Genomic DNA, 144,179 nt, shown 5'->3' with positions numbered 1-144,179 from the left:
GTGGTACATCGAGATACCACATGCGTCAATCAATACCTTTGGTGCTTTAGCGATGGAATTTTTAAAGCATTTTCAGTTACCCATCTCCTAAGAAATTGGGACGGAACTCCTTACCTCATTACGTCAGGACACCACCACCCACATATCTGATCATATCCATGAATGGAGATGTAGGTGGAGGCTAGTCAAAGCTCCCCTCCCAAACTATCTATTAGCGGATTGTTTCTGCAAATCTCTTCTCCCCCAAATTGCTAAAGATGTCGCCTTAGGTGGCAAGGTCACAAAAGACCAATCCATTCGTCATGCCCAACACTTAGATTTGAAATATTCACAGTCTGGCACTTTATATGACATCATTCCCAATGCGCCTCAGAACTCCATTTCTCTCGCTACTTAGCAACCTAGTGCGCACATCGATGGTATTATTGGCGCTACCTCTGGGGCTACTGTAAAACAAGTTAGTGGTTACATTGCCCAGTTGTCAGTTGAGCCCTCTACCAAATCGACTGCTCTTCCTACTGTCATGATAAACTCTATGCAATCTACACAAAAACCCGAAGGTAAGAATAAGAAGAATAAGAAAAATACAACTCCTTCTGAAGAGCAGTCAACCAAGTAGTACAACCCAAAGCAGAAGGCTGATGCACCCTCTAACGATGGAAAGGACAAACCCACCAAATTCCCTTACAAAATCTCTGCGGAAGACCATATGACATATCAGTTTTCGTGTCTCCAAGAATGCACATATTTCATTGCTAAAAAAGACATTGGAAGGACCCCGACGGTCCTAAACAATTCTTTTCGTACTCAACAACAGCAACACCTTATTCCAAACCAACCCCAACCCCCATAAGGGGGCAGTGACGGTTCTTATCATCCTTCAGCTGGTGAAGGACCATCTACCGTTTACATCTTTGAAATGGTAGATCTTCAAACAATAGCCAAAACTTATGGAGCTCCAGTTGCTAATGCTGAGGAAGTCTCCTCAAGTAAAAACCCACTACCGCCTAACAATCTACATATCAAAAGGCCGGCTGTTGATCTTGTGATTCACCCCCCAAAAGGGGCATTTTGTTGCACAATGCATAAATATCTACATGTGCTGCCCATAAGTACTGTATTGTAGAAGATTTGGTGCAAGCATCGTCAGCTATGTCGGTGCTCGAAGTATTGCAAACTTGTCCAACACAAAGGATATCTCTGCTTTCGACAATTGGTGGGGTCGACCCTCAGGATTCCATACTTGCAATTTTCGACATGGACAAATGTAAACCTCCCCTTTCACACTAGCTTTCATTTTAGGTGAAAATATTTTCGAAAGGGCGAGGAGTACATAGACTGTCATTGATGAAAGTGCTTCAACCTACATAATATTGGCTTCATGTTGGCTTGCTTTGGGTTCTCCACCCCTATCCCCACTGTCAAATTCCCTTAAACCTTTTGACAGCCACACTTTAATCCCAAAAGGTTACCTAGCTAGCCACCCCATCACTTTGAGTGGGAAAATGATAATGGTGGACATCAAAGTCGTAGATAGAAAGCTTGACTATAATCTATTGTTGGGTTGCAGTTGGAATTACACCATGACTGCCATTTTGTTTACTGTCTTTTGCATCATACTATTCCCATTGGATGGAAAGATAGTCACAGTGGACTAGCTGTCCTTTTGCACCCTTGATTATTCCTCATTACCTAGTAGATATGTACCCTTAGTGGGTGGTGTTCCTAACTCTTAAGTCAGTATCGATAATGGTCTATTGAAGGGCCTTTCCCTGATGGATTTTTTTTGATCTTTTGCTACCCATGGTACCATAGATGGTCTCTGTGGTTTCATCCATTCCTCATGAACTGACCAATCCTTGGATCCTCCTGAGCCCATCATACATTGGTGCTTTTGGAGAACAAATTCCATTGTCACCACCTGAATTGGCCTACCAAGCCATTCAATCTGCATCTGAATCTCTAGTCACTTTGGTCACGGCCAATGGTACCACCTCCCCTCCCATAACTTCTCGTTATTTCGATCTCCTTAATTAAGTCCTACCTTCAGATGAATCTATTAGAGAGATCATGTGTTTAGAAGAGTGACCTTGGGAGGACTCTCACCATCATGTTTCGATTTTTTATTCGGACACGTTGCCTCTTCAAATCTTGTCATTTGACACACCTGAAATCATTTCCTCACCTTATAAAACTATCCAAACTTTGGACTCTGAGGGAAACATGGGAAATATTTCAAGTACATTGCTCATCGATATTTCTATTAAGACAGGCATTGTATAAAACATCCAGGTTGGAGCCAATTGCACTCTTGAGGAAATTGCAAGCTTCACCTTCCTTTTCAAGGAATTCCACAATGTATTTTCTTGGTCTTACTAGGAAATGCCTTGCATAGATCCGTCTATTGTCGAGCATGAGATTAAGGTATATGACAATGAAAAGCTTGTCCACCAAAGGCTTCGACCAGTCCACCCCCACAAGACTACAACCATCAAGACTGAGTTGGAAAAATTGTTATGTGCTAGTTTCGTCTACCCCATTCCCTTAACAGAATGGGTTTCCAATTTGGTTCATATCGATAAGAAACAAGGTACCATCCGCATATGTGTCAACTATCAAGACTTGAATGCTGCATGTCTGAAGGATAATTATCCAACACTGTTCATCGACCAAATCATCGATGACTGCGCTAGTTGTGAATCCTTCTCATTCATGGATGGTTTCTCAAGTTACAACTAGATTTCCATAAAACCGACAGACCAACACAAAACTGCCTTCATTTTCCCTTGGGGAATCTTTTCCTATCGAAAACTCCCATTCAGTTTAAAGAATGTTGGAGAAACATTTCAAAGGGCCATGGACTACACATTTCATGATATCAGACATATTGTTCAAGCTTACTTGGATGACCTTCCAGCCCATTCCAAGAAGCGAGCTCAACACCTAGATCATTTATGAGTGATTTTTCTTAGGTGCCGGTTCTATAACATACGTCTGAATCTGCATAAATGCATTTTCTTTGTCGAGTCTGGATGCCTACTTGGTTTCATTGTATCCAGGTATGAGATTAGGATTGATCTCGATAAGGTAAAGGTGATTACTCAATTGCTTGAACCACAATCCATTTTGTAGCTCCAACGTTTGTAGGGGAAAGAAAACTTCTTACGACGGTTCACCGTAAATTATGCTGAGTTGACGAAAGACTTTATGTGCCTACTTAAGAAGGGAGTGCAGTACATCTGGGATGATCAAGCTCAATGATCATTTGATGCCTTGAAAAAGGAACTTATATCATCCCCACTACTCAGTTCTCCCAACTGGGTGTGACTTTCTCCTCTATCTGGAAGCCTCACCATCCTCTCTAGGAATGGTCTTGGTTCAAACTCACGATGACCTAAGTGAGCATGTGATAAATTATCTGTCGAAAGGCCTCGTTGGGCCTGCAAATCAGATATTCACATGTGGAAAAGTTGTCCTTAGCAGTTGCCTTTGTTGTCAACCACTTCTGACATTACATACTACTGCGACAGACTACCGTCATCGCTTTGGAGAATCCCATGAGACACATTTTGTCTCGTCAAGTCATCGAAGGAAAATATTCCAAATGGATAGTGATCATCCACCAATTTGATTTGGTTTTCACCACTTCCAAGGAGAAAAATTCCTTATGTTGGGTGTGAAGCCTGATTATATTTTTTATTCAAAGGTATCACTGCATTGGACCCCAGTTTGAAATGGGGCGGCAACGCCGCCTGTAAAATATTCGTTGCAGGGGGGGTCCACCTTTTGCTAGCCATTTTAAACTTAGTAAGGAAATGTGCCCAAAGACCCAAGAAGACATGGATTATATGTCTAAAGTTCTATATGCATCAACAGTTGGAAGCTTAATGTATGCAATGGTCTGCACAAGGCCTGATATTGCACATGCAGTGGGAGTTGTACTCAGATACATGAATAATCTAGGAAAAGAACATTGGATGGCAGTGAAATGGATTCTCAGATATTTGAAAGGTACCATAAATCAAGCATTATTCTTTGGTGGTTCAAACATTTCTCTATAGGGATATGTTGATGCAGCTATGGTAGGTGATAGAGATAATAGGAGGAGCACTACAGGATATGTATTTACTGTAGGTGGAACAGTTGTCAGTTGGGTTTCAAAAATCCAAAGTGTTGTTGCACTTTCAACAACAGAAGTAGAGTATGTTGCTGCTACAGAGGCTAGTAAAGAAATTATTTGGTTACAAAGGTTTATGGGTGAATTGGGTAAGAAGCATGATATGGGCACATTATATAGTGATAGCCAAAGTGCCATTCATCTTGCAAAGAACTCATCATTTCATTCAAGGACTAAACACATACAGCTCAAGTACCATTTCATACGATCAGTGTTGGAAGATGGAGAGTTGAAGCTGGAAAAGATACACACTAGCCAGAATCCTGTAGATATGCTAACAAAAGCTGTAACCAAGGGGAAACTGAGAATATGCTCAGTTTCAGTTGGTCTTCAAGCATGATGAAGAAGATGAGAAATAGCCAAGTCCAAAGAGGAGTCGTTTTCCAGCAAATGAAGCAGCGGTGGAGTTGCTATAATCAGTCTCCAAGTGGGAGATTGTTGGGTGTGAAGCCTAATTATCTTTTGTATTCAAAGGTATCGCCGCATTGGACCCTAATTCGAAATGGGGCGGCAACATCACCTATAAAATATTTACTGCAGGGGGGGTCCAAGGGGCGACTATGACCTCCCTGGTGGGGGGATCATGGGCAATTCCCCCGAAGCTAAAAATAGATGTAAAATTGCCTTGTAAAATGTTGTAATTTCGTAGTCAATCTAGGCTATTCATTAGGTGAAGATCTGACGGTAGAATTTATGTTTAATTTAGGGTTTTTTTCCCTAGAAGGAAACCCCTCACTATATATGAGGGAATTGTATTGCATCTACATAGATTTGTATTCTAAGTGAGGAAGAGAGAGGAGATTGAGAGTGAAGAGGGAATTATAGCAGATCTGCTCTAGGTTGTAACTTTTCAGTTTGTTGGATAATATAAAAGGAAGGACTGGTTGTTTCTCCATGGATGTAGCTCAAACTGGGTGAGCCACATATATATGTGTCTCTCTTATTTTATGCGTTTTCTATGTTTATATTTCTGCAATATTTTATGTGTTCCATTGCTCCGCAATATATAATTTTCAAACACCTTAGTCTTCACTGCACTTTTGTGGGATCTTCCCATTGTTGATCCTAATGAGATAGCCCATGATCCTCTCCCGGATGAGGCTATCTATCTAATCGACTCTATCGACCCTTGGTATGGTGACATTATTTTCTACCTCCAAGCACAATGTCTCCACCTTGAACTATTTTCAGGTGACCGTCATCGCATCCGCCACCAAGCATGACATTATTTGGTGCTTAATGATACTTTATATTGCCATGGCACTGATACAGTTCTTTTACATTCCCTCATTTGTGAAGAGGCAAAACACGTTTTAAATGAATACCATGCTAGGGCATGTGGCGGTCATCTTTCTGGCATATCTACTGCTCAGAAATTTTTACACGTGGGCTATTACTGACTGAACTTGTTTAAAGATTGTATCAAGGCTATCTAGCAATGCCACCCTTGTCAAGTGTTTAGAAAGAAAATGTGTGCTCCTTTGGCCCTACTACACCTGATTATCTCCGTTAGCCCCTTTGCCAAATTGGGGATAGACTTCGTTACTTGCAACCCCACTTCCTCTGCCAGACACAACCACATTATTGTAGATGTGGACTATTTCATGAAATGGGCTAAAGCCCTTCCCGCTTTCCAGGCCGATGGAGAAACCAAGACACTATTCCTGCTCAATCAGGTCATCTGTGACTTTGGTGTGCCCCGCACAATCGTTACAGACCATGGGTCTCATTTTCATAATCACAAGATGTCTGACTTAACATCATTTCTTGGTTTTCACCAGGATCAATCATCCTCCTACTACCCCCAAGCTAATGGCTAAGTAGAAGCCGTTAATGGAATCTTAAAGATCATGATCCACAGGCTAGTAGGGAATCATAAAAACCATTGGCATCGAATGTTATATCCTGCGCTGTGGACATACCGAACTTCAGTAAAAACTACTACAGGCTTTACACCTTTTCAACTAGCTTATGTCCTAGAAGCAGTTTTGCCAATCAAGTGTCAAATTTCTTCCTTACAAATCATTATTGAACTCTTGCCTGACATCACTGTCGAAGAAGAGCACCTGCTATACCTAGATAAACTAGATGAAACCCGTCGAGATGCCAAATTGGCACTCGAAGCTCACAAGTGTCAGGTCAAAGCCCAGTATGACAAAAAGGTCAAGCCTCGTTCTTACCAAGAGGGAGATCTTGTTTTACTCTATGATAAAAAACATGCCCTTTTGAGGCCAGGAACACTTCAACCCTTATGTCTTAGTCCATATGTCATCATAAAATCCCTCTCAAAAGGGGCATATGGACTTTAGGACTGGGAAGGAGTCCCACTTGCTGAGCCCCGAAACACGCTCTACCTGAAAAAGTATTATGCCTAGTACTGCACTAGGCATGTGTTTTGTAATTTTATGTATTTATAAATTTTGCTTCTTTTTGATGTGACTCGATTTTTTTGGTATTTCTTGATGTATTTGTCTCATACATATATATTTTCATCGAGATGTCTTCATTACCCTTAGCATACATAGGATATGTGGATGGTGCCAGTCATCACACACAGTACATTGCATCAGCTACTTGGGTTATTTACTCACTTGAGTCAGAACTGCTTTGTTCCGGGGGAGTCTTTCTTGGCATTGCCACCAACAATATTGCTAAGTACATGTCTGTAATTTCACTTCTCATTGAAGCGTCATGAAGGGACATCTCCAATCTAGTGGTCAAGTTAGACTCTCAGCTTGTTGTTATGCAATTGACAAATCATTATCATGTTCGTAATCCAATCTTATTGCATCATTATTTAAGGGTACGACTCTTGGAACGTCAACCTGAGTTTATTACATATGAACACATTCCTCGAGAATTTAATACAGTTTCTGATTCATTGGTAAACAATGCATTGGATTGGTATCTGTCTCATTTATTATAGATTGATGTATGAAAGTAAAAATTTACTCAGTTAAAAATTTACAAAAACCGTTAAAAAAAATTTACATCATAAAATACCATATATATATATATATATATATATATATATATATATATATATATATATATATATATATCAAATCCATTATTTTACATTAGAACATTTCCCAAAACTTGGGTGTTTTAAGTACAAAATGGCCTCTAAGCCTAGCTATAAACATCCATTGGCTATACCATGCACCTGCTAATAGAGCCCACTACTCATGAAAAGACAATACAACTCTAGCTATCCTCTAAAGAGGAAATAAAAACCGCTCAGGTAGACCAACTGTGTGTCACTGCATGTGAGTGGGAATCTCCCTCATAGGAAGGGGGAGCACACCAATGCTCAAGCCCTCCAGGTTCCTCAGAACCTCACGAAGACTCTCAGCATCACCCCCACCTTCAAGTAGTTGGCCACCTCACCTCACTTGGCGAGGCTCGCCTAAAAATTGCATCGGTGCCACATTTGTGTCAAGAAAAAGGCTTCATGTCAGTACTTGCTCACCCATAAAATGAACAATAACATAACATAAACATTCAAAAGCTTAAAAGTACTTTAAGTACTCTCAAATAAACCTTATTACCTTGAGGCCCCCATTTCAAACCAGGTGGAAAAATCAAGTCAGGATCACTTGTGAAGTCCATGCCCTCATAGGCAGAGTCATTGTTGGCTTGATGGGCCCTGACCGAGGTTCAGCATTAGTCAGCCAAGAAAATCCCTACACTACTGGTCCTTTCAGCATTAGCTCATAGAGCGTGGACTGAAGTCTCACCCAAAGTTGTATGGGGGAATGCAGGAACTAAGTTTCCACACCTTGAGATGGTTGTGATTTCGGTTTTACACCTTAACTCTACCTTTTCACAGATCGATAAGCATTTAGGGCTTATCGAAGTACTCCTTTATTAGTCTTTCAGAACTTCTACGAAGGTATGCGATTGTCCTTCGCATAACTGTTATCGGGAAATCTAGTGTCTATGGAGAGCTGCTAGTCCCACTAAGACGGGTATCTATCTTAGAAACAAACAGATTAAAGTTACTTTCGTTTTCCTTTATGAGAAGTAGATAGGAGAGGATCAAAGAATACCAACCTCAGTATTTCACTCAGTGCCTTGCTTGTTCCTTCTCCTCACCGACAAGTCTTTGCCGCTTCTCCCTTGACCACTCTACTTCAAAGAGTACCTGTAAAGTCAAAGCAGCATAATACCTTCAAAGTGCAAAGATATACAATCATAAAGAATATAGGACCAGATATATATTGACCACACAAATGCATATACTATCAGACATACAAGAATGTGGAGGAAAACTTGAATAGCTTTATTGGTATAAAGATTAGAAGAGAGGATTAAAACCCATTGATCTGACCCAGCGTCATCCTCCCAGCACGAAAGCCCTTCTTCACCTCATGAAAAACTTAGATCACCCAACACTATGATATTCCACCAGGATCCAACAACACTTCCTTACAAGATACCAAATTCCAGCCTCTAGATCTATGGGATGAGGGATCCATATATAGATGATTGCAGGGAGGTGAGTCAGCTTCTGGGATTTTGATTAGTGTCTTCTCTCTGATAGTTCTTGATTCCACTTGGATATTGATGATCTCCTACTCATCCCTGGGTGAATTCAGAGAGGCAAGTGTCATAGGAGAAGTTTCTGGAAGATTCCATGATCATCCTCCTTGCAAACTGTCTCTGTCATTTGTCCATTCTCACCCATCGCACCCTATAGAAGGGCTTTCTAGTATGCATCGCACCATTTACACTGGGCAGGTGAGATGCATCACACCCTTAGCATTGAGCAACCTGTATGGTCCATTTTTGACTAGTTCTGATCAGTTTTCTGTGGAGAACTTCTGGGAGATGATGTAATCAACTGACCATGTTCCTTTAGGGCATGAAACAACACTTTTATGGATTTAGAAGCCCTTGGTTTATGGACATATATGATTGGGGTTATAGTGCCCAAAAATGTCTATAATAGTTGCCCCCTAAAGCATGAGGTCGTTAATCTTTTGATGTTGGGTGAAATGCTTTATCATGAGGATCCGAGGTTTTTCGAGCTGGAAGGCGACTTGCAATAAGATACAATACAATACATTATCTTCATAATATTTTCATGATCTAGCTGAGGCGGGAATTCCCATGTTCAGCTTTATAAATTCATTTTCATGTACATAGGACAGACAACTGTCTGTGTGGCAGATTGATGATTTTGATAGAGCCATCATCCTTTGATTCGGATGATCATCTGTGAAGCAATGATGTACATTTGATGTCTTTATTTTCCTGAATATATCGTAGCTCGGATGGATGAAACTAGATTCGGGGACTTCAAAAATCATCCAATCTTAGCCCGAAGTACAAGTCGATCCATGTGAAAAATGTTCTGGAGTCAAACATGGAAAGACATTGCCTGATTACCAGCCAATGATGTAAGCTGTTAATAGGCACGAGAGGAATCACCGATAATGATGATGACACTCAAGGTATGATAGTACAATTTTCTTGGTGTGAATATGGGACTTGGCATCGAACACCATGTAAAATCTCTCGGTCGAAGGCCATTGATGTAAACCTATCGCCAAAAGTGAGAAACTTGCCATTGAGGCATGCAAGCTTCAAAGTACTGAAAGGGTTGTTCCTAGGTCAACTTCTTGATAATTAGCTGATGTCAACAAGAAGTGACCTATCGTAGGAGGGCCTTAATGAATCCAGCATCTATGACATGGAACGGAGCAAATGACTTTGTGGAGGTGAAAACGATCTGATGATACAAGGTCTAGGGTGGCAGTCATGAAAGAATGAAGCCTAAAGATATTGCAGCGGATGAGACACAGGTGAATTCTCTGAGCGAATTCTCTTGAACATATCGGTGACACTGAAATGGATTGGTAGCATTAACCCCAAATATGGATGGTGCAATGGACCAATGGTAATATGACCGATGAACGAAATAACCCAACCCGACTCAGACATGGAGTGAAAGTGTCATGTTCAAGAGCGACTTGCTACCAATAAAGTTTCTTCAAGTTTTCTTCCCAATTTTTCCCCAGTCATTGCTGAACAGTACCTCTTTATTTTTATCAAGCTTGAGGAGGATAACATATGCTTGTTCTATAATTCGCCCTTCGGGCGAACCCATTGCTATGTTTTCACGAGCCTAGCGACAGTGAAACTCATTCTTGTCTATATGAACAAGTTTGTCGCTATTAATTTTAATGAGTTTAACGACAATGATAACTCAGTCTTTTTTCAATTTTAGAGAGTCTGAAAAGGGATGGAAAGGAAACTCCAATAATCTTTTTCGTCATATAATCCCTTAAGTCTGAAAAAGTATAAAATAATACGAAAGGGATGAATTTTCGATAGTTTTAACGAGCCGAACAAGACAAGTGCTCAATCTTTTTGTGTAATAATCCCTCAGGTCCAAAAAGATTAAAATATAGAGGAGGGATAGTACTTCCAGTAGCTTTAACGAGATAGAGAGGCCAATCGCTCGGCAATCTTTTCATATTTTACGAGTCAAATGAAAAGAGCTTAAAGGAGACTCCTTTTTTGAGGAACGAGTGATAATTTCGGGTAGTAGCTGATTCCAGGTAAGGGTTGGAATTTTCCAATCACAGTAGTGTCACAAGGATGGCTAATAGAATCACTGGTCGCAGATGTTCCTCAAAAAGGGTAAACAATCAAATGGAGGCGTATGTCCCTCCTGGTTGCTTTGGTTCTTTGCCTTTGTCAGTCGACATGGCATTTATCTCTAAGGCGAGAAGTTACTCATTTGCATTTTGATTTGAAACCGTACGAGCCTTCTTTGATGTAGCTTTTATAGTTTTCGTGCTAGTCGTGCCTATCACGCTATTGCTGGCATGAGAGTCTTTGCTTGATTTAGGAGGGGGAGGAATAGAGAATTCCAGTCTAGGAGCATCAGGGATTTTATCGTAGAGCGTGCCAAACTGAGTATATATCAAGTCTAGATATTGTGCACAAGCAATTACTTGCTCTTCAGTGATGACTCCTCCATTTGCCACATCTTCTGTAATAGAAGGTAATAATGACTTAATAAACCATTCAGCTAGCAGCTGATCAGGAACATATGTTTTTACCATTCTACGACGACGTCGCCACTCATGAATATGATCAGATATGTGAGTGGCCGTTGTCTGTTTGAAATTGGTAAGAAGCTCTATTCCTATTTTGTACCTTATGGGTAACTAAAAATGGGTTAAAAAGGTTGTGGCTAGGGTGCTGAAGTTATCGAATGAAGCTCTAGGAAATTTGATATACCATTTTGTTTCCGGACCAGTTAACGTTCGCTGGAAAAGGTGAAGCCTAATCAAATCATAATTTAGAGTATTATATGAACACCACAAATGGAAGGTCATCACATGATTCGACGGGTCTTCACCCGGATTTCCATTAAATTTAGGAATATCTGACAGAAGTTTATGTGGAATCGCCAGCCACCAAGGGGCATAAGCAATTGTATCGTTTGTTAGCCAATTTAGATTTGGTAACTCTAAAGTTGCCATGAAGGGCAACTGTTGATTCAGGTTCGGCAAAGCATACCCAGGATAAGATGGGATTTCCTGAGCAGTGGGTCTTTGCATACCAGCATAGTGTATTTGATGCTGATAACTTTGGTAAGGTTGATGGGGATAACCACTATGAAATGGTTGATGTTGACCGTTTTGAATATACGGCTACCCATTACTTGCAAAGATTTGGTGCTCAAATCCTTGGTAAACTTGTTGGAATTGCGGTTGTTGATATTGCACCAGCCATGGTTGTGAAACCATTTGTTGTTGTCCAATACTGGTTGTTTGACCAAGATGAGAGGTGATGGTACCTGTTTGAGCCTGGGTCACTCCAACTAAGGAGCCACTAATCGACGATTGTGGGGGCAACGTAGAGATAAGAGGTTGTTTTATTACGACCTGAGAGACTTGAGTTTGACATACAATAGGCAACATTTGTACTTGCGACACTGTCACAATAGCCAATGTAGTGGGGATATTTGACATAGGAAGACTTTTTTTCATTGAGTATACAACTCTTGGTTGTTGAGGCAGTATTGGTACCCAACCACTGAATGTAATTCCAGCATAACCTGAATTCTGTTATAAAATATTTCTAGTGCCGAAGAAGGTATAGATTCTACGGCGATTGATGTTTAGGGAATAAAACCTTCTGAATCAGCTGTGGATGGGGCCGGTTCAGGAATATCAGTGTTTACCATCACACTAGGATCAGTTCTACTGTCCTCTTGTGGCTGCAGAACTTCTTCTGTAGAAGCAGCGATACGAGAAATGTTTGGAGTAACCGGAGTCTCTCAGGGTGTCGGAACACTTGTTCCAACCAAACCATGGGACTTTGATTTGGTTAAACGAGTTCGCTTTGTCCAGAATGGTTTTGTTTCTGGAGACAAAGACGGTTGACTCGTAAGTCTCCGCGAACGATGGGGTTTCGATTGACTTTCCTCCATGATTGCGGATTACTCGATCAACTAAAAATAAAGGGGAAAATCATTCCGATTAAATGAATTTTAGATGCTTTGACATGACTTTCTTTTTCAATTTTTAAGAGTCAAGAAAAAACAAAAGATGACTCTAGTTGCCTTCGATTTTTAATGAGCCTGAAGTGATAAGTGCTCAGATGGACCTTTTCCTTTAAGGAGTCTGAAAAGGAACGAAAGAGACTACTTTGGAAATCTAGATAGAGGGATTACCAAACCAATCGCAATACTGTAGAATACTTTTTACAGTACGACAGTCAATCTTCCCGAATGTTGTGTTCAATGCATTGCGATCGATAGGGTGGCAGACACAGATTCCTATGGATAAAGGATATAGCCTATTGTGGTCTCCCAATATATACTTGACGGTACATGGGAGCACAAGTTTGTATTGGCACTTGTTGTCTCAAAGAGGAGGAATCACCCAACGAACAATGAAAGCGATAATTAATAGGCTTTACGACGCCGGAATACATCTCTAGCCTAGACTTCTAAATGTTGTCCGCTAGGTTCCAAAGCGTTTTTATGTTCATTGAATTTATTTTACAGTTGATCTTTCTTAAGAAATTTGCCTTTCAGGTTCACCGCGTGATGTAGATATATAATTCATAAAATGCAATCTAAGATGATAAACAATCATTTAATCTTCTTTTTGCAATGAAAATCCTAGCTACTAAAGAAAGAGAGATGATATTCTTTCAACATAGAGTAGAGAGCACACACTAGATGCACTATCCTAAATCAAACCAACAAGTAGTCTAAATGCAAATGCACATGCATGTATTTGTTTTCCACTTTCTTAATGTGTGAATGACATTAAGAATGCTGAGTACAAATATGAATTATCTCTTCAAAGCGACAATACTAACAAATTTCTCTTCAAAAACGAAAGGAAGATAATGATGACACTTTGTGATTTCGAATTGAAAATTGCTTTTGACACTTGAAAAACTACTAATTCAAATTAAATACAAGAGTAACTGTATAATCGACCATCAAGAACAACAGAATTCTTTTCTTTGACTTAAAACAACACTTGCAACACTTCCAAATCAAAAGACGACAGTTTGATTACGCTACTTTTTGTAAAAGAGAACTATAAATGGTGCACAATACATAAAAACATTCACAATTCTTTGTACTATGGAGGCGGAATCATGCAAAGGAAGGGAGTTTCCATAGTGGTATATTGATCACAGACAGCAAAACTCCTGAATAAAGCTGAAGAGAGTGAACAAAGAAACCAAAATCTGGAAGCAGAAGAGGTCTTATCTAATCAGCGCACCTACAACACAGGGAAAGTGCGATGCAGCGCACCTACTGCACATGGGAGGTGCGATGCATATAGGTTCCCAAGAGGAGAAAGTGCGATGGTCCAGGGATGAGACTTCAACTTGGTTCTTGGTCACAGTTTGCAGCTTAGTTCAGGGATTTAGGCTGAGCTAATGATAATCAGTAAATAGAAATCACATGGGCTGATCTAATGAGGTTACTAGAGCCACCACTAGGGAAATTAGGATGTTTGCAAATTGATTGTTCAGTTTATAAACAAAACCCAGAGATAGACTGAAGCAACATTGATCTACTTTTCACTTGCATAGAAAATGCAGTTCGAAGGCTAGCTGGCTTAACTTCAGGCTCCATCCGTAAGTTTATAAAGCAAAAAAATACATACAAGCAAACAAGCTATTCATTCCCCAGTGGAGTCGCCATTTTGTTATCGGGAAATCTAGTGTCTATGCAGAGCTGCTAGTCCCACTAAGATGGGTAGCTATCCTAGAAACAAACAGATTAAAGTTACTTTCATTTTCCTTTATGAGAAGTAGATAGGAGAGGATCAAAGAATACCAACCTCAGTCTTTTGCTCGGTTCCTTGCTTGTTCCTTCTCCTCACCAACAGGTCTTTGCCGCTCCTCCCTTGACCACTCCACTTCAAAGAGTACCTCTAAAGTCAAAGCAGCATAATGCCTTCAAAGTGCAAAGATCTATAATCATAAACAATATAGGACCATATATATATTGACCACACAAATGCATATACTAGCAGACATACAGGAATGTGGAGGAAAACTTGATTAACTTTATTGATATAAAGATTAGAAGAGAGGATTACAACCCATTGATTTGACCCAGTGTCATCCTCCCAGCATGAAAACCCTTCTTTACCTCATGAAAAACTTAGATCACCCAACACTATGATATTCCACCAGGAAACCAACAACACTTCCTTACAAGATACCAAATTCCAGCCTCTGGATCTCTGGGATGAGGGATACATATATAGATGATTGCAGGGAGGTGAGTAAGCTTCTGGGATTTTTATTAGTGTCTTCTCTCTGATAGTTCTTGATTCCACTTAGAGATTGATGATCTCCTGCTCATCCCTGGGCGAATTCAAAGAGGCAAGTGTCATAGGAGAAGTTTCTGGAAGATTCCATGATCATCCACCTTGCAAACTATTCTTCCATTTGTCCATTCTCACCCATCGCACCCTATAGAAGGGCTTTCTAGTATGCATCGCACCTTTTACACTGGGCTGGTGAGATGCATCGCACCCTTAGCATTGAGCAACCTGTATGGTCCAGTTTTGACTAGTTCTGAGCAGTTTTTTGTGGAGAACTTTGGGAGATGATGTAATCAGCTGACCTTGTTCCTTTAGGGCATGAAACAACACTTTTAGGGATTCAGAAGCCCTTGGTTTATGGAAATATATGATTGGGGTTGCAGTGCCCAAAAATGTCTATAACAATAACCCTAACAAGCGATTCATGCACTTATTCATCTCTGTAACTACTTTTCTGTATAGTTTCCCAAATTATCTCAAGTGTTCGCTAATTCTACCATGCAATTAAGATTGTCTTCGCGTAAACATATATCTCTACTTGCGTTCATATAACAAAGGAAAACATATATATCGTGCATCAAATTAGCAATAAAACATAAACCCGGTGCTTAACATAACATAATCACATGCAATTGACAAAAGTAAAATTCACAGTAATTTCAGAATACTTCTCTTTATTGATGGTTCAGATTTTCAAATACAGACTCTAAATTCCCTGCACACACAGCTGTAGGGGTCCGCGCACTCAGTTGTGGACTTCTATCTTAGGCCTCTGTGCACTCAGTTGCAGAGCCACTTTCCTATGCTAAGAATCTCATTCTTAGCTCTTCATAGACTCATCAATGACTATCTATCAACTATCTTCTATGAGACTCCTCTAAGACTCCCTTTTTATACAATCCCATGGTCCGCGAACTGAGGGAAAATCTCATCAAGCAACACAACCTATCTAAACTAAGGGTGGAAACCCTTTTTGACTTTTGATAACTTCATGCTCTGCGACCACAAAATGTGGATAATTTACATTCCTTTATGCAAAATGTGGGCTTTCTGCCCCAAAACTGACCCCAAGGGACCCGTTCCCAATAGGCCCCCAACACAAACATGGTGTCACGCCCTCGAGTCACTTGGCTGGAATGGATAGCTTGTCACGAATACCTCCCAGCTCTACTTGGACTACCGCAACTTCAATAGTACACTGTGTTGCCGCCTGTTTCATCTACTCGACCAGCTGCTTCGTCACTAGCCCTACACTATCTAATTGTTTCTTCTACTAAGTCGCCTGCAGACTAGCCAGCTTGCCTTCAATAGTGGCCATGATCAAATATGCCTTGTCCAGCCAAGGCTTCAAGCGAGCCTTCAACACTACTTCCTTGTGCTGAGCTACGTCCACCTGCTCTTTCAATGCCTTTGCCTCTTATAGCTTTGCTAACCCTTTTGTGATGGAAATGGTGCGTGCCATCGCTTTAACTTCATCATATTGTTGCTACAACTTCCACACCTTCATTTCCAACCTTTGTACATTGGGGTCATCTTGCAGGCTGGTGGCTAATTCGAGCGATTGCTTGAAGCGTGCAGTGTAATCCTTTACTGTGCTATTCACTGCTACCATGACATCTTGCGCAGATGTCTCGTACTACTCTCTAACTTCTGGCAGGGTTGAAGGCTAGACCTTTAACTGCAGTTCCACAATTTTGACGTTTAGGTCAAACTGAAGCTTCACCAACTTTGTTTTAGCATCGCACACTCTGGCAGCGACCTTTTGAATCCACACATCTATTGGCTCATCATCGGGAATGTCCAGCTCTGGGACAGACCACATGCCTCGGCCACTACCTTGGTCGTGCACTCATTTTTGTCTGTGATGGATTTGACGAGGTCAATTATGAAATCTTTTTGTACAGTCATCTGAGCGTTGTTGAATTTCTACTCATTGATTACTTGTAACACGCATTGTTCGCAAGCTCGAAGTTCCGCGATCATGCCATCCTGCAAAATGTGAAGCACCTCACTGGGAAGTGTGGTCAAATTGAGCCCAACTCCTTTGAGGGGTATAATAGAGGGCTTGTCAGTTTTGGTCTCTGTGGTTAGTGCTCCCTCTGGAAACACTATTGCCTGGGGATCTAGTGTGCGTACCATCCTTGCTGCTTCCGATGTGCCAAAAGCCAAATTACTTGACACCGCGATGCTTTGTCCCACGCTTGTTTGGACTTGCGACGCCTGGATCTGCAACTCATGCAGAACCATTTAAATGGCACCCAAGACTTGCTTCTGCTGTAGCACTTTCGTGGTGGCATCCCTTACCGTATCACTGATATCATTCAAATCACATTCTGTTAAGGTGATTAGATTGAGAGAACTCTTGCTGGCCTTAGACTTCTTTCGTGGCCCTACCATCTTTGGATCTCTATTGTGCTTAATGCAGAACAGAGTAGTCTCTAGGTCTGCTCCTCCCTATTCCAACTGCTAGTCGTCCTCCTTTGTCTCCGGGGAATGTGACTTTTGACTCCTGTCAGAGCTGCCCTCCTCTTCTTCTGCCTGTCCTCATGTCTGCTTCACGACGGTGCACTCTGCCTTGGCCTTTTCCTCAGCCTCCTTTCTTCTCTCTGCAGTCAACTGTTCCATCTTCAGGTTGGCCTCTTCCTTTTCCTGTTGCGCTGTGGTCTTGCTAGACCCGGCTGTCAAGTCCAAGTCAGTGCGCCAATTTGTTGGCCAATAGTCGAGGATCACTATAGTTATGTCTTCTGTGGCAACGTATTGCAGGTCATATCATTTTTGCTCAGGATCCTTTTGTGCGCATATCGAGAAATGGTGGAAGTCAGCCTTTAAATCCACATACTCTTGCATCTTCTCAAAAATGGTTGGGGATAACCGTGGTTTTCGGTTTTCGGTTTATGGACATATGGATACTCATCTCCATCAAGATCCAAAATATCATGCTGTCTTTGACCCTTTGAGGGTCCTCCGAACTCCTTCGTAGCTATTGTCTTGTTGGGACCTGACCCAGTGTTGGGCATGGAATCCCTCCACAGCAGGTTTTGGGGCTTAAAGCCCAAGTTTTGATCAAAGGTTTTGTAAGAATTTGTGAATTATGGGTGAAGAGCGTGAAGTATAGGTTAGGTCATAGGGCTGTCTACCCTAAAATATTGTAATGGAATGTAAAGTCATGTTGGCCCACCCATGGTCCGCAGACCATGGGATTGTATAAATAAGAGCAAGGCTCTAAGTTGTAAGGATAACGAAGGGAATAAGAGAGAAGAATATGAATGGTTCAAGCATAGAGTAGGAGTCTAAGTGTATTGAGTTGTAGTAGTAGGAAGAGGCTCTGTAGCTGAGTGTGCAGATGCCTAGTACAGTCCGTAACTAAGTGCGCGGACCCCTACAGCTGAGTGCATAGGGTGGTGTCGAGTCTATAATCTGGATTGAATATTAATAAAGAGAATTTGATTCCTAATTATGTGTATCTTTTGTGGATTGCCTTATTTACATGTATACTATTCTATTTATCGCGCGCACTGATATGATTCCTGAATATGCTATAATAATCATTAGTCTTGCATAAAAGTAATTGGATAATAACAAATTAAATAGTAAGGGACTTGGGTATTATACAAGTTACGCCTCGAGTAGGGTTGCGCGGAAGCAACATCATAGGTTGCAAAGGGATAGCAAGTGCACAAAGGTTCGAACTGTGAACCTCTAGAAGTTCATCAAACATCCCCACGGTGTGGAAACCTAGTTCTAGCACCCTCCCATAATACTTAGGGTGAGACCTCAGTCTGTGCTCTGTGGACTGTTGCTGAAAGGGCTAGTAGTACTAGGATTTGTTGGCTAAATCACATTTGAACCTGGGTTAGGCCCATACGAGCCAACAAATGGTTCTGTTGCTGGGATTGAGATCTGCATAAGGTATTTCTGATGTCGTGCCACTGGAATCCAACAAAAAAAAGAAAATGAAGAGTGATTGGACAAGAAGATTCACAAGTTCGCGATGTAGGAAAACATAAATCAACGAGTATCTAAGGAACAATGGTTGGAGTGCTACTTGTATACAGAAATCCACGAAAATTTTCTTTGCATCCTTTCATTTTGAGCTATATGTGTGGATCGTGAAGTTAGCAGACAGCCAAGGAAGGTGTAGGCTCGAAAAACCAATAGTGTGGACTCCAGAATTAGTGCGCAGACTAGAAGTGTCAAGAGATAAGATAATGCAAGTTTTGGATCATTGGCTCGACCGAATAATAGGAGGATATATCATTGAGTTCGTGGTAGACATGACCGTCAACTACAGTGAGGCAGAGTGACATTTTTTCAAGGGACCACGAGGTAATTATATTAAATCTTTGAACACTTGGATTAAGATGCTATTGTGTGAAAATTGGATTATGCAAATAAATTAATGTTTGGGACTATGCAAAGCGAGAGGATATATAGAAGAAAAAGTAGTGAAGAGTTGGAAACCAGACTCTTAATTTCACCCTCGTGGGAAAGCGAGGAAGAGATAGCGAAAGTTTCTCTGAGAAGTGCAGTCAGTTTGATAAGGCAGTGCATTCCACGTTTACGACCTCCACACACATTGCCACCCATCTCACCCTCCTCAACTCCATCTCCACCCACCCCACCTTCGCCACCACCGTAGTTTAGTATGGCAAGTGGGATCAATCTACCGGTATTCAGAGGAGTGGGAAATGAAGAACCAGACCAGTTTTGGTTCGTGGTAAGAGCAGTATGGGAAGCACAAGGTGTCATGGATGATAATATTAAAAAGGCTACGCTAGTGAGTACGCTGTAGGACCGTGCATTGATGTGGTATATCAAGAATTCTAATGACCACCCAAACACAGGAATCACAGAGATCCAAGCCACGCTGAACTGGGAATTTAGCAGGAAAAAATCAAAAACACAATCAATCATCGGGTTTAAGGATATTGCGATGCTCCTGGGAAAGACCACCTGGGATCTGGACCAAAGGCTGAAAGGTACGATCCGTGAAGCCAATATGACATTAATAGATGCACAACATCGCGCATGGTTTGTGGCCTCACTTACGCCACACTTAAGGATGACGTTGTCATAGGAAAAACTTTCCACCCACGCCGAAGCTATGGAAATGGCAATGAGATTACATGAGACCCCTATACAAGACCATTGGTTGGGAGTCTAGCAAATCCACACATGACTACAAAAACTGTGTCTAGAAATGCAAAGTTTGAAACATGACAGAACACCTCAGATGGAGGTTCACATGGAAGTATGGTGCATAAAATGCAAAGGCCAAGGGCACGACAAGGACCACTATCCAGTGTTCGCAAACTACTTGGCAAGAGGGGGGCCGATGTTGTTAAGAATGGAGGCACACGCAGGGCCGAGCACAACATCATCACTATGGTGTGCAATCTACCAGATAGGAAGAAAACGCACTACGAACAAATTTCATTTGTTGTAGAAGTATATGTATACATCCCAACAATTGTTCTGTAATTTATGCAAGTTGGTAGGCCACAATGAACGCACCTGCCGAAGCTACGAACTAATGATGGACTGGACTCCTACCTACAGGGTGCAGACCGAAATGTGAGCCCTCGACCCCAATGTAGGGATGGCGTGCACTGGATTTCAGGGATTGGGTCAAGGTCAAGGTGGAATGAGACCAGGAAGGGGTCGCAGACAGCTAATTTGTCATAATTGCGGAGGGCCAGGGCACTATGCCCGAGATTGTACAAACCTGACAAGGACATCATGATGGTACTGTACACAATTTGATCATGAGGTAGAAGACTACCCTTCACTAATAGCGATGATGCACAAAAAGGGGGTACTCCAGCCCCCTCTGACTCAGAATTTACAGATGATGAGGTTTGAGCCACGTGAAGAAGACCTAAATGTAAACATGATGCTCAGAAGTGGTATGACCACGGGAGATGATAAAGAAAAGAAGCCAGAAGAAAGTTCATGGGTTCACAAGGCTCCTACAAAGGAACCAAATTTTGATTTAGAACACGCAAAGGAGACATTCATGGAAGCTAAGAAGAGCTTCACGGAGGGCTCAACTTCAGGTAGTAAGGATCAACTAGAACTAGGAATGGATCCTTCAATGATCACTACCTTTCTAGAGACATGCATGAAACTATTGTGCGATAGCAAGGTAGTCAAAGGACTACATGAACTTATCACTAGGTGCACGGAGTCAGGAGAACCGCGCGTGGTCCGGAAACTGGGAAAGAATGCATTATGCACAGGCAAGGAAATGAGGTTAACTGTGCAAATCGGCAAGTATGAAATGGATTAGGTAATCCTAGATCTGGGTTCGGACATGAATGTACTACCAAAGAAAACATGGGAATGCATAGGAAAACCTGCGCTACAATGGTCTCCTATTCAGTTATGAATGGCGAACCAACTGAAGATTTTCCCATGGGAAGATTGCAAGGGGCAACAATCGATATTGAAGTTGCAAGCGCGCAGGTGGATTTTGAAGTGATAGAGATTGTCAATGAAAATAATCCCTATCCCACACTACTAGGAATAGACTGGGCCACTGATATGAATGGAGTCATAAATCTAAAGAAGCGCAAAATGATATTTGAGAAAAAGTCACTACGCGTAGTAGTACCACTAGATCTAGTCGAAGGAGTGTAATACATTGAACCGGTGCGCGACGATGATAGTGATGATGATCTCGATTGTATTTACAAGATAACTACACGAGAATAGGATTCGGTGAATCCAACTGTAGATGGAAGGATTTTATGGGAGCATAAAAGCTCCTGCACTTCAGATTCAGATGAAGAGATAGAGCGATGGCAGAATCAGCTACATGAAGTAACATTGCTAAACTACAACATGATGACTAGACCACTGCATTGTGTGACAACAAAAGCAAGGGATTTGTTGACATATGATGGATCGTTAGTGATGGATGAATTTCTGAACAAATTTGTAAGCACAGTACAAGAATAGCAGCGGTTCGATGTGCTGAAGTGGGCATTACATGCAACACTCGCACGATGGTGGGGTACACATTAAGGAAATTTTAAGGATTGTCGCGGATGTAGAAGGATGATGCGCCTATGTTTTGGAAAACCCCAACTCTGAACAAAAGCCATTCAATAGGGGCGGAACAATGTGTGCGACGACCTTTCCCGATGGGTACAGACATATGTTGTACAGCTCGCACAAGAACACACCACCCCCAGAATAGAGAATCAGTACAAACCGCAGTAGCAGGAAAGGCAATGCACGCTACCATTTCAACATGATGAAGCATTCGATAGGGTGTGTAGAGTACTAAACAAGGTTCACCAGGCGAGACGAACTGGTTGGACCCTGTGCGTACCAGTAGTTCGATGGGCCTATAAGACCATGTCCAAAACCCTGAACGTGGAGACGATTCCAAAGGTGTGGAATAGAGTAGAGACCGTAAGTTCTAAAGAAAATACAAAATGGAATCGGCACGTAATGACTCCCACAGTTGTGACAGTGCACAATGGCCAGGAGGAAGAAATCACACATCTACGTGAGGATGAACATCTAAGGATTCAGGAAGCCATCCAGTGAGGGAACCTTAGACTTCGTGAACTCAAAAAGGAATGGGTACAATTGAGGAAGAAAAGCATTTGGATGGACGCTGAAATCAAGAGGCTGGAAAATGAGATCATGCAAACATGTCTCATCGATAAACCAAGGATGACAAAGCAAGATACGGATGATCATACCACTGCATTAGAAGATTGTCGCCGAGAGTTTATGACTCTATTGCCATGGCTACGATCACACCTCACCAAATGTAGTAACCAGAGGATCTCACTACATATAGTAGAATGCATGGCGCCAGTGGTCACACAAACAATTGAGGAGTTTCCGTGGACTATACTGAAAGGCGATTTGAAGTCTTGCATAGGTGGTTCGACCACCTAACTAGCCATAGGGAGCACAGTATCAGTGCTCCAGGAAGTTGAAATTGTAGAAATTTTGAATAATATGACACATATTCACAGAGATTATCTCGATTATACACTATTGCGGAATACATGCATAATAAATAACCTCCTCTACGTTGATCATCAATTTACAGAAGCAGAAACAATAACATGCGCACATAGAAGCATCAATCACACATATCAACACAATATTTTCCCGGGGAAAGCATCTCGCTAAAAACCCCAGCTATCTGTATATTATATTGATTGAGAACATGTAACAAACATAGTACAATACTTCTCACAAGTATCCAGCACTATCTCCACCTCTTACACACAATACAGCTCAAATCTAATCTCCAAATCTCCTCCGTTGCTTGCCTGCCTCCACTGCACAATCTTGCAAGAGAATGAATGAGAATGGCTGATCCAAACTCCTATTTACCTTTTGAAAATCACCCACACTATAAATCACGTGAGCACAAGCTATATTTCACTTGGTATTGGCCCACACCACGTAGAGATCATTGGCATAACTCAATCCCATGCATGTGCACAATCTCATGCACAACTGATAGCAATCTCAACCTCTAATACCTGTCTCCACTGAACTGTACATGCACTGAGTTAACTGATGTATTCCTCAATTGCATTATGAGTTAATAATTAGTGAATTAATTATAACTAATTCACACAACTCATCACTTAGTCTATTGATCAGTTAGACTAAATACAACTAGTTCAACTAAGTCAAACTGAACACAACTCCATTAACTGCTCATCCAACTCCACAGAACTCAACCACATGAGTTCTAACTGATGTCCTGCATGAAATAGCTCAACTAACACATAAGAAAATGTATTTCCTTCTGACAACTGCATGTGTGACATCTGTAGCTCAAACTGAAGTGCTCCAAGAGGATAAGATAAAGTTTATAGTCTAAATATTATTATGAGACAATAATATTTGACTTTTCTATTTTTTACTAGCAGTCTAAAAATAGACTCTGATCACTCCTTCTGTGATCACTCCTGCTATGATCACTCCTGTTGTGATCCAAAAATAGACTTTGTGCCATAATTTGCTTGCGGGCCCACTTAGTGAAGGCGACTCCTTTCCACTAAGCTCCATCATCTTGTTGCACACTTTTCAACAATCCCTCTCAACGAGAAAGGCTTCCTCTCAAACCCAATCCTATAACTCTGGAATGTTCTCCATGCAACACATCTGGCTGGTCCACTTGCTCTATCATCAAAATCTCCGACTGCTATTGCCTTTGTCGACTGAAAACTCTGCATCTCTGTGCTATTCATTATTTGACTGCTCTAGCCTCTGTGACTTTGATCTCTGACTGCATCCGTGCTACTGCTGATTCTATCTCCCAGCATTGCATCCGCACTACACCTCCCAACTGACCTCCCTGTTGGGCTAGAAACACCCTCTGATGCTGAAGCTCTACCTACTACTGACAAGTGCTCCCTCTCTGACATCTATGCCAATGCAACTTCTCCATGCATCTCACACCATTGCACACCTCTCTATGCCACCTATCACTGTGCAAAACACTTGTGCCTCTCGCATTGCTACAGCCTGCATGCTATGCGCTATCCTGGGATTCCCTACACTGTCACTCTCTCTGCCGCTCCATCCACATCTGTCTCTGCCCAGTCAATCAGTTCCTGCTACTCCACATCGGGGCTCTCATAGCAAGGTCTCATCCAAGAGGTTGGGTACCTCAAGGATCCTGCCCCTCCTCCTTGGGATGATCAATCCACATCACCCAACCTCCTACCTGGAGGTATGGCTACATGCGATCCCTCAACCACCTGGCTCGAAGTTTCCCCCTACTGGAGGTCTCTGCATGAGTAGATGTCTCTACTCGATCTCCTCTCAGCTTTCCTTATTGTGGCTGCTCCACAACCTCCTGAAGTTGCTGCACCAATCGTGGCTCCTCCACAATCATCTAAGACTTCTTCTAGCTCTACATGTTGAGAGGTAATATACGCTCTCTCTTGACCACCAAGTCTCCATCAGTTGCCTTGCAGCTCAAGGCTTTGCATGCATCTTGAACCTCAAGAGCATACAGGTTCTTGACCTGTGAACCAATCTGCTTCACCTATCTAGTGATGATGTGTCTAAGGAAAACCTTTCCCTCACTGAAGACTACATCATAGCCTCTGTCTTCCAGCATCGTGATCGACACCAAGTTTCTCTTCAGTCCTGGTACATACTTGACATCGGTCAAGGTAAGGTGAGCTCCATGCTCCCTATGAAAAATAACCATGCCTACACCTGAAACACTATACTTCTCATCATTACCCATCCCTATGAGTATCTGGAGATCTTTCTCCTCCAAAGTACTGAACAAACTTTTGTCATCGGTCATGTGGAAAGAAGCTCCACTGTCAAGAAACCAACCACTTCCCATCATGGATGAAACCATGCATGCAAAGAGTGTGAAATCCAACTCAAACTGTGAAGCAAGTGAGGCTGCCTCACCTTCAGATCCTTCCCTAGATCCCTTCTTGGACTTCTTCTTTGTGAAATTAGTAGCATAATGGCCCAACTCATGACAACGAAAGCATCACACCTTCGACTTGTCAACCTTCTTCCCATCATTGGAGGAACTGGATTCGGAAAGAGAACCCTTCACCTTCCCCTTCTTCACCTTACTCGCTAAGGCACAGTTCTCCTCATCATGCATAGATGAAGAACTGTCTCTGGTGCACCGTCTAATCTCCTCTTGCACAAGATCCGACCAATGTCTCTCCCATCCTGGCAATTTCTCCCTTCCATTCACCGAGTCCTGGTAGCTATGCCAACTCTTGGGAAGGCCAAGGAGCGCTAGACTCACCATATCCTCATCCTCAACAGTTACCCCCACACTTCCTAGCTCATTCCGGCATTGGGTGAACTTCGTGAGATACTGGGGCATACTGTCTCCATTCTCAGCTTTGATGTTTCTGAGTTTATCCTTGAGCGCCATTCCACCAGCTCAAAACTCAACCACTTCTGATCTAAAATTCGTGAGAACAAAGTATTTCTTGTACAGAGATTGACTGTATGGGAATTCACTGGATATCTCACCTTCCAAAAGAAGGATGAATCCAGAAGCTACCTGGCCCGATTACAGACTCTGCCTGAAGAAATAAAATGTAAACACTTTTTGAATAATAGATCTGATGATCAATCCCGCTTTGATATCCTGTAGAACATTTTCTACAAATCAACTAGCTCCGATACCATGTAGAAATTTTGAATAATATGACACATATTCACAGAGATTATCTCGATTATACACTATTGTAGAATACATGCATAATACATAACCTCCTCTACGTTGATCATCAATTTACAGAAGCAGAAACAATAACATGCACACATAGAAGCATCAATCACACATATCAACACAGTATTTTCCCGGGGAAAGCATCTCGCTAAAAACCCAACTATCTATATATTATATTGATTGAGAACATGTAAAAAACATAGTACAATACTCCCCACAAGTATCCAGCACTATCTCCACCTGTTACACAAAATACAGCTCAGATCTGATCTCTAAATCTCCTCCGCTGCTTGCCTGCCTCCACTGCACAATCCTGCAAGAGAATGAATGAGAATGGTTGATCCAAACTCCTATTTACCTTGTGAAAATCACCCACACTGTAAATCACGTGAGCACAAGCTATATATCACTTGGTATTGGCCCACACTACACAGAGATCATTGGCATAACTCAATCCCATGCATGTGCACAATCTCATGCACAACTGATAGCAATCTCAACCTCTAACACCTGTCTCCACTGAATTGTACATGCATTGAGCTAACTGATGTATTCTTCAGTTGCATTATGAGTTAATAATTAGTGAATTAATTAATGACTAATTCACACAACTCATCACTTATTCTATTGATCAGTTAGACTAAATACAACTAGTTCAACTAAGTCAAACTGAACACAACTCCATTAACTCCTCATCCAACTCCACATAACTCAACCACATGAGTTCTAACTGATGTCCTGCATGCAATAGCTCAACTAACACATAATAAAACGTATTTCCTTCTGACAGCTGCATGTGTGACATCTTTAGCTCAAACTAAAGTGCTCCAAGAGGATAAGATAAAGTTTATAGTCTAAATATTATTATGAGACAATAATATTTGACTTTTCTATTTTTTACTAGCAGTCTAAAAGTAGAATCCGATCACTCCTTCTGTGATCACTCCTGCTATGATCACTCCTGCTGTGATCCAAAAATAGAATTTGTGCCATAATTTGCTTGCGGGCCCACTTAGTGAAGGCGACTCCTTTCCACTAAGCTCCATCATCTTGTTGCATTCTCAACAAGCATTTCTTGTTGCACACTTTTCAACAGAAATAGAGCACGAGACTATAAAAGAGTGTTTGGGAGGTGCGAGCAAAATTAGCATGGCACAAGGTTCGCGCCTACGCACGGGGGGCTGCGCTACTGCACGTGTAGGTAGGGAAGTAACTATTAGTGTCACTATTCATGGTGAGATGTCCAATTTAAGGCAAAAGGGAGTAGGAAACGGGCATTTAAGACACGAATTAAGGGCAAGATTTGGGGCAATATGCCGCCAAGAAAGCATTGATGGCCCAGAAATGGGGGGAACGGTCAAATTTGAGTTCAAAAGGCGCTATAAAGCTCCAGGGGCTAACCACGAGACAAAACTTGTTCATTTGAGATTTGAGTAGCTAATTAGAACACAGAGTGTTGAGTACCGAGCAAGATTTGAGCCCCGAATTTCGCAAACGACTACAGATAGCACAAACAAGATGACAACTACCAGGAGAGGTTTAGGCTCAGCAAAAGGAAACACCAATGATGCCACGTAGAACCCCACTGTACATGATGTTCACGAAGACACTGGGGTCGCGCCGGAAATCCCAAAATCACCTCGAATGCCGAGGCCCAAGAAAGATAAGCAGGCAACAAGACGAGTTCGCATGTCCCCAAGGAATCTGGTGTTCGGTAAACTCTCAATGGAAGAAAATGGCAAGGCTGTCACCATTGAGATAGATGACAAGGAGGAGGACCTATAGGCTCTTGTCGATGAGATAGAGGTAGCATAAGACATGGAAGAGGACATCCAGACCCCACTCCCCCGTGATGGAATTGTACTCGAGGGCTCGCACCTGGGTCGCGTGCCCACAATGAAGTTTGGAGATTGGGACCTCACAGATAGCGAGAAGTTCCCACACTTAGAGATGGAGAGCCTCATGAAGTAGAGCATGGAGGGGTCAGTCGCATCACTAGAGCCGCAGAAATGGCTACGCAGTGTGGAGAAGGCTTGATTACGTTGTCTGCTATGGATTCCAGACTTTCACTGCATGCATATCATTATTTTTGTCATTAGGCAACTGCTTTGCCTAGTGCACGATGGGTATTTATGGCTGGATGAGCCTATTCCCATCACGGCGGACCTCATCCATAGGATTTCCCGGCTCCCCTGTAAGGGAAAGGACCCCACGGTGATAGCAGGAAAATGCGGAGATTTGGTGCTCATAGAGGCCATGAAGAAAAAATACAAATTGGAGAAGAAAAAGAGGGGTTACACAATTAGCAGCATTAAAGATAAAGGGGTGCACGTATCCACCCAACTCCTGGCCGGGAAGGTAATGAGAAAATGCCTCAGAGATGAGGTAACAACACTAGTAGTTGCACTGGCAGAACAATGCACAGAAGGGGTCCAATTCAATTGGGCCAAGTTCCTCTGTGAGGATTTCCTGACTAACTGAAGGAAGCCCAGGAGCACGGCAAGACCTTCCACTATGCGTGGTTGCTCTTGTCCATTTTACTGGTGACAGGGGAATTGCCTGAGGATAGTCAATTCCCTAGCATTGAACAGAACTTACCAGAGGCCACAAAGTACATGTCACTCTGGGCCACCAAGGAAACAAAGCAAATTCATGACACCAAGATCTTCTAGGTGCACATGGAGGTGAGAATCCAGATGTGGATCAATAGACAGTTGCGCTTGTCCCCCACCATGTAAAATAGTCTGTAGATCTTTGCAGACTTCAAGGTAGACATGCATAATGTGTACATCAAGGTGCATAAGGACCCGACGCAGCAATGGACCAAGCTCCCCTTCATTACCATTGATGATGCAATTTTTTCCATGTTAGAATCATGGCCCCCCAAGTGGCACGCCCTAGATCTGGAAGAGCTGGATAGAAAAACAACATAGAAACAAAAGGAGGAAGCTAAGTTGCATGTCACAAAGTTGGCCCAGAAAAGGTGCAATGAACAAGCAGCCATGGAGGTAAGGGTTGTCCGCGAGGCAGCCAAGGTAGCCGTGGAATAGGAAAAGGTCACCGAAGAAGTAGCAGCAGCGTAGGAAATGAGGGCCACCACAACGCAGGACGAGGAGGGCTAAGACATGTCTATAGGACAGGGAGCAGAGGACGCAGAAGAAGGCATGGACCTGGGCACAACTTCTACCCAGCTGAAAAGGTTGCACGCCATAGAGAGATCGGGTCCACGAAAAATGGTCAAGGCATCCAAATTGGCCATCGACCTGATCACATTAACAGAAGGTGACCTCTACGACATAGGTGACATAGTTCGTGAGGTCACCAAGGAAGCACCCCAAGAAGCCATGTCATGGCAGAAGATTGTGTTGGGGGCACTAAAGGCATAGCTGTAGGAACTACAAGTGCGACCCCCACAGGAAGGAACCGTAGCCACCTACGGCTCAGCAGGCACATCAGTGACAGAGCAGCTTCTATGTGCAAATATGACCAACACCATAGTGCTACTAGAAGAAGCGCTAAAAGCTAAGAAAGAGGACGATAGAGCTGCGGTGGGCAGGATCAAGGGACTTGGCCTAAATTTTGCTACCCTTCCACAAGACACAGTATACCAGCTGCAGGATGGAATAATAGCAGAACTCCGTGCCAGGGAATAGCACGTGATTCAGGTAATAAGTGAGTAGAAGATCAACATCGAACAACTCAACCTGCAGCGGGATGAACTGATGTCACAGAACCAGTAGATCGTAAAGACAGTTGATGAAGCATGTCAGTGAGTCCCAGAGATGTCCATCTTCGCAGACCTACCAATAGATATGCAGATCCACTATATAGCAAGTGGATTTCGAAGCGTGCACGAATACATCTAGAGCTAAACCTCTAGATTGTTGAGCTATAGCTGAAGGCACATCCTTCCACTCCTCCGGAAGTTAGAGGGTAGCGTGTTAGTGCGATTCAAACAAGACTGGAAGAAATTGGATGGGAAGTGCAGGACTATACCAAGATGTTGGACCTAGCCTTTGATGTCCTTGCATCTTTACAAGAGGACCCCAACATACAATCCCTAGAAACAGAGGTGCACAAATTGTAGGAGTAGTATGATAATGTAAGGGGAACTGCACAGATAGCTGTCCTCACCCAACGACTGGCCAAGATACAGCAAGCAAGGGCGCTAAAATAATAGGTGGATGCTGCCAGACAGAAAGAGGCACTTCTCAAGGCGCTCGTCCAACCATGGGTTGATGAGGCATTCACCATCATGGGCGATATTGAGGGCAAGCTCGCACAGATGCAGGGGCTCTATGCACTAAGGCAGGTAGCGGATCCTCACAAAGAAGCATTAGAAGAGCGCATGCAGCAAGTCCAACAAGTCGTAGAATAGTGTACTGCAGACCTATGAGCAGCATGGGACCAGTTGGAAGGGCTCCGTGCGAAGGTCGTCACACCAACAGAGTGACTCAGGAAGAATCATGATGATTTTGTTGGGGGCTTGTTGGGCATGGAATCCCCCCACAGCAGGTTTTGGGGCTTAAAGCCCAATTTTTGGTCAAAGGTTTTGTAAGACTATACAAATTGCGGCCGTGGAGCACAAAGTATAGGTTATGTCATAGGGTTGTTTGCCCTAAAATATTGTAATGGAATGTAAACTCATGTCGGCCTACCCATGGTTCGTGGACCATGGGATTGTATAAATAAGAGCGAGGCTCTAAGTTGTAATGATAGTGAAGGGAATAAGAGAGAAGAATACAAATGGTTCAAGCATAGAGTAGGAGTCTAATTGTATTGAGTCGTATTAGTAGGAAGAGGCTCTACAGATGAGTGTGCAGAGGCCTAGTAGAGTCCGTAGCTGAGTGCGTGGACCCCTGCAGTTGAGTGCGTAGGGCGGTGTCAAGTCTATAATCTGGATTGAATATTAATAAAGAGAGGTTGATTCCTAATTTTGTGTATCTATTGTACATTGCCTTCTTTACATGTATACTATTCTATTTATTGCGCGCACTGATATGATTTCTGACTATGCTGTAATAATGATTAGTCTTACATAAAACTAATCAGATAATAATATATTAAATAGTAAGGGACTTGGGTTTTATATGGGTTGCGTGAAAGCAGCGTCACAGGTTATGAAGGGATAGCAAGTGGGCATAACGACGTGCATGAAGGGTCGAACCGTGGACCTCCAGAAGCTCATCAAACATCCCCAAGGTGTGGAAACCTGGTTCTAGAACCCTCCCATACTACTTCGGGTGAGACCTCAGTCCACGCTCTACGGACTGTTGCCGAAAGGGCTAGTAGTACCGGGATTTTCTGGCTAAATCACCTCTGAACCTGGGTCAGGCCCATACAAGCCAACATCTAGGTTTGGAGTTAATTAGCCAAACAAATCCCTTTAATACTAGCCCTTTTGGCAATAGTTTGTGGAGCGCAGACTGAGATCTCACCTAAAGTAGTATAGTGAGGTGCTGGAGCCAGGTTTCCGCACCCTTGAGATGTTTAAGAGGTTCAACTAGTCCAACAGTTCATCCCTTCATGCAAGTTGCTTTGCACACTTCTCAAGTCTTCGCGCCCTGATATACTTGTCTTCGCATAGCCCTCACCAAGGGTTGTGGAGTTTCCGCGCTACTGGAGAAGCGCACTATGCTATTCCCTTATGTCGTATTTGAGATCTTACTTATCTTCCTACGCTTAGTTAATTATCTTCGTGTAAATGAATGTCTTATGTTATATTTAGTACAACACATTCATAAGGGTTTGCGCAGAAAATAAAAAAATACACATGCAATTTTAAACCCAATCATACATTAAAACCAGGAAAGATACGCAGTAATATGGTAAACTTCTCTTTATTAATTCTTCCAATGATTACAAACTTGACCTGTCTTGTGCACTCAGCTGCAGGGGTCTGTGCACTCAACTGTGGACTACTAGGCCTCTACGCACTTAGCTGCAGAGCCTTCTCCTACTCTACAACCCAAGGGCACTTTTCACTTCAACCCAGTCTCTTAGACTTTTCATGTTTTTATGCTATTCTCCATTAGCTATCTCTACACTTAGAGCCTTGCTCTCTTTATACAATCCCATGGTCCGTGGACCATGGGTAGGCATATCAAGTCAACATTACATTACAAGACAACCCTGTGACTCTATTATAACTTCACGGTCCGCGCCCATAATTCGTTGAGTTTTTACAAAATACTTGGTCAAAACTTGGGCTTTTAAGCCCTAAAACATGCCTTGGGGAGATTCCAATGCCCAAAAGGCCCCCAACAAAAACATCGTGACTTGTCCTTGAGTCACTCTATCAGCATGGAGATATTTTCATAGAGTCCCTCCAACTCTATCCGAACCAATGCAAGGTCGGCAGCGCACTGAGTGGCTGGCTACTAGATCTTGTGGACGCATTGTTCCGAGACTGCAGTGTTAGAACTGCTTCCCTGCATCTGTTCCTGTGTCCCCTACATCTGTGCAAGCTTACCTTCAATTTATGTTGTGATTGTGAAGGCCTCGTCGATCCAAGGCTGAACACGTGCCTTCAGGACTGCTTCTTTGGGTCATGCCACATCCACCTATTCTTCCAGCACTTTGGCCTATTGCATCTGCGTGAGGCTCTGAGTGAGGGCCACCATCTACGTAGTTCCTTTCACGTTGTCATACTGTTGTTGGAGTTCTCACACCTCTATCTCTAAGCACTAGATGTTGGGGTCCTCCTATAGATTTTTGAGGACCTCAAAGGACTCCTCCAACATTTTGGTGCAGTCTCGCATTGCACTACTGATCTCGTCCAGTCCCATTGTAATAGCACTGGCGCACTATACTATAACTTCTAGAGGGGTGGATGGATGTGCCTTTAACCACAGTTCGGTGATCTGAAGGTTCAGCTCCAGTTGAACCTTTATCATTTCCTACCATGCCTCACACACCCCTACTACTATCCTGTGGATGCGCGCCTCTGCTGGTGTGTCTGCTAGGATGGCCAACTCAGGGACACTTTGACAATCTTCGTCCAGGACCTGTACCAGCTGTCGATTTTGTGACACCACTTCGTTGTGCTGCAAGCTCAACTATTCCATGTTGATTTTCTGCTCGCTTAGGACTTGCAGCATGCGACTCTTCCTAGCCCGCAGTTCTGCCATAATCCCATCCCGTAGAAAGTATAATGTCTCCCACGGGAGTGCAACCATGTTGATGCCAATACCTTTCAATGCACTAACTGTAGGCTTGTCAGCCTTATTTGTTGTCACCAGTGCCCCTTCCAACAACACTATGGTATTTGTGACCCAAGCGCACAACATTTATTTTACTGCCATTGTCCCGATTGAAAGGTTGGTCGAAAGGGTACCAGCCTAAGGAGTGCACACCTGTAACTCTTGCAGCTGCACTTTGAGGCCCCCTAACACAATCTGGTTCTCCTATATAAAATTTTGGAGGGCCTTGGAGGTGACATCATGCATTGTCTTGCTAATGTCATGTAGATCACCCTCGGTAAAGGTGATTGGGTCAATTGACAACTTCGATGCCTTGACCTTCTTGCACGGCCCTGTCCACTCGGTGGGGTGCTGATGCTTTAACTATGTTGATGCGATTTGTGGGTTTGTGCCTCCCCCTTCTTCCTATGCTTCCTGTCCATGCAAAGGCAACTTTTGGCCCTTATGCACCTTCGTGGCTGCCTCCTGTGCTATTATTGCTGCTGCTACCTTTTTATGTTCAGCTATTGTTTGTGTAGCGTCCTGCGCCTCCGACGCTTCTGCTACCACTGCCTCCTTCCTTCTCTTTTCTGCCAACTGCACTAGGCACAGTTTGGCCTCCTCTTTCTTCCTCTGCGCTGTAGACTTCTCTATCACCATGATGTATGGAATGCACCACTCCCATGGCCATGTCTCCAATACATTAAATATTATGTTGTCCTAGGCCACAAAGGGTAGTCCTATCCATTTCTTGGCTGGGTCATTATGTGGTTTGATGTATATGCTGTGGAGATCTGCCTTAAACTCTGGCAAACTTTGTAGGCTATTGTAGATAGTGGGTGAAAACTGTGGCTTATGGTTGATCCCCATTTTGAGGTTCATCTCCATGAACACCCAGAATATATTACTGTCGCAGACCCTATTTGCATCCTTTATGGCCCAAAGCAAAACATACTTTGAGGCCTCTGAAAGATCCCTATCAATTAGGGGGAATTGACTATCTTCTGGCAATTCCCCTGCCATGAGAACTATGGACAACAGAAGCCATGCATAGTGGAATGTTTTTCCCTCTTCCTGAGCTTCGTAGAAATTCTCCAAGAATTCCTTGCAGAGGAACTTAGACCAGTTAAACTGGACCCCCTCCGCGCACTGCTCAGCAAGTGCTACCACTGCCATGGGTACTTCGTCCACGCGGCACTTGCGCATAACCTTACCTGCCAAAATTTGGGTCGCCACCCTTACTACTTTTTCATTGATGTTGGATATGGTGTAGCCCCTCTTCTTCTTTTCCAGTTTATACTTCTTCTTCATCGCCTTCGCGATGTCCAAGTCGCTACTTTTCCACTTTGAGATATACGCGGGGTCCTCTCCTTTGCATGGTAGCTGGTTGATGCGATGAATGAAATGCTCCGTGATGGGGATGGGCTCCTATAGCTAGAAACACCCACCATGCACCAGGCAGAGCACCTACCTAATGATGAAAATTATTATTGGGGCACGGTGGAAATGCAGGACCCAAATTAGGTTTAGTAGCCCTGCCTTTTCCACTCCTCTCAACCACTTCTGTGGCTCTAATTTGGTAACCCCTGCCATGGTGTTCTTCTTAGGATTCATAAGCTATGCGTTCTTTAGGTGAGGGAACTTCTCATGGTCAGTGAGGTCCCAATCTTCAACTTTTAAACTAGGAACCTGTCCTAGGTGCGTGCCCTAAAAAATGATGTAGTATGGGAGGAGCGGGGTTCGGAGAGAACTCTTGCTCTCATCAAGATCTTTGGGCACTTTAGCCTTCCCCTTCCGCAGGGGGATATAGGCAGGAAAATTTGTTGGAGGGTGTGCAAGCTCAGTTTCCTCCTCCATGCCTTCGTCCTTGTCTTCTTCGATGATCAGGTCCTCCAGGTCTTCCTCCTCCTTGTCGGTTTCTATGTTAATGACTTTCCCCTTCTCCTCCATTGTTAGCTTGGTGTGCAACAGGTTTCACGGGGACACATGTATGAGGAATATTGCCTATTTTTCCTTCTTTTTCCTTGGCGTGCATGGTGATTTTGAGATTTCTGCAAAAATCCCGGTGCCTTCAAGGGAATCCCCCATAGTTAGGGCCTGTGCGGCCTCTTCGGTGGTCATCTTTGTGATATCCATAACTTCCTCAGATGCTTCCATCATGTTCAACTAGAAATCTATCATTTGCATATTTAGGGGCACAATGAATGCTTGACACAGGTCAAACAGGGCTCTGCTCAGGCTACGGGCGGTATACAACTACTCAATTTGCAAATGGCCAAGTGTTGTTCGCTGGGAATCCCTTTGTAATTTATAGCGCCTTTTGAATTTGAATTCGACCGCTCCCCCAAAATCTAGATCATTAATGCTCCCTTGGCAGCAAATTTTCCCAAATATTTCCCATAAATCGTGTCTTAAATGCCTATCGCCCACTCCATTTGGTCTTAAGTCGAGCATCCCATCATGAATAGTGGCTCTGACGGTCACTTTCTGGCCAATCCGCATGGCAGTGCAACCCACCTTGTGTGGTCGCAATCCTTGTGACTCTTTGCTTCTGCGAGTAGCTCCAACATCATGTAGCTCCCGGGCAGAGTAGTTTATAGCCTCACACCTCCTTTCAACTACCTGGAGTGCTAAGACTATACTTCCCTTGGCTAGTTAGGTGGGCGCATCACCTGTATAGGGTTTCATCCTACCCTGCATCACTTTTCTTGGAAAATACCCACCTTTTATTGTTTCTGGTGGCACCGAACACTTTATCATCTCTAGCGTGCTACCCTGGTTGATTTGCTTAGTAATGTGCGGTACAAGCCAAGGCATCAAACTGATCAATTCGCAGCGATAGCCCTCAAACTTGTCAGTATGATCATGTGCATCCTATCTTATAAGCTTGGTCTTCTTATTGAGAAAATCTTCCTTTATCTCATCCTCCATCTTCTTGACTTCTGCTTCTACTAGAGCGCTCTTCTTCGTTAATCACACCCTTTCTTTCTCAAGTTCTTGGAGCCTAAAATTTCCCTGTTGGAGTTCTTCTTCCAAGGTTTCACGAACTGTCATATCTACTGGTGCTTCCATGTGTGGAATAGGATTTTCATGCTCTATGGGGCTTACAAGGTTCGCTTCATATTCCAGCCTTGGCGACGCCTGCACAGTTAGGTTCTTGCACGCGGTCCTATAAGCCCATAGAATCGTTGGTATGCACTAGTCCCAATTAGTTCGATTTGCATTGTAGACCTTGTTCAGCTCTTCACACACTTTGTTAAAGGCTTATACGTGGATAACCTTCTATGCACTTTGTATTTCCATACTTCATGGTTCCAACCAAAGGGGTTGTTCACGCCATTGCCTTTCTTGTTCTTGCTTACTGACCGTATTTGCTAACGCGAAGACTGTGTGCTTCCGCGCAGGTTTTGCACCATATGCCTGCATCCATCAGGATAGGTGGGTGAGCGGACAGTTTCGTCTGGTAATCTTGTTTTTAAATTGCATTTGAGGCTGCCCAAACCGCATGCGCATCATCCTTCTGCATTCGTGCCAATCCTCAAAACTTCTTTGGTGTGTACCCCACCACCTCGTGGGCGTAACACGCAGTACCCATTTCAAAGCTTCAAAACTTTATTGTTTCGGCACTTTTCTTTCAATTTTTCTTAGGAATTCATCCACCTCACTTAACCCATACATAGGCATGTCCCTCACCTCCATCGATATGCAGTGCAATGATCTCGTCATCATGTTATAATTCAGTGTGGTTACCTCATGTAACCAGTTTTGCCATCATTATATTTCCTCATCCGAATCTAATGTGAATGAGTTTTCGCACTCCCATGAAATTCATCCATCCGTGATCGGATTCACGCAGTCTTGCTCTTGCATGATTATCTTGTACATGCAGTCCAAGTCATCGTCACTATCATAGTCACGCACTGGCTCCATGTAGAGCGATCCCTCTGCAAGGTCCAAAGGTACAACTACGTGCAGAATTTTTTTCTCAAAAATCATCTTGTGCTTCTTCAGATTTATCACTCCATTCATGTCAGTGGCCTAATCTATTCCTAATAGTGCGGGGTAGGGATTTCTATCATCAACAATCTCTATCACTTGGAAATCTACTAGCATGCTTGCTCCTTCGATATCTACGGTGATTCCCTGTAATTGCCCCATAGGTAGGATCTTTTGCTAGTTCATCATTTGTAGTTGGATAGGAGACCATTGCAGTGTAGGCCTCCCCGTGTGCTCCCATGTCTGCTTCGGCAGGATGTTCACATCCAATCCTAGATCTAGAATAACTTGGTCCATCTCATATTCTCCAATCTGCGTGGTCAATCTCATCTCCCTTCCCATTCACGTTGTGTGCTTTCTGAGCTTCTGGACTATGTGCGATTCTCCTTGCACAATCCCAGCACATCTATTTATGAGTTCTTGCAACCCCTTTACAGCCTTGCTGTCATGCAACAACTTCATGCATGTTTCCAGGAACATAGAGAGCATCAATGGGTCCATTTCTGGCTCCAGTCTGTCTTTACTTCCTGGAGTGGAGGCATCAGTGAAGCTCCTCTTGGCTTCCATGAAGGTCTCCTTAGCATGCTCCAAATCAAATTCTACTTCCTTTGTTGGAGCTTTGCGAACCGAAGTACTTTCTTCAGGCTTCTTGCCTTTGTCATCCCCTGTCGTAATTCCACTTCGGAGCATGATATTTACATTAGGGTCTTCCTTGCGTGGCTCAGACCTCATCATTTGTAGGTTCTGAGTTGGGGAAGGTTGGAGTGCTACTTTATCACACAACCTCGTTATCAGTGTGAGACAATCCTCCATCTCATGATCAAACAATGTACAATACAAGCATGATGGTCATGTTGGATTCATAGAATCGTGGACATAATGCCCTGGCCCTCTATAATTGTAACATATCAGCGGTCCGCAACCTGTTCCTAGTCCCCCTCCACCTCAACCTTGTCCGCGCCCCTGAAATCCAGTGCACACCATTCCTACATTCTGATCGAGGGGCCACGTTTCGGCTTGAACTCTGTAAGTAGGAGTTTGATCCATCAATAGCTCATAACTTCTACAGGTGAGCTCATCATTTCCCATTGACCTACAGAAATTACAGAACAACTGTTGTGAATTCTGCGTATACTTCTGTAATAAATGGTAGTTATCTGTAGCATGTTTTCGTCCTATCTGACAAATCGCGCATCATAGTGCAAGTTCCGTGCTCATTCTTGCTTGTGCCTCTGGTCTCAATGGCATTGACCCTCCTCCCACGAGGTAATTTGTGAACACCGGGTAGTGGTCCTTGTCGTGCCCCTGGCCCTTGCACTTTACCCACCATACCTCATCGCGCACCTCTGGGTGGGTTTTCCTGTCTTACTTCAAACTCTGCATCTCAAGGCACAAGTTTTTCAACTGTGCGTGAATCTGTTGAACTCCCAGGTTGGGATCTTGTATCGGGGTCTTGTGCAATCTCATCGCGACCTCCAAGGCCTCGGCCTGAGTGGTTAGCCTTTGTTGTGATAGCGCGTTCCATAGATGCGGTGTTAATGATGCTACAAACCATTCGCAGTGTTGTCCATTTGTTAACGTCATGTTAGCTTTGTGAATTGTGCACTTCAATCTTTGATCCAACTCCCAAGGGGTCTCGCCTGGTAGCATTATGATTTCCTTGAACCTAATGATTGACTGTGCCTCTGACTTTGGCCTATTAAATTATTTGTTTAGTGTAGCTTGGATATCCATGATCCCCACAATCGGATTGTCATTGGAATGCTTAATGTAACAGGTCAGCGCGCGATCGTACAGAGTGCTGACCAATGTTGCCTTCTTTATATTGTCATTCATGGCTTCCTGCGCTTCCCATACAACTTTTATCACGAACCAAAATTAGTCCAGATCTTCATTCCCTACTCCCTTGAACACTGGTAGCTTTATCATGCTCGCCATATTGCTTCATGGTGGTGGTGGAGGCGGTATGGGCGAAGATGGGGATGAAGACGGTGAAACTAGCGGTGGTGTGGGTGGGGGTGGTATGCACGGAATTCTCTCCCTTATCAGATTTACCGCACTTCTTGGTGAGACCTTTGCGAGCTCTTCTTCGTCCCCTCGAGGAGGTGAAATAAAGGGGCTAGTTTCTAGTTCTATGCCACCTTTGTTTATGTAGATTCTCCCACTTCGCATAGTCCCAAACATCAATTTATTCGCATAACCTGTTTTGAACACAGTAGCATTTTAATCCAAGTGTTCAAAGATTTAATGTACTTACCTCACTGTCCTTTGAGGAAGCATCGTTCTGCCTTGCTATAGCTGACTGAGGTATCTACGGTGAACTCGGTGATGAATCATCCTATGATTTGATCGAGCAAGTGATCAATAGCGTGCGTGATCTTATCCTCCGATGCTTCCAATCTACACACTAATTCTGGAGTCCACACAATATGTCTATCAAGTTTACACCTTCCTTGGTTATCTGCTAGCTTCACGATCCACTCGTATAGCTCAGTAGGAAAAGACGTAAAGAAAATTTCATGGATCTTTTTATATAAGTAGCAGTCTAACCACTCTTCCTTTGATAGTTGTGGATTCCTGTTTTCCTATGATGCAAACTCATGAATCTTTCTATCCAATCAATCTTCAATTCCTTTCTTTGTTAGATTCTAGTGATACAACATAAGACATCTCTATGCATATCTTGGTCCCTGCAATGAAACCATTTGTTAGCTTGTGGGGGCCTGACCTAGGTTTTGAGTTAATTAGCCAAACAAATCCCTGTACTACTGGCCCTTTCTGCAATAGTCCACGGAGTGTAGACTGAGGTCTCACTCGAAGTAGTATGGGGGGACACTGGAGCTATGTTTCCACACCCTTGAGATGTTTGAGAGGTTCGACTGGTCCAACGGTTTATCCCTTCACGTAGGTTTCTTCGCGCAATTCTCAGGCCTTTGAGCCCTGATATACTTGTCTTCACACAACCCTTAACAATGACTGTGGAGTTCCCGCGCTGCTGGAGCATCACACTGCACTATTCCCTTAAGTCATATCTGAGATCTTACTTATCTTCCTATGCTTAGTCAATTATCTTCGTGTAAATAGATGTCTTATGTTATATTTAGTACAACACATTCATAAGGGTTCGCGTAGCAAATAAACAATACACATGCAATTTTAAACCCAATCATACATTAAAATAGGGAAAGATACGCAATAATATGGTAAACTTCTCTTTATTAATTCTTCCAATGATTACAAACTCGACCTATCCTACGCACTTAGCTGCAGGGGTCTGCATACTCAGCTGCAGACTACTAGGCCTCTGCGCACTCAGCTGCAGAGCCTTCTCCTACTCTACGACCCAAGGACGCTTTTCACTTCGACTCAGTCTCTTAGACTTATCATGCTTTTATGCTATTCTCCATTAGCTATCTCTACACTTAGAGCCTCACTCTATTTATACAATCCCATGGTTCGCGGACCATGGGTAGGTCTATCAAGTTGACATTACATTACAAAACCGAGGGTGGACAACCCTGTGACTCTATTATAACTTTGCACTCTGCGCCCATAATTCGTGGAGTTTTTACAAAAGACTTGGTCAAAACTTGGGCTTTAAGCCCCAAAACATGCCTTGGGGGGATTCCATGCCCAACAGTAGCCCATAGCGAAGTGAACTTCGCTGCTTCTAGTAGGTCGGGTGCGACTAGAGGAAGCTGGCTATCCTCTGGTAACTCCCATGCAACCAACATTATCGACAACAGAATCAATGCATAGCGAAATGTTTTGCTGTGATCCTGCGCCTCTCTACAGTTAGCGAGGAACTCACTGCAGAGGTAGCATGGCCAGTTAAACTGTACGCCCTCTACGCACTAGGCTATTAAGGCTACTACTGGTTCTGGCACTTTGTCTATGCGACACTTACGCATAATCTTACCTACCAAGATTTGTGTTACTGCTTTGACCGCAGGGTCAGTTATACTTGTGATGGCATAGCCGCATGGCTTCTTAGCGAGTTTGAATTTGTCCTTCATTGCTTCAACAAGGTTGTGCTCACCTATCTTTCTACCAAATGCCATGGCCCGATTTTCTCTTGAGTATGGAAGCTGAGTCATCCAATGGATCAACATGTCAGTGATGGGTATCATCTCTTCTAGCCATAAACATCCATCATGCACCAAGCACAACAACTGCTTGATCACTACCATGGTTATGGGTGTGTGGTTGTAATGCGGTACCCACAACATGTTTAATAGACCTGCCTTATCCACCCCTTTTACCCACTTCCTTGGCTCTAGTGTGGTCACACCAAAGTCTTTGTAGAAGACGTGATGCATGAGTTGGTCCATCGCTAAATGGGGAAAAACATTCTGCATAAGCCAAATCCCAATCCTCTAATTTTAAAAGGGGGATGTGCCCCAGGTGCGGTCCTTCAAAAATAATTTGGTCCAGTAGTAAGGGTGTGTGCAGTGTGAGATTACTTTCATTAATATCCTTCAGAACCTTTTCTTTGCCTCTGCGCGGAGGAATGTAATCAGGCAGTTTAGAAATGGGGTCAAACCCCTCCACATCAATGTCCTCTGCCCCCTCCATATCGATGTCATCCATATCGACATGGAGTTCTTCAACATCAGCTTTAGTCTCTAGGTCAAGCACCTTGCCCTTCTCCTGCATGGTGTGATTTCTCATCTGTGGGTGCTTTCCGGGTGATGCGTGCATCGGTTGTTGCACTTTTTTCTTATCCTTCTTTGATTTTGGACCCTCCTTGGTCGGCGTAGGCCTCAACTTGGGTGTCCTCGGTGATTTAGGCATTTCTGCCGGTACTTTGATGCTTTCAACCTCTGGGGCAGCTCCCTTAGTTGCCATTACTACCTCCAGGGTAGTTCCTTCAGCTGCCATTGCTTCTCTTGCACTCACGATTTCTACGGGCACTGACATAATGCTAGACAACAACACCTATGTCTCCGTTGGCAACTTATCAAACACTGAACTCACTATCAGGGCTTCAAATATCTTAGGGTTCATACGTATCTGAGAGCTTAATACCTCAATTCTCAAAATGCCAAGTGTTTTTCGCTGGGCAGCTACCTGCAATTTATAGGCATTTTCGAATTCAAATCTGACCATTCCCCCCATAACTCATTCATAAATGTTGGATTGGCAGTAGATTTTCATAGATCTTTCCCTTAAATTCTGACTTAAATTCCATCCCCCCTCTCCATTTGGCCATTTTCCCACTGTTAAGTCATGAACAGTGACCATAATGGTCACTTTCCAACTACCCTGCGTGGTCTATTCTTGGCTAGCGTAGCTCCCTGTGCATTTTTGCTGACACTGTGACATTCCTTCATTCCACATAGTTCCACAATCGTGCAGCTCCCCAACCTGGGCAGTGTAGTTTATAGTCCTATGCCTCCTTCCAGCTGCCTGGAGCACTAAGACTATGCTACCATCATGTAGTCATCTAGCCAGATCGCCAGTGTATGGCTTCAATCAGTGGCCATTCACCTATCCTGGGAATGGTTCTCCATTAAATTTTATCAACAGAACTGCTCCACCATCAGTAATCTCTTTGATGACATGGGGCCTGAGCCAATGCATCCTAAATTTCCTTGGAAATTTATTGAACTTGTTTTCATATAACAAAACCAGATCATTTACCTTGAAGGTGCGCAGTTTGATGTGCCGATCGTGCCATGCCTTTTCGTGCTCCTTTTGAACTTGTTGATGAAATCTAGCTAGAAATCTATCCTCCTCAAGTTCTGTTAGCTGTGCGAGCCTCTCTTCCAGGGCTCCATGATCCACCATTCTTGTGAATGCCGCTATGCGCAGACTAGGTACAATGTACTCCATTGGCATCATAACTTCTGTTCCATAAACCAGTCTAAATGGTGTTTTTCGAGTTAGCTTCTTGCAAGTCATTCTGTAAGACCATAGCACCATGGGCATGCGAACATCCCAGTAATTTCTTTGAGCATTGCAAATTTTTGTGAGTGTGTTCTCTAGTATTTTATTAAATGCTTCTACTGTTCCATTAGCCTACAGGTGATATGGCATGCTCTTCTAATGGTAAACCTGAAATTCCTCTATCATCGCGTTGATCGTCTCATTGAGAAAGTGTGTACCACGATCTCTCATTAGAATTTTTGTACAAATAAACCATGTCAGACTAAAAGATAAATTTGGCTACTACTGCACTTGTATAGTCCTTCATAGGTTGTGCCTCCACCCATCTGGTTAAATACTCCATTGTAGTGATGATATATCGCACTCCTTTCTTCTTCCTTGGAGGCTGAATTGGCCCTACAAAGTCAATCGCCCACTTCTCGAATGGCTATAGTCATATCTGCAGATTCAATGGTAGCTCATCCCTACGTGAGGATCTGTCTATCCTTTGGCATGTGTTGCATGCCCTACAATATGCTTTTGGATCCTTATGCATAGTCGGCCACCATAACGCAGTGTGTAAAATCTTCTACATTGTTACTTTTCCTACATAATGACCTCCCATAGCTCTGTCATGAGCCTCAACGAGGATGTTGTTTCGTTCAAACTCTAGCAGATAATGTTGCAATATTTCATCTGATCCCATTTTGTACAAGTGCCCTACAATGACAGAAAAATCTTTCGCGTGCACCACTAGTTCCTTCTTCTGTTGACTTGTATAACCATCGAGAGTCGTTCATGTTGTCAGGAAGTGGATAATATCTTCAAAGTGACTATCCACGATGTGCACTGCAAAGAGTTGTGCATTAGGTAGCCCTTCCTCGAAATTAGTAGGCTCCTCCCCTGTTTCAATGCGCGACAAATGATCCAGTCCAACATTCAAGCATCCTGGTTTCACAATAACTTCAAAATCATATTCTTGGAACAACAACACCCACCTGCATATCTTTGCCCCCAACATAGGTTTGTTGACTAGGTATTTCAACACGGAATGGTTCATATACATCCTAAAGTGTCTGCCCAACAAATAGTGCCTGAACTTCTAGAGCACGTACACCATATCCAATCCTTCGCGTTCTATTGTGGAATAATTTTTCTCCACTTTGGACAACTTCCTACTTGCGAATACTATAAGATGATCCAAGTATCCTTCACCAGCATGTGTCAGAACTTCTCCCAATGCAATATATGATGCATCCACATGCACATGAAATTCCTTCTTCCAATCTGGGAAGATCAAGATTGACATGGTGACTATCTTCTCCTTCAGCACATCCAAGCTCTTTTGGAATTCATCATTCCAATAGAACATAACATCCTTTTTTAACAATTTTTCCATCTGCACGGTAATCTGGGCATAACTCTTGATGAATTTCCTATAGTACCATGTATGTCCCATTGTTGTGCACAACTCCTTGGTGCCTCCAAGCTAATTATGACCGCAATCTTGGCTAGGTCTACCATCAAGCCTCGTCTGCATACCACGTGGCCTAGCAAGATCCGAAAAGGGACACAAAACAAACATTTCTTTATATTGAACATGATTTGGTACCTCCGGAATGTATCTAGCATCAAGCACAGACTTGCCGCATGGCGCTTCACCAGTCTGAACACTGTCCAATCATCAAAGTATACTTCCAGAAAGTTATGAATAAAATCCTTGAACGCCTCGATGAATATGTGCGAAAAGATCATTGGCACGTTCTTCAACCCAAAAGGCATCACCACATACTGGAAGCATCCTGTTATCACTAAAAATTCTGTTGCCAAAATTTTCAGTCTTGTTTAAGGACAAAGTGTTTGTGCAGTGCATGAATCCTTTTTTAGCAGTTTCGCAGTGCTACCTGTTTAGGTGGTTTCGTAGCACGCTACGAAATTGCGGATTTGTTCGAGGTTTCAGTAGAGGCCAAAATCCTAGCATGCCTATTGTACAGAGTTCTGCTGATGAGAGAAGCGATTCCAGCTCTGAAGGATGGTATTGTTGCTGATTGGGATGTTGTGGATAGCATATGGGACGATGCTTTTCGGGAACGCTTGCTAATTGATTCAAAGGAGCATCCTATATTGTTAGCGGAACCATCCTCCAATTCACAACAACAAAGGGTACAAACCTGACCGTGAATGGGTTCAGTGCAATAAATGTTGGAAATGGCGACTTCTAGATCCAAGTTACAACAGTGAAAATCTATCAGATGAATGGTTTTGTTATATGGCGCCTTGTAAAGGTTTCTGTAGTATCCTTGAACACCTGGGGTAGTTACAGTTGGTGCAAACGGTCGAATGATGGATTTATAACTTCAACAGCATCAAAACATTAAATGAACACGTGGTAACATGCAATCTTATGCAACGAAAGCTAATGATGGATATGGCTGACATCTGGAACGTGTGCATAGCTATTTGGATGCGCCTAGCCATCCTTATGGTGGAGTTTCTTGTTCAAAACATCCATATGCTGTTCTGGATGATGTTCCTAGGTATACAGAACTAGATTTAAAGCACTCCAGAGCACGCCAAAAAAAAAAATGAAACACGCGGTGATCTGAATTAGAAATACAATGCAATTATTGCAGTTGTCTCGGATAGTTGTCTGCGGATGTGGTATTCAAAGCCGCAGAACCTCCTCGCACCAGTCCATAATATTGTAATGAGGATCACAGGAACCTAATAGAAGTTCAGTAATGGCGACAGTTCTATTAAGCCGTCTAGCATTCTGCATATGCGTATACTCAGCAACAAAAGCCCGAAATCCATCGATGCAAGCAGCAAAGGCCTCTCCTCTGTCTTCAACCAGCTCAGAGCTGCTAAAGGGTAACGGCTTCTCTTCTCTCAAGTTTTCGTGCCAGGGAAATACCAAACTCGTTGCTACCTCAACAGTTGTTGTTGTTCAACCCGTTGCAAGTCGAGTCTGCTCACTTACGGGCAAGAAGAACTGTTCAGGATGGGCAGCTCGAGATCCATCAGGTGTTTGGTCGCCTTACCAATTTATCCGAAAAGTTCCAGGCCTTGATGATATCTCATTAAAGATAACTCATGGTGGAGTTTGTTACGCCGATGTTGTATGGACCCGGAATGAACATGATGATTCAAAGTATCCATTGGTGCCAGGGCATGAAATTGTTGGAATTGTGAAAGAAGTTGGCATCAATGTAGTCCATGTTAAGGTTGGTGAGCATGTTGGAGTGGGTACATATGTCAACTCCTATACTGTAATGAAAGAATGAAAGTCAATTGTGCAAAAGGGTCGATTTTCACCTTTAATGGCTGATGTAAAGGCGCAAGGTGCAGATTGTGTTTCAAACACACGTGACTCCCAAGATTTATCAAGCATGAGATTGAAGTTTGCGATGGCACTGAGGTTCAAAAAAAAAGATGGCACTGTTTCTGACTCACCTTGTAACACTACCAACAATGGACCAAATGTTGATGTGTCTTTCCCAGTTGTTGAAGGATTTCGCAGTGTTGATGCGACTATGGCTGTCAATGATAATTTCTGCCATGATGATGAACCTGGTTTAAAAGATGAAAGCCTGGGCATGGTTGAAGAACCCATGGCAATTGATGAGAGTGTTTCTACGGTTGACACTCCTGTGAGACTTGATTTGAATGTCTGCAAGGGTGGTGTGTTTATTTTAAATACGCAGATTGATGACAAGCTTCATGATATTGTTGCAGTTCGTGAGAGTGTCTCTAAGGTTGATGCCCCAGTAACTGGTAATGAGAGCGCTTGCAATGTAAAAGACACCGTAGCAATTAGTCTGGGTGTTTGTATGGTTGATTGTCATGTGGTTGTTGAACAGAGTGTCTGCAAGCTGGATGCTCTTGCAGCTGTTGATGCATGCACCAACATTGGGAAGTCTAAAGGTCAGGAGGAGGCATTGGATGAATGTTCTGTAGAGATGGTCTCAGAAGTCGCCAGTGATGATGTTTATGAAGAAGATGATGAACCTGTTTCTTATACTGGAAGGATGATGGATGGGCAAGTGGATGATGATTCCCAATATGAAGATGGAGAATACAGAGATCAAAATTCTTGTTATTGGGATGAAGATATAGTAGAAGAACTGGAATGCCCTCTGTTCCTCGTGATAAACTTGAAGTGAAATTATCAAGCTCTGTTAGCCCTTCAAGTTCTGGAGTTTTTCTCCTTGCTCGAATATATAAAAAAACTTGGAATGTGGCAGTGGGCATTAAACCCTGAACTGGATGAGACATTACAATTTCTTCAATCATTGAGATCTGTGTTGCATGCCTTCAACAAAGATATTGCCAAGGCAGAGGATATTATTGCTGAGATGTTTTGTTTGACTATAGAGAGCAGATTACATATTTATCTGGCGTTTGTTTCCGGCACTTTGGTGGTCTGTGCAAGTCTTATTTCAAAGCTGTGTTTTGTGATTGCACAGCAGTTTCGTAGCACGCTACGAAACTGCTGTAGCTGCATGTTTCAGTTTAGCCAATCAATTATGATTGACAAATCAGCGAATCTTTCTGAAAGGTGTTGTCTTCACACATGGAAAAATGGCCAGCACATCGAAGACGTGGCAGCCTAGCTATTTTGAGTAATTAAAGATAAAAGGCATGCTTCCTTGGATTCGAATATGTTGAGGCAAACCATGGACCGACAAACAGGAACAGTTTCCTATATTTCAGGGTGTTGGAAAACATGTTACATTAAAGGCCAGCAAGCAGCTACAGACACCTATCACAGCCAAACTAAAAGAAGCCACTTGTCAGAGAATGAGCCTGTTCTCTCCTTTTTCTCGTAGGAGCACCATCTTGGTTGTAATAAATGCCATTTCCAGCATGATGTAGAATTAGAGTTTTAATTGTTTTAGGACTCTTTGTAATTACAGCTCAATACTTTATGTATTTAATGAGTTTGTTTAAAAATAGATAAGGGTAGTTAATGATAGGTCATCGAGCTCCCCTCATGCTTGAGGAGGAGACTCGAAGTAGTTAAGTATGTTTTCCTATATATAGTGAAAGCTCTGATGTAATTGGGGTTGGAGATTTATGAAAAAACAGAGTTTTTATCAGCTTATGTAAAAAGACTTTTTGACAGTAATAAAAGGATTACTTTTTCTTCCCAAGATTCATCATGTGTTCAATGCTCAGAATATGTGTGGTTTTGTCATTATCCTTTATATATTTTACAGCTCACTAAATATGCAATCACTCTGAATTCACCTAGTGCTCAGACTTCCTGTGTATATTTATGAGTTGAGGTTCTTTTTGAGAGATGTTTTGAGTGTTAAACATTATATGCCTTGGCTTCTATGATTGAGTGGTTTATAGTTTACTGCAGAAGTATTTGACTCCATGAGCCCAATGGAAGAGATGTTATTTTGTTGTTCCAACCAGCTTGTTTTCATAAAATGTTTGAAGAGTTAGCCATCTTTTCTTGTTAATAATTCCTATCACAAATCTGTGAGAGAGCCCTCTCTGACTAAGGAGGCTAACCTTAGTCTAAAGCCTGGTCTGAAGTAGTTACATAAAATCTAACTGGTAGCAGCCATCAGTACATGATTTTGTGATAACATTTTGGTGCGTCTGCCGGGAGACTGAAGTCTATTCATTCCCGAAATTTAGAGGCTGAACTTCTGAAGGTAGCAGGAGCTCAGACATCTTTTTGAGGCTGCAAAACTACCTTGGCGACTCCACACAGCAAATAAAAAATTAGAAGGTGACTCCACTGCTAGAAGATCAGTAGCTTGATGAAGTTTCAAGATGAGTTCCACTGCAAGAATGAATGCCAGGTATGCTCCTATGAATCAGTCTCATATCCCTGGTTTTCCAAATCCTATGCCAAAGGTTGATTGGTTAGATGATCTTCCAATATTCAAAGATGAAAAGAAGGACAATGCTGGTCTTCATTTGGTTAGGTTTCATATGCATGTACGCAACCTTAAGGTTCATTTCCCTGAGGATTGTCTCATGAGGATGTTTATGGCCACTTTAGAAGGAAAAGCATGGTCTTGGTATAAAAGTTTGGAAAATGGTTCATTATCTTCTCTTGCTGATTTCCACGATGTGTTCTGTGAAATGTATAAAGAATGTTATCCTTCTTTGTTGCTGCTCAAAGATTGCTGTAGGCATTCTTTAAATCTTATTCAGTACTTGGAGGATTGTTATGGTGATGATGAATTTATGGATGAAGAAATTTTAGAGGCTCTCCATAACAATGCGTTTCAGCACCAAGGAGAAAATATATCATCCCATGAAACGCAGCATGAGGAGCAGCAGGAATTTACTTGTGAAAACCATGTTTTATCCTTAGATATTGATGTAGAGATGCAGCAGATTTGTCAGGTTTCAGATCATGATGGAGATGAAATTGATTGCACCCAGCAAGAAGAAATATTGGAGGAAATTTTCTATGACCCTCAGGCAGAGGAAAAGCTTGCTCAATTTTGTAATTCCTTGCAGCAGCTTACTTCAAATAATGATCATAGTAGTGAGGAAAATTACATTGTTTGTGAGCATCATTTAGAAAGGCAGTTGGATAGCATATCAAATAAATTTGGTGTGGCTGAAGATAAGTTGTCTAAAGATACAGAAGGTTTTGAGAATCAGCAAACTAACCATGTGTTTTTTGACCCTATAGCTGAATACATGGAAAAGATTTACTGTTCAGGCGGCTTCCAGTTATATTTTCATGTTGAAGAACAGTTACACCTCATGCTGCCTCGGTTACTTCAGTATCTGGTTTATTTTTGTTTCAAGCACAGCCAAAGGACAAACATGGAAATTTCAGATAAGATAAATGATTGGCTACATTGGAAATTCCACATTGATTGAGTTGAAGGAAGTTGAAATTGTTAGGGTAGGTAGGTATAGGTAAATGCAAATAAGCTTAAGGTCAATTGAGCATTTTTCAGTAGATGTAGCTTTCTTTCTCCTACAGTCATGCTTGTCAAGCAAATTTCTGTTTGTCATAAATGGATAAGGCACTGGACCTGCGAGTTCTTAGTGTACCACAAGGGCACACTATCCCAAGTGGAGCCACTGTTATCACTAAAAATTCAGTTGCCAAAATTTTCAGTCTTGTTTAAGGACAAAGTGTTTGTGCAGTGCATGAATCCTTTTTTAGCAGTTTCGCAGCGCTACCTGTTTAGGTGGTTTCGTAGCACGCTACGAAATTGCGGATTTGTTCGAGGTTTCAGTGGAGGCCAAAATCCTAGCATGCCTATTGTATAGAGTTCTGCTGATGAGAGAAGCGATTCCAGCTCTGAAGGATGGTATTGTTGCTGATTGGGATGTTGTGGATAGCATATGGGACCATGCTTTTCGGGAATGCTTGCTAATTGATTCAAAGGAGCATCCTATATTGTTAGCGGAACCATCCTCCAATTCACAACAACAAAGGGTACAAACCTGACCGTGAATGGGTTCAGTGCAATAAATGTTGGAAATGGCGACTTCTGGATCCAAGTTACAACAGTGAAAATCTATCAGATGAATGGTTTTGTTATATGGCGCCTTGTAAAGGTTTCTGTAGTATCCTTGAACACCTGGGGTAGTTACAGTTGGTGCAAACGGTCGAATGATGGATTTATAACTTCGACAGCATCAAAACATTAAAAGAACACGTGGTAACATGCAATCTTATGCAACGAAAGCTAATGATGGATATGGCTGACATCTGGAATGTGTGCATAGCTATTTGGATGCGCCTAGCCATCCTTATGGTGGAGTTTCTTGTTCAAAACATCCATATGTTGTTCTGGATGATGTTCCTAGGTATACAGAACTAGATTTAAAGCACTCCAGAGCACGTCAAAAAAAAAAATGAAACACGCGGTGATCTGAATTAGAAATACAATGCAATTATTGCAGTTGTCTCGGATAGTTGTCTGCGGATGTGGTATTCAAAGCCGCAGAACCTCCTCGCACCAGTCCATAATATTGTAATGAGGATCACAGGAACCTAATAGAAGTTCAGTAATGGCGACAGTTCTGTTAAGCCGTCTAGCATTCTGCATATGCGTATACTCAGCAACAAAAGCCCGAAATCCATCGATGCAAGCAGCAAAGGCCTCTCCTCTGTCTTCAACCAGCTCAGAGCTGCTAAAGGGTAACGGCTTCTCTTCTCTCAAGTTTTCGTGCCAGGGAAATACCAAACTCATCGCTACCTCAACAGTTGTTGTTGTTCAACCTGTTGCAAGTCGAGTCTGCTCACTTACGGGCAAGAAGAACTGTTCAGGATGGGCATCTCGAGATCCATCAGGTGTTTGGTCGCCTTACCAATTTATCCGAAAAGTTCCAGGCCTTGATGATATCTCATTAAAGATAACTCATGGTGGAGTTTGTTACGCCAATGTTGTATGGACCCGGAATGAACATGATGATTCAAAGTATCCATTGGTGCCAGGGCATGAAATTGTTGGAATTGTGAAAGAAGTTGGCATCAATGTAGTCCATGTTAAGGTTGGCGAGCATGTTGGAGTGGGTACATATGTCAACTCCTATACTGTAATGAAAGAATGAAAGTCGATAGTGCAAAAGGGTCGATTTTCACCTTTAATGGCTGATGTAAAGGCGCAAGGTGCAGATTGTGTTTCAAACACACGTGGCTCCCAAGATTTATCAAACATGAGATTGAATTTTGCGATGGCACTGAGGTTCAAAAAAAAAAGATGGCACTGTTTCTGACTCACCTTGTAACACTACCAACAGTGGACCAAATGTTGATGTGTCTTTCCCAGTTGTTGAAGGATTTCGCAGTGTTGATGCGACTATGGCTGTCAATGATAATTTCTGCCATGATGATGAACCTGGTTTAAAAGATGAAAGCCTGGGCATGGTTGAAGAACCCATGGCAATTGATGAGAGTGTTTCTACGGTTGACACTCCTGTGAGACTTGATTTGAATGTCTGCAAGGGTGGTGTGTTTATTTTAAATACGCAGATTGATGACAAGGTTCATGATATTGTTGCAGTTCGTGAGAGTGTCTCTAAGGTTGATGCCCCAGTAACTGGTAATGAGAGCGCTTGCAATGTGAAAGACACTGTAGCAATTAGTCAGGGTGTTTGTATGGTTGATTGTCATGTGGCTGTTGAACAGAGTGTCTGCAAGCTGGATGCTCTTGCAGCTGTTGATGCATGCACCAACATTGGGAAGTCTAAAGGTCAGGAGGAGGCATTGGATGAATGTTCTGTAGAGATGGTCTCAGAAGTCGCCAGTGATGATGTTTATGAAGAAGATGATGAACCTGTTTCTTATACCGGAAGGATGATGGATGGGCAAGCGGATGATGATTCCCAATATGAAGATGGAGAATACAGAGATCAAAATTCTTGTTATTGGGATGAAGATATAGTAGAAGAACTGGAATGCCCTCTGTTCCTCGTGATAAACTTGAAGTGAAATTATCAAGCTCTGTTAGCCCTTCAAGTTCTGGAGTTTTTCTCCTTGCTCGAATATATAAAAAAACTTGGAATGTGGCAGTGGGCATTAAACCCTGAGCTGGATGAGACATTACAATTTCTTCAATCATTGAGATCTGTGTTGCATGCCTTCAACAAAGATATTGCCAAGGCAGAGGATATTATTGCTGAGATGTTTTGTTTGACTATAGAGAGCAGATTACATATTTATCTGGCGTTTGTTTCCGGCACTTTTGTGGTCTGTGCAAGTCTTATTTCAAAGCTGTGTTTTGTGATTGCACAGCAGTTTCGTAGCGCGCTACGAAACTGCTGTAGCTGCATGTTTCAGTTTAGCCAATCAATTATGATTGACAAATCAGCGAATCTTTCTGAAAGGTGTTGTCTTCACACATGGAAAAATGGCCAGCACATCGAAGACGTGACAGCCTAGCTATTTTTAGTAATTAAAGATAAAATGCATGCTTCCTTGGATTCGAATATGTTGAGGCAAACCAAGGACCGACAAACAGGAACAGTTTCCTATATTTCAGGGTGTTGGAAAACATGTTACATTAAAGGCCAGCAAGCAGCTACAGACACCTATCACAGCCAAACTAAAAGAAGCCACTTGTCAGAGAATGAGCCTGTTCTCTCCTTTTTCCCGTAGGAGCGCCATCTTGGTTGTAATAAATGCCATTTCCAGCATGATGTAGAATTAGAGTTTTAATTGTTTTAGGACTCTTTGTAATTATAGCTCAATACTTTATGTATTTAATGAGTTTGTTTAAAAATAGATAAGGGTAGTTAATGATAGGTCATCGAGCTCCCCTCATGCTTGAGGAGGAGACTCGAAGTAGTTAAGTATTTTTTCCTATATATAGTGAAAGCTCTGATGTAATTAGGGTTGGAGATTTATGAAAAAACAGAGTGTTTATCAGCTTATGTAAAAAGATTTTTTGACAGTAATAGAAGGATTACTTTTTCTTCCCAAGATTCATCATGTGTTCAATGCTCAGAATATGTGTGGTTTTGTCATTATCCTTTATATATTTTACAGCTCACTAAATATGCAATCACTCTGAATTCACCTAGTGCTCAGACTTCCTGTGTATATTTATGAGTTGAGGTTCTTTTTGAGAGATGTTTTGAGTGTTAAACATTATATGCCTTGGCTTCTATGATTGAGTGGTTTATAGTTTACTGCAGAAGTATTTGACTCCATGAGCCCAATGGAAGAGATGTTATTTTGTTGTTCCAACCAGCTTGTTTTCATAAAATGTTTGAAGAGTTAGCCATCTTTTCTTGTTAATAATTCTTATCAAAAATCTGTGAGAGAGCCCTCTCTGACTAAGGAGGCTAACCTTAGTCTAAAGCCTGGTCTGAAGTAGTTACATAAAATCTAACTGGTAGCAGCCATCAGTACATGATTTTGTGATAACACATCCCCAGTTAGTCACGAAGGTCATCTTACTTCTATCCTTCGACGCGATCTTGATCTGGTGGTACCCAAAGAACCCATCAGTGAACGAATACACTTCTTGACCACCAACATTATCTAGGACCTCATCAGTGAATGGAGTGGGGAAGGGATCATGCACGCATGCATCATTAAACTTCTTGATATCTACGCATATCCTTATTTCTTCCTTCTGCTTCTTTTCCTAAACCACTATTGGGCTTACCCAATCAGATTCTTCCACCAATTCAATAATACCTGCTACGAGCATCTTGTCTAATTCCAAGCGGACCCTTTCTTTATACTTCAGATTGATGGGGTAATGTCTTCATTTCATAGGTTTCACGTCTGGTTTTAGGGTGATATTCATGACACCCAGGACTCCTATTATTCCTTTTAGATCAGAAAAATTCATGGGGAACATATCTTGATATTTGCGGAGTAGTTTGGTGACCTTATCTATTGTCGAATTGTCTCAGTAGTCCTCAATCTTTGCAAACTTAAGCTTTGCCTCTATGCCAATGTTCACCTGTCTAGTTCTAAGTGGCTCTGTTATGTCAGGTTTCTCTAGTTGTGGTCCTTCAACTTTGTGGTGACCTTCAGTCTCCGAGATATTAATCTTTCTCGGGTCTTCGTCTTCTTCTTCCACTGTTACATTGTAACCCTCTAGCGTGTGGCTCAGCTGGGTAGTCCAATCAGGTTGAATCAGGTCTAGAGGATCCTGCAGTATCTTAAATATGGTTGTCTTAACCTCCTACAATGCTTCATGTATAAATTCAAATCGATCCTCAAAACTGAACGTCATCAGAAATCCTTGGCGCAAAACATCCCATTCTTTGGTGCCATGACAGAGTTCTATCTCCAAGTACCAATTCATTGGTATAACATCAAAGTTATGAAAAAATAGATGGACCCACTCCAATTAAGGCTTCTCTCCATATACTTCAGTCCATTTGGCCAAATGACCATGCGGATCATTTCTCCCATCATACCTTTCTGTTAGTCGTACCTTCGAGTGGCCAAAACGTATCCTCATCATTCTTCTATATTCATGCCAATCCTCAAAACTGTCCTTGTGCGTACCCCACCATCTTGTGGGTGTAGCGCGCAACACCCAATCTAATGCTTGGAAGTGATGCTTCTATAGTACTTCCCTTTTTCAAATGCATCCATAAAGTGATCAACATCAGTTAATCCATCATAGTGAGGCAGATTTCTTACCTCCGATGATACACAGAGCACCAACTTGGTCATCATATTACAGTGTAGCGTAGATACTTCATGCAATCGATTCTTCCAATGCTTCAATTCCTCATCTAAATCTGATTTGCAGGAGCTCTCACGGTCCCATGCAATATGTCTTTCTGCTATTGGATTCACCCAATCTTGATATCGCATCGTTATCTTGTAAATATGGTCCAAATCGTCATCACTTTCATAATCGTGCACCAGTTCTATATAGCATGGTCCTTCTGTAGGATCCAGTGGCACCACTACACGGAGTGGTTTCTTCTCAAATGTCATATTTCACTTGTTTAGGTTGATTACCCCATTGATGTCATTGGCCCAATCGATCCCAAGGAGCGCGGGGTAAGGATTTATATCATCCATAATCTCTATTACTTCAAAATCCACTAGTGCGTGCGCGCCTTCGATGTCAATTGTTAACCCCTGCAACCTTCCCATTGGGATGATTTTCTACTAATTCATCATCCTTAATGTTATCACTTAAGAATTCTAATTCCCAAATCGATCACATTAGTTTGATGGTAAAGGCTCGGTGCTAGTCTAGGTTTGATTTTTTGTTTGCCTTAGAGTCTGAGTCTTAGGAGTCTTGATGGTATACTTAAATAAAGGTCAACTATTCATTCTCATTCATCACTGGTCTCATAACTCACACAATTTCCATGTGTTAGCTTTGTTCAAAGGTTATTATGTGCTACAAAGCTCTTTAGGTGATTTCGTAGCGCATAAATCCTTTTTAGGTGTTTTCGCAGCGCAACATGCTTTAGGTGATTTCGTAGCACATAATCTAGATTTTACACTGGTTGCGCTATGAAATCGGAGATTCGTGAAATCTGTAGCAAATCTTTCCTAACTGTCAAATCTATCAAGTTCAGTTATGGTTGCATCATCCACTGTCAGCTTATACACTCCACATATCATGTCCAACTGCTTATTTCCATTATTGCAGCCGTTAGGTACCTTGGTACGCTCAGATTGCAAGTTCCAAGAAAAGCCAGGTATTCACAGTCTTAATTATGATTGTATTCGTTGCATGAGGAACAAGTCTGCAAATTTTCAATTTGAATTCATTAAACACCAAGTGAGGCAGTTATCAAGTGAGGTAGCCATCAAATGAGATAGGGATCGAAGATTGAGTAGTGCTAGTATTTCTAACCTTGATTACGCTAAAGTCTCATGGAAGGATCTACAGAAGGAAAAGAGCACAGGTCAGGGAGATGTTTGAGGAATGAACCTGAAGGTCTAGACCTTATCCTGAAGAACAGAGAAGTTGAGCGCATGTTCAAGCAGGTTGGATGTTGGAATTTTGCGAGAAACTCCAGGGAGGTCATGCACAAATCACCAAGGAATTTGCTTTGAATTTCACAGGACTGAATTCAAAGGTTGGGATGCTCGAATTGCAAGTCTCACTAGAGGTAATATCCAAAGTTACTGAGATTCCAAGGGGACAAGAAAGTTGGTTTAAGAATTTCAAATTTGATATGACCCCCTGTAAATAATTTCTGAAGGCCGAGTTCATTGACTCAGATTTAAACAAGTCTGTGCCTAGAAATTATGTCAAGGACTCATATGCCAATTTGCTTACTTGCATACAGAGGTACCTTACCTATGAAGGTAGATACAATAAGGTGTATTCATATCATTTTAAGCTTCTTCTGCATTTCACAAGAAATATATCTCTTGATTTAACTTTCTACTTATTTCGTAGCTTAAGCAAAATGTGTGACAAGGTGCAGCTAAGGAAAGAAGCCTGTGAGACCTCATTGTTTCACCACGGCTTAGTTAAGTTGATCGTGCTACATGAACTCCAGAAAGTAGGTAGGGACTGGCCCACATTCATGTTTATGTCTGGTTTCAAGAATGAGACTATTCTCAGTCCTCAAGCTGCAAAAGAGTCTCCAAAAACAACTGGTCATCAGGCAGAAACAAGATCCGGGAGGTTTGTAAAGTTGAAGACTAGGAAACAGGTAAGGGAGCCCATCAAGCCATTGATAATCCAAGACACACCCCAACAGACCCAGAAAGAGAAAACTCAGATCAGAGAGGGTGTACATGAATCATCTACAGGTGAAATAGTTCAGAGAAGAATGACAAGGAGCCAATCAGCTAAGGAAAAAGGCAAGAAAGTGGTCACTGAAGAAAGCCCTGTTTCAAAAGGAGACTTGAATGACTTACTACAAGCCATTGATATTGAAGAGTCTCCCCTGGTTCAAGAATATTTGATAGAATCAGGTAAAGACAAGGCTAAAAGAAACAAAACCTCGAAAAAGCTCAAGTTCGATGATCTGGTTGATCAATTTGTCTTTAAGCCAAGAAGACCCATAACGAGGAATTTAAAACACATACAGGAGACACTGCTAGGAGCAGATGAAACAGAGGAGATAACACAGTCTCATGAAGGAAAAGATAAAGGTAAAGCAGTTACCCTTCAAGAAGAAGATAGTGTTGAAGAGTTGAAAAGGAAGTTGGAATTGGCAAACTTTGAAATTGCTAGACTGAAGAAAGCCTCCAGGAAACATGCAATCAAGGAAGCTTATTTTAACCAAATGCAAGCTCGGTGGGAGGACAAAACATTTCAAATACCCGAGGTGGTTGACTGTAATTTTCAATTCCGTAGCTGGACTGTCCCTGCAATAAAGGAAGCACAATTCATTAGAAAGGTCAATACAAAGCTGAGAGCTAGGATGAGAGTCATGAAAAGGAAAATTGAGGATTTAAAGATGCAGTTAAGCCAGCAAAAAAAATCTCCTTAAGGAAGTCACACATCAAGTAAGTTTATGTTCCAAATTTTGATGGTTTTCCTTGTTATAATTTTTCTTGGAGAATCAAACATTTCCACTTAGTTTTGAAAAGCTTTGGAGCAGTTGAAAAGAATGTTTAAATATAAGAAAGCTCAAGATAGCAAATTTTTGGTATTAGCCTGTGTTTTGGTGATTACACAGTAGTTTTGTAGCGCACTACGAAACTACTAAAGATGATGCCTAACGCACAACAGTTTCATAACACGCTACGAAACTGCTATAGCTACATAATTAAAACTCAGTTAACCAATTTTGAGGGACTGAGGGAAATTTTTTGAAAAAGGAATCTCTTCAAAGGATCATGTAACAGGTGTCAACATTCAACAAGGGAAGAAACAGGTGGAAGAAACATATATTCGAACTCTAAACTTTTTGTTATAAAGTGATCAGAGTTACCATAATTCATGATATGTCAGACAGGTTGGAGGAGGTCTTGTCTTAACACATGGAAAAGGTTGACAAGACATCAAGGACGTGGCATTATAATATATTTTTGTATAATCAAAGAAGAAGGACATGGTTCATTGATTTTGAATATCTTTGAGGAAAACCAAAAGCAAATAAATAGGGGTAGTTTCCTACATTTCAGGAGCAATTGAGAAGATGTGACATTAAGGGCCAGCAGGCAGCTACAAACACCAACCACAACTAAACTAAAAGAGACCACTTGTCAAAGAATGAGAATTGATTGTAATTAATGTTATTATTAGCATGATATGGAGTTAGACTCCTATTTGCCTTAGATTTCTAAAATGTCTAGTTAGCAGTTTGTTACATTTAATAGGTAGTTAAAATTTGAATAGGTGTCATAAGAAGTAGAATTCGAGTTCCCCTCATGTTGGAGGAGGAATCTCAGCCTTGTAAAAGAATTCTATATATAGGAGAGAGGGCAATGTACCAGGGGTTGGAAAATTTCAGAGAAATTGGAACTATTGTGCTATGTATATGACTCTGTTTTAGTAATACAAGACTTGGCTTTACTTCTCAGGAATCAGAAGGAGTTTACTGTTCAGAATGTTGTGTATCATCCTCTCTTTAGTATTTGCAGTGGTATAGATGTGTGATTACTTAGAAATCACTATTTGTGCTCTAATTTCCTTCACATATTTATAAACTGTGTTGTCCTATATGTTTCTGGTGTATTCTGAATGGTTAAATTTTATATGCCCTAACTTCTATGTAAGGTTGATATCATTGTTATACTGAAATGAATTTGACTCCATAAGCCCAATGGATACTTTCTAGTTGTGTTTTCACCACTCATATTTTTACATTCATTTCATAAGAGTTAGCCATCTTAATCATAATCAAAGATCATTAATCCTTTGGGAGAGCCCTCTCAGGTTGGGGAGGCTAAGCCTCAGCCTAAAGTAGGTTTGAAATAGTTACTTAAGCTCTTCCTGGTCAGTAGCCTTCTAGGACCTGATTTTGAGATAACACTTAACTGAATTGGAGATCACTGTAGCATAGGTCTCCCCATTCTTTCCCATGTTTGTATTGGCAAAACATTCGCATCAAACCCTAGGTCCAAGATAACTTGGTCCATTTTGTATTCTCCTATGTGTGCAGTGAGTCTCATCTCATGTATAGTCCTTACCTTATACTTACCAAACTTTCTGACTACACGCGGTTCATCAGTAGTGTTTTCCTTGCCAGAACACCGATTGATTAGTTCCTGCAATCCCTTAATTGCCTTGCTATCGCGTAGTATTTTCATGTAAGTCTCTAAGAACGTGGTGATCATGGATGGGTCCATTTCTTCAACCAGTTTCTCCCGACTTCCTAAGGTAGAGGCCTCAGTGAAGCTTTTCTTTAGTTCCATAAATGTTTCTTTTGCACATTCTAGATCAAATCCAGTCTCCTTCTCTGGTGCTTTGCGGACTTCTGCAGGCTGCTTCCATTTATCCTCACCAATCGTTGTTCCACTTTGTATCATGATGTTTACCTTAGGGTCTTCCTTGCAAGGCTCAACCATCATCATCTGTAGGTTCTGAGTCAGCTGTGGAGGTTGTGCCCCTTTTTCGTGAATCTTAGCCAACAATATATGGCAATCCTCCATCGCATGGTCAAACTGAGTACAATAGTGGCATGAAAGCTGCGTCAAATTCAGGAAGTCTCTCGCCTAGTGTCCTGGTCCTCCACAATTGTAACAAATAAGCTACGCTCGACCTCTACCAGGTCCCCCTCCACCTTGGCCTCGGCCATGCCCCTGATACTCACCTCGCACTCCTCTAACACCTTGGTCTAGAGGCCACGTTTCTACTTACACCATGTATGCAGGTGCCATGTCCATCATTAATTTGTAACTATGACAATTACACTCATCATGCCCCACTGATTGAAAGAAATTGTAGAAGAGTTGTTGTTGTGTCTGCACAAGTTTCTGCAGCAAATGGAAATTATCAGTTGCATGTTTCCCAACTACCTAATAGATAGCACACCATAGTGTGGGTCCTGTACCTCCAGCCTCAGTGGCATCGGTCCCCCAGCTGCAACATAATTTGCAAAGAGTGGACAATGATCCTTGTCATGCCCCTAGCCATTGCATTTCAGGCACCAGACTTCTTCGCGTGGCTCTGGCTGAGCGATTTTGTCTTTCTTCAAGATTTTCATTTTGAGGCAAGGTTCTACAACTGTGTGTGAATTTGCTGAACCCCCAGATTAGCATCCTGCATTGGTATCTCATGCAATCTCATCACAATTTCTAGACCTTCTGCCTGGGTCCTAATCTTTTGCTGTGATAGTGCAACCCTTAGGTAAGGTAGGAGCGAGACCACAAACCATTCATAGTGCTGCCCATCAGTCAGATTCATGTTGGCTTCATAGATTGTACACTTCAATCTCTGATTCAAATGCCATGGCGTCTCTCCAAGCTTCATCATGATCTCCTTGAATCCCACAATGGATTGCCCTTGTGACTTAGGTCTACTGAATTCCCTATTTAGTGCAGTCTGGATATCTGCCAATGCGGACGTGGGTTATCAGTACTATACTTAATGTACCACATTAGTGCACGGTCCTGCAAATCACTAACCAATGTTGCTTTCTTCATTTGATCATCTGTGTTACCCTGAGCTTCACATACAACCTTCACGATGAACCAAAACTGGTCCAGATCTTCATTTCCTACACCCTTGAACACAGGTGGCTTTACGGAGTTCGCCATGTTGAACGGTGGTGGAGGTGGTAGTGGTGTGGGTGAAGGGGTAAGCAGTGGAGGTGAGGATGGAGTTGGTGTGGATGGATGAGATGAGGATGGAGGTGGTGTAGGTATTTATGGGAAACCTTGTCTTATCAACTGAATAGCGCTCGGTAGAGAAGCCTGTGGTGCCCCTTCGTCATCACTCAGAGGAGGCTCAATCAGCACGCTATATTCAGGAACTTTTCTTCCTCCATCCCCAAAATTCCTTCCACTTCGCGTAGCCCAAACATTAAGGTAACTCCATAACCTACTATTCACACAAGAGCATCTTAATCCATGTATTTAAAGATTTCAAATACTTACCTTGCAGCCCCTTAAATAAGCGGTGCTCTGCTTTGTTGTAACTAACTAAAGTATCAACTGCGAACTCTGTCACAAACCCTCCTATGATACAATCAATCCAATGATAGAGAACATGTGTGATCTTATCTTTAGAGGCTTCCAATTTCCGCACTAACTCCCTGGTCTAGAAAATTGGACCATCACGCCTCCACCTCCCTTAGCCGTCTGCCAACTTTGCGATCCACTTGTATAATTCAACCGGGAAGGAACATAAGCATATTTCATGTATATCTGTGTATAGATATCTCTCCAACCACTATTATTTCATCAATTACATATTCTTGTTTTCTTACGCCGTGAATTCGTGGATCTTTCTATCTAACCAGTATTCAATCTCCTTCTTAGTTGGATTCCAATGACGCAACATCACACATCTCGTTATGCAGATCCTGTTCCCAGAAACCTAACCATTTTTTGTATTGTTTGGCCCTGACCCAGGTTCAACGTTAGTCAACCAAGAAAATCCCTACACTACTGGCCCTTTTGGCATCAGCCCGTGGAGCGTGGACTGAAGTCCCACCCGATGCAGTATGGGGGGATGCAGGAACCAAGTTTCTGCACCTTGAGATGGTTGTGATGCTGGTTTTACACCTTAACTCTGACTTTGTGTAGATTGATAAGACTTTAGGGCTTATTGAAGTACTCCTTTATTAGTCTTTTAGAACTTCCGTGAAGGTCTACGATCATCTTTCGTGTAACCCTAACAAGCGATTCAGGCACTTACGTGCCTTTGTAACTACTTTTCTGTATAGTTTCCTGAATGATGTTAAGTGTTTGCCAATTCTACCATGCAATTAAGATTGTCTTCGTGTAAACATATATCTCTACTTGCGTTCATATAACAGAGGAAAACATATATATTTCCACATCAAATCAACAATAAAACATAAACTCGGTGCTTAACATAACATAATCATATGCAATTGACAGAAGCAAAATCAATAGTAATTTTAGAATACTTCTCTTTATTGATGGTTCAGATTTTCCAGTACATACTCTAACTACCTTGCACACACAGCTCTAGGGGTCTGCGCACTCAACTACGGACTTCTACTCTAGGCCTCTGCACACTCAGCTATAGAGCCTCTTTCCTATACTGAGACTCTCATTCTTAACTCTTCACAGACTCATCAATGACTATCTATCAACTATATTCTCTTAGACTCCTCTAAGACTCGATTTTTATATAATCCCATGGTCCACAGACCAAAGGAGGATCTCATTAAGCCGATACAACCTATCTAAACTAATGACAAAAACCCTCTTTGACTCTTGATAACTTGGCACTCCGTGACCACAAAATGCGGAGAGTTTACATTCCTTTATACAAAATTTGGGCATTCTGCCCCAAAAATGACCCCAGGGGACCCATTCCCGATAGTCTTCTATCATCACAATCTGATCACTGAGCCATTCGAAGAAATCCTCTTCAAAAAAATGCCGAATGGGTCCTCCTTCTATGAGAGGATTGAGCGATGCCCATCACCTCTGCGTAGGCTCCCCCATATTGGGTGGACCTAAGCTCATCCGTGGTTGCATAACTGGCACCCTCTCAAGTATTAAGGATACAGTGAGAGTACCATACCCAAAACTCTATTGGGTCTAGGTCTTACATGCAGTTAACTCTGCCTTCAATTGACGAAGCACCACCTTGCACTAGCTGAAGATCTGTGGCTGGACACAGTCAATGGCAAGCAACAATTGGACCTTTGTCGTGACATGTGGACTTTTAGACCTCACCAAACACACAATCATCCATAAAATGGCCCTCATAGACCTGGATTTGATCCACTCTATAGGGACTCTATTGCTCACAAGTCCGCTCTTAGGGATACAATAAGCTCGGATCAGCTCTAAAGTGGATCGGGGATTGGGCCTACCGCCGGTCAAGTTTTCCTGCATTCCTCTACACGACAAAACTGTCAAGAAATAGATGTCATCTTGGTCAATTTCAAGCTCATGGTCCTCGATCCTGAACACTCCTTCATGTTCATCGCAATGTTGAATAATCTAGCTCAAAAGTTCCTCCTAACCTTTCACCAAGTCCATCTATGCATACTTCATCAAACCACATCGGTGCTGTTAGGTTCCTATACCAATAGGTTTCATTTTTCATGATTGACCTTGGAAGTGCTAAATATGTTCATCATTTCATGCTGCAAAGGTTCTATATTTTGTAAAAGAATTAGAGAGAGTTAAAAAATGTAAAGAGGGTATGCCCTAAAAGAAAAATCAAAGGGCAAGAAAAATCAATTGGTCAGAAAAAATGATAAAAATGAACCCCAAAGAAAGACCAGGAAAGTGGCTAGCCAAAATACCACTGCTAGCTTGATGGATGGCCCAACAGTTCAATCTGGACCATGCCATGTTTTAAATTTCTTGTTCTAGACTAGAGAATGAATATCTGTCCAAACAGTTCAAGCTTGGCAGATCACTAGCTAGGTAGAGAAATTAAGGAGCCCAACTGCTTAATCTAGGCCCTTGGAATGAATAAGGGTAGATTTAGATAGGAGGGCAGTCAAAAGAAAAGAGGATAATCAGGGTCTGCAAGTCTAAGTGCACCCATTCAAAAGGAAGAAAAAATGTTAGGTGTATTAGGTTGGGTAGGTAGTTTGAGGTTGCAGAAGCAAGGTTTGGATCACCTGATGTATTATCAATCAGAGCTTATCTCTTCAATGAAAGAAATGTCAAAGCAATTGTTTGATGGCAGAACTATGGAAGCATGTCTAACTCCCTTTCACCCTCCCCCTCAAAGTTTCTTACTAACACCCCTTAAGGACCTTGGGATCTACCCAATAAGTCCTGCTCTCACTTCATTTTTGTCAAATATTAAGTCAAGTTTTGGGTTTTCTTAAGGAAAAGAAGCCACATTTCTTGTGTAAAAACCTTTTCTTCCACATTCCATTCACTTCCTATATCTAAGTTTTCCTTCATAAACTTGGTTTCATGCCCCTACACTTTCACTTCACAAGGTCATATTAACTTCTAACTCTATTATAGCTCCCTAACCTATGTCCTCACCCCTATTTTCTACAAAAACTATGTAAAAACCCCAAAAAAATATATTAAATATCCCACCCTAAAGAACTATAGCTTTGTAGTTCAGCCTTGGGGAATAATAGTCCATTTGGGACTATTATGAACCCTTCTGCGTCCCAAACCTGGGATTAATCTAACCTTTGGTTAGGTTAATAGCCTATACTTATTCCTCTACCCATCAAAACCTTATGGTTCTGTCCCTCCGCAGTCATTTTCCTAAGGTTTAGTGTTTAAATGTTTCAAATAAACATTAAACGTTACCTCGGCGTATGCACATAAACCCACTTAACCAAATTTTTCCCCCGCTATATTCTGAATAATATTAAAATATACGGGCGGGTCCCCGCATCGTATCACTCCACCATGTACGCGTCCAGTCAATCGTTGATCTACGCCCTGTAGATCTGATGGCTCAGGTGGATTTCGGAGCACCCCCGATGTACGGGAATTAGCGTCCGATAGCACGATAGTTTTCCCGTCGTACAAAAGACGCGTGTCCGCTTTTTATTGCATCAGGAGGGCTCTGACATATACCGCCCCCGTACAGAAGGCGGTCCGATAAAACCACAAACCGCCTTCTGTCATGTGCCACGTCATCCCCGTGATGTCACCTCTGCGTCAACCTGCCGCTGCTCCGCGTCACCGCCAGCTCATCTGCCTACGTCCCTACCTTGCCACCGTGTCTCGTGCCACGTCGTTGCCCGAGTCACCTTCCACGTCACGCTGCCGTACCCGAGACCCACCGATGACGTCATGCTGACGTCATCGCAAAAAAGCGCCAAAAGCGCCAAATATGCCAAAATTTTCATAAAAACATGTGTTTCGACCGTTTTGCTCATTTTTATTAGACAAGTTGGAAGCACCAGCGCATGCCGTTTTACGTTGTTTGTCCACCCAAGTGCAAATTCGACTATCCCAGTCACTGCAATTTTGATGCCATTGCTCGCCTTTGAACCAGCTCGACACCCTCAGCTCTATAAAAACCAGGTATTTGCCCAAATTCTACCTGTTTACCCCTGTTTTCACCGATTTCTCTATTTTTCTTGCTTAAAACTCTGCAACTATCCAAACCAAGGACATTTCCGCACCTAAATGCTGCTTGAATTTACTCAGTAACCCTCTGTTCACCGGGAACCCTCCGAACCCATCACAACTTGCAAATTCACCATTAAAAATCGTTTTTAAGCTCGAGTTGCCGAAAAACTCCATACAGCTCAGCATTCTCCCCTTTTACCACATTCCACTGCAAAAACTCCACTAATTGGGCTGAAAATTATCTCCATTTCCCTCTGCAGTTTGCCCACAGTCTTTTTAATCCCTGTGAATTCATCAAAGAAAAGAAAAGTTTTTTAAAAACTCTGCAAAGTGACCTCTTTTATAATAGCCACAGACCTTGAAGGTTATTGCCTCATTTGAACTCATTGTGTAGCTCTTTTGTAAATCCTCAAAAGCTCTTTCATCAGCTTGTTGTAGCACTAATCCTGTTTCCAAGGATAAGCATAGATAAACCTCAAAATGGCCACTCCCACAACATTAAATATTTCCCCCTTCAATGCACCACATAGGAACTTGGAATGGCTGCCCCTTGCTGACAGAGATTACCAAATGAAGAAATAGTGGAACTCACCAACAAATATCACATTGAAATCTTTTGTGAGTTAAGGAAAAGATACAGAAGCAATACTGATATCCTTGGTATCTGGGAGTCCAATCTGCCAATTTATTATCTCCCACAAGTTAATGTATTCCCTGACCTTATCCATCAATGCTGTGAGAATTATGAGCCCACTCAAAGGGTAGTTTTGGCTCCATCTGGGACTGTTTTCTTTCACATAACCCCTCAAGCCATAAACAGGATGCTCAATTTTGAGCCAAAAAAGCCTTTGGTTCCTCTCTCCATGAAACTCCTGCTTGACCAAGGTGCCAAGCTGCCCAGCTCAGAGATCACAAGAATTGCCCAGCTGTTCATGCAACCAGATTGTCAATTCCAGCAACCTCCACCTTATCTACATGTGTGGTTTAATGAAACATGGATAATGCTGGTAGATATCATATCCTGCATCTTGGGATTCAATACCAGTGAGTATGTTGATGAGACAGTTTTAGTAATGTTGTCCATGTTTGCTCTAGGACAGCCCCCTGCTATCCAGTATGATTATGCCACCTTCATAGCTGATAAGATTCATGAGCAATTCATGAACCTGGAGAGAGAAAGGGTGTTCAAAGATACCTCCTATATATATCGCTTGCTGCTGTACTATCAGCCTCATAGTTTCCCAGTTTTCCTCAGAAAATTAGATGCCAAGGGGGAGCGAAGGTCTGTAATATTCTGGTCATCAGTCTGCCACCATGTTTATTACTCTCCATATACCTACTGCGAGTTTATTGACCTATTTATATACCCAGCTTCCTCCTTACTGGTAAGCACTCCTCTTCCTAGACTCACTGATGAGATACAAAAGATCCTGCAACTTTCCAAAAGCTACAGCATTGGTGACTGGTATTTTTACCAAAACCACACAGTAATCAGGATTTATGGCTATGAATTGGCCCCTTACAGACTGCCCAAATATGTCCCCATGAGACTATTTGCCTTGGAATACTTCCGGAAATTTGGTAATGCAGATCTGATCCATTTCTATGGCAAAAGCAAAAATGCACAGCTGAAAATCAGACATCAATTGGGCCCATTCATTTTCAATAACAGAGAAGAAGCCTGGGTGGAGGTAGACAAAATGTTGAAAAAAAATTTGTTACTAAAAACAAGCTTTTATTGGGCACCATATGACCCCAATCACTTTATAAGCCTTAGAAGAATCAAATACAGGCTTGAAACATATGAACACTGAACTATCCCTCAAATTGAGCAATTTGCTACTCAACAAGAATGGGTAAAGGGCACTCTAGTTGAAGAATTTTCTGAGGAAGAAATAGCAGAAAAAGCAATCAAAGATCTTGAAAAAGCAGTTGACTTGGAATCTTTTGGACAGGTGTTTTTCACAGCCCCTCGACATCTTGGAGAAGGCACCTCATTTGCCACTGCCTCCTAGCAACCTGCCCAAGTAAGTGCTCCAACAACAACAATAGATAAAGGTAAAGGGGTGCAACATTCAGAAGAGCAAGTAGAAAATTTGGAACAGCAAGAAACGATGGCAGATCGGCCTACTTCTGCTGATGAACAGGGTCAAGGGCAAGACCCTTCTACTCAAGCAAAAGTGACTGAGATTCCTGTATTACAGACACCTCTCAATGAGGAAAGGGCAAAGAAGAGGGATAGACAGGAAGAGACCCCTCCAGGGACATCCACAGAGCAGCAAGGGGAAAAGAGACAAAGGTTAAATCCTTTTTCGGAGGAAGAAATTCCAGAGGGGCCCACTGAAAAGCAAATCCCCCCAAGCATGGAGACATCGGCCAGCTCCTTTCAGCAGGAGCAAGAGAGACAACAGGGGGTGGAGGTAACGTCCACCAGGCAACAGGGCCGATAAGGCTCTGATATTAAAAAAGCATTCACTGATATCAAAACTAGGAATGAGCCAGTGAGACTACAGCTGTACAACCAGCTAATAAGGATGGCCCCTACCAATTAGTAAAGGCTAATGGCAGCCTATGACATCCAGGAGGGGAGAATGACCCTCGGTCACTTCAGACCTACAACTCAACAACCCCAATCAGCTGCTAATTACATTAGAACCAATCTGGGAGTGTTCGCCAAGGATATCGATCCGATGGACCAGATTGAATTGCACAAGCAGACTGGGGAAATGGTATATTCTACTTTAGCAGATAAGACATTGTTAGCCCACAGATTGCAAAACTCTTTGCACAATACTGCTGCCCAAATAGAGTTGGAGAAAGCTTCATCACAGGCCAAGGAGAATAGAATCAAGTCCTTGGAGGAGATCATCATAGAGCTGGGACATGATCCCACTAATCCCAAGGGTGTGCAGGCTTTGATTAAAAATAAAGATGAAGACATAGCTGCCCTTAGAAGACAAATCAAGTTGTCACCCACATTGCATCCTCAAACTGCAGAGGTGGCGCAACAAAAAGAGGAGTAGGATGTCGTAGCTTTGCTTACAACCTTACATAAAAGGTTGGTAGAGACAGAGAGTGCCCTGGAGGCATCATTACAGGGAAGACAGGGAGAGTTGGCCTCTTAGCCAATTCAAACAGCTCAGATTCTTACAGCTGCTCCACCTACGGCCACCACAACAGTCCCTCCCATTGTCACAACATCAGAAGCATGTGCTTCAAGCTCAGCACCAATTTCAACAACTACTTCAGCACCTACAGAACAAGGGACCAGCATGAGAATGGATAATATGATGAAAGAAATAGAAGCCTTGGAATTGCAAATGGTAGAATTGAAAGAAACCAAGGAAAAGCTGGCTAGAATTAAGGAAAAATATGATAAATCAAAGCAGGAAGTAGCTGAGAAGACAAGGGAAGTGAAAGCCCTGGAAAAAAGAATAAAGGAGCTGGAGAAAGAGCTCACTTTCAATAAGACTCTAGCAGATATCAAGAAAATTTTGTGGGCCAAGATTGGCCAATCCATTACAGACCAATGGCAATCCATTGAAACCATTCATGAGCAAATGGATTTGATAAGCTTGGCTAAGTTTGAAAACCAAAAGGCTAGAACATCTCTAGGAAATATGCCCGAGCAAGCTAATAGAATGATCCAATTTTTGAATACTCGAACCAAAGGGCAGTTGGCAGCATTAGGAATCAGGAACAGGACCGAAACTATCTGTCTAATAAAAAGGGTGTTAACCCTTAGGAATTTTGTGTAGACATTCGAAAGAAAATGCCAAGAGATGCAAGTAGAGGTGGATGAGTTCAGAATAAAGATCACAACATTATAGAGTAGAGGGCTGCCTAGCCTAGTAACCAGTGCTGGAAGACTGTCGTCACATGAAAATTATGCCAACAGGGTGAACAATTATGATGCCAATCAAATCATAGCTTCCTCAAGCACATCAGAAGAGACAGGGCCTCCATCTAGAGAGAGTGTCTTTGATAAATTAGAAAATATATTCTACATTGCACATGAGATAAACCATCTCTTTGAAGACCAGCCAAACTTTTACTGATACACAGAAGCTGATGAGACACTAATAAAGATACAAAGGCATCAACTACCTATAGAATATTGGTGGAGAGGAATGATGGAGACGTTTCTTAGGTGATTTTGGTTATTAATTATTTTTGTAAACTACAGTTCAGCATTTACAGATGGCACAGTCCAGCTGTCAAAGGATCAAAGCATCGTAAAGCAGAATTGGAATGTTAACTACAACTCATTAAATGTAAAGCAACCTAGCACCAAGGATGAATACCAAGACAACAACAAGTAGCGTACTAGCATCAGAAAAGCACACGCAGAATAAATGCGCAGCAGGGAGCCGACTCATTCAGCCCAGAAAGTCAAAATTTTCTGACATAATAGACAACTAGCAGGCCAATATTAACTGCTATGTTTAATTCTTCATTTACTCCCTTGGAAGAGTTGGTGATGCAATTTATTGCATGAAGACTCATCATCTAGATATTTTTGTATATATACCTCCCCATAGAACGTATTTGGGGTTGGTTGGTGATTCTCTCTAAGAGCTACGCTGTAAATTTTCAGACTTTTAATACAAATTGCTGGTGAAGTTGATGCTCTCTATGCTGTCTGGATGTGAAATGAACTGCATTCTGCTACAAAATTCCTATGTCATTTAATGGAACAATAAGTTATTCTAAATTGTGTTTTGTATTTCTGTGTTTGCAAATTTCACATATGTTTCATGATCTTAGTAATAGAGAAGAAAGAATAGCTCAAGACTTGTTTGAATACACCCTCTGCTCAATCTCTGTTTCTAACTGTGTTTTCTTCAGAATTAGTCATGAATATGAATTATCAATTTCTCATGTTTGAACTGATTCTCTCATTATGGATGCTGTTTAGGAATTCTTAACTACTCCTAGATAATATTCTCACACTTTCCCTCTATCAGCATAGTGAAAGATCCTTGACTGCCTTTCATTCCCTGATTTCATGTCATCGATTCCCAGATTTGAAGAGTTGTTCCATAGGTGCCTGTCTGGCTCTATAGTGTTACCCTTTCCACAAGAAACACTTACAGCAGTATCCCATCACTGACTCCATTTCCCAATAGTCTAGACTGTTCTGAAACTGCATGCCAGTTCTGCCTGAACTCATCATCCAACCAAATTTAAAACAAAACTCTGTACATCATGACTAGCCTAAAATTATTCCACAACAAAGCTAAAATATAAAGAGAGAGCCCTCTCTGGTTGCAAGTAGGCTAGGACTTGCAGCTAAAAGATTGGTTAGTGGTTACCTCGGCCGTATTCCCTTAGGAGCCAGGGAACAACCTGAGTGATAACATCATTGGCGACTCCGCTGGGGACCGAACTTTTCAATTGTTGTCTATTCCTTAAACTACAGATGAAGCCTGAATTCCAGCCAGAAAGCCTTTGAAACTGTTCTTGCTTTGCATTTACAGGATTAAATAAAAGTTGCTTCAGTCAATCTTCATTCTAGTTTAACCTGTAAACAGCTGTTCCAAAATTTGACCATTTTTCTTCCAATCTGAAATATTTCCAGTAAAATACCAAAAACAAGTTTGGAAGCTGGCTCCAAAGAAGAAAACTCGTTATACCAGGTCAAATCCTAACCCAGATCCTCCAGCTGTTTTTGACAATCCTAATTTAATTTCTAAGATCCTTAGAAAACAAGAAAAACAAGAAGAGTTTGTTGATTCTAGCCGGGAAGCAGTTCAACAAAGTTATATCCCAACCCCTGCTAAACCTTCAGTCCGTCCTCACATTGCTCCTTCTTCCCCTTCTTCCTCATCCACCTCTCAAAGCACCTTCTCTACACCACCATCTACTACCCATATTTCTACCACTGCGACTGTTGTTCCAGCTGTCCCATTTCTTCCTTTTGTCCCATTTGTTCCTATAAATATGGCAAATAGATATGCCCCTTTACAGCTACCTGCAAATCCTGGGGCTATGCCTCAGGATTATCAAAGTAAGATCACTTATTTTGATGGTACAGGTACATATACTGCCCTACAACATACAAAGAAAATGCAAGACTATTTTGAGAATTATGAGATAGACGATGATGATGTGAGAATGAAAATTTTTGTCCAAAGTTTAACAGGGGAAGTAAGAACTTGGTTCAGAGCACTTGCTGCAAATTCCATAGCCAATCCAGATGCTCTTTACCATACATTTCTCAACAGATGGGAAAAGAAAAAGGATCCACTGCACATTCTATCTGAGTATGACACTATAAAAAGAGGCCCACAAGAAACTGTCCTAGATTATTGTGCAAGATTCAACAATGTTTACAATGATATTCCTCAAAACCTTAGACCTCCACCTGATTTAGCTTTGATCAAATTCCCTGATGGAGTTGAATCTGACATGGCATATCAACTGAGGGAAAGAGCCCCTCCGACCTTAGCACACATGCAAAATATAGTTGTTAGTGTAGAGGCAAACCTAATTGCTAAAAGAAATAGGGCAAGAGCTAAAAGAAGAACTAATTTTAAAGAATAACCTTCAGTATTTGAACAAAAATTGGATGCAATCATTAAAGGCATGGACAGACTTGGGGATAGGGTGGAAACCATCGAAAGAAATTCATCATGGGAAGGTCAACCAAGTACTTCTAGAAACCCAAACTTTAGAAAGAATCAAAATCCAAATGTTGGAAGGGCTGGTCCCGACCAAAACATCAGACCTCCTTTTCAAGAAAATTATACCGAGGCCTCAACATCTAGTGAACCAACCGAGGACCCTCACATCAACTTGATGGGTTTGGATAGTGAACATCAAGTCTTTTTAACACAAGAGGATCAGGAGGCCCATAATTGCAATCAATTTCAAACCAAATCAGGAGAGTCACTTGATTTTAGATAAGGCTATGATGCAGCAGTCTATGAAGTCCATAAACAGTACAAGTTGAGGAGCAGAACTATAGATATGCCTGAAACTATCAAACCAAAGAATGCTAAATAGCTAAAGAAAGTAAAAGATAAAGCTGCTCTCACAGAATTCTCTGATAAAACAGACCCAAACCCAAGAGAAGTTACTGTGGAAGACATATCAGATGTACAACCCTCTAAAGATCAGCCATTCTCATCTGCCCCCTCAAAAGCAAATTCAAACAGTGTTCCTGAAAATATTTCTAAAAAAGAGGTACTTCAAAACAACAGTCAAAATCAAGAGAGGGTCATTGAAGATCCAGCTGAAAAAGAAAAGCTTGTTGTCCCTAACACAAAGCTGCAGACAGAAAAACCCTTTAACTTGGAAACAAAAATTGGTAAGCTGAAAATAGCCATTCCCCTCTCTGAGTTGGCCAAACATGAAGTGTATAGACAACAAATCAATAGGTCACTCCAAATACCAGACAATAGGGATGCTGTAAATGTTTTAGATGATCAACCTGAATTACTTTTTGGTCTTGAAGTTAATGGAAAAACAACAAATGGAGGAGTTCCACCTTTTTATGTCAGTTTAAACATTCATGACAAGGTGTTACACAACGCAATGTTTGATTCAGGAGCTTCCCATAACTTAATGCCTAAATCTGTGATGGAAAAACTAGACCTAGATATCACAAGACCATACAAAGACTTATTCTCATTTGACTCCAGCCAAGTCAGGTGTCTAGGCCTAATTAAAGATTTGTGTGTTTCCCTGGTCCAATACCCAACCAAAACAATTCTGATGGATGTGGTGGTAGTTGATATTCCACCCAAGTATGGCATGCTTCTGTCAAGATCTTGGGGGGCCAAACTCCAAGGATCTTTGAAATTAGACATGTCTTATGCCACTATTTCGGTCTTTGGATAGCCAAAGAGATTGTACCGTGAAACACTAATGAAATATATGGTGAGTAGTCAAGAAAAACCCCAAAACTTCCCCATCTATTCAATACATTCCGACATGGACTCATTTATTTTATATAATGCTGATATGTGTCCCAAAACCGATGTCAAACTCTTAGAAGCAGCAGAAACACAAGGCATAGTTGAACAATCTAGTGGCCAAGAGCAAAAAATCCTTGATATGGTTAATGCAACAAATGGAAAGGACATAACAAATTACTTACAAGAACCCAATCTGCCCATGGTGCAACTTTCTAAAACTCTCAATGCTAACCTTGACCATGAAATCTTATGGTACTTAGAGTTTGATGGCTCAGTAAACAAATTAGGAGCAGGGGCAGGGGTCTGGATGCACAACATGCAAAATGGCCATGCTGAAGGTCATGCATACAGATTAAACTTCAGATGCACAAACAATATGGCCGAGTATGAAGCCCTTTTGCTAGGACTCAAGCTCATCAAAAACCTGGGTGCAACCAAAGTCTCAATTCTAGGAGATTCAGATCTAATCATACAGCAGATGAAGGGAAATTTTGTCACAAATGATCTTAGGTTGAGGGCTTACAGAGGTGCAGCCATTGAAATACTTAACACTTTCTTGGAATTTCAGCTCACCAAAATCTCAAGAAAGCATAATTTACATGCACATAGCTTGGCAACTTTTGCCAGCACATGCAAACTACCTTTTGAGCCTAACCACCATTTCACAGCTGAAATCAAACATAGACCTACAGTCCCGGATAATGTCAAAAATTGGCAAGTATTTGAATGTGACACACAGATAAATAACCTCCTGGCCTTGAAGGAGGAATTCTCTAGCATCAACATTGATACTAGCACCGTGGATGATCAACAACAGACAGACACAATTGAACAAAATATATCAGCTGAAACGGCAAGTATGATTTTGCATCCAACTACTTTTAATGACAAGAACGTACAACAGCTGAAGCAAATAGATTTTGATGAAATAGCTGAAGGAGAAGCTGAAGTAATTGAATTAAAAGACAATTTTATCCCATAGGCTTGACTCCTTTGGAGGATTTATTCGATTCAAATGACATTTCAAGGAAGCCAAAAATACAACCACTGAATGCTGAGATTGAGGACTGCAACATTGGAACCATAGAAAATCCCAAAATGGTAAAACTCTCCAAAGCCTTGCCTGCTGATCAGAAATTGAAATACATTGACTTGTTTAAGGAATTCCAAGATGTATTTGCCTGGAGTTATGACGACCTCAAATCCTATGATACCTCAGTAATCCAACATACTATGCCCTTGAAAGAGAATCAAAAGCCTTTTAAACAGAAGCTTAGAAGAGTGAATCCTATCCTTCTCCCTTTGATTGAAAAAGAAGTTAAACGAATGTATGAGGCTGGAATTATTGCACCTATCAGGTTTTCAGAATGGATTTCAAACCTGGTACCTACTAGAAAGAAAACGGGAGAGATAAGACTGTGTGTTGATTTGATAAATTTGAACAAAGTCTCTCTCAAAGACCATTACCCCTTACCAAATATGGACCATATCCTACAAAGGGTAGTAGGAGCCTCTAGGATCTCATTGTTAGATGGATTCTCAGGATTCAATTAGATTTTTGTACACCTGGATGATCAAGACAAAACTACCTTTACAACACCTTGGGGAACCTTTAAATATGTCAAAATGCCTTTTGGACTTAAAAATGCAGGGGCCACTTTTCAAAGAGCTATGATATAGCTTTTGCCAAAGAGATCCATGATTTCCTAGTAGTCTATCTTGATGATCATACTGCCTTTTCAAAATCAGACCAAGAACACTTAGAACACTTTAGGCAAGTGTTCTTAATTTGCAGAAAATATGGCATATCATTGAATCCAAAGAAATCATTGTTTGGCCTAGAGGAAGGCAAGCTCCTAGGTCACATCATTTCAAAAGATGGCATTAGGATCGACCCAGACAGAATTCAAGCTATCCTTCAAGTGCCTCATCCAAGAAACATCAAAGAACTACAAGCTTTTCTAGGGAAGATTAACTTCTTGAGAAGATTCATTCCTAATTTGGCTGAGCTCATAAGACTGTTAAACAATATGCTGAAGAAAGATTCTAAAGTCAATTGGACCAGGGAAGCCAGAAAAGCCTTTGAGGACATCAAAAGAGCTTTGACAAATACACCAATCCTCACAAGTCCCAGGTTTGATAGAGATTTCATCATTTTTCCTTTGCCTCTGAGCATACAGTTGCTACTGTCCTATTGCAAAAGGATGACCAAGGATGTGAGAAGCCCATTGCCTTTTTTAGCAAAGCTCTTAGAGATGCTCCCTTAAAATATCAGATCATGGAAAAGCAAGCTTATGCCCTGGTAAAGGCCATCAAGGATTTCAGAATTTACATTCTATACTCTCATGTGATTGCCTATGTCCCAAATGCTGTGGTTAAAGACATTTTAACTCAAGAAGGAATTGAAGGCAAAAGGGGCAAATGGATTGCCAATATTTTAGAATATGATATTGAAATCAAGCCTACAAAACTGATAAAGGGACAAGGATTAGCCAGACTAATGACTGAAACCAATTTCCAAGCCCTTGACATCAATGAACTGGACAACGAAGAGGAGATGGCGACTCCACAGACCAATCAAGCCTTTTTACAATCTCCCTGGTATGCTGATATATGTTTTGTATTGTTAAACCTACAAGCTCCTCCAGGGTTGTCCAGAACTAAGAAAAGGTTCTTGAAAATGAAAGCATCAAAGTTTTGTATGATTGACAATGTTTTGTTTTGGAGAAATCATGAAGGAATTTTACTTAATTGCCTAACATTGGATGAAACTTACAATGTCCTCAAAGAATTTCATACAGGTGACTATGGAGGACACTTATACTGGAAATCAATAGCTGATAAAATCCTAAGGGCTGGATTTTATTGTCCCTCCTTATTTGCTGATGTGAAAAAATTTGTAATGTGTTGCCACAAATGCCAGATCTTTGAAGGCAAGAGAAAGCTGTTACCTCTATCACTCAAACCTGTTTCAACTGAAAGACCTTTTCAACAATGGGGTTTAGACTTCATTAGTGAAATTCACCCTTCATCCTCCGGCCAACATAGGTGGATTTTGACTGCCATAGACTACTTTACCAAATGGATAGAAGCCATCCCTTGTAGGCAAGCCAATGACTCAATCATTATGCAACTTTTAGAAACCAACATCTTGTCAAGGTTTGGCTGTCCAGAAAATATCATCACAGACAATGCTGTTGCTTTCAAATCCAAAAGAATGATCAAATTTTGCCACAAGTACCACATCACCTTGGGCCATTCCATAGCCTATTACCCTCAAGGAAATGGCCTAGCTGAGTCCTCCAACAAAAGCCTCATCAACATCATTAAAAAGGTCTTGGAGGAGAACAAAAAGAATTGGCACAAGAAACTTGTAAATGCACTTTGGGCAGACAGATTGACCACCAAAAGATCTATTGGCACAAGTCCATATGAACTAGTATATGGTCTAGAAGTTGTGTTCCCTTCATCCTTGGGAATCCCTGTGATCAAGTTGCTGCAAGAAATACAGGCAGAGCCCAATGATATTCAAAGAAGAATCAATCAAACTATCCACTTGCAGCAAACAAGAGAAGAAGTATATTAGAGAACCCAACTCCTACAAGATAAACTCAAGAATATCTTTGACAAAAGAACCAAGGCTGAAGATTTCTTCATAGGAAGTAAAGTGCTGAGATGGGATTCAAGGAGAGAGGACAAAGGGAAACATGGCAAATTTGATTTCCTATGGAAGGGACCTTATGTCATTCATGTTGTACAAGGTAATAACACATATTTTCTGAGGAGTTTGGATGGCGCAAATATTGAGGAAGGCCCAGTCAATGGGCAAATGCTCAAGCATTATTTTGATTCCAGGCAATCAGCATAACACCAGTGTGTATTGTACATGAATATTTTTATCTCTAGAAATTTTTTATTTTCACAGCAATTAAATAAGGGACAAAATGCAGTAAATTTTGAAGAGGAATCAGGAGACTGCACCATTTTTTGATATATAATTTGAGTCTATCATTGGAAATCAAGAAAGCACTTGGGAACTATAAAGATGATGATAAATAATCAGAGAAACCAGTAAATACAGAGCTGTACTTTCACAACAAATCAGCTCATAAGGACTGTATACAGGATACAGAGGTTCAGATCATTGATATTCAAGAGAAGGAAATTTCAGGCTACAACAATAGTTGAAAAACAAGGCAATCTGACCTGCTGTTCTTGGCCTTTCACAAGGAAAGGCCATCCCCAAGTGGAGCCACTGTTAGGTTCCTATACCAATAGGTTTCATTTTTCATGATTGACCTGGGAAGTGCTAAATATGTTCATCTTTTCATGCTGCAAAGGTTCCATATTTTGTAAAAGAATTAGAGAGAGTTAAAAAATGTAAAGAGGGTATGCCCTAAAAGAAAAATCAAAGGGCAAGAAAAATCAATTGGTCAGAAAAATGATAAAAATGAACCCCAAAGAAAGACCAGGAAAGTGGCTAGCCAAAATGCCACTGCTAGCTTGATGGATGGCCCAACAGTTCAATCTGGACCATGCCATGTTTTAAATTGCTTGTTCTAGACTAGAGAATGAATATCTGTCCAAACAGTTCAAGCTTGGTAGATCACTAGCTAGGTAGAGAAATTAAGGAGCCCAACTACTTAATCTAGGCCCTTGTAAGGAATAAGGGTAGATTTAGATAGAAGGGCAGTCAAAAGAAAAGAGTCTAAGTGCACCCATTCAAAAGGAAGAAAAAATGTTAGGTGTATTAGGCTGGGTAGGTAGTTTGAGGTTGTAGAAGCAAGGTTTGGATCACCTGATGTATTATCAATCAGAGCTTATCTCTTCAATGAAAGAAATGTTAAAGCAATTGTTTGATGGCAGAACTATGGAAGCATGTCTAACTCTCTTTCACCCTCCCCCTCAAAGTTTCTTACTAACACCCCTTAAGGACCTTGGGATCTACCCAATAAGTCCTGCTCTCACTTCATTTTTGTCAAATATTAAGTCAAGTTTTGGGTTTTCTTAAGGAAAAGAAGCCACATTTCTTGTGTAAAAACCTTTTCTTCCACATTCCATTCACTTCCTATATCTAAGTTTTCCTTCATAAACTTAGTTTCATGCCCCTACACTTTCACTTCACAAGGTCATATTAACTTCTAACTCTATTATATAGCTCCCTAACCTATGTCCTCACCCCTATTTTCTACAAAAACTATGTAAAAACCCCAAAAAAATATATTAAATATCCCACCCTAAAGCACTATAGCTTTGTAATTCAGTCTTGGGGAATAATAGTCCATTTGGGACTATTATTAACCCTTCCGCGTCCTAACCCTGGGATTAATCTAACCTCTGGTTAGGTTAATAGCCTATACCTATTCCTCTACCCATCAAAACCTTATGGTTCTGTCCCTCCGCAATCATTTTCCTAAGGTTTAGTGTTTAAATATTTCAAATAAACATTAAACGTTACCCCGACGTATGCACATAAACCCACTTAACCAAATTTTTCCCCCGCTATATTCTGAATAATATTAAAATATATGGGCGGGTCCCCACGCTGTATCACTCCACCATGTACGCGTCCCGTCAGCCGTTGATCTGCGCCCTGCAGATCCGACAACCCAGGTGGATTTCGGAGCACCCTCGACGTATGGGAGTTAGCGTCCGATAGCACGGGGGTTTTCCCATCATAAAAAGATGCATGTCCACTCTTTATTGCATCGGGAGGGCTCTGACATATTCCGCCCCCGTATAGAAGGCGGTCCGATAAAACCACAAACCGCCTTTTGTCTTGTGCCACGTCGTCCACGTGATGTCACCTCCGCGTCAACCTACCGCTTCTCCATGTCACCGCCAGCTCATCTGCCTGCGTCCCCACCTTGCCACCGTGTCCCGTACCACATCGTCGCCCGAGTCACCTGCCACATCACCCTGCCGTACCCGGGACCTGCCGATGACATCATCGTAGAAAAGCGCCAAAAGCGCCAAATATGCCAAAATTTTCATAAAAACATGTGTTTCGATCATTTTGTTCATTTTAATTGGACAAGTTGGAAGCACCAGTGCATGCCATTGTATGTCATTTGTCTGCCCAAGTGCAAATTCGACTATCCCAGCCACTGCCGCCTGCAATTTCGATGCCATTGCTCGCCTTTGAACCAGCTCGACACCCTCAGCTCTATAAAAACCAGGTATTTGCCCAAATTCTACCCGTTTACCACTGTTTTCGCTGATTTCTCTATTTTTCTTGCTTAAAACTCTGCAACTATCCAAACCAAGGACATTTCCGCACCTAAATGCTGCCTGAATTTACTCAGTAACCCTCTGTTCACCAGGAACCCTCCAAACCTGTGACAACTTGCAAATTCACCATTAAAAATCGTTTTTGAGCTCGGGTTGCTGACAAACTCCATACGGCTTAGCATTCTCCCCTTTTACCACATTCCACTGCAAAAACTCCACTAATTGGGCTAAAAATTATCTCCATTTCCCTCTGCATTTTGCCCACAGTCTTTTTAATCCCTGTGAATTCATCAAAGAAAAGAAAAGTTTTTAAAAAACTCTGCAAAGTGACCTCTTTTATAGTAGCCACAGACCTTGAAGGTTATTGCCTCATTTAAACTCATTGTGTGGCTCTTTTGAAAATCCTCAAAAGCTCTTTCATTAGCTTGTTGTAGCACTAATCTTGTTTCCAAGGATAAGCACAGATAAACCTCAAAATGGCCACTCCCACAACATTAAATATTGCCCCCTTGAATGCACCACATAGTAACTTGGAATGGCTACCCCTTGCTAACAGAGATTAGCAAATGAAGGAAACAGTGGAACTCACCAACAAATATCACATTGAAATCTTTTGTGAGTTAAGGAAAAGATACAGAAGCAATACTGAAATACTTGGTATCTGGGAGTCCAATTTGCCAATTTATTATCTCCCACAAGTTAATGTATTCCCTGACCTTATCCATCAATGCTGTGAGAATTATGAGCCCACTCAAAGGGCAGTTTTGGCTCCATCTGGGACTTTTTTCTTTCACATCACCCCTCAAGCCATAAAAAGGACGCTCAATTTTGAGCCAACAAAGCCTCTGGTTCCTCTCTCCATGAAACTCTTGCTTGACCAAGGTGCCAAGCTACCTAGCTCAGAGATCACAAGAATTGCCTAGCTGTTCATGCAACCACATTGTCGATTCCAACAACCTTCGCCTTATCTACATGTGTGGTTTAATGAAACAGGGAGAATGTTGGTAGATATCATATCCTGCATCTTGGGATTCAATACCAGTGAGTATGTTGATGAGACAGTTTTAGTAATGTTGTCCATGTTTGCTCCAGGACAGCCCCCTGCTGTCCAGTATGATTATGCCACCTTCATAGCTGATAAGATTCATGAGAAATTCATGACCCTGGAGAGAGAAAGGGTGTTCAAACATACCTCCTATATATATCACTTGCCACTGTACTATCAGCCTGATAGTTTCCCAGTTTTCCTCAGAAAATTAGATGCCAAGTGTCACACGGAATTTGTCAAGGGTGCAGACACGACTGACCTTCCTAGAAGTCTAAGACATTCTAATGACAAACAAGACAAAATGGAGTGATCTTTCTCTAAATACACCTTTTACAACATGAAAACTACAAGTGTTTAGGCTTACCTTATTCCAAAACGCTGTTGTTGAAGTCCGTTCTTGACGATCCGGATGAGCTCCTCCTTCAAGTCAATTCCTGCAACCACAAACAATCAAACAATTACCAAGCACTTGCATTTCATATAATAAAACATATATTCAACATGCAGACCAAGGAACACATGAAATAACTCATTAACACAAGCTATTGAGAAAAATAAACCAGTTTGTATTAATAACGAAACAAAGAAACTCTTACAACCTGGCCTTGGTGTTGTGCAAGTTCCTCCCAGGGTCCATCAAGGGTTTTCCTCTACTTTGACAAAGCTCACCCTCTTCCAAGTAGAATCAAGTAAAGACAATCTCTCCTCACAAAGGCTCTAATGGAAGACCTAAATCCTGCAGCATTTACCCAAAGAAAATGTATAGCTCCAACCTCTTCTCCCTCTGGCTCAATGTCTTTATTTATAGTGCTGTAAAGAGGTTATTCAGGTCCACTATCAATGGGATCATCCCCCTCTATGGGTGGGATAGCTCCCTTATTGATGGGATAAGTTCCCCCTTAATAGAGATACATGAACCAACTGGAGGCGCATCCATTTCATCAAACCGACCTCTAGAATGTTCTAGAAGTAACCACAAGTAACTTTTTCAAGATAAAACTCGCGCATTTTGCCTTTTACAGAGGGACGCACCTGTCCCTTAACATACAGAGCGTCCATGGACGCAGATTTTGTGAACATGGTCAGCGTCCCCGCAGGTAAGGCTAGAGAGAACCTGCGACCCCAGAGATAAACATAGTTTTTACAAGACTTTCTCTCTTCTTTGAGTTTGAGATGGATAACAGAGGCATGAGACTTGCCTAAGAGGGTAGCATGACTGTTGATTTGAGCCATACTAACTGTAAGTAGTCAAGGTGACATTTTTTAGTGTAACAGATTGCCCCCTAAAGTGCGAAGCCTGGAATAGAGTAGGTTTTTGTAATTCTAGGAAGGGTGAAGCGCTTTATCATTTCAAGGATTGTCTTGTGGATGGACTGGTTGGAACCTGCAATTTTCAACACAAAATACATGGATAAGATTATATCATCACTGAGGTAGGCATTCCCATACTCAGATTCAAAACTTTAACTAATGGACTAACTATTCTGATACAGGAATGATCTTGCAGTACATCATTTTTATAGACTTTTGTAGACACAGTATGGACGCAGCCATCTGTTTATGATTAGTCTACATAGATAATGAATACAAAACTCCTCGCAGCCTGGATGGTAGAAACTAGATCCAGGGTCTTCACTTCTACTTCCCGAATTGGTACGATTCTAGCCATGTGATTAAATGATTCGATGTCGAACATGTTAGAAACCACTTGATTACCAGTCGATGATGTAAACTGTTAACAAGCGTGAGAGAGACCACCAGTAATGTCAATGGTTCTCAAAGTACCAAGCACAACCCGTGAAATGTGAATAGATGTTTTGATGTCGAACACTTCACGGAATCCTTTGATCGAAAGTCAATGATGTAAACTGACGTCAAAGGCGAGAAACCTGCCATTGATGCATGCAGACTTCAAGGTACTGTCGATTCCTAAGTCATCTTTCTAGATAATGTGTCGATGTCGATAGAAAGCGACCCGTTGCAGGCAAGCCCACAACACGAAATCATTGTTCAAGTTGAAGAAATGTTGCTGTAAGGACTGACTCAGGGATGGTCAAATGGATGACAAGTATTTTGCAGATGAAAGTTTTGCTTGCAGACCTCTTGAACACATAACGACACAACAGATGGCTTGGTGACGAATAACTCAAAGTTAATCCCCGGAACCCGGTTAAAGACTTTCAAAGTGGTTTGGTCAACTGTGAGGTAAAAGATTTCCCAACCCAGGTGAATAAAAAGTGTCGTGTTCAAGAGCGGTAATAAAGTTTCTTTTGAGACAAAAGGTGACAAACAGGTTCATTCTTCTCTCTTTTCCCCCACCATTTCTGGCAAGTACCTCTTTATTTTTAACAAGCTTGAGGAGGATAACATATGCTTGATTATAAGCTCATCCTTCGGACGAGTCCAACCTAGTTTAAATTCGAACCCTAGGAAGGAGTGGTTCGTTCCTGTTTGTAATTGAACAGGTCCTCTACTGTAAAAGTTTAACGAGCCCAGTATAGGAGAAACTCGGCGTTTTTCAATTTTAGAGAGTCTGAAAAAACTAAAGGAGACTCCACGTTGAACTTTTTCGTATATTTGTGTCCCTCAAGCCCGAAAAAGTATAAAATAATACCTGGGGGAACCGCTTGATCTTGCGACCAAGGAGTACTTTCATAATAGTGTCGTTGACCTGAAAAGTAAAAAGCGATCAAGGACACGTCGTTTTATTTCCTTATCGAGTTTGAAACGACAAAAACCCGGCAATCTTTTCCTGATTTTGCGGTCAGAAAAGAGCTAAAAGGGGACCGTCTTTTAATTCCGTTTTAACGAGTGTAAAAGAAACACTCGGCGATCTTTTCATGTTTTAGGAGTCAGAAAAGGGCTTAAAAGATGACTCTGATATTTTTGTTTGTGAAAAATTACAATTTCCCTCGAAATCCCTTTGTCCTGCACAAAAGCAACACATTACTCATACCTGTTTAAAATAGGCAAAAATACATTCAAAAACATCTTTTCATGGTAAAAAATGAACTAATTCATCCAAAAAACCTATAAAAAGACCTTTTACCATGTCATTTTTACCGTTTCACTGTTGAGGTTGAAAAAGGAGCTTTTGACAAGAAACTTCCCGTGGTCGCTGCGGAAAATCTGACCGTCGGAATCGAACGCCGTCTCATCCAGGTATTTTACACATCCTACTCTGCATTTCTATCCGTTTAGAATCAATTTTTAGGTCTTAGTTTCATTTTTTGGGGGGGTTTTGGTTTTGGAATGCGCCTCTCGGCGGACGCAGGTGCCCTTCGGGTGACCTGCGTCCCCCGACTTTTTCTCATACGGGAAAACGGTCGGAAGACGCAGCCCGCCTTCAGGCCAGCTGCGTCCGGGCGCCCTGTGCTACAAAGCCGGGGTGCGTCTTCCGAGAAACGCGCATTTCAAAACCCCAACTCTCTCAAAAAACCACCAAAAATTCCCAAATCAATTTCTAATTGCTATTTTTGATATGCAGGGCATTAATCATGTTAGACTGGAGAGAAAGAGAGCATGTAGAGGAAGATGAAGCTGCAATAAATCATCAACCTTCCCTGGATGCCCTAAGAGCATGCGGATTATACAAATATTGGACCATACCGGGCATGAGGGGCCAGGTAAGATTCTTGGAATGGCTGGTTGAGCGATGGAACGTTCAAGAACAATGCTTTTACATAGGAGGGCACCAGCTCGAGATAGAGCCCTCGGATGTATACTTTCTCACTGGCTTGCCAAACAGAGGTGAGCAACTCAGTCTTGCGGGGACTAGGCCGGGTGGCCAATCCCTTGATAGTCTCCGCGAGGATTGGTGCACACGTGGGGCTCACCATTCAAAAGGCATAGAGATAAAACACATCACTCTACCGGAACTCAAAGTCATAGCGTTCACGGTTACCAGAATTTGCGGCGCGGCCGCTTTACACATTGCTTCCGGATCCCAAATGCGGATGGCAATTGACTGTTACCAAGGCACCATTTTCAACTGGTGTGAAGCTGTGTCGGCTCATATGAAGAGCCAACTGACCAAGGCAAAGAACGGACGACTAAAGACTTTTGGATATGGGCCTATAGTCGTGAGCTTTGCCTTGGAGAGAATTCCAATGCTGATCCCTCAGCAACTCACTGTTGATATCTTGGGTCCTCGGCAGCCAAAGCTGATACGATGGGTTGCGGTGATGGCCCGGCATCCTGACGAGGGCGCGACAGTAGTTCGATTCTCAGATAGTTATTTTGACTGGTTAGAGGGCCAGCTTTTTGTGATACAGGACTTTCCGTATGCCGGAATGGATTTCAGAGGTGATCCGGACATGGTTCTTCCACAGGGAGAACAATGGGACGACAGAGGTACTTTTATTTTCACAAGTTTTCTAGTTATGTATTTTTTGTATTTTTTATATATATCGTCTCAAAACTAATAGTAAAATTTTTCAAAATGCAGATGTTGGTCCACAGCGTCCAGCCAACCTCCGGCCTTATGATAGACTACATCCAGCTGCACCGGTACCGGCCCCACAGGACGCGGCACAGAAGTACTAGCTGAGTTGGAGCATGATCTAGAGCGTCTCACGGCAGATATACCTGAGACTACTATGGACGACATTCCTATCAGGCTTCAGCGCTTCGTAGTCGCGGTCCCTGGACCGTTTAGGAGATTTTTGCGTAAGGTAGCCCGCGCAGTGGTGTCGTACAGAGAGCACCACCAGTGATTGACTAGTCACTTTTGTAGTCACATGTGACATTTTTGACTTTTTGTACTATCATTTTGCCGATCATAAGGTGTTTTAAACCTATGATCGAAGACGATGTATATATTTTTTGACACACTTCTATCTATATATATATCACTATTACCGGCTTATCTTGTTTAACATGTATGATGAAATGTTTTTAAATTTACTTGCATGATTATTATAAATGTCTGTCCAACACTCGAGAAGCAATTGCATCTGCTAATGTATTCAAAGACCTTGGAATATGTTGATATTCAATGTAATCAAATTCACGTTCCAAGAGACGCACTCTCAAAAACAACCTTAATAACACAGGATTTCTAATGGCATAAACTCTATTAAGCTGTAATACAACAAGTTCAGAATCTAACCTCACTATCAAACGTCGAATTCCAAATGAAATAGATTCGGATAATAATTCAACCACTGCACTGTATTCTGCAATGTTATTCGTTGTTTGACCGAGGCTTACCCCATGCATAGAAACTAACTCGTCAGAGGGCGAATAGATAACCCAAGCTGCGGAAGAGATATTCCGTGTATTACGACAAGCACCATCAGCAAATCCAATGTATGTTTGGAGAGGCGTCGACATCTACAATATCAAGAGTAAAACCAAGATAAGCCAGAATAATGACGAAAAACCACACTCGCTAAGCTAAGCACACTGACTAAACTAACACACTTGCTAGCTAGAAAGGAAATCTAACCTATCTAAAAATTTCTCCATACCCATCATTTTAAGCATAATACCTCTTTAGGTAAAGTCCATTTCTGGGTTTACCCAAAGAGTCCCCATCAAAATCAACTAACTCATAAGCCCCTTTTGCTAGCTTTCGCTTTACAATGTAGGGCCCATGCCACATGGGAACGAATTTTCCGGCACCTAGCTTATCGTTAGCTTGATCATATAATAGTACTAGGTCTCCTTCCGAAAAACTTCGAGGGGTTACATTTTTATCGTACTGAGCTTTCATTCGTTTCGCGTGAGTCTCGATAGCTAAAGTAGCGTCACGTCGAGTCTCATCTAATTTAGCCAAGTATAATAACCGTTTCTCCTCTTCGGAAGTAGCTGGAAGTAATTCGACAGCCATTTGAAGTGATGGGATTTCGCATTCAATAGGTAACACAGCTTCTAAGCCATAAACTAGCTGGAAAGGGGTGAAACCTGTTGAATTTTTCACTGAAGTTCGATATGCCCATAGCGCCGAAAATAACATGTTATGCCAATTCGTTCGATGGATACCAATGATCCGTCGAATCATGATGACTAGAACTTTGTTGATTGACTCAACCAAACCGTTGGCTTGCGGATAATAAGGAGTAGAGCTATCGTGGCGCAAACCAAGCTGGCTTGTAAGCTCAGTCATCATGACGTTTCGAAAATGGCTCCCATGGTCAGTAATGATTGCTTGTGGGACACCAAACCTAGTTATGATATGATTGAATACGAAAACTGCAGCTGTCTTGCCGCTTGCGTCGAATGTAGGCATCGCCTCGGCCCATTTTGTAAAATAATCAACCGCGAGGATGATATACGCATGCCCCCCGGCCGAGTGAGGGTTACAAGTAATAAAGTCAATGCCCCATTTGGCGAATGGACCAGCGGCAATTATAGGGTGGAGAGGAGCAGGTGGAGCGCGCATCTTTCGATCAAACACTTGACAGTTGTGGCATGTTCTGACGGCAAGGATACAATCTTTAAACATAGACGGCCAGAAATAGCCAGCGCGCAACACCTTCTGAGCTGTGGCATACCCAGACATATGACCGCCACATGCTCCAGAGTGACAATCATTCAAAACTCTCTCAGCCTCTTCGTGAGTTAAACAACGTCGAAAAACTAAGTCTGCCCCCCGGCGATAAAGTGTATCTCCAATAATTCTGTATTGCTGGGATCGAAACCGAATTTTTCGACGGTCTTCCTTGGAAGCTTCAGGCCGAAAGGTTTGGGTTTGGAGATAGATGATTATATCCCCATACCACGGATCTAAAGTGCTAATAAGAAACAAAGATTCGTCCGCAATGGACTCCTCTGCCACAGTCTCTGTGTCAGCACTCGGGAAATCACACATCAATTCCGCAAAAACTAAAGATTTCTTAGACTTGGACTTCTCGAACTCCAAGTCGAACTCTTGCAGGATAACAATCCATTTAGAGTACTTGCCCCCTAGCAGTTGTTTTGTCAAAATATAAATCATAGGGTTGCAATCCGAAATAACTGTAGTCTTGCGGAGAAGAATGTAGTGACGAAAACGCTGGACAGCTTGAACGGCTGCCAGGGCCAATTTCTCCACATGCGAATATTTTAACTCAGTGGGATTTAAGGTTCTACTAAGATAATATATCACATGCTCTGCTTTGAATTCATCTTCTTGAACTAACACCATTCCAATGGTGGAATGCGAAGCTGCGAGGTATAAGAAGTAGTCCTGGTTGTAGTTGGGAGGATGCAATAACGGTGCATGGGTCAACGCGTGTTTTAGTGCATCAAAAGATTGTTGGGCAATCTCGTCCCAAAAGAATTGTGCGTTCTGTTTCAACAACCGTGTAAAACCTTTAGTGACCTCGGCGTAGTTTGGGATGAATCGGCGTAAAAAGTTCGCTTTCCCTTGCAAACTTTGGAGTTGGCGCAAACTCGAAGGAGGAGGCAATTTGATGATAGCCTCGACTTTCGAGGGATCGACGCGAATGCCGGCTTTTGAAACAACAAATCCCAGCAATCGACCTGTTTCTATACAGAAAACACACTTGTGGGGATTCAACCGAATTCGATAATGCCTACACCTCATAAAGATTGCTCGTAGGTGGACAAGGTGATCAGCTCGTTGTAAAGAATGAGCAGGCAAATCATCGAGATAGGGTTGCACAATGTGCTTGATGTCATGAAATGCATAAGACATCGCCCGTTGAAAAGTGGCCCCGGCATTCTTAAGTCCAAAAGGTAATTTGCAATAAGCAAATGTCCCCCATGGACAAATGAATGCCGTTTTTGGTTGATCGGCAGGTAGAATATTGATTTGATTATAGCCTGAGAAACCATCCATGAAGGAAAACATCTCACTTCCGGCACAATCATCAATTATTTGATCGATATAAGGCGTAGGATAGTTGTCTTTTGGACAAGCTCGATTGATATCCCTATAGTCGATACAGATTCTTATTGTTCCTTGTTTTTTATTGACGGGAACAATATTCGATACCCAATCCGTTAACGGGATCGGATAAATGAAACCTGCTTTCAACAGCTTTTCGACTTCTGCTTTAATGCAGCCGCTTTTCGAGGGTGAATCTGACGCAACCGTTGCCGAATGGGTTTAGCATCCGGGTAGGTTTTGATTTCATGAACAACAATGGCAGGATCAATTCCTGGCATTTCCTCGTAAGACCAGGCAAACACGTCGCGGAATTCTTGGAATAGGGCCTTGTAAGTTTGGATTTCTTCTTCAGTACATGCGGCACCTATATGAATGTTCTCCTCGATTCCGGGCTTCACTGAAATATCAATGGGAATAGTACGAGAAATATTCCCTAAATTCAGCTCTGAATCAGAATGTTTCGTTGGATCCTGAGCGTCTTTGACATATTCAGCGGTAAAGATAGATGAAAAATCATTTTCAAATGCATCATCCTTAGGTAAAAACGAAGATCTGTGATGGAGATCTTCCCATGGTAGATCATCTACACTTAGGATTTCGCGAAGTTGTTCGTCAGATGACACTTCTTCGGGAAACGTTATCCGTTCTAAGGGTGAGGTGAAAAGTGACTCTTCACTGACCACATTCATTTGGTTGGTTTCGGTTGAATGAAATCGGTAAAAGACATAAGAGCTTCATAAGCAATCTCATACGGACTCAACGGCATAACATCACCGAGTGAGTCTAGCTCAGAGTCAGATGGAACATACCAAGGATCATCATAAATAATGTTTTCTGACGTGATCATATGAATTGTTGCAAACGAAGGGTCTGCATTGAGTGGAGGGAGAGGAAAAGTTCCCAGTAAACCGGAATCCTTAACTAAACCTACACCAATGTCCCTATAAGGGATTGTCGTTTTACCAACATGCTGGATAGTTTCTGAAGAGGTTGGGTCGGATGAAAAGTATGTCAGCTGATCAATAGTCACGATCTTACCGTTATGTGGAAACTTAATGACTCTGAAGACCGATGAAACGACCGCTGTCATAGCATATGACCAACTTCGACCCAAAAGAAGGTTGTAGTCTAGAGGGGCATCAACCACTTCCACATCCAGACTAACGGTTTTACCTTCGACCCCTATAGGCAATTCTTGTAGAATACCAAACGGACGGAACCCACGGCCATCAAAGGCCTTAAGGATGGTGGGGGATTGGTTCAACGAAGGAGAACCAAGCGATCTCCAACATTGAATCGACATAATACACGTAGAAGCTCCCTCATCAATCACAGTCCGATGAATAGGCCTGTTTTTGACTATCACTGGAATTTGGAAAGCCATTTGATGGGGGAGACGCGGTGTACTATTTTCTAGATCAAAGATCATTAGGTTCGGGTCCTGAACATCGACAGCTCCGATAGCCGACAAAAGCAATTTTCGTTGCGCTGGACATGATTGCAGCACTTCGAGTGCCGACATTGCTGAAGGTGAAACAGCTAAGTCTTCAACAATGTTGTAATTCTGGGCTGCTCTCGCATGTGGATTGAAAGCAGACCTTCGAAGTACACCCTTGGCGGGCGGCTTAATCACTAAGTCTGGGTTAGGTTTTTCGATCTGTAGTGGATCGGAACCAGGAGCTGAGGTTGATGGGTTAGAGTGAGAAGATTCTGCTTCCTTACCATCAACAGGAGCCTTACTACCATAATCTTGCGATCGAGTCGCAATCCTGACATGAGACATCATCAAAATGGGTTCTTCACTGGCATTCGAAGAAGAACCTATCATCTTATTCTCCTGCTCTGGAAATGGATTTTTTAACACAGCAGGAGTGGGAGAACCTTTGACTATTTTCACTACCTCGGCCCGATGAGGGCAGTCTCTCGTAAAATGATCTTCTTCACAAATGAGACAAGGATATCGAGGTTTGCGTTTTTCGTCATTGGTTTCCGACTTTTCCGTTTTCTCCTTTGGAGCCTTGTCTGCTTTAGCCTTCTTCTTTCCTTTCTTCTTTCCACCGTTTTTTGATTTGGCCGTAGATGACTCTACAGCGTGAATGTCGGCGGTAAGTTCAGGAGGAGAAGACTCTCCTGTCGGAGAATCAGGCAAAGTGATAATTGGAGTATTGGAGGCCTTGGAAGACTTCTTCTTACTCTTCGTAGTCACGATACCAATCATACCATCAGCGGCATGAGATCCCGAAGGAGCAGCAGCGATTTGGTTTGACTTTGGAAGATCCGGAATTTTCTCGTGTAACGTACCCGACTGAGTGTAAACTAAGTCAAGGTATTGTGCCTGAGCAATGACTTGCTCCTCAGTAACTACTCCGGCCTTAGCTACATCTTCAGTAATTCTTGGTAATAATGATTTGACAAACCATTCAGCTAAGATTTGGTCCGGGATAAAAACTTTCACTAATCTTCTTCGACGTCTCCACTCATGGATGTGATCAGAAATGTACGTGGATGTCGATTGTTTTAGCGAAGTTAATAATTCTGTACCATTATCGTATCTGACTGGTAACTGAAAATGAGTTAAGAACGAGGTAGCTAACTGGCTAAAGTTGTAAAAAGAGGCCCGTGGTAACTCAATGTACCACTTGGCTGCGAGACCAATGAGTGTACGCTGGAAAAGACGTAAGCGGATGGAATCATCTGAGATGGAATTTGATGCACACCAGAGGTGGTAAGTCATCACGTGATTAGACGGATCCTCTCCAGACTTACCTTCGAACTTGGGTATATCGCTGGGCAACTTATTTGGCATTGGCGGCCAGAACTGAAGATATTGAATTGGATCGTTCGTTAGGCGCGTCAAGTCGGGTAAATCTAAAGTCGCAATAAACGGTAACTGCCGGTTAGGATCTCTAAAACTCTGAGTCACAATACCAGCCCCAGGAGGAGGATATCCAGGATAACTAGGAACAGGAGTCGCATTTGGGATATTATATCCTCCTGGAAAACCAGGATTAACCGGACCGTACTGGGGTTGCTGAGGTTGTTGATAAGTGTACCCAGGATACGGTTGATACTGGTAAACCGGTTGTTGGGCAGCTTGCCCAGGTTGATACTGTCCCTGGTACGGAGGTTGAACAAATTGAGGTTGAGTAGTAACAACCGTACTTGTACCAGGTTGGCCTGCAGGCATCTGGACTGTGGTTTGAACCGTGGGTCCAGACAACGGTACAGATGTCTGAGGAGTGGTTACAGGGACAGTAGAAACCGGAGCTGCCGATACTCCAGAAGTAAGCATGGTAGATGAAGCGGTAGTTGCTGCAGCCGTGTGAGGTGGAGTACCAGGTGCAATTGGCGGCTGAGTAACTACAGAAGTTACAGGGGTCTGAACACTTGACTGGACAGGTTGCGGTTGCTGGGGTGGACCAGGAACTGCAGGTTGTCCTGCTTGAGGTACCGACTGTATACTTGGTTGCGACATCTGTTGACCCTGTGACGGATCCCATGTTAACATTCCAGGGTATTGACTCGTAACAGGTTGAGGATACTGAGATCCATAGCCGTATTGAGGATAGGGTTGATAACTGTAAGGTGCAGTCCCATATGATTGCCCTTGAGGTGGTTGATAACCTTGACCAGGGTATTGACCCGTAGGTTGATAACCTTGAGGTAAATACGAATACTGGGGTTGACCTTGACCTTGAGGTTGGTATCCTTGAGGTTGATACCCTTGGGGTTGATACCCTTGGGGTTGCCATCCTTGAGGTTGCCATCCTTGAGGTTGATATTGATACTGAGGTTGACTTTGGGGTACATATTGAGGCTGGGGTTGATACCCTTGGGGTTGATACCCTTGAGGTTGCCCCCCAGTCACGAATGAAGTACCTTGAGGTTGCCCCCCAGGCGGTAATTGGCCACCTTGAGGTTGGTTAATGGGAGTTGAACCTGACATCATATAAACGTCACCTATACTCAATGGTACATTACCACTGTTTCCAACTAATAACCCATGATCAATGGGTTGAGGAGATGCTCCCGCAAAGGTACCAGAAAGTGATTGATACCCAGTAGGAACAGAAGGACCGCCATGTAAAAATGATTCAGGACTTTGTGAAAACACAGATGACTGACCAGACATATTTACAGGAGAATGAATTCCTCTAGGTGGAACCGGAGTACGAGGTGTAGAAAAACCTACTGAGTTGTCTAAAAAATTGGTTAATGCAAGGTACCAAGATTCACTTCTAGGAGGACTGTAAAAGATGGATTCACGCTCCCTTAGATCAAGGGTAATTAGATCTTCAGAATCAGAAACGCCTATTTCTTCCTCTGGAACAAGTTCTTCTATAGCAATTAATCCAACAGGAAGATTTTCGGTGATAATTCTTTCTATTCTTGGTGAATCAGGAACACTAGGAGTTGGAGTAACAGGTTCGGAAATTTCAGGTTCTTCGCCTGTTTCACTGGCAGATGAAAAACTACCAGCAAGCTCGGAAACTGTAACAGCTTCGGGATTGTAACCTGTTTCTAATCTTTGGTAATCTGGATGGACTACCAAGGAAGATTCTCCTTCTTCAGGTGAACCTACTCTACTGCCACTAGGAGGAGTTACAAGGACCTTTAACCCTTCTAAATTACCTGGGTCGTCTCGAGGAGGGGATCCCCTAAGTCTACGGGATCTTCTCAACAATTCGGCCACAGAAACAACTTCAGGAGACTGGCCCGCAATTCGACGGGACCTTCTCGGTAATTCCGCCACAATTAAAGATTTTTAACTACAACACACGAAAACAAAGTAAAAATTTCAAATCAAACCACCTAAAGTCTTCTAAAGAACCAAACAAATTTGAAGCACACGCCTAAATAATCTAGAGCGTCAAACCACACACAAACAGTAGTCTTCCGGACCAAAAGCGCTAGTTGGTGATTAGGCCCAACCTCGCAGGATTCAGTACAGAAATGGCGGGTGGAACAGTTACCCCGGCAACCTGCTTAATGAATAGACCGGCACAAGTTCCTCCACTTTAACCGTCTCGAAGTGAAGTGAACCCCCCGGAAAATCCAAGTGAGTATAACCGACGTCTGCTCCAGGTACAGTGGGACCTTCCCTCCACCGTCACCTTGGGTAGAATCCTAGATATTATGGCCACTAAGGTTACCAATCACAACAATTACACCTGGGGGAACAGTCTAAACTCCGACAGCACGCAAGGGCAGAGTAGCAAGCTCCAATCCCCTTACCGGCTCCTTGACAACAATCCAAGGTTTACCGATAAGTGACCCCTGGCTCCTCGACAATGGTTAATCCGAGGTTTACCGTTTGTAATACGTACTGCCTGGCGTCGTTCCCAACGAGGGAGGAATGATCCCCTCACTGGTTCGGACACGAGCTCGTGCTTCTCCTTTAAGAGGAGCTTTCCCAGAATGTAACTGAAACAATTGGATTTGTTCTACTCAAGATAGACTATCTGTTTGGTTTTGTAGTCTTGGAGAGTTAAGTACTCACCTACTCCAAGACCCTAGCCTAAGCTATGTTGGTGTTTCAGAGCCCTAGAAAAATAAAGATTACTAGATTGATTTTAATTTAAGCGTTACTTTTAAGGTTGTTTCTTAAGTCAAAAGGTGATGGAAGTGAAACCAGTGGTGTGTTGACTCGACTCGAAACCACTACAAAATGCACCTAGAATGATTTATCCACTACTTTACTTTTTCGATGAATTGCTTAACTAAAAAGTTGAGAGAATGCAATCTTTATAAAAGCAACTTCTTAATTGAAGACAATCAAAGAAACAATTCGTTTTTCTTTTCCAAGCATAAAAACATAACCTCTCTTTACATGCACGAAAAAACTCTTTTCTTCTTTCAAAAACAAAAAGCTACTTGAAACAAGACTTTTAAAGAAGATGTTTTTGTATTTTTCTTTTAATAAAGCAAATAAATCTAATATAACCAAAAATCAATCTTAACAACTATTAAAATCTATGAAAATGCACTCATAAGCAAACTAAAGGCAAATTTACTCTAAGCAATCTTAACGAGGCCAAAACTAACAATGATTATTTCTAAGGTGTTTTACTTGATCACAATCAAATCAAGGACTAGCTTATTGCAGAACCAAAAACTAGTCAAAACAAAACTCTAATCTTTTTGTTCTTTTTGTAAAATGGAAATCAATACTTTATAAACAAGCAATTCGAAATTTGACCCAAAACAACTTAAATGGCAAGCTGCTCACACAAGGAGACTTTACGACAGGCCCGACTTCTAAGAAGGTTGACTAACCAGAGAGATCTAAGGCTGGACAACTTTCTACTATCAAAGTCACTACAAAACCTATCCAAAAATCAAACCCTAGGTCTAAACTTCGTTGAAAACCACTAAAACACTCAAAGCTCACAAAACAAGTTCAGGTGAAAATTCTTGACAGGGTACTAAAGGATCTGGGCAGAAAATACAAGGAAAAATCAAAATCTAAAAGCAATTAAAGCAAAAAATGGAATTTTCTTAAGTTTTACAGGAAGACGCAGGCAACCCGTTGTCACAGGTGCGGCCCCGCTCTGTGCAAACGGCAACAGCGCGTCCAAAGACGCACTGTGCAGTACTCAGAGAGTGCGTCCTTCTGAAAAAATGAAGAAAAACCAAATCTAACTAAATCTAAAGCTAAGCCACCCAAATACTAATTCTCACAGTCAAAAACCAGAAAATAAAAATGATTTTCTCAAAGCAAAGTTCATATAAAGGAAAAGACTCTCTCATTAATGGATTCCCCAGTGGAGTCGCCAATTTGTCACACGGAATTTGTCAAGGGTGCGGACACGACTGACCTTCCTAGAAGTCTAAGACATTCTAATGACAAACAAGACAAAATGGAGTGATCTTTCTCTAAATACACCTTTTACAACATGAAAACTACAAGTGTTTAGGCTTACCTTATTCCAAAACGCTGTTGTTGAAGTCCGTTCTTGACGATCCGGATGAGCTCCTCCTTCAAGTCAATTCCTGCAACCACAAACAATCAAACAATTACCAAGCACTTGCATTTCATATAATAAAACATATATTCAACATGCAGACCAAGGAACACATGAAATAACTCATTAACACAAGCTATTGAGAAAAATAAACCAGTTTGTATTAATAACGAAACAAAGAAACTCTTACAACCTGGCCTTGGTGTTGTGCAAGTTCCTCCCAGGGTCCATCAAGGGTTTTCCTCTACTTTGACAAAGCTCACCCTCTTCCAAGTAGAATCAAGTAAAGACAATCTCCCTCACAAAGGCTCTAATGGAAGACCTAAATCCTGCAGCATTTACCCAAAGAAAATGTATAGCTCCAACCTCTTCTCCCTCTGGCTCAATGTCTTTATTTATAGTGCTGTAAAGAGGTTATTCAGGTCCACTATCAATGGGATCATCCCCCTCTATGGGTGGGATAGCTCCCTTATTGATGGGATAAGTTCCCCCTTAATAGAGATACATGAACCAACTGGAGGCGCATCCATTTCATCAAACCGACCTCTAGAATGTTCTAGAAGTAACCACAAGTAACTTTTTCAAGATAAAACTCGCGCATTTTGCCTTTTACAGAGGGACGCACCTGTCCCTTAATATACAGAGCGTCCATGGACGCAGATTTTGTGAACATGGTCAGCGTCCCCGCAGGTAAGGCTAGAGAGAACCTGCGACCCTAGAGATAAACATAGTTTTTACAAGACTTTCTCTCTTCTTTGAGTTTGAGATGGATAACAGAGGCATGAGACTTGCCTAAGAGGGTAGCATGACTGTTGATTTGAGCCATACTAACTGTAAGTAGTCAAGGTGACATTTTTTAGTGTAACACCAAGGGGGAGCGAAGGTCTATAATATTCTGGTCATCAGTCTGCCACCATGTTTATTACTCTCCATATACCTACTACGAGTTTATTGACTTATTTATATACCTAGCTTCCTCCTTACTGGTAAGCACTCCTCTTCCTAGACTCACTGATGAGATGCAAAAGGTCCTGCAACTTTCCAAAAGCTACAGCATTGGTGACTGGTATTTTTACCAAAACCACACAGTAATAAGGATTTATGGCTATGAATTGGCCCCTTACAGACTGCCCAAATATGTCCCCATGAGACTATTTGCCTTGGAATACTTCCGGCAATTTGGTAATGCAGATCTAATCCATTTCTATGGCAAAAGAAAAAAGGCACAGCTGAAAATCAGACATCAATTGGGCCCATTCATTTTCAATAAGAGAGAAGAAGCCTGGGTGGAGGCAGACAAAATGTTGAAAAAAATTTTGTTACTAATAACAAGCTTTTATTGGGCACCATATGACCCCAACCACTTTATAAGCCTTAGAAGAATCAAATACAGGCTTGCAGCATATGAACACTGCACTATCCCTCAAATTGAGCAATTTGCTAATCAACAAGAATGGGTAAAGGGCACTCTAGTTGAAGAATTTTCTGAGGAAGAAATAGCAGAAAAAGCAATCAAAGATCTTGAAAAAGCAGTTGACTTGGAATCTTTTGGACAGGTGTTTTTCACAGCCCCTCGGCATCTTGGAGAAGGCGCCTCATCTGCCACTTCCTCCCAGCAACCTGTCCAAGTAAGTGACCCAACAGCAACAACAGATAAAGGTAAAGGGGTGCAACATTCAGAAGAGAAAGTAGAAAATTTGGAACATCAAGAAACTATGGCAGATCAGCCTACTTCTGCTGATGAACAGGGTCAACGACAAGATCCTTCTACTCAAGCAAAAGTGACTGAGATTCCTGTATTACAAACACCTCTCAATGAGGAAAGGGCAAATAAGAGGGATAGACAGGAAGAGACCCCTCCAGGGACATCCACAGAGCAGCAAGGGGAAAAGAGACAAAGGTTAAATCCTTTTTCAGAGGAAGAAATGCCAGAGGGGCCCACTGAACAACAAATCCCCCCAAGCATGGAGACATCGGCCAGCTCCTTTCAGCAGGAGCAAGAGAGACAACAGAGGGTGGAGGTAACGTCCACCAGGCAATAGGGCCGACAGGGCTCTGATATTAAAAAAGCATTCACTGATATCAAAGCTAGGAATGAGCCAGTGAGACTACAGTTGTACAACCAGCTAATAATGATGGCCCCTACCAATCAGCAAAGGCTAATGGTAGCCTATGACATCCAGGAAGGGAGAATGACCCTCGGTCACTTCAGACCTACAACTCAGCAACCCCAATCAGCTGCTGATTACATTAGAACCAATCTGGAAGTGTTCACCAAGGATATCCATCCGATGGACCAGATTGAATTGCACAAGGAGACTGGGGAAACGGTATATTCTACTTTAGCATATAAGAATTGTTAGCCCACAGATTGCAAAACTCTTTGCACAATAATGCTGCCCAAATAGAGTTGGAGAAAGCTTCATCACAGGCCAAGGACAATAGAATCAAGTCCTTGGAGGAGATCATCATAGAGCTGGGACATGATCCCACTGATCCCAAGGGTGTGCAGACTTTGATTAAAAAGAAAGATGAAGACATAGCTGCCCTTAGAAGACAAATCAAGCTGTCACCCACATTGCGTCCTCAAAATACAGAGGTTGCGCAACAAAAAGAGGAGTAGGATGTCGTAGCTTTGCTTACAACCTTACATAAAAGGTTGGTAGAGACAGAGAGTGCCCTGTAGGCATCATTACAGGGAAGAAATGTAGAGTTGGCCTCTTAGCCAATTCAAGCAGCTCAGATTCTTAGAGCTGCTCCACCTACGGCCACCACAACAGTCCCTCCCACTGTTACAACATCAGAAGCAGGTGCTTCAAGCTCAGCACCAATTTCAACAACTACTTCAGCACCTACAGAACAATGGACCAGCTTTAGAGTGGATAATATCATGAAAGAAATAGAAGCCTTGGAATTGCAAATGGCAGAATTGAAAGAAACCAAGGAAAGATTGGCTAGAATTGAGGAAAAATATGATAAATCAAAGTAGGAAGTAGCTGAGAAGACAAGGGAAGTGAAAGCCCTGGAAAAAAGAATAAAGGAGCTAGAGAAAGAGCTCACTTTCTATAAGACTATAGCAGATATCAAGAAAATTTTGAGGGCCAATATTGGCCAATCCATTACAGACCAATGGAAATCCATTGAAACCATTCATGAGCAAATGGATTTGATAATCTTGGCTCAGTTTGAAAACCAAAAGGCTAGAACGTCTCTAGGAAATATGCCCGAGGAAGCTAATAGAATGATCCAATTTTTGAATACTCGCACCAAAGGGCAGTTGGCAGCATTAGGAATCAGGAACAGGACTGAAACTATCTTGCTAATAAAAAGGGTGTTAACCCTTAGGAATTTTGTGTAGACATTGGAAAGAAAATGCCAAGAGATGCAAGCAGAGGTGAATGAGTTCAGAATAAAGATCACAACATTACAGTAGCCAGTGTTGGAATATTGTTGTCACATGAAAATTATGCCAACAGGGTGAACAATTATGCTGCCAATCAAATCACAGCTTCCTCAAGCACATCAGAAGAGATAGGGCCTTCATCTGGACAGAGTGTCTTTGATAAATTAGAAAATCTATTCTACATTGCACATGAGATAAACCATCTCTTTGAAGACCAGCCAAACTTTTACAGATACACAGAAGCTGATGAGACACTAATAAAGATACAAAGGAATCATCTACCTACAGAAGATTGGTGGAGAGGAATGATGGAGACAATGCTCAGGTGATTTTGGTTATTAATTATTTTTGTAAACTATAGTTCAACATTTACAGATGGCATGGTCTAGCTGCCAAAGGATCAAAGCAGTGTAAAGCAGAATTGGAATGTTAACTACAACTCATTAAATGTAAAGCAACCTAGCACCAAGGATGAAGACCAAGACAGCAACAGGCAGCGTACCAGCATCAGAAAAGCACACGCAGAATAAATGCGCAGCAGCGAGCTGACTCATTCAGCCCAGAAAGTCAAAATTTTCTGACATAATTGACAACTAGCAGGCCAATATTAACTGCAGTGTTTAATTTTTCATTTACTCCCTTGGAAGAGTTGGTGATGCAATTTATTGCATGAAGACTCATCATCTAGATATTTTTGTATCTTATTTTTGTATATATACCTCCCCATAGAACGTATTTGGGGTTGGTTGGTGATTCTCTCTAAGAGCTACACTGTAAATTTTCAGACTTTTAATACAAATTGCTAGTGAAGTTGGTGGTCTCTGTGCTGTCTGGATGTGAAATGAACTGCGTTCTGCTACAGAATTCCTGTGTCGTTTAATGGAACAATAAGTTATTCTAAACCATGTTTTGTCTTTCCGTGTTTGCAAATTTCACATATGTTTCATGATCTTAGTAATAGAGAAGAAAGAATAGCTCAGGACTTGTTTGAATACACCCTCTGCTCAATCTCTGTTCCTAACTGTGTTTTCTTCAGAATTAGTCATGAATATGAATTCTTAATTGCTCATGTTTGAACTGATTCTCTCATTATGGATGCTGTTTAGGAATGCTTAACTGCTCCTAGATAATATTCTCACACTTTCCCTCTATCAGCATAGTGAAAGATCCTTGACTACCTTTCATTCCCTAATTTCATGTCATTGATTCCCAGATTTGAAGAAATGTTCCATAGGTGCATGTCTGGCTCTGTAGCATTACCCTTTCCACAAGAAACACTTACAGCAGTATCCCATCATTGACTCCATTGCCCAATAGTCTAGACTATTCTGAAACTGCATGCCAGTTCTGCCTGAACTCATCATCCAACCAAATTTAAAACAAAACTCTGTACATCATGACTAGCCTAAAATTATTCCACAACAAAGCTAAAATATAAATAGAGAGCCCTCTCTGGTTGCAAGTAGGCTAGGACTTGCAGATAAAAGATTGGTTAGTGGTTACCTCGGTCGTATTCCCTTAGGAGCTAGGGAACAACTTGAGTGATAATAGGTGCAATGTAAGTATACAAGCTGGATCATTTTGCGTAAGCAATTCTAGTTGATCATGGGCGCGTTCTCTCCATAGACTAGTCATAATGGCTCAAAACCTACACAAATCAACCCAAAAATTAGTGCAAATGGGGCAATAAAGCTCAAGAAAACACTTGTTGGTGTTTTAGAGTGTGCCCTCATGCACTAACACCCCCCTTGTGGAAAACATGGAGGATTAATGCCCTCCTCCAGGTCATAAAGGGCGTTTAACACTCCCTACATGCCTAGAAGGGGGCGTTAGGTGCAGTAAATGAACTAGGGCTCCCCAAATATAAAAATCAACCCCAAATGCAGTTAGAAAAAGTTAAATAATGAAATATAAGGGTTTTGATATCTACCTGGGACAGATGGCAATTCAAATGGTTGATCGGATCTCTCACAAGCATCCATGGAAAATTTGCTTCTCTTTAGCTCGAAAACACTCTCACAGCTCTGAAATGATGCTAATGGTGAAAGTGGAGGCTCAAAAAATCCCTGATATTCACTTTAGAGACATGAATAATCTTAATTGAAGTCATTAAAGTAGAAGTAGTCCATTTCCCATGATATTTATTAGCTGACATGACCCCATATTAGCAGAAATTACTCATGTTTTGATGAAAGGACTTTCAGGGTTGAACAAAAAAAATGACTTTGTTCGATTCTCAATGAGTGCTTTCTTTTATGGGATGTTTTCTCGCTCTTGAACTAAAAAATCCCCAATTTTTTCATCATCGGGCTAGTTAAACACCTACGATGATGGTGTAAGCAACTCTTTTTCTCTCTTTTTCTAGCTCACTAAACTGAAAAAGATCGACTGAGTGTTCTTTTTAGGGAATTTTTCTCACTCATTTAACCAAAAAAACCCTAAGTTCCTTCTCCAGGCTCGCTAAAAACTTATGAAGAAGCTTCGAGCATTCTTTTTAGGAACTTTTCTCGCTCGTTAAACTGAACAATCCTTGAGTTTTCGTCATCGGGCTTGTTATACAACAATGATATGAGTGCTTTTGTTTTTGGGACTCTTTCTTGCTCTTAAATTGAAAAATCCCAGAAGTTTTACCCTTCTTCGGGCTCGTTAAATATACAAAGAAGGAATGAGAATTTATTTTACCTCTTTTTCCTCACTCATTAAACTAAAAAAGATACCTCGATTTTTCTTCATTTGACTCGTTAAAATTTGAATAAGGTATATTGAGTTTGTTGTCGTGTGACTCATTAAAATTTCACGACAAATATTGAGTTTACTTCGTCTTCTCGTACTCGTAAAAAAATGATGCAAACATCTATTGAGCATAGGTTTCTCTTTATCCAGACTCAGTAGATTAACTTACGGAAAAGGAACCTTTTTGAGCATACTATTAAACCTTCGTCGCACATGGTTAAAAACTATGATAAAGGGACCACCCTGGAGTCATTCTTTATGATCTTTTTAGACTTGAAATATGAAAAGACCACCGAGTTGTCCCATCTAGACTCATTAAATGAAACAAATGAGGAATTGAGTTTCTCTTTACGATCTTTTCAGACTCTTGAAACATGAAAAGACCAATGATCTTTCCTGTCTGGACTCATTAAACTAATTAGATAGGGCATAGAGTCACTCTTTTATGATATTTTCATACTCTTAAAACATGAAAAGGCCAATGAGTTTACCCGTCTAGAATCACTAAACTAATTATATGGGGAAAGTGGACAATACAATTGCTTTGTGTTTAGTATTTTGAAAAGAGGTTTTTAGCAGCAGTCGCTCTGTTGAACATGGCACTCCCTTAGATAAACCTTCCTTGTGATGACCTCTCAATATAAACCTTACTATCCTATGATTTTAGCCTATATACCCCAATGTTCTTGCATCTCTGTATCCTAACACTCTTTTTTGTTCATGAGTCTAGTGCTCCATGGTTAAAACCATTGTGTCGTGCCTTCTATTGTTCAATGGAAAACCTTTATCTTCTCTTTCCTCCATCAAACCATCAAGCATATTATTTTATCATGCCCTTTGTCACTTTGACCCGATGCTCAAAATATTTCTCAAAAAAAAAATCTTTCTTGTCCCATTTCGTGTCGATTGATGTTGGACACCTTATTGCCTACCTTTCGACAAGTCTCTTCCTATCAACTTCAACACTATCTAGGAAGAAGACCCAGAAACACTTCAGTTCCTTGGTACTTGCAAACATCAGTGGAAATTCACCTTGTGTTTGGTCAGGGGTCTTCATTATTGGCTCCTGGGTAAATGATTCTATGAGTGTTCGATGACAAAAACATTATTCACACTCGCTAGATTGTACTATGCATCTTGGAGACCATCACCATTGTTAGTGGTGTTATAGAAATTTTTGGGCTCTGCAACCCTAATCATATATGTCCATAAACCAAGGGCTTCTGAGTCCCTAAAAGTTTTGTTTCATGCCCTAAAGGAACAAGGTTAGCTGATTACATCATCTCCTAGAAGTTCTCCACAGAAAACTGCTCAGAACTGGTCAAAACTAGACCATACAGGTTGCTCAGTGCTAAGGGTGCAATGCATCTCACCTACCCAGTGTAAAAGGTGTGATGCATACTGGAAAGCCCTTCTGTAGGGTGCGATGGGTGAGAATGGACAAATGGCAGAGACAGTTTGCGAGGTGGATGATCATGGAATCTTCCAGAAACTTCTCCTGTGACACTTGCCTCTCTAAATTTGCCCAGGGATGAGTAAGAGATCATCAATCTCCAAGTGGAATCAAGAACTATCAGAGAGAAGACACTAATCAAAATCCCAAAAGCTGACTCACCTCCCTGCAATCATCTATATATGGATCCCTCATCCCAGAGATCCAGAGGCTGGAATTTTGTATCTTGTAAGGAAGTGCTGTTGGTTTCCTGGCAGAATATCATAGTGTTGGGTGATCTAAGCTTTTCATGAGGTGAAGAAGGGCTTTCATGCTGGGAGGATGACGTTGGGTCAGATCAATGGGTTTTAATCCTCTCTTCTAATCTCTACATCAATAAAGCTATTCAAGTTTTCCTCCACATTCTTGTATGTCTGATAGTATATGCATTTGTGTGGTCAATATATATCTGGTCCTATATTGCTTATGATTGTAGATCTCTGCACTTTGAAGGTATTTTGCTGCTTTGACTTTATAGGTACTCTTCAAAGTGGAGTGGTCAAGGGAGAAACGACAAAGACCTGTTGGTGAGGAGAAGGAACAAGCAAAGAATCGAGCGAAAGATCAACGTTGGTATTCTTTGATCCTCTCCTATCTACTTTTCATAAAGGAAAATGAAAGTAACTTTAATCTGTTTGTTTCTAAGATAGCTACCCATCTTAGTGGGACTAGCAACTCTGCATAGACACTAGATTTCCCAATAACAAAATGGCGACTCCGCTGGGGAGCGAATAGATTGTTTACTTGTCTATATTTGTTTGTTTTATAAACTTACAGACGGAGCCTGAAGTCAAGCCAGCTAGCCTTCGAACTGCATTTGCTATGCAAGTGAAAAGTAGATCAAAGTTGCTTTAGTCTATCTCCGTGTTTTGTTTATAAACTGAACAATTGAATTGTAGACATCCTAATTGCCCTGGTGGTGGCTCTAGTAACCTCATTAGATCAGCCCCTGTGATTTCTATTTACTGACTATCATTAGCTCGGCCTAAATCCCCGAACTAAGGTGCAAACTGTGACTAAGAACCAAGTTGAAGTCTCGTTCCTGGACCATCGCACTTTCTCATCTTGGGAATCTGTATGCATCACACCTCCCGTGTGCAGTAGGTGCGCTACATCGTACTTTCCTTGTGTTGCAGGTGCGCTGATTAGATAAGACCTCTTCTGCTCCCAAATTTTGGTTTCTTTGTTCACTCTCTTCCACTTTATTCAGGAGTTTTGCTGTCTGTGATTAATATACCACTATGGAAACTCCCTTCGTTTGCATGATTCCACCTCCATAGTACAAAGAATTGTGAATGTTTTTATGTATTGTGTGCCATTTACAATTCTCTTTTACAAAAAGTAGGGTAATCAAACTATCGTCTTTTGATTTGGAAGTGTTGCAACTGTCGTTTTCAGTCAAAGAAAAGAATACTATCATTCTTGATGGTTGATTATATAGTTACTCTTGTATTTGATTTGAATTAGTGGTTTTTCAAGTGTCGAAAGCAGTTTTCAACTCAAGATCGCAAAGTGTCGTCGTTATCTTCCTTTTGTGTTTTGAAGAAAAATTGTTAGTACTGTCACTTTGAAAAGATAATTCATATTTGTACTTAGCATTCTTCTTGTCATTCACACATTAAGAAGGCTGAAAATAAATACATGCATGTGCATTTGCATTTGGTCTGCTTGTTGATTTAGGACAGTGCATCTAGTGTGTGCTCTCTGCTCTATATTGAAAGAATCTCATTTCTCTTTCCTTAGTAGCTAGGATTTTCATTGCAAAAGGAAGATTAAACGATTGTTTATCATATTAGATTGCATTTTAGGAATTATATATCTACATCATGCGGTGAACCTGAAAGGAAAATTTCTTAAGAAAGATCAACTGTAAAATAAATTCAATGAACATAAAAATTCTTTGGAACCTAATGCACAACATTTAGAAGTCTAGGCTAGAGACGTATTCTAGTGTCGTAAACCCCGGTAACTATCGCTTTCATTGTTGGTTGGGTGATTCCTCCTCTTTGAGACGACAAGTTCCAGTATGGACTTGTGCTCCCATGTACCGTCAAGTATATATTGGGAGACCACAATAGGCTATATCCTTTATCCATAGGAAGCCGTGTCTGCTGCCCTATCGATCACAATGCACTGAACACAAAATTCAAGAAGATTGACTGTTGTACTGTAAAAAGTATTCTATAGTTATGTGATTGGTTTGGTAATCCCTCTATCTAGATTTCCATAGTAGTCTCTTTCATTCCTTTTCAGACTCCTTAAAGGAAAAGGTCCATCTAAGCACTTGTCACTTCAGGCTCATTAAAAATCGAAGGCGACTAGAGTCATCTTTTTTTTTCTCGACTCTTAAAAATTGAAAAAGCAGGTTGTGTCAAAGCGTCTAAAATTTATTTTAATCGGAATAACATCACTGTTCCCTCGTTGGTCTTAGGTTGAGAAAATGGAGTCCACCAACCAAGGATTTCCCCTTGGAGGAAATCCTGGTCCTTTCTCCTCTTGGGGAGATGTTGATGCACTTCATATGGCCACATTGTCACTTCCAAGATTGACAATTGGCTTGCCAATATGGCTCTTCTCGACCTTCATCGTTCATAACACCATGACTCCTGAACAATCAAGTCAGAAACTAGATGATACTAGAGTTACCCCCCAACCTTCTACTTCATGCATTTCTCCCTCTCCTCCTTCCTCTTCGCTTGATGAAGCTGGTAAAGAAAAAAATAAAGTAACTAAGAAGGAGAAGAAGGGGAAGGAGAAGAAGTAGAAGAAGAAGAAGGAGCCAAAGGCAAAAAGGGGTAACCATGCATCATCTAGTGAAAATCCACACATGGCACCGTCTAGACCTAAATCTCCATGTGTCATTTGCAAAGGGGACCACTATCATCGAGATTGTCCTTGTATCCCCTAGATCTTAAGGGACTGGTCTCCTCGTTTGCATAATCCAATGTCATCAACCTCTGAAGATCATGTTGAAAGCACACCATCAACTAATGAAAACAAAGTCTTTAGACAGAAAGGAAGATGTAAATTTCCTTGCAAACTGTGTGAAGGAAATCATGCCATCCACCGTTGTCCCTTCCTAGACAAAGCTAAAAGAGTCTCAAATAACCATCCTGCTTCACCACTACGGCTTCCTCCTGGATACAAGAAACTCTTGCCAAGTCCATCGCTAGTTAAAAATCTGACCGACATAACTTTTTGGTCGATCAAAGCATCTATCATTGAAGATAAACCTGCTAAATCCATACCGGATGAAAGTCAAAAGGTTTAGGTGGTAGTCGACCCAGTCTTCTCTTCGGAAGGTCCATCTTCAGATGATACAATCACCGAAGAGAATGAGAACAACACTGTTCAAATTCTTTTCGTAAAAATAGACTCTGATGAACATGGGGGCAATCTACCCGTTCCTTTACCACAGGAAGGAAGTTCGTCAGAGTCATACCCGGTCGTTTATTCGGTCCCACCTTCGAGCAACCTAGTCGTTTCCTTCGATTGGAATCTACTAGGCAGACCCCGTTTACCGGCTAATGTACCATTCTGAATCATTGTTCAAACCTACATAATGGTCATGGTTAGTACCATCATAGATGAGGGGGCTTCTGTGAGTATCCTTTCCTCAACTGCTTGGAAAGCACTTGGTTCGCCATCGCTTCTGCCTGAGATGCAAAATCTAACAGGCTTTGATAAAGGAACCAGTCGACCGTTATGGATCCTTCCAATTTTTCCTATAACCTTGAGAGGGAAAACCGTGTATCTAAACGTAATGGTAGTCCAAGGACCTTTAGATTATAATCTACTCCTTGGGCACAACTATATTTATAGCATGGGAGCCATTGTCTCCTCACTCTTTCAAGTAATGTGTTTTCCGCATGAAGGCCGAGTGGTCCAGCTCATAGACCAGCTTTCGTTCCCCGGCTCACACATAGCTAATAGTCAAATACCATCCCTAAATGGTCTTTTCATACAAGGAATGTCTCATCAATCTCCAGTCCATCCACCTAAAGAACGCAAGTAATTCGGTGGCCATGACTGGAACCCAAGGGGCATGCACCCTGGTCTGCTTCGACAGAAAAACTTCAGGTATAGGGTAGGTTTCCGTAGAGGATATATGACTAGTCTGACACACCCGTACATATAGGAAAATGGGATTAGACCGGAACAAGGTACCTCTGTTAGAAGGTAGGCCTTTCCCGATAGAATGAATGTTTTGTCTGCAAATTGAAAGGTAACCTAGAAAAGGTAGGCCTTTCCCGATAGAACAATTGTTTTGTATGCAAATTGAGGGGTAACCTAAGAATATCTACTTCACTATACCCACAGGCATGCAAACCTTTTGTGCGCAAGTGAAAAGTGACCAGTGTAATGCTAACTCCATAGTTTCACTAACTTCAACTGCTTAAGTTGGGTGAGTGGTCGAATCAACCAGTCGCCTTTGCAGGGGCCACATGGCACTGGCGAAATAAAGGAAAAACTTTCCTACTCGACCTTAGTAGTTAACTAACCCCTAGGACAGTGGTTGGTTGTTCTTAGCTTGCATGCAAGAGGCAGCGAAGCAAAGTTTCGAATGGTGCAAGCTCCCTAAAAATTGAACCTATCAATGAGACATCCTTATTATACGACTGGCACGAGCATTTTTTATGTGAAGTTCAAGCTCGTTAAAAATTAAACCTAAGCAATGAGCAAACATTCCCCCCAGAGTTTAAGCTCATTAAAAAATGAACCAACCTTCGGTAAATAACCATTGCAAACACATTATCATTAGCTTTTTGAGCCCTGGTTGTGTTCTTACCATCACCTCCACTCTATTTTAGCCGATCATTTGCCTCCATTTGATTATTTACCCCTTTTGAGGAATAGATGCGAAGATTGATTTTGTTAGCCGTCCTTGTGACACTACCGTGATTGGAAAATTCCAAACCTTACCTGGAATCAGCGGCTACCTGGAAATATCACTCGTTCCTCAAGAGGTGGGTCTCCTTTAATCTCTTTTCGTCTAACTCGTAAAATATGAAAAGATTGTTGAGCAGTTGGCCTCTCCAGCTCATTAAAGCTACCAGGAGTGCTATCCCTCTAGATTTTAATCTTTTTGGACCTGAGGGATAATTACACAAAAAGATCGAGCACCTATCTTGTTCGGCTCATTAAAACTATCGAAAATTCATCCCTTTCATATTATTTTATACTTTTTCGGACTTAAGGGATTACATGACAAAAAGGGATCACTGGAGTTTCCTTTCCATCCATTTTCAGATTCTCTAATATTGGAAAAGGACCGAGTTGTTTTTGTCATTAAACTCGTTAAAACCAATAGCGACAAACTTGTCCATGCAGACAAGAACGAGTTTCACTGTCGCTAGGCTCATTAAAACATAGCGACGGGTTTGCCCAAAGGGAAAATTATAGAACAAGCATATGTTATCCTCCTCAAGCTTGATAAAAATAAAGAGGTATTGGTCAGCAATGACTGGGGAAATATTGGGAAGAAAACTTGAAGAAACTTTATTGGTAGCGAGTCGCTCTTGAACATGACACTATTGCTCCATCACCATGATTGAGTCGGGTTGGATTATTCTGTTCACCGGTCATATTACCATTTGTCCACTGTACCATCCATCTTTGGGGTTAACGCTACCAATCCATTTCAGTGTCACCGATATGTTCAAGAGAAGTCGATCAGAGAATTCACCAACCCATCTTGTGTCCCATCTACTGCAATACCTTTACGCTTCATTCTTTCATGACCGCCACCCTGAACCCTGTATCATCAGATCGTTTTCACCTCCAAAAGTCATTTGCTCTGTTTCGTGTCATAGATGTGGGATTCATTAAGGCCCTCCTACGACAGGTCACTTCTTATTGACATTAGCTCATTATCCAAGAAGTCGACCTAGGAACAACCCTTTCAGTACTTTGAAGCTTGCATGCCTCAATGGCAAGTTTCTCACTTTCGGCGATAGGTATACATCAATGGCCTTCGACCGAGAGATTTTTCATGGTGTTCGATGCCAAGTCCCATTTTCAAACCACGTGAATTGTACTGTCGTACCTTGAGGGTCATCATCATTATCGGTGATTCCTCTCGTGCCTGTTAACAGCTTACATCATTGGCTGGTAATCAGGCGATGTCTTTCCATGTTCGACTCCAGAACATTTTTCACATGGATCGACTTGTATTTCGGGTGAAGATTGGATGAGTTTGAAGACCCCGGATCTAGTTTCATTAATCCGGGCTACGATATATTCAGGAAAATAAAGACATCAAATGCAAATCATTGCTACATAGATGATCATCTGAATCAAAGGATGATGGCTCTATCAGAATCATCAGTCTACCACACAGACGCTTGTCTGTCCTATGTACATGAAAATGAATTTATAAAGCTGAGCATGGGAATGCCCTCCTCAGCTAGATCATGAAAATGTTATGAAGATAATGTATTATATTGTATCGCTTTCCAGTTCGAAAAAACTCGGATCCTCACGATAAAGCATTTCACCCGACATCAAAAGATTAATGACCTCATGCTTTAGGGGGCAACTGTTATAGACATTTTTGGGCACTACAAACCCAATCATATATGTCCATTAACCAAGGGCTTATGAGTCCCTAAAAGTGTTGTTTCATGCCCTAAAGGAACAAGGTCAGCTGATTACATCATCTCCTAGAAGTTCTCCACAGAAAACTACTCAGAACTGGTCAAAACTGGACCATACAAGTTGCTCAGTGCTAAGGGTGCGATGCATCTCACCTGCCCAGTGTAAAAGGTGTGATGCATACTGGAAAGCCCTTCTGTAGGTGTCACACGGAATCTGTCAAGGGTGCGGACATGACTGACCTTCCTAGAAGTCTAAGACATTCTAATGACAAACAAGACAAAATGGAGTGATCTTTCTCTAAATACACCTTTTACAACATGAAAACTACAAGTGTTTAGGCTTACCTTATTCCAAAACGCTGTTGTTGAAGTCCGTTCTTGACGATCCGGATGAGCTCCTCCTTCAAGTCAATTCCTGCAACCACAAACAATCAAACAATTACCAAGCACTTGCATTTCATATAATAAAACATATATTCAACATGCAGACCAAGGAACACATGAAATAACTCATTAACACAAGCTATTGAGAAAAATAAACCAGTTTGTATTAATAACGAAACAAAGAAACTCTTACAACCTGGCCTTGGTGTTGTGCAAGTTCCTCCCAGGGTCCATCAAGGGTTTTCCTCTACTTTGACAAAGCTCACCCTCTCCCAAGTAGAATCAAGTGAAGACAATCTCTCCTCACAAAGGCTCTAATGGAAGACCTAAATCCTGCAGCATTTACCCAAAGAAAATGTATAGCTCCAACCTCCTCTCCTTCTGGCTCAATGCCTTTATTTATAGTGCTGTAAAGAGGTTATTCAGGTCCACTATCAATGGGATCATCCCCCTCTATGGGTGGGATAGCTCCTTTATTGATGGGATAAGTTCCCCCTTAATAGAGATACATGAACCAACTGGAGGCGCATCCATTTCATCAAACCGACCTCTAGAATGTTCTAGAAGTAACCACAAGTAACTTTTTCAAGATAAAACTCGCGCATTTTGCCTTTTACAGAGGGACGCACCTGTCCCTTAACATACAGAGCGTCCATGGACGCAGATTTTGTGAACATGGTCAGCGTCCCCGCAGGTAAGGCTAGAGAGAACCTGCGACCCCAGAGATAAACATAGTTTTTACAAGACTTTCTCTCTTCTTTGAGTTTGAGATGGATAACAGAGGCATGAGACTTGCCTAAGAGGGTAGCATGACTGTTGATTTGAGCCATACTAACTGTAAGTAGTCAAGGTGACATTTTTTAGTGTAACAGATTGCCCCCTAAAGTGCGAAGCCTGGAATAGAATAGGGTTTTGTAATTCTAGGAAGGGTGAAGCGCTTTATCATTTCAAGGATTGCCTTGTGGATGGCCTGGTTGGAACCTGCAATTTTCAACACAAAATACATGGATAAGATTATATCATCACTGAGGTAGGCATTCCCATACTCAGATTCAAAACTTTAACTAATGGACTAACTATTCTGATACAGGAATGATCTTGCAGTACATCATTTTTATAGACTTTTGTAGACACAGTATGGACGCAGCCATCTGTTTATGATTAGTCTACATAGATAATGAATACAAAACTCCTCGCAGCCTGGATGGTAGAAACTAGATCCAGGGTCTTCACTTCTACTTCCCGAATTGGTACGATTCTAGCCATGTGATTAAATGATTCGATGTCGAACATGGTAGAAACCACTTGATTACCAGTCAATGATGTAAACTGTTAACAAGCGTGAGAGAAACCACCAGTAATGTCAATGGTTCTCAAAGTACCAAGCACAACCCGTGAAATGTGAATAGATGTTTTGATGTCGAACACTTCACGGAATCCTCTGATCGAAAGTCAATGATGTAAACTGACGTCAAAGGCGAGAAACCTGCCATTGATGCATGCAGACTTCAAGGTACTGTCGATTCCTAAGTCATCTTTCTAGATAATGTGTCGATGTCGATAGAAAGCGACCCGTTGCAGGCAAGCCCGCAACACGAAATCATTGTTCAAGTTGAAGAAATGTTGCTGTAAGGACTGACTCAGGGATGGTCAAATGGATGACAAGTATTTTGCAGATGAAAGTTTTTGCTTGCAGACCTCTTGAACACATAACGACACAACAGATGGCTTGGTGACGAATAACTCAAAGTTAACCCCTGGAACCCGGTTAAAGACTTTCAAAGTGATTTGGTCAACTGTGAGGTAAAAGATTTCCCAACCCAGGTGAATGAAAAGTGTCGTGTTCAAGAGCGGTAATAAAGTTTCTTCTGAGACAAAAGGTGACAAATAGGTTCATTCTTCTCTTTTTTCCCCCACCATTTCTGGCAAGTACCTCTTTATTTTTAACAAGCTTGAGGAGGATAACATATGCTTGATTATAAGCTCATCCTTCGGACGAGTCCAACCTAGTTTAAATTCGAACCCTAGGAAGGAGTGGTTCGTTCCTGTTTGTAATTGAACAGGTCCTCTACTGTAAAAGTTTAACGAGCCCAGTATAGGAGAAACTCGGCGTTTTTCAATTTTAGAGAGTCTGAAAAAACTAAAGGAGACTCCACGTTGAACTTTTTCGTATATTTGTGTCCCTCAAGCCCGAAAAAGTATAAAATAATACCTGGGGGAACCGCTTGATCTTGCGACCAAGGAGTACTTTCATAATAGTGTCGTTAACCTGAAAAGTAAAAAGCGATCAAGGACACGTCGTTTTATTTCCTTATCGAGTTTGAAACGACAAAAACCCGGCAATCTTTTCCTGATTTTGCGGTCAGAAAAGAGCTAAAAGGGGACCGTCTTTTAATTCCGTTTTAACGAGTGAAAAAGAAACACTCGGCGATCTTTTCATGTTTTAGGAGTCAGAAAAGGGCTTAAAAGATGACTCTGATATTTTGTTTGTGAAAAATTACAATTTCCCTCGAAATCCCTTTGTCCTGCACAAAAGCGACACATTACTCATACCTGTTTAAAATAGGCAAAAATACATTCAAAAACATCTTTTCATGGTAAAAAATGAACTAATTCATCCAAAAAACCTATAAAAAGACCTTTTACCATGTCATTTTTACCGTTTCACTGTTGAGGTTGAAAAAGGAGCTTTTGACAAGAAACTTCCCGTGGTCGCTGCGGAAAATCTGACCGTTGGAATCGAACGCCGTCTCATCCAGGTATTTTACACATCCTACTCTGCATTTCTATCCGTTTAGAATCAATTTTTAGGTTTTAGTTTCATTTTTTGGGGGGTTTTGGTTTTGGAATGCGCCTCTCGGCGGACGCAGGTGCCCTTCGGGTGACCTGCGTCCCCCGACTTTTTCTCATACGGGAAAACGGTCGGAAGACGCAGCCCGCCTTCAGGCCAGCTGCGTCCGGGCGCCCTGTGCTACAAAGCCGGGGTGCGTCCTCCGAGAAACGCGCATTTCAAAACCCCAACTCTCTCAAAAAACCACCAAAAATTCCCAAATCAATTTCTAATTGCTATTTTTGATATGCAGGGCATTAATCATGTTAGACTGGAGAGAAAGAGAGCATGTAGAGGAAGATGAAGCTGCAATAAATCATCAACCTTCCCTGGATGCCCTAAGAGCATGCGGATTATACAAATATTGGACCATACCGGGCATGAGGGGCCAGGTAAGATTCTTGGAATGGCTGGTTGAGCGATGGAACGTACAAGAACAATGCTTTTACATAGGAGGGCACCAGCTCGAGATAGAGCCCTCGGATGTATACTTTCTCACTGGCTTGCCAAACAGAGGTGAGCAACTCAGTCTTGCGGGGACTAGGCCGGGTGGCCAATCCCTTGATAGTCTCCGCGAGAATTGGTGCACACCTGGGGCTCACCATTCAAAAGGCATAGAGATAAAACACATCACTCTACCGGAACTCAAAGTCATAGCGTTCACGGTTACCAGAATTTGCGGCGCGGCCGCTTTACACATTGCTTCCGGATCCCAAATGCGGATGGCAATTGACTGTTACCAAGGCACCATTTTCAACTGGTGTGAAGCTGTGTCGGCTCATATGAAGAGCCAACTGACCAAGGCAAAGAACGGACGACTAAAGACTTTTGGATATGGGCCTATAGTCGTGAGCTTTGCCTTGGAGAGAATTCCAATGCTGATCCCTCAGCAACTCACTGTTGATATCTTGGGTCCCCAGCAGCCAAAGCTGATACGATGGGTTGCGGTGATGGCCCGGCATCCTGACGAGGGCGCGACAGTAGTTCGATTCTCAGATAGTTATTTTGACTGGTTAGAGGGCCAGCTTTTTGTGATACAGGACTTTCCGTATGCCGGAATGGATTTCAGAGGTGATCCGGACATGGTTCTTCCACAGGGAGAACAATGGGACGACAGAGGTACTTTTTATTTTCACAAGTTTTCTAGTTATGTATTTTTTGTATTTTTTATATATATCGTCTCAAAACTAATAGTAAATCTTTCAAAATGCAGATGTTGGTCCACAGCGTCCAGCCAACCTCCGGCCTTATGATAGACTACATCCAGCTGCACCGGTACCGGCCCCACAGGATGCGACAGCAGAAGTACTAGCTGAGTTGGAGCATGATCTAGAGCGTCTCACGGCAGATATACCTGAGACTACTATGGATGACATTCCTATCAGGCTTCAGCGCTTCGTAGTCGCGGTCCCTGGACCGTTTAGGAGATTTTTGCGTAAGGTAGCCCGCGCAGTGGTGTCGTACAGAGAGCACCACCAGTGATTGACTAGTCACTTTTGTAGTCACATGTGACATTTTTGACTTTTGTACTATCATTTTGCCGATCATAAGGTGTTTTAAACCTATGATCGAAGACGATGTATATATTTTTTGACACACTTCTATCTATATATATCACTATTACCGGCTTATCTTGTTTAACATATGTGATGAAATGTTTTTAAATTTACTTGCATGATTATCGTAAATGTCTGTCCAACATTCGAGAAGCAATTGCATCTGCTAATGTATTCAAAGACCTTGGAATATGTTGATATTCAATGTAATCAAATTCACGTTCCAAGAGACGCACTCTCAAAAACAACCTTAATAACACAGGATTTCTAATGGCATAAACTCTATTAAGCTGTAATACAACAAGTTCAGAATCTAACCTCACTATCAAACGTCGAATTCCAAATGAAATAGATTCGGATAATAATTCAACCACTGCACTGTATTCTGCAATGTTATTCGTTGTTTGACCGAGGCTTACCCCATGCATAGAAACTAACTCGTCAGAGGGCGAATAGATAACCCAAGCTGCGGAAGAGATATTCCGTGTACTACGACAAGCACCATCAGCAAATCCAATGTATGTTTGGAGAGGCGTCGACATCTACAATATCAAGAGTAAAACCAAGATAAGCCAGAATAATGACGAAAAACCACACTTGCTAAGCTAAGCACACTGACTAAACTAACACACTTGCTAGCTAGAAAGAAAATCTAACCTATCTAAAAATTTCTCCATACCCATCATTTTAAGCATAATACCTCTTTAGGTAAAGTCCATTTCTGGGTTTACCCAAAGAGTCCCCATCAAAATCAACTAACTCATAAGCCCCTTTTGCTAGCTTTCGCTTTACAATGTAGGGCCCATGCCACATGGGAACGAATTTTCCGGCACCTAGCTTATCGTTAGCTTGATCATATAATAGTACTAGGTCTCCTTCCGAAAAACTTCGAGGGGTTACATTTTTATCGTACTGAGCTTTCATTCGTTTCGCGTGAGTCTCGATAGCTAAAGTAGCGTCACGTCGAGTCTCATCTAATTTAGCCAAGTATAATAACCGTTTCTCCTCTTCGGAAGTAGCTGGAAGTAATTCGACAGCCATTTGAAGTGATGGGATTTCGCATTCAATAGGTAACACAGCTTCTAAGCCATAAACTAGCTGGAAAGGGGTGAAACCTGTTGAATTTTTCACTGAAGTTCGATATGCCCATAGCGCCGAAAATAACATGTTATGCCAATTCGTTCGATGGATACCAATGATCCGTCGAATCATGATGACTAGAACTTTGTTGATTGACTCAACCAAACCGTTGGCTTGCGGATAATAAGGAGTAGAGCTATCGTGGCGCAAACCAAGCTGGCTTGTAAGCTCAGTCATCATGACGTTTCGAAAATGGCTCCCATGGTCAGTAATGATTGCTTGTGGGACACCAAACCTAGTTATGATATGATTGAATACGAAAACTGCAGCTGTCTTGCCGCTTGCGTCGAATGTAGGCATCGCCTCGGCCCATTTTGTAAAATAATCAACCGCGAGGATGATATACGCATGCCCCCCGGCCGAGTGAGGGTTACAAGTAATAAAGTCAATGCCCCATTTGGCGAATGGACCAGCGGCAATTATAGGGTGGAGAGGAGCAGGTGGAGCGCGCATCTTTCGATCAAACACTTGACAGTTGTGGCATGTTCTGACAGCAAGGATACAATCTTTAAACATAGACGGCCAGAAATAGCCAGCGCGCAACACCTTCTGAGCTGTGGCATACCCAGACATATGACCGCCACATGCTCCAGAGTGACAATCATTCAAAACTCTCTCAGCCTCTTCGTGAGTTAAACAACGTCGAAAAACTAAGTCTGCCCCCCGGCGATAAAGTGTATCTCCAATAATTCTGTATTGCTGGGATCGAAACCGAATTTTTCGACGGTCTTCCTTGGAAGCTTCAGGCCGAAAGGTTTGGGTTTGGAGATAGATGATTATATCCCCATACCACGGATCTAAAGTGCTAATAAGAAACAAAGATTCGTCCACAATGGACTCCTCTGCCACAGTCTCTGTGTCAGCACTCGGGAAATCACACATCAATTCCGCAAAAACTAAAGATTTCTTAGACTTGGACTTCTCGAACTCCAAGTCGAACTCTTGCAGGATAACAATCCATTTAGAGTACTTGCCCCCTAGCAGTTGTTTTGTCAAAATATAAATCATAGGGTTGCAATCCGAAATAACTGTAGTCTTGCGGAGAAGAATGTAGTGACGAAAACGCTGGACAGCTTGAACGGCTGCCAGGGCCAATTTCTCCACATGCGAATATTTTAACTCAGTGGGATTTAAGGTTCTACTAAGATAATATATCACATGCTCTGCTTTGAATTCATCTTCTTGAACTAACACCATTCCAATGGTGGAATGCGAAGCTGCGAGGTATAAGAAGTAGTCCTGGTTGTAGTTGGGAGGATGCAATAACGGTGCATGGGTCAACGCGTGTTTTAGTGCATCAAAAGATTGTTGGGCAATCTCGTCCCAAAAGAATTGTGCGTTCTGTTTCAACAACCGTGTAAAACCTTTAGTGACCTCGGCGTAGTTTGGGATGAATCGGCGTAAAAAGTTCGCTTTCCCTTGCAAACTTTGGAGTTGGCGCAAACTCGAAGGAGGAGGCAATTTGATGATAGCCTCGACTTTCGAGGGATCGACGCGAATGCCGGCTTTTGAAACAACAAATCCCAGCAATCGACCTGTTTCTATACAGAAAACACACTTGTGGGGATTCAACCGAATTCGATAATGCCTACACCTCATAAAGATTGCTCGTAGGTGGACAAGGTGATCAGCTCGTTGTAAAGAATGAGCAGGCAAATCATCGAGATAGGGTTGCACAATGTGCTTGATGTCATGAAATGCATAAGACATCGCCCGTTGAAAAGTGGCCCCGGCATTCTTAAGTCCAAAAGGTAATTTGCAATAAGCAAATGTCCCCCATGGACAAATGAATGCCGTTTTTGGTTGATCGGCAGGTAGAATATTGATTTGATTATAGCCTGAGAAACCATCCATGAAGGAAAACATCTCACTTCCGGCACAATCATCAATAATTTGATCGATATAAGGCGTAGGATAGTTGTCTTTTGGACAAGCTCGATTGATATCCCTATAGTCGATACAGATTCTTATTGTTCCTTGTTTTTTATTGACGGGAACAATATTCGATACCCAATCCGTTAACGGGATCGGATAAATGAAACCTGCTTTCAACAGCTTTTCGACTTCTGCTTTAATCGCAGCCGCTTTTCGAGGGTGAATCTGACGCAACCGTTGCCGAATGGGTTTAGCATCCGGGTAGGTTTTGATTTCATGAACAACAATGGCAGGATCAATTCCCGGCATTTCCTCGTAAGACCAGGCAAACACGTCGCGGAATTCTTGGAATAGGGCCTTGTAAGTTTGGATTTCTTCTTCAGTACATGCGGCACCTATATGAATGTTCTCCTCGATTCCGGGCTTCACTGAAATATCAATGGGAATAGTACGAGAAATATTCCCTAAATTCAGCTCTGAATCAGAATGTTTCGTTGGATCCTGAGCGTCTTTGACATATTCAGCGGTAAAGATAGATGAAAAATCATTTTCAAATGCATCATCCTTAGGTAAAAACGAAGATCTGTGATGGAGATCTTCCCATGGTAGATCATCTACACTTAGGATTTCGCGAAGTTGTTCGTCAGATGACACTTCTTCGGGAAACGTTATCCGTTCTAAGGGTGAGGTGAAAAGTGACTCTTCACTGACCACATTCATTTGGTCGGTTTCGGTTGAATGAAAGTCGGTAAAAGACATAAGAGCTTCATAAGCAATCTCATACGGACTCAACGGCATAACATCACCGAGTGAGTCTAGCTCAGAGTCAGAGGGAACATACCAAGGATCATCATAAATAATGTTTTCTGACGTGATCATATGAATTGTTGCAAACGAAGGGTCTGCATTGAGTGGAGGGAGAGGAAAAGTTCCCAGTAAACCGGAATCCTTAACTAAACCTACACCAATGTCCCTATAAGGGATTGTCGTTTTACCAACATGCTGGATAGTTTCTGAAGAGGTTGGGTCGGATGAAAAGTATGTCAGCTGATCAATAGTCACGATCTTACCGTTATGTGGAAACTTAATGACTCTGAAGACCGATGAAACGACCGCTGTCATAGCATATGACCAACTTCGACCCAAAAGAAGGTTGTAGTCTAGAGGGGCATCAACCACTTCCACATCCAGACTAACGGTTTTACCTTCGACCCCTATAGGCAATTCTTGTAGAATACCAAACGGACGGAACCCACGGCCATCAAAGGCCTTAAGGATGGTGGGGGATTGGTTCAACGAAGGAGAACCAAGCGATCTCCAACATTGAATCGACATAATACACGTAGAAGCTCCCTCATCAATCACAGTCCGATGAATAGGCCTGTTTTTGACTATCACTGGAATTTGGAAAGCCATTTGATGGGGGAGACGCGGTGTACTACTTTCTAGATCAAAGATCATTAGGTTCGGGTCCTGAACATCGACAGCTCCAATAGCCGACAAAAGCAATTTTCGTTGCGCTGGACATGATTGCAGCACTTCGAGTGCCGACATTGCTGAAGGTGAAACAGCTAAGTCTTCAACAATGTTGTAATTCTGGGCTGCTCTCGCATGTGGATTGAAAGCAGACCTTCGAAGTACACCCTTGGCGGGCGGCTTAATCACTAAGTCTGGGTTAGGTTTTTCGATCTGTAGTGGATCGGAACCAGGAGCTGAGGTTGATGGGTTAGAGTGAGAAGATTCTGCTTCCTTACCATCAACAGGAGCCTTACTACCATAATCTTGCGATCGAGTCGCAATCCTGACATGAGACATCATCAAAATGGGTTCTTCACTGGCATTCGAAGAAGAACCTATCATCTTATTCTCCTGCTCTGGAAATGGATTTTTTAACACAGCAGGAGTGGGAGAACCTTTGACTATTTTCACTACCTCGGCCCGATGAGGGCAGTCTCTCGTAAAATGATCTTCTTCACAAATAAGACAAGGATATCGAGGTTTGCGCTTTTCGTCATTGGTTTCCGACTTTTCCGTTTTCTCCTTTGGAGCCTTGTCTGCTTTAGCCTTCTTCTTTCCTTTCTTCTTTCCACCGTTTTTGGATTTGGCCGTAGATGACTCTACAGCGTGAATGTCGGCGGTAAGTTCAGGAGGAGAAGACTCTCCTGTCGGAGAATCAGGCAAAGTGATAATTGGAGTATTGGAGGTCTTGGAAGACTTCTTCTTACTCTTCGTAGTCACGATACCAATCATACCATCAGCGGCATGAGATCCCGAAGGAGCAGCAGCGATTTGGTTTGACTTTGGAAGATCCGGAATTTTCTCGTGTAACGTACCCGACTGAGTGTAAACTAAGTCAAGGTATTGTGCCTGAGCAATGACTTGCTCCTCAGTAACTACTCCGGCCTTAGCTACATCTTCAGTAATTCTTGGTAATAATGATTTGACAAACCATTCAGCTAAGATTTGGTCCGGGATAAAAACTTTCACTAATCTCCTTCGACGTCTCCACTCATGAATGTGATCAGAAATGTACGTGGATGTCGATTGTTTTAGCGAAGTTAATAATTCTGTACCATTATCGTATCTGACTGGTAACTGAAAATGAGTTAAGAACGAGGTAGCTAACTGGCTAAAGTTGTAAAAAGAGGCCCGTGGTAACTCAATGTACCACTTGGCTGCGAGACCAATGAGTGTACGCTGGAAAAGACGTAAGCGGATGGAATCATCTGAGATGGAATTTGATGCACACCAGAGGTGGTAAGTCATCACGTGATTAGACGGATCCTCTCCAGACTTACCTTCGAACTTGGGTATATCGCTGGGCAACTTATTTGGCATTGGCGGCCAGAACGGAAGATATTGAATTGGATCGTTCGTTAGGCGCGTCAAGTCGGGTAAATCTAAAGTTGCAATAAACGGTAACTGCCGGTTAGGATCTCTAAAACTCTGAGTCACAATACCAGCCCCAGGAGGAGGATATCCAGGATAACTAGGAACAGGAGTCGCATTTGGGATATTATATCCTCCTGGAAAACCAGGATTAACCGGACCGTACTGGGGTTGTTGAGGTGGTTGATAAGTGTACCCAGGATACGGTTGATACTGGTAAACCGGTTGTTGGGCAGCTTGCCCAGGTTGATACTGTCCCTGGTACGGAGGTTGAACAAATTGAGGTTGAGTAGTAACAACCGTACTTGTACCAGGTTGGCCTACAGGCATCTGGACTGTGGTTTGAACCGTGGGTCCAGACAACGGTACAGATGTCTGAGGAGTGGTTACAGGGACAGTAGAAACCGGAGCTGCCGATACTCCAGAAGTAAGCATGGTAGATGAAGCGGTAGTTGCTGCAGCCGTGTGAGGTGGAGTACCAGGTGCAATTGGCGGCTGAGTAACTACAGAAGTTACAGGGGTCTGAACACTTGACTGGACAGGTTGCGGTTGCTGGGGTGGACCAGGAACTGCAGGTTGTCCTGCTTGAGGTACCGACTGTATACTTGGTTGCGACATCTGTTGACCCTGTGACGGATCCCATGTTAACATTCCAGGGTATTGACTCGTAACAGGTTGAGGATACTGAGATCCATAGCCGTATTGAGGATAGGGTTGATAACTGTAAGGTGCAGTCCCATATGATTGCCCTTGAGGTGGTTGATAACCTTGACCAGGGTATTGACCCGTAGGTTGATAACCTTGAGGTAAATACGAATACTGGGGTTGACCTTGACCTTGAGGTTGGTATCCTTGAGGTTGATACCCTTGGGGTTGATACCCTTGGGGTTGCCATCCTTGAGGTTGCCATCCTTGAGGTTGATATTGATACTGAGGTTGACTTTGGGGTACATATTGAGGCTGGGGTTGATACCCTTGGGGTTGATACCCTTGGGGTTGATACCCTTGAGGTTGCCCCCGAGTCACAAATGAAGTACCTTGAGGTTGCCCCCCAGGCATTAACGAAGGTTGCCCCCCAGGCGGTAATTGGCCACCTTGAGGTTGGTTAATGGGAGTTGAACCTGACATCATATAAACGTCACCTATACTCAATGGTACATTACCACTGTTTCCAACTAATAACCCATGATCAACAGGTTGAGGAGATGCTCCCGCAAAGGTACCAGAAAGTGATTGATACCCAGTAGGAACAGAAGGACCGCCATGTAAAAATGATTCAGGACTTTGTGAAAACACAGATGACTGACCAGACATATTTACAGGAGAATGAATTCCTCTAGGTGGAACCAGAGTACGAGGTGTAGAAAAACCTACTGAGTTGTCTAAAAAATTGGTTAATGCAAGGTACCAAGATTCACTTCTAGGAGGACTGTAAAAGATGGATTCACGCTCCCTTAGATCAAGGGTAATTAGATCTTCAGAATCAGAAACGCCTATTTCTTCCTCTGGAACAAGTTCTTCTATAGCAATTAATCCAACAGGAAGATTTTCGGTGATAATTCTTTCTATTCTTGGTGAATCAGGAACACTAGGAGTTGGAGTAACAGGTTCTGAAATTTCAGGTTCTTCGCCTGTTTCACTGGCAGATGAAAAACTACCAGCAAGCTCGGAAACTGTAACAGCTTCGGGATTGTAACCTGTTTCTAAACTTTGGTAATCTGGATGGACTACCAAGGAAGATTCTCCTTCTTCAGGTGATCCTACTCTACTGCCACTAGGAGGAGTTACAAGGACCTTTAACCCTTCTAAATGACCCGGAATGTCTTCAGGAGATTCACCCCGCGATTTACGGAGTTTTCTTAACAAATCTATTCCGGTAACAATCTCAGGAGACTTGCCCCGAAGTCTACGGGACTGTCTCGGTAATTCCGCCACAATTAAAGATTTTAACTACAACACACGAAAACAAAGTAAAAAATTTCAAATCAAACCACCTAAAGTCTTCTAAAGAACCAATCAAATTTGAAGCACACGCCTAAATAATCTAGAGCGTCAAACCACACACAAACAGTAGTCTTCCGGACCAAAAACGCTAGTTGGTGATTAGGCCCAACCTCGCAGGATTCAGTACAGAAATAGTGGGTGGAACAGTTACCCCGGCAACCTGCTTAATGAATAGACTGGACCAAGTTCCTCCACTTTAACCGTCTCGAAGTGAAGCGAACCCCCCAGAAAATCCAAGTGAGTATAACCGACGTCTGCTCCAGGTACAGTGGGACCTTCCCTCCACCGTCACCTTGGGTAGAATCCTAGATATTATGGCCACTAAGGTTACCAATCACAACAATTACACCTGGGGGAACAGTCTAAACTCCGACAGCACGCAAGGGCAGAGTAGCAAGCTCCAATCCCCTTACCGGCTCCTTGACAACAATCCAAGGTTTACCGATAAGTGACCCCTGGCTCCTCGACAATGGTTAATCCGAGGTTTACCGTTTGTAATACGTACTGCCTGGCGTCGTTCCCAACGAGGGAGGAATGATCCCCTCACTGGTTCGGACACGAGCTCGTGCTTCTCCTTTAAGAGGAGCTTTCCCAGAATGTAACTGAAACAATTGGATTTGTTCTACTCAAGATAGACTATCTGTTTGGTTTTGTAGTCTTGGAGAGTTAAGTACTCACCTACTCCAAGACCCTAGCCTAAGCTATGTTGGTGCTTCAGAGCCCTAGAAAAATAAAGATTACTAGATTGATTTTAATTTAAGCGTTACTTTTAAGGTTGTTTCTTAAGTCAAAAGGTGATGGAAGTGAAACTAGTGGTGTGTTGACTCGACTCGAAACCACTACAAAATGCACCTAGAATGATTTATCCACTACTTTACTTTTTCGATGAATTGCTTAACTAAAAAGTTGAGAGAATGCAATCTTTATAAAAGCAACTTCTTAATTGAAGACAATCAAAGAAACAATTCGTTTGTCTTTTCCAAGCATAAAAACATAACCTCTCTTTACATGCACGAAAAAACTCTTTTCTTCTTTGAAAACAAAAAGCTACTTGAAACAAGACTTTTTAAGAAGATGTTTTTGTATTTTTCTTTTAATAAACAAATAAATCTAATATAACCAAAAATCAATCTTAACAACTCTTAAAATCTATGAAAATGCACTCATAAGCAAACTAAAGGCAAATTTACTCTAAGCAATCTTAACGAGGCCAAAACTAACAATGATTATTTCTAAGGTGTTTTACTTGATCACAATCAAATCAAGGACTAGCTTATTGCAGAATCAAAAACTAGCCAAAACAAAACTCTAATCTTTTTGTTCTTTTTGTAAAATGGAAATCAATACTTTATAAACAAGTAATTCGAAATTTGACCCAAAACAACTCAAATGGCAAGTTGCTCACAAAAGGAGACTTTACGACAGGCCCGACTTCTAAGAAGGTTGACTAACCAGAGAGATCTAAAGCTGGACAACTTTCTACTATCAAAGTCACTACAAAGCCTTTCCAAAAATCAAACCCTAGGTCGAAACTTCGTTGAAAACCACTAAAACACTCAAAGCTCACAAAACAAGTTTAGGTGAAAATTCTTGACAGGGTACTAAAGGATCTGGGCAGACAACACTAAGGAAAAACAAAATCTAAAAGCAATTTGAAGCAAAAATGGAATTTTCTTAAGTTTTACAGGAAGACGCAGGCAACCCGTTGTCACAGGTGCGGCCCCGCTCTGTGCAGACGGCAGCAGCGCGTCCAAAGACACACTGTGCAGTACTCAGAGACTGCGTCCTTCTGGGAAAATGAAGAAAAACCAAATCTAACTAAGTCTAAAGCTAAGCCACCCAAATACTAATTCTCACAGTCAAAAACCAGAAAATAAAAATGATTTTCTCAAAGCAAAGTTCATATAAAGGAAAAGACTCTCTCATTAATGGATTCCCCAGCGGAGTCGCCAATTTGTCACACGGAATCTGTCAAGGGTGCGGACACGACTGACCTTCCTAGAAGTCTAAGACATTCTAATGACAAACAAGACAAAATGGAGTGATCTTTCTCTAAATACACCTTTTACAACATGAAAACTACAAGTGTTTAGGCTTACCTTATTCCAAAACGCTGTTATTGAAGTCCGTTCTTGACGATCCGGATGAGCTCCTCCTTCAAGTCAATTCCTGCAACCACAAACAATCAAACAATTACCAAGCACTTGCATTTCATATAATAAAACATATATTCAACATGCAGACCAAGGAACACATGAAATAACTCATTAACACAAGCTATTGAGAAAAATAAACCAGTTTGTATTAATAACGAAACAAAGAAACTCTTACAACCTGGCCTTGGTGTTGTGCAAGTTCCTCCCAGGGTCCATCAAGGGTTTTCCTCTACTTTGACAAAGCTCACCCTCTCCCAAGTAGAATCAAGTGAAGACAATCTCTCCTCACAAAGGCTCTAATGGAAGACCTAAATCCTGCAGCATTTACCCAAAGAAAATGTATAGCTCCAACCTCCTCTCCTTCTGGCTCAATGCCTTTATTTATAGTGCTGTAAAGAGGTTATTCAGGTCCACTATCAATGGGATCATCCCCCTCTATGGGTGGGATAGCTCCTTTATTGATGGGATAAGTTCCCCCTTAATAGAGATACATGAACCAACTGGAGGTGCATCCATTTCATCAAACCGACCTCTAGAATGTTCTAGAAGTAACCACAAGTAACTTTTTCAAGATAAAACTCGCGCATTTTGCCTTTTACAGAGGGACGCACCTGTCCCTTAACATACAGAGCGTCCATGGACGCAGATTTTGTGAACATGGTCAGCGTCTCCGCAGGTAAGGCTAGAGAGAACCTGCGACCCCAGAGATAAACATAGTTTTTACAAGACTTTCTCTCTTCTTTGAGTTTGAGATGGATAACAGAGGCATGAGACTTGCCTAAGAGGGTAGCATGACTGTTGATTTGAGCCATACTAACTGTAAGTAGTCAAGGTGACATTTTTTAGTGTAACAGTAGGGTGCGATGGGTGAGAATGGACAAATGGCAGAGACAATTTGCAAGGTGGATGATCATGGAATCTTCTAGAATCTTCCCTTGTGACACTTGCCTCTGTAAATTCGCCTAGGGATGAGTAAGAGATCATCAATCTCCAAGTGGAATCAAGAACTATCAGAGAGAAGACACTAATCAAAATCCTAGGAGCTGACTCACCTCCCTGTAATCATCTATATATGGATCCCTCATCCCAAAGATCTAGAGGCTGGAATTTTGTATCTTGTAAGGAAGTGTTGTTGGTTTCTTGGTGGAATATCATAGTGTTGGGTGATCTAAGCTTTTCATGAGGTGAAGAAGGGCTTTCATGCTGTGAGGATGATGTTGGGTCAGATCAATGGGTTTTAATCCTCGCTTCTAATCTTTACAACAATAAAGCTATTCAAGTTTTCCTCCACATTCTTGTATGTCTGATAGTGTATGCATTTTTGTGGTAAATATATATCTGGTCCTATATTGCTTATGATTGTAGATCTCTACACTTTGAAGGTATTATGCTGCTTTGAATTGATAGGTACTCTTTGAAGCGGAGTGGTCAAGGAAGAAGTGGCAAAGATCTGTCAGTGAGGAGAAGGAACAAGCAAAGAACCGAGCGAAAGATCGAGGTTGGTATTCTTTGATAGTCTCCTATCTACTTCTCATAAAGGAAAATGAAAGTAACTTTAATCTGTTTGTTTCTAAGACATCTACCCGTCTTAGTGGGACTAGTAGCTCTGCATAGACACTAGATTTCCCGATAACAGGTGGCCATCCTCGCATTTGTTAACGATCTCCATTATTGACTGGTAATCAGACGATTTCGTGCATGTTCAACCTCAACGCCTTTATTCATATGTATCGAACTATGCTGTTGCAGTGAAGCCGAAATCAAGACCTTGGGTAGAGGCTTACATCAGTCAACCTTGTTTCCTCTCCCAAGTTACATTTATTTTTTTTTGGATATAACTCATGAAAATGATCCTACTATGACATAGGTTCCACATTCTGCTTATCAGCGGTGAGCATCATCATATCTCTTTATTGACAAAATCACTCTAACATAGCTATTGAGCATGGCAATGCCTAACTGAGGACATGATTTTTTTTATTTTTTTTATTTTTTATATATATATGTATTGTATCAGGTTTCTCGTACCACCCGAAGCTCCGATCATATCTCTCTTTTTTCCAAATAAAAAGGAGAGTTATATATAAAGTATTTCAGCCATCGTCGTAGCCTCTAATCTCACACTTTAGGGGGCATTTGTTATACAAGAAAATGACCTCCTCACCAGCTCAGAGGAGAAAGACATGATGACTGAAGGATTGACCACGTTCATAGGCCCAGTTGTTAAGCTAACGTTTTCTAGGAACTAGCAACCTGCTTCATAAAGCTTCCTAGCAAGGCTAAGGGTGCATTAGTGCATAGGGTAATTCTGTCTATTACCTCAAGAAGAGCGTTAATGAACCTAAATGAGTTTCTATGGGTCAAGGGAACAAGTTGACTGATAAATATCTCTAGATTCTCTCTTATGTTAGCTCACAAAAGCATGGAAACATTAGAACTCGACCTGTTTGGAGGAATTACGAATTCTTAATGGAGTCTACAGATGGGAAAGAGTAGAAAAGGATGTCAACATCACTGCTTTTACCTAATGGAACTCATGAAGGACTTGGTAACCTTATCCTCACATGTTATATATGCAAGGCTAGGGCCATTGTGGAAGAGGTCGAACCATTTGAAAGGATTTCCTATTTGACTATTGAGCATAGTCCTTGACTAAGGAATTAGAAGAGGTTACAGAGAAATGGAACACAAAATATTGTAGAAATATAAATGCAAAAAACACATAAAACAAGAGATACACAAATATACATGGTTCACCCAATTTGGGCTACATCCACAGAGAAATAGTCAATCCTTGATTTTATATTATCCAGCAAAATGAAGAGAGACAACCTACAGCACATCCGCTGTAATTCCCTCTTCGCTCTCACACAATATCCTCTCTTTTTCGGAATACACCCCTACATAGCTGCAATACAATTCCCTCATATATAGTTAGGGGTTGCCTTCTAGGGAAAAAAAACCCCTACATTAAACATAACTTCTACAGTCATATTTCTGCCTAATGAATGACCCAGATTGACTACAAAATTACAACATTTTACAAGGCAATTTTACATCTATTTTTAGCTTCAGGTATGCTGCCCCTGATCCCCCACCAAGGGGGGCTCTAAAGAATCACTGTCTCCCCCACTAGACCCCCCTGGTGGTGCGCAAAATCAAGTGTCTTTTCGACCCCATTATGAACTGTGGTCAAATGTGGCAATACCTTTGAATAAAGAAGATAATTAGGCTCCACACCCAACACCTTATTTAGAATTAAATTGAACTCTGGTTTGCTTACCGAATTGACATGATTTGCATATGTTGTTTTCTGGAAGGGAGATGTTAGGAAAGTCAAGTACTTCTCCCATTCTACCTAACTTGTGTAATTGAGTGAAGCTTAGATGTCCTAATTTTAGTGCCAAATCCAACTTTCTTCTGATTCCTCAAGTAACAATGATCCCGATCACCTTCTAAGACATAGACATTACCTGGATTTCTTGTCACACATTTTACTAACACTCAACAAGTTATGTCTTAATCCATCAACAAACAAAACATTTCTAGATTTAACCTTATTCTTTAGAAAAATAATTCCTTTCCCTTTGATAGCAGCAGGTGAGTTATTTCCAAAGGTTATGTTCTTTTCTTTCCTTATTTCATTAAAGGACATAAACTTATCTTTATCACTTGTCATATGATTTGAGCATCTAATGTCAATGTACCACAAATTTTCTTGATCTCCTACATACAAATCTAAACCAAAATTTTCACATTCTATGGTTTTATTTTTCCATACCTTGGATGTTTTTTCCTTTTGTTCATTTTGAATAGTTGGTTTCATTCCGCTTCTGCATTCAGTCTCTCCATGCCAAAATTTATTGAAAAAGGAACATTCTATTTCATCTTGGAGAGGTGAGAAGTATTGTAAGGCTATTTCTTTAACCCAATCTCATTCTTTTGTTTTTTTGCTTTTCTAGTCATGATAGTTTTATAAGAGACACACTGAGCAACCTTATGACCAAAATTATGACAAGTGAAGCATTGACCATTGAAGTAGAAGTTATTGGGAGTATAGTATCTTTTTATGTAGTTTCCCTTTTTATTATGGTAAGGATGTTTTACCTGAGATACATTTGATCCCTCATTCCTTTGCTGAGAGCTAGAATTTTGTTGACTGCTTCCCTTTACTACATTGAAATAGCTTCATGTACCTATTTCAGAAGATTTTACAGTCTTTGATGATTCTCCATCGTATCCAAGACCTACTTTTATTAGAGGAGAGCATTTTACTTTGATGATTTCTTCTTGGGCTTCAGATACTTTAGAAAATCTAAGGTTTAAACCTTGTATTTTCTCAAGTTCCTTTATTAGAGTTACTATTTCTGGCTCTAACTTTTCATTATGCCTCTTCTTTTTTAGAATTTGTTTCTTTAGTTCTTCTTCTACTAATTTAGCTTTTTCTAGACGAATTTTAAGCTGAGTTATTTCTTCAATGAGATTATCCTTTTCTTCTAGGGAATCCATAAAAACATCATCAAACTCATCAATAAATTTATCTTCAAATTCCATAAGAAATTGATATTCTTGATTAGACTCACCTTCTTCACCATTTGAAAGACCATCACTATCTTCGTGTGTGTAGAAACTTTTCTTGTTTTCAAACCTTCCTCTAATATTTACTTTTGCAGAATTCTTCCCTTTCTCATGGTTTTCTTTATAAGGGAATTTAGCGGCATAATGACTAGCTCTTCCACAAGAAAAACATTTGGAAGGAGACTTACCTCTTAATCTGCCAGTTCCTACTTGGAGTTTCTTTACGAAATTCGCCTCTTATTCATCTGATACCTAGACTAATTCCTTAAGCTCCTCCTTTTTTTTTCCTTTATAAGTAGCTTTGAATGTTGCTTCGGTGATATCTAAGGGACCGCATTTTCTCATTTCATAAGCTATTAAGATCCCATGAAGCTATTCAATAGTAAGGTTCTTCAAATCCTGCATTTCTTCTATAACAACCCTGGTGAAAATTCCATGTAGTAAAAGTTAAGAAAGGAAAAATAATAACCACAGTTGATGGGATACTTATTCCAAGCTGAATGTTGGGAAAGACATCCTAGTGTGGGTGTTCGTTTGGTTATTAATGGCTAAGTAAATTGGCAAAGGAAATGCCTAAGGCCTTGGAAAGGCAAAATGGCACTTTTGGCACATTTATTTATGAAATTAATGTAAATTAGGAGAAAAGGGAGGTGAAAGGTCACAGGTTGCATGTGAGGAGGAAATTGAAGGAAAACAATGGAAAATGAAGAAAATAGAGGCCTCATTCATAAAAAGGCTTATGAGGATCAGTTGGTAGCCTTTTTTCAGTTCCGTTTTGGAGCTCTATCATTATTTTCTCTCTCTCATATTCTTGGAGATTTAGAGTTTTCTTGGAGCAAGAAGGAAAATGAAGAGAAGGAAAGTACAAGAGAACATCAGGATCAACAACTACATCAGATTTTTCTTATAGGTACCGAGTTGCATGTATGTTTACTCACTAGTTTTAGCATGCATGGCATATGCATGTGGTTTGTTGGTTGTGATATGTCATGGGCATGGAGGATGGTCGGGATTGATAGTGGATTTCTTAGCCTTGCCATTTCTTGGATAACTAGGGTGATTGTGGATTTGTTTTCCTTGTTTTGTTTTGGTTGGTTCTGATGTTTCCTTAGCTTGGGTTGAGTTATTAGTCATGGAATACCTATTTGGAAAGAGACTCTAGAAGCCTTGTAACAACTTGGGTTGAGTTACTAGTCTTGGAAGCCTTGGTTGGAAAAACACTCTGGAAGCCCTTGGTGGGTTGAGTTTCTAATCCTGGAAGCCCTGGTTGGAAAAATGCTCTAGAGCCCAATAAAAGTTGTGGGTTGAGTTATTAGTCCTGGAAGCCTTGGTTGGAAAAACACTCTAGAAGTCATGGAAGGCTTGGATAGAGACCAATCTGATGATGGTTTTGTGATGTTTGACCGTGAGGTGGAATCACTGTTTTATGGGTTGAGGTGGATGGCCTTTGGAAGCCCTAGATGGTTTTGGATTGATGTGTTCTATGAGATCCCACATTAATGCTTGGAATATGGAATGAGGGTGAATGGATGAAGAGAGATTTGGCTCAGCCATTTTATTTTTAGGTGGAATATGGATGTCCGATCTTGGGTTTGGATTTTTCATCATGAATATGAGGTTATTTATCCTTGTATTTCTATGATTATTGTATTGGATTATATGTGGTCTATATGGTTGTGATTTCATTGGTATTTTTGTTGCTATTATGTTGGTTATACATGTGCTTTATGACAATAGATATGTATAGCTCTCATCATGTTTTTACTTGTAAATGAATGATCAATGTATTTATGAACTAATGGATGTAATGGAAATTGATGTGCTGAGGCATCAATGCTTCTTACTGATTCTCAGCTAAGTATGAGACCCCTATGCTCATTTATGTTAATTACACACGTAGATTACATATTCGTGATATGTTTGACGAAATGCTTGTCATGGCTAGTAGGGGTCTAGTCAAGGTCCCATTTAAGTGCTTGCATTTACACTGCCATTTACTTGTTATTTTACTGTTATGAATATGTGATTCAATTCTAGGTAGTGACTTGGGCTCTGGGTCTGAAAAAGTGACTAAAATCACAGGGAAGCCAGCACAACACTGACAAAAAGAGTCCTTAAATGTTGGGTTGCACGTCTGTGAGAGCGTCGAGAGGTCCCTGGATGCTAGCATACACATAGCATGAGAGCGTCCAAAGGTCAAGTAGTCCAAAATGTTGTGGGACACAGGGCTGGTTGGGTTAGTTCTTGAGGGTCCTAATGCTGATGTCTATATGATGTCTTTCCATCGGTTCCACTTCCTTAATGTGACTTAGGAGGTCGAATCATATCATAGTGGCTTGTCGCCACATGTTTACCCCGACTGGCTAGTTGCTTAAGTAGAAGTGGGAGGAGGGTGTTACAGAGTGGTATTAGAGCATGGTTCAACCCTCGAACTATATGGGTTGTGTGTTGTTCATGCACGCATGTCAGTTTCATCTGTGTCTCTTACACTTTCATTCGATGTGCTTGTTGCATTTGCATAATGTTGATCGTGGTTGTAGTGATGTCGTTATGTGGAACTTGATGTTATTATTGTGCTGTGTATTGTAGTGAGTGTATGACTAGTTATATGTCGCTTACATGTTGTTATATGTCACTTACATGTTGTTATATGTCACTTGGTTACATTCTTCTATGTTTGGTTGTATTATTGTGTGTTTGGCTACATGTATCATTCTTGTAGGTTTGATTTCAAGTATCATTCGTTTATGCTTCATTACGTGTGTTTAGTCATGTGTGTGGTTGGTTACGCATTTCTTATGCATGTTAATGTTTGAATCTGGTCAAGTGTATAGTGATGTAGTGGCCTTTTTCATGCATGAGGTTGTGATGTGTCTTGTTGTTAAAGTCATGCACTGGTGATTGGACCCTAGCTAGAATGATGGTTGCATGGTTATATGCTTATGTGTTATGTTTCTATATGCTGTCATGATTATGTTATACATGTATCACGCTGATTTGTTGATCTTGCAGACAAGGTATCCTCCCCAAGATATACTAAGGTACGTTGGTTTATTGTGATTTGGTTTAGTTGACATGATATACCTTGCAGGAAGAAATATCAAATGGCTAGCAAGATGGTAGACTACAAAGACTCTCCCTATGAATCAAATGAGCAGTATGGTGTTGGGAACTCTTCCAATTTGGAAGATACACTGAGAAGCTTAAAGGAAAAAATAAGGAGTTGTAAGGCAGACAATGACAGAATCATACAGGCACAAGAGAAGCTAGTAGAGGTAAATGTAGTGATACTTCAGAGTTTGTCAGATTTGTAGCAACAGGGACCACTTCAGATCAGCCATGAGCAGGAGGAAAAAAATAATGGGGCATATGGTAGTAGGTCGCATGGTGGTCACAGGTCAAATGGTGGTGACACAGTCAGAGATGGTAGATTTTTGGACACTCTGGATAGGAGGAGGGATAGACATAGGTACCATTCTAGTTCTGGTTCTAAGAGGAATTATGATTGATATTGTTATCATCCTTACAAGAGGAGTGATAGGGGATACTTGCCGGATGATTTTAAGAAATAAAACACACCTACGTTTGATGGAGAGATGAAGAAATCGCAGGATGCAGAGGCATGGTTGCTTGGTATGAATAAATTCTTCAGGTTGCATGATTATTCAGAGAACATGAAAGCCATAGTAGCTACATTCAATATCAAAGGTAAAGTAGACATTTGGTGGGAAGATGTGAAGAATGTTAGAGGTATACATGAGGAATATTTGACTTGGAGTGAGTTTGAGTGGCTATTCAAGAAGAAGTATTTTTCAGAGAGATACTTTGATGACAAGGAAAAATAATTCTATGAGCTAAAGATGGGGTCTATGACAGATGATGAGTACACTAGCAAGTTCTTAGAGCTACTGAGGTATGTACCTTACCTCAAGTAGAAGAAGGCCAATATTCAGAGATTCACTAGTGGGTTACCAATGGAATTGAAAGATAGGGTTGAGTTCAATAATCATAGATCATTGGAGGATCCCATTCAAAAGTTAAGGCATTGCTATGAACAATTGAAGCGCAAATCTGAGACTAAGCTAGATTGAAAGGGTAATTCAAAGAACAAAGGAAAATGGGACAGAAAGCGAGAAATACCTTAGGGTATAGATAATAAAGAGAATGTTTCACCATCTAAGAATTTCAATGCATTAGATAGAGGACAGGGACATCATCTGAGGAGCAAAATAAGGGTGCAGGTTGGAAGCCTATAAAGTGTTGGACTTGTGGTAAAGATCATTGCAGGAGAGATTGTACACAAAATCAGGGCGGTAGGCCTTAGATATATAGTGCGAAAGAGGCACAGACTGTTGGGGATGTTGGTCAGAGTGTTCCTTGTATCTATGCAACATTGGATAAAAAATAGGCAGACCATCATGCGTCTATCATTAAGATGGACTGTAAGCTTTCTGATAAAGTTACTTATATTTTTATTGACCTGGATCTGATTATAGCTATGCTAGTCCTGACTTGGTGGATAAGTGTGGTTTGAGTAAGGAACTACATGTGGAATATTGCTTAGTTCAGTTGGCTATAGGTACAAAGAAGTGAGTTCATCATTGGGTAAGTGTTTCGGGAATATTTAGTGTTTCTACAAATGCCTAACCCTCTAGATCTAGTAGCTGATCTAGAAACAACAATTAAAGAAATCTTAATTTTTCCCTATAAACAACAGATAATATAAGGGACTGAGAACCTACTTGTAACTTCTGCTTGTTCCTTATCTCCCTTAACCGATTTCGCTGCTCCTTCCTATACTTAAATCGCTTGAGAAGTACCTGCACAACTTATTGAAACAAAAACCCATCAAAGCATAATGATATATTGTTCATAAATAGCACGGAATCGAAAGCATGATATACACATGAATGCATTTAAAATAAACACAAGCAAAGGGGAAAATCTCGAAAACTTTATTGATAAGAGAAAAGATTACAACCAAAGCGAATTCGATCTAGCATCAACCTTCCAATTTCAATCCTTCTTCACCTCATAAAAAGCAAGACATTCCAACAATATCACAATACTTGCACTCAATCTTAATCTCATACCACCAACATCTCCTTGCAACTCAATATTTTTTAGCCTTTTGATCTCTTGGATGAATGATCAATTTATAGATGAGTGAAGGAGGTTGGGTCATCAATGATGATGATGAAGACCTTTATATTTTTAGAAATTGGTTCCATGAAAGAGGGAGATAGGAGGTTGATGTTTCTTAATTCCTTTTGTCATCCAAGGGTGAACTCAGAGGGTAGGTGGCACTTGAGAAACTTCTAGAGGTTTCCAATGGATAAGGAATCTTCAAACCCTCATGGAAAATTGCCCAAGTTTGCTCATCGAAGGCTACAGAGGGAATAATTGCAATGCATAACACCCAGTCAATGTAGGTACTGCGGTGCATTGAACTTAGTCCCTTTGTAGCTTGCGATGAGCGAACTTTGGCAATTTTCCATGAGGGTTTGAAGATTCATTATCCACTGGAAACCTCTAGAAGTTTCTCAAGTGCCACCTGCCCTCTGAGTTCACCCTTGGATGACAAAAGGAATTAGGAAACATCAACCTCCTATCTCTCTCTTTCATGGAACCAATTTCTAAAAATAGAAAGGCCTTCATCATCATCATTAATGACCCAACCTCCTTCGCTCATCTATAAATTGATCATTCATCCAAGAGATCAAAAGGCTGAAAAAATATTGAGTTGCAAGGAGATGTTGGTGGTATGAGATTAAGATTGAGTGCAAGTATTGTGATATTTTTGGAATGTCTTACTTTTTATGAGGTGAAGAAGGATTGAAATTGGAAGGACGACGCTAGATTGAATTCACGTTGGTTGTAATCTTTCCTCTTATCAATAAAGTTTTTGAGATTTTTTCCCTATGCTTGTGTTTATTTTGAATGCATTCATGTATATATCATGCTTTCAATTCCGTGTTATTTATGAACAATAGATCATTATGCTTTGATGGGTTTTTGTTTCTGTAAGCTGTGCAGGTACTTCTCAAGCAATTTAAGTATAGGAAGGAGCAGCGAAATCGGTCAAGGGAGATAAGGAACAAGCGGAAGTTACAAGTAGGTTCTCTGTCACTTATCTTATTTGTTGTTTATAGGGAAAAATTAAGATTGCCTTGACTGTTGTTTCTAGATCAACTACTAGATCTAGAGGGTTAGGCATTTGTAGAAACACTAAATATTCCTGAAACAAATTGGTGACTCCACTGGGGATTCTCATTTTCCCTTTTTAGTAGCTAAGTAGCCTCTTAGAACATCTGAATATATTGTACTCGCTGTCGATTATTGAATTCAATTCTAATCTACTGAAAATGAATCAAATTTGAGCCAAAAACACCTTCAGAATTGCTCACTGTAATTATGGCACTATCTCTAACTGATGCCTACTATGTATTTCACTTCCCACATGTATACAATGCTATGCATTGCACTATCTATCACTACAACTTGTGTTGATCTCTTGAAGATTAGTTTTCCCATCTAGGAGCTGAAGTTTTTGTCAATTTTCATCTTTGATTCAATTGCTTGTTGAATATGAATGATGTCTCATCTCTGAAACCAACCTTCATCTCTTTAATTTGGCTCTATTTAGATTAGGATTGGTGAATGTTTTTATGTATTTGTTTTGTCATTTGTAATCCATTGTCGAAAAGTAGTTTTGATCGATTGTCGTGTTAATAGAAAAGTGTCATAAAATCGTCATTTTCTTCACAAAGTGAAGTGTCGTAAAATCCTCCTTCATAGATAGTCAATCGATCTATTTTGTGAATTTGATTTGATTTTCATTTAAAGTGTCGAAAAGCTTCATTTCTTCAAAATTGAAAGTGTTTTACAAGTCTTCCTCCCTCTTTGAAAGAAATTGTCGCAATCGCCATTTTTATGAAAAAGTTCTGAATTGTTTGTGCATTAGTTTTCCTTATTGCATCATTCACATTAAGAGAAATTGAAAAGAAATACATGCATTTGAATTTTAGAGTTGCAGTTTCTGTGCTAAAAGGAATGGTTTAGGGAATTGCAGTAGATTGTGCTCTTTGCTGTTTGTTCAAAAATTACTTCTATTCTCTATCCCTCATAGCTAGGATTTTCATTGTTGAAATCAAACGATAAGAGTGCTTATCATTCTAGTTGCATTCTTAGGAATTTCAAAACATATTCCACGGTGAACCTTCAAAGGAAAAATTTATAAACAAGATCAACTTAAAATAAACATAAATTAATCTAACAACACTTTGGAACTTAACGAAAAACATCTAGAGGTCTAGGCTAGAGACATGTTTCGGTGTCTTTAAACCTAGTGGTTGTCTTTTTCACTGAAGGTTGGGTGATTCCTCCTCTTTGATCTGATAAGTGCTAGTATGGACTTGTGCTCCCTGTACCATCGCGTATATAGTGGGAGACCCCAAGAGGTTGAAATCCTTTATCCCTAGGAAGCCAAGTCTACTGCCTTACCGAGCGCAATGCACTGAACACAACATTTGGGAAGATTAACTACCGTACGTAAAGTCCTTGGTAATTTCTCTTTCATTTATCACCAAGGTGTATATTGCAATTTTGCGATTTGTATCATAAACCCTCTTGTTTGGAGTCTCCAGAGTAGTCACTTTTGTTCCTTTTCGACTCTTTAAAAGTAAAAGGATCATCTGAGAACTTGTCCTTTCAGACTCATTAAAAATCGAAGGCGACTAGAGCCATCTTTTGTTTTTTCTCAACTCTTTAAAACTAAAAAACTGAAGTTGTGTTCCAAGTGTCGTAAAATTAATTGACCACGAATAACATCCTTATTCGTTAGTTGAGTTTTGTTGACACCTAATCATCAGGATTGGGTGAACATAATGTAAATAAATAAATAAGTAATGTGAACAATCATCGAGAGATGAAGTGAATAGTCTCTCCCTCATGTATATAATGAAGACCAACCTGAAGGAATAAACATACGAATCAATTTTGCTTTGAGGAGTTACTGCCTAGCCTAACATGGTAGCAGAGCCAGCTCCCAAAATTAGGTTTTGTGTAACTCCTAGTGTCAATTTCTGCCTAGGTTCTGCCTACTTTGCAGAATTCGCACTTGCCCATCTAACTGAATTCAGTTTCCCATATATATGTTGCCCCTTGCTCTAATGCGTAGCCAGCTCTCATATAATCTATGGTAGGTTTCAGAGCCTGCTGCTCCACCTGCTATTCACCATTATTCTCGCTACTCATAAACATCTGAACGCTACTCCCTCCATATGCTGCTCCACCTGCTATTCACCATTATTCTCGCTGCTCATAAACATTTGAACGCTGCCCCCTCCATACGCTGCTCCTCCAGGTTTTTGTTATTGTTTTTTGCTTGTGTTTTCCTTCCCTTTTTTTATTAACAGTTGAGATTTTGTATTCTGTTCTTGCATAGTGGCTCATTGGTGTCACCATTGTCACGATGCTTCTCTCTCCTTTTAGAATAGTTTGCTAGTTCTCTTGATGGAGAATTGATTTTGGAAATCCAAAGGTAGAGACATTCACAAATGGTGCGGATTGCACGATGAGATGTGGACTATTGCTGGTTCTGATAGAGTTCATGGGAGATTGACAGAGGCTCTCACTTTGCGTAGTTATTGCTATGCGACATCGTGAGCCTGCACGTTACATTAACTGAACTAAGACCTTCGTTCCATTATATGAATTCGCATGCCCTGACATGGTATATAGCAGCACTTCACATAAGTCCACTTGTCTGTTTGACGTGGTATTATATAGCAGCGCTTCACACAAGTCCGCTTGCTTGTTTGACGTGGTTTCAGTCTAGTTTTGTTGAAGATGTATCGACTGTCTTTCATTGACATTTCAAAATGGAAGGGGTCGATGTTGGTGGCCAGAGGAACAGTCTAATCGAGGAGTTAATCAAGGTGACTGATTTAAATTCTTTAATGCTTTAAACAGTGTAATGCCTCTCAACCTTTAATTGAAGAGTGCAACGTGTGGGAACACCGTGAGGGTGCATTGAATGAAGCGAGGATATCATGGCATAAATGGTGTGTTTGAGTGGTATGTTGTGCATTGAAAAAAATGTTTTGAAAGTCCATAGGTACACTATTCATGTATTGTAATATCTTGTAATGGCTATGCATGAGACCATGTGCACAATAGTACTATGTTTCAACATAGTTTGAATACTCTAAGTTTTTTCATTATAGTATTATATTTCAGTATAGTACTATCATACCAATGCCTCTTTGAATTGTAATTTAAAAAAAAAAATTACCACCAGAAGTACAATTTTACTGTATATTGGCAGAAGTATTTTTCTATCAGCGGAAGCATTTTTACAGTACACAGATTTTTGCCAGTAGAAGTATTTTTTACAGTATGCATTCAATCATATCTATTGTGGGAATAGTTTGCATTGGCAAGGAGAACTATCCTGAGTGGTCCCGGATGATAAAACAAACCCTCATTTTCAATGAGTTGTGGAAAGGAGTGTGTGTTGGAGACAGAGACAAAGACCCAGAATAGTGTACCTCAAAAAAAGAGCTTGTCATTTGGTAAAACAAGAACAACAAAGCTTATGCATTAATCGCAACATCTGTAAATGAAGAGGTGAGTTGCCATATTTCACCATTTTCAATTGCCTTTGAAGCCTTACAAAAACTGAAAGAACTCTATGACTCACATTCTGCACTTGAATTTGTTCAACTCATGATTAAACTCTTCACTCTTGAACTGCAAAATAATGATCCTCTTGCTCTTGCATCTGAAGTAAATTCTATAATGCATGATATCAAATCCATTAAGGTTGAATTGGATATTACTCTTATCTCTTTTCTCAAGGAACTTTATCCTACTTACTCCAATTATCTTGAGTCATTGCAAGCAAATGGAAATCTCAAAGATATCACCTTTGACTCTCTTGTGAAAAAAGTTTGCTAAAAGAGAGAAAGCTTTTGGAAAGAAGACAACCCCTAAATCTTCTGAAGAGGTTGGGTTCCTTGCTCATAAAGAAAATAATCATGCTAAAGATTCTTCCAGAGGAAGAGGTGGTCGAAGAGGAAGAGGAAGATATTTCAGAGGCAGGGGGGCAGACACTTTCAAGGAGAAAAGGCAGATTTTCACTGCATACGTTGCAAAAGAAATGGATCACATGATGCATCTACATGCAAGCTACCATGGGACAAAATTGAGCAGCAAAGAAACCAATAGAAAGGTAAAACTGATGATACAGACAAAGGTAAAGCACCTGAATCCACTCACTATGTTGTGGCACAATGTAATATTGGAGAAAATGAAGATTTATTTAATGCTTCACTTGCTTCTTGGAAAAATGATTGGTTGCTTGATTCAGGAGCAACCTGCCACATGACTCATAGAAAATATTTTTTTGAATAATTTACTAACAATGTTGATGGAGAAATATACTTTGCAGACCAATAAAAAATCAAGCCATCAGGGCTTGGCACAATCAGGCTTAAACTGCCTGGTCTTCCAGACTTTTTTCTACATCATGTTCTATATCTCCCACAGCTCAAGAGAAACTTGTTGTCCTTGGTCCACATCTGCTAGCAAGGTCACTCCATTCATATGTTTTATGGCAAGCTTGAGGTAAGAAAAGCATCTGACCACTCACTTGTCATGAGGGGAATAGAAGAAGAAAGGCTTCTCAAGTTGCAAGGAACCTCTGCTTCTGCACAACATTTCTCATACAATTATCATTATGAAGAAGGTACACTTCCATCAAGTTTATTATGGCATGCTAGATTTGGACATTTTAACTATGATAGCCTCCGCTTGTTGAAGAAAAATGGTGTTGCTGGTTTGCCTACAATTCCTAGGAAATTTAAGCAATGTGGTGCTTGTATTCTAGGAAAGCATAGAAAATATTCTTTTCATGATTTACATTCAAGAGCACATAGAAAAATTGAACTCATTCATTCAGATTTATGTGGTCCAATGGTTGTTCCTTCTACAAATGGAAATAAATATATGATGACATTTACTAATGACTACACTAGAATGTGTTGGATTTATTTATTGAAGAACAAATCTGATGCTTTTCAAACATTCAATAATTTTCATAAATGGATTGAAAATGATGCACAATCTCATATTGGGTCTATTTGCACTGATAATGGAAAAGAATACACATCAAATGAATTTGAAAACTATCTTCACCAACATGGGATCAAACATCAAACAATTGTGCCTTATAATCCCCAACAGAATGATGTAGCTGAAAGAATGAATAGGACAATCTTAAATATGGTACAATCCATGCTCTTCTTCAAAAAAGTAAAGATAATGCTTTGGGCTGATGTTGTTCTATGTGCTCCATATATAAAGAATAGATGCCCATCTAATGCTATTAGAAACAAGACTCCATATGAAATGTGGTATGGACATGTTCCTTCAGTAAAGCATCTCAGGGTCTTTGGTTCCACCTATTATGCCTTGATACCAAAGGTACATAGAAACAAACTTGGTGCTAGAAGTTGTAAGTGTATCTTCCTGGGGTATTCAAACACCTCCAAGGCATACCGTCTCTATGATGAAGTAAATAAAAATTTTGTTGTATCTAGACATGTAATTTCTTTTTAATCATCCAAAACTGACAATGTTGTTGAGCGGCAACTTGATTGCTTGGATAGATTCGCAAAAGAAAAATAATTTCAAGAATTTTCTAATAAGATTCCACATCTTGAAGGGGGGATTCCTATACTAGATCAACATGTGGAATATTCTTCTGAAGAACACTCTCCCCTGCATGAAACTCCAACAACGGATGATGCTTCAATTGATGTGATTGATAGAATTGGGAGACTCAATCTTGATTCAGTCCCAACTCAATCAGCGGAGCAGCCTGGACCATCTGAAAAAGGTCCTCCAAAGTGGCTGACAAAGACACTTGAAAGTGTTCATCCTGATGAGATTGGAAAGACAGGAACTAGAAATTCAAACCGGAAAAATGGAGGTGATGTAGATTACTCTAATTCACCTGTTGATATGGATGTTTCTTATGATTGTGAATTGAACTTGTCTACAGATTTTGAACCAATTGCCTTCAAAGAAGCTACTTCTCATGATGAATGGAAAGAAGTGATGCAAAAGGAGTATGATGCCTTCATAAAGAATGGCACTTGGAAGCTAGTTGATCCTCCATTAGGAACCAAACCAATTGGCTGCAAGTGGGTCTACAAGAACAAGTATAAAGCTGATGGCTCACTTGACAAGCACAAAGCTAGGCTTGTGGCAAAAGGTTTTGCACAGAAGGAAGGGGTTGATTATGAGGAGACTTTTTCCCCTGCAACAAAATGGGCTACCATCTAGACACTCTTTGCCCTAGCAGCTCAAAATGGTTGGAAAGTCCATCAAATGGATGTAAAAACTGCTTTCTTGAATGGAGATATAAAAGAGAATGTTTTTATGTCCCGGCCTAAAGGATTTGTTGTGAAAGGACATGAACATAAAGTATGCAAACTGGTGAAGTCCTTGTATGGCCTCAAACAAGCACCGCGATCCTAGTATGAAAAACTAACTGAGCATCTTCTGAAACTCAATTTCAAACATTATGATCTTGATGATGCAACTTTATTTGTCAAGAAAGTTGGCAAAGCAGTTGTATATCTTGTGGTATATGTAGATGATCTTTCAATGACAGGGAACAATGAAAGCTACATTGCATCCATAAATATGGAATTGGGGAAAAGTTTTGAAATGACTGATTTGGGTTATGTTCATTACTATCTTGGTATTGAAGTAATCCAACATCGAAGTCCATATTTCCTTCTCAAAAGAAATACATTGGAGATCTGTTGAATAGGTTTGGCATGAAAAAATGCAATCCTCTTACTACTCCAATGGAACAAAACTTAAAGCTCATATCTATTGAAGGAAAAGAATTTGAGGATGCAACAAAGTATAGACAACTTGTAGGAAGTCTCAACTACCTAACTACTACTAGACCAGACATTTAGTTTGCTGTTGGAATCCTCTACAGGTTTATGCAAAAGCCTTGTGAGGCACATTGGTCTGCTACAAAAAAAGTTCTAAGGTACTTGAAGGGAACTCAAGACTTTGGAATCAAGTATACACAGGTGGACGACTTCAGCTTGATTGGATACTCTGATTTAGACTTCGATGGAGACAAAGAAATTGGGGTATCTACTTTAGGATATGCTATGAGCCTTGGATCAGGAGCTATCTCCTGGAGATCATGCAAATAATCAGTTCCAACAGATTCCACAAAAGAAGAAAAATACATGGCAGCAGTTGAAGCAACAAAAGAAATTGTGTGGCTTATGAAAATTCTTGAAGATTTGCAGGTAAAACAAGTACAATCAACTCCACTCATGATTGACAATACCTCTGCAATAAAGTTGGCCAAGAACCCAAAGTTCCATGATCGAACGAAGCACATCAATACTAAATATCATCTGATTCGACATCATGTTGAGGCCAAAACAATCCATCTCTGTCATTTTCCCACTAATGAGAAAATTGTAGACATCTTCACCAAAGTGCTTGGAAGAGAAAAACTTGAACGATTCAGAATGATGCTTGGACTCACCAACATCCCTTTATATTAAGGGGGGGAATGTTGACACCTAATCATTAGGATTGGGTGAACATAATGTAAATAAATAAATAAGTAATGTGAACAGTCATTGGGAGATGAAGTGAGCAGTCTCTCCCTCATGTATATAATGAAGACCAACATAAAGAAATAAACATATGAATCAATTTTTCTTTGAGGAGTTACTGCCTAGCCTGACAAGTTTAAGTTGATAAAGTTATGTGCAATCATGGAATAAAGTTAACCCAAACCTCATCATTCACGGAGAACAATGAGTCAACTGCCTTTGCCTCCCAAAGCGACACCAATTCAGATAAAACAGTCTCATTTAATTGAGTCTAGTACATCAAGAACTCCTAGTTCTTCATCTGGGTTGTTTGAAACATTTGTTTCAACAACTTCAGAGACTCCAGTTACTCCAATTATTTATGGTACATCCATTGTTAAAGAGGAAGTTTCATAGTTACCTGAGGACATTAGCACTGATCCTAGTGTAACAACAACTGAGGTTGTCCAACAACAAGTTGATACTCAATTTAAAATAGTTCAACCAAAAAGTACTTCTGAACCTGAAACAACTCCATAAACAGTTGGTCCAGAATCTATCCTAGTTCAAATAGAAGTTACACCTAAACCAGAAGTTGTTCAGGAACCTCCATTTGAAATTGTCGTTCATTTACCTAAACATCTGGACTTCGAATTTCAACATTCAGAAGTTGTTACCCCTCCGACATTAGTCACTGTTGAAACTACACTTTCATAAACACCAGAAATCTTTTACGGACCTCTTCCACCAGATTTGATTGCCATAGAAGAGATAGTAGAGGATTCCACACCTAGAACCCCGTTTCATTTTGGAACTGGGAATAATATTTATCATGCTACTCCTGATTACTTTGTTTTATTTGATCCTGATCCTTTGCAAGTTCCCATCAAATCTTTAGGACAACTTTTGGGCCAGTTAACTATAGTTGAACAACCGTCAACATCCAGGACTATATCTTTTGATGTAGCTGCAACAGAATCTTCTGTTGTAACACCTTCAATGTTTTCTTCTACACCTAAGTCACACCTATATGGTGAATCATTTGTCCTAGTTGGTTACCAATCATTGTCTGGAAACCACTCAAGGGT

The sequence above is a fragment of the Pinus tabuliformis genome, chromosome 6, assembly GCF_031772625.1.
Source record: "Pinus tabuliformis cultivar Carrire ecotype Pingquan chromosome 6, CPIR1, whole genome shotgun sequence".
Lineage (NCBI taxonomy): Eukaryota > Viridiplantae > Streptophyta > Pinopsida > Pinales > Pinaceae > Pinus > Pinus tabuliformis.
The sequence above is the reverse complement of the archived record's forward strand: the minus strand, read 5'-3'. Positions refer to the sequence as shown.